Source organism: Sebastes umbrosus, chromosome 6, assembly GCF_015220745.1.
Source record: "Sebastes umbrosus isolate fSebUmb1 chromosome 6, fSebUmb1.pri, whole genome shotgun sequence".
NCBI classification, from domain to species: domain Eukaryota; kingdom Metazoa; phylum Chordata; class Actinopteri; order Perciformes; family Sebastidae; genus Sebastes; species Sebastes umbrosus.
The window spans coordinates 3703543-3838759 of NC_051274.1; the positions used below are offsets into that span (position 1 = coordinate 3703543).

The 135217-nt window shown below is 41.2% G+C and overlaps 5 protein-coding genes across 12 annotated transcripts in view; 4 read left to right on the forward strand and 1 right to left on the reverse strand.

Annotated features, from left to right (window-relative positions):
• The first annotated feature begins 45285 nt into the window (after positions 1-45285).
• mapk13 (mitogen-activated protein kinase 13) lies at positions 45286-63872 on the forward strand. Of its 3 annotated transcripts, XM_037773072.1 has the most exons (12): positions 45291-45532; positions 48986-49115; positions 50233-50291; positions 51797-51902; positions 53034-53063; positions 54874-54921; positions 57323-57437; positions 58086-58157; positions 59428-59507; positions 61012-61090; positions 62188-62361; positions 63497-63872. In XM_037773072.1, the coding sequence occupies exons 1-12, from the start codon at positions 45420-45422 to the stop codon at positions 63580-63582; spliced, it is 1092 nt and encodes a 363-aa protein (XP_037629000.1). In that variant the 5' UTR covers positions 45291-45419; the 3' UTR covers positions 63583-63872. The 3 variants fall into 3 exon arrangements, with proteins under 3 accessions (XP_037629001.1, XP_037629003.1, XP_037629000.1); XM_037773073.1 differs by lacking the exons at positions 62188-62361; positions 63497-63872 and adding an exon at positions 61639-62179 and having other exon boundaries at positions 45286-45532; XM_037773075.1 differs by lacking the exons at positions 62188-62361; positions 63497-63872 and adding an exon at positions 61642-62179 and having other exon boundaries at positions 45286-45532.
• A 2083-nt stretch (positions 63873-65955) lies between these two features.
• brpf3b (bromodomain and PHD finger containing, 3b) lies at positions 65956-82198 on the forward strand. 5 transcript variants are annotated; one of them, XM_037772859.1, is made up of 13 exons: positions 65956-66422; positions 67586-69147; positions 69333-69489; positions 69606-69737; positions 70108-70236; positions 71372-71684; positions 74484-74774; positions 75466-76068; positions 78118-78199; positions 78290-78375; positions 78576-78670; positions 79052-79206; positions 80871-82198. In XM_037772859.1, exons 2-13 carry the CDS (start codon positions 67610-67612, stop codon positions 81052-81054), a joined length of 3765 nt encoding a protein of 1254 aa, XP_037628787.1. In that variant the 5' UTR covers positions 65956-66422; positions 67586-67609; the 3' UTR covers positions 81055-82198. The 5 variants fall into 5 exon arrangements, with proteins under 5 accessions (XP_037628787.1, XP_037628784.1, XP_037628783.1 ...); XM_037772856.1 differs by having other exon boundaries at positions 65958-66422; positions 69333-69495; XM_037772855.1 differs by having other exon boundaries at positions 65959-66422; positions 69333-69495; positions 75469-76068; positions 78287-78375.
• A 2639-nt stretch (positions 82199-84837) lies between these two features.
• Positions 84838-100286, reverse strand: znf341 (zinc finger protein 341). Its single transcript, XM_037772525.1, is given in 17 exon segments — positions 84838-86190; positions 86616-86686; positions 87314-87425; positions 87964-88096; positions 89914-90010; positions 90207-90415; positions 91548-91870; positions 92359-92464; positions 92466-92552; positions 92656-92746; positions 92860-92953; positions 93331-93514; positions 93828-94247; positions 94393-94542; positions 95724-95914; positions 98048-98158; positions 99824-100286. Coding segments are annotated over 17 exon segments (3027 nt in total). The 5' UTR covers positions 99855-100286; the 3' UTR covers positions 84838-85573.
• Positions 100287-100442: 156 nt separating this feature from the next.
• e2f1 (E2F transcription factor 1) lies at positions 100443-115687 on the forward strand. Of its 2 annotated transcripts, none has more exons than XM_037772527.1 (7): positions 100443-101918; positions 102218-102317; positions 105906-106125; positions 107483-107635; positions 107776-107890; positions 107990-108272; positions 113055-115687. In XM_037772527.1, exons 1-7 carry the CDS (start codon positions 101667-101669, stop codon positions 113294-113296), a joined length of 1365 nt encoding a protein of 454 aa, XP_037628455.1. In that variant the 5' UTR covers positions 100443-101666; the 3' UTR covers positions 113297-115687. The 2 variants fall into 2 exon arrangements, with proteins under 2 accessions (XP_037628455.1, XP_037628454.1); XM_037772526.1 differs by having other exon boundaries at positions 100451-101918; positions 107990-108268; positions 113051-115687.
• Positions 115688-130119: 14432 nt separating this feature from the next.
• tnnc1b (troponin C type 1b (slow)) overlaps positions 130120-135217 on the forward strand; it is a 9814-nt gene continuing 4716 nt past the window's right edge. Inside the window, exons 1-5 of the mRNA XM_037773929.1 lie at positions 130120-130143; positions 131748-131778; positions 134375-134521; positions 134726-134840; positions 135148-135217. The exon at positions 135148-135217 is cut by the window's right edge and continues 67 nt beyond it. Of these exons, the coding sequence (XP_037629857.1) occupies positions 130120-130143; positions 131748-131778; positions 134375-134521; positions 134726-134840; positions 135148-135217 (387 nt within the window). The remainder of the gene's footprint in view (positions 130144-131747; positions 131779-134374; positions 134522-134725; positions 134841-135147) is intronic.

Below are 135217 nucleotides of genomic sequence, written 5' to 3' on the forward strand. Positions count from 1 at the left end.
TGCTGTTACTGAGCCACTATATGGTGCTATATTTTTATTTATTTATCCATCTACTTATCTCATTCCAGTCTCATAACCCATATCTCATTCCTCTTTCCCGTTACATTTGTGAAATACTGTTGGAGATACTGTCACTTACTTTCACACACAATCCTTGCTTTCATATGTATATAGGGCTGTCAATCAATTAAAACATTTAATCGTGATTATTTGCAAATGAATTGCAGATTTTTTTTATCTGTTCAACATGTACCTTAAAGGGAGATTTGTCAAGTATTTAATACTCTTATCAACATGGGAGTGGGCAGATATGCTTGCTTTATGCAAATCTATGTATATATTTAGGGATGTCCGATAACACTTTTTTCAGACCGAGTACAAGTACTAGTCGCCGATACCGAGTACCGATACGAGTACTTCTCTGTGCCAAAAGACCCTTGTTAACAGCCAGCTGGGGGGTGTGAGCGACACACGGAAGGCTGGGGAGTCCCGCAAACGAGGTGGTGCACCGCTACCGGCTCTAGGTCGGCTTGGAAAGGCTCGGGGCGAAGATGCTTCCTGGGGCTGTGGCCAAAGTGTCACCGGGGCGGACTGTCCTTAGTGAACACTAGCCGTGTCGTGCCCCCAGGGCAGGGCTCGGCCCACGTAAAAGGCGCCAGGGGTCTGCTACGGGGTCTGCTACAGGGTTGGGCGCAACACCGGCCCGTCTCACCCGCACCGTCAGGGAGGTGGAGCATGAGCGCGTGCGATAGGACCCAAATGTTGGTGATGAGAGGTTAACGTCACGCTGTCGTAAAGTGGTATCAGTGCCGTTGTATCAGAGCCGTTTTGCGAGTAAGAGTATGAGTACATGGGCACAGTATCGGACCTGATACCCGATACTGGTATCAGCATCGGTGCATCCCTATATATATTTAATATTAGAAATCAATAACAACACAAAACAATGGCAAATATTGTCCAGAAACCCTCACAGGTACTGCATTTAGCATAAGAAATATGCTCAAATCATAACATGGCAAACTGCAGCACAACAGGCAACAACAGCTGTCAGTGTGTCAGTGTGCTGACTTGACTATGACTTGCTCCAAACTGCATGTGATTATCATAAAGTGGGCATGTCTGTAAAGGGGAGACTCGTGGGTACCCATAGAACCCATTTTCATTCACATATCTGGAGGTCAGAGGTCAAGAAACCCCTTTGAAAATGACCATGCCAGTTTTTCCTTGCAAAATTTAGCGAAAGATGGAGCGTTATTTAGACTACTTCGTGACAAGCTAGTATGACATGGTTGGTACCAATGGATTCCTTAGGTTTTCTAGCTTCATATGATGCCAGTATCTTAAATCTAGCTTTAAACGCAAGCCCGATGCAATCTAAAAGTCGCATAAATGCTTCAAAGATATTAGAGGCGTTAAAACGGATTTACATTAACGCGTTATTATCATGTTAACTTTGACAGCCCTAGTGTTAACAAACAACAGTAATGTCTTTGCTAAAAGAATCTGCCTTACATTACGTTGTCTGGAATTGAGTCAAAGTCTACCCTGTGATCAGATAATTTCATGCACATCCACCTATTCAAAAATGTCCTTGAAAGTCACATTTCCTACCAGCATATTCTGCTTTATTGTGGTTTCTTTCCCACCCTTGACTCTGCATTTAACACAGTCGGAATAATCTCACCTCATTGGCATGTTTCAATTATTCTAAATGCTTACTGAGTGGATTTCTGCAGTGTGTGGCTTGTAAACACAGCTTACAAAGTGACCCATCTCTCTCCAGCTCAACAAGACGCGAAGGTCACGGCCCCATGAATGCAGCTGCCAGAATTCAGCAGCGACTGTGCCCGCCGAAACCTCAGGGAGCTGCTGGGGAAGGACGTATCTGAGCGAGCCTGAGTGATGAGGTGATACAGATAGTAACAGGTGATATGCAATGCGGTGTTTTTATGGTGTTGTCTAATAGCAGCCACCATACCAGTGGATCTGATTGCAGGTTCACACAAAGAAGAAAAGAGAGAACAGCCCAATTTAGTCAATGGGAAGATGTCATAACTGTTATATGTCCAGTCGTACAGCAGTTTGTGAAATAGTCACGAAATTTAATGTATTGATTTGTGAACATAGACATGAATTTCAAATTTTTTTCGTGATGGTCAGCATGAAATCAATTCGTATTTATGAACCGGGAAGTACAGAGAGCGGCGAACGGCAGGTGTTCATGTTCCGTGTGAAACCACAAGTCAAAGTTTATTTATTTCTCATCATTGGGCAAAATTTCCAGATTAACTTTTCAGCATATTGTAATTCAAGAGCTCTGAGAGAAAACTAGACGTCTGCACCTCCTCATGGCTCTGTTTTCAGGCTTTAGAAAATCTAACCCGTGACGGGAGACTTTGACCAATCACAGGTCATTTCAGAGAGAGAAAGCGTTCCTATTGGCTGTGCTCTGGCTGGTGGGCGGTGCTTGGTATTTCCTAAACTGGTCTCAACTTGGCTGCCGGGTCACAAACTCTCATTTTACAGCTAAACAGTACACTACAAAATGTTTCTGAAAACATTTGAGGCGAGAAATGGGCATTAATGTAACAGAATATTGATTCATATTTGATCAGCGCCTCCAGTTTGACCGTTTGATCGGAGTTCGCGAGTGTTTGACAGCTGTTCAGAGACGGCAAGACTCCAGCTCGGCTCTGGTTGGTTGGAGGACACCGGAGGACACAAGATTTTTTCAGATTACCTGTCTCATGCACTACTGTCAGGATATAGTGACTGTTTTATAAAAATAAAGTTTTTTTAAAATCATTTTTGCTCCAGTTCTACCTACTGTAGCTTTAATTGCATAATTTTTTAAGCATATTTTCACTCAGTGTTATGATTGTGTGTCCGCGTGTGTGATTGTGTATCTGTGTGTGCATATAGTCCATTTCTAGCTCAAGCGGTCACCAGATAGGGCGAGCTGAGGGGAGCGCGCGTGATTGATCGAGAGAATGAGTGAGTCTGACCGAGTTTGAAGGAGTACGTGTGCACCAGTAGCCTCTAATAAAGTATTAGCGGGACAAGCAATTTGCTTCATTGCCAGGCTCCTTGGCATGAAAAGAAGGACTTTTGCAATAATGAGAGAAGCAGAAGAGGCAGTGGAAATGAACTCTTATCTCAACTAAAAGAGGAAAAGAGGGAGACTTAAATAGCATAATATATCAGCATAGCGCAGAGGGAGAGAGAGAGAGATAAATAGAGACAGAGAGAGAGAGAGAGAGGAAAGGCTGATTATTCACACTTTAGCCCTTTTTAACCTCTGGTTAGGATGAAGCAATTACACTGCATAAACACCTCGGAAAATCAAATGTGTTTAAATTACATTTCTTTATTGCATTGACAATTAAAAGGTAGAAGAAGTCAAACACAATATATGAGGCAATTTAATCATTATATGGGAAACTGAACAAGCTCCACAAATCCGAGAACCTGTGATTACATCACGATTAAAAAATCAAGAGCTGCTCCACTGATAACACGTGAGTCAGATTTTATTCAAACCACAGCATATTTTAACAAGTCACCAACTGCTGAACCGAAAAATGTACTGGTCTACCTCGAGGGACACCCCTGGGTGCTCTGTCACCTTTCCCAATGTTTTATTAATGCTTCCAATTTTACATTTGAATGCAATAAGTTCAACTCTAAAGGAAGATTTTAATTTATAACAACTTTTGTCTTAATAGTTTCACAGTTCAGTGCTTGGTGAGTACAATAGCGAGTTTTACAGATATGAATGAAGGCCTGTGGGGCCATACAGCTGTGCTTTGAGCAAAATGCTAACATCTGCATGCTAATATGCTCACAATGACAATGCTAACATGCTGACGTCTAGCAGATAATGGTTGCTTTCCAAATTGCATACTTTTTCTTTTTACTTTTAGTATGTACTGCAGCTGACCTTACAAAGTACGTACTGTTGCAAGCAGTATGCATACATTTGGGACATACTACTTCATCATAACGTTGTGTCTTGAACTCCATTGCACAAAATTTGAAGTAAAAATAAAAATAACGCGATTAATGTAAAAGTTATACACGTGTCTCAAAAATATGTAATGTTAGTAGCCTACTTACACTTGAACACGCCGTCTGTCACTGCGGCTTCCGTCAATCCGCTGTCAGTGAACTTTCAATAAGCTGTAATCGGCTCTCAGCGGCTGTCAAAACATCCGTCGGTGTCTGTCATCTGTCTGGGCTTTTTGTTTTGTAATACTTTATCTACAATACAAAAAAACAAATAATCAGTAATATTTCAAATTAAACAGATGCATAGATAAAATGCATAAAAGCAAAAGAGGGCAAAAAGTAAAAACATACAATGAAATAAAGAAACATAAAACATGCCAGGGGTCAACATAAACAAATATGAAAAGAATATTCTCTAAAAATCTCATATATTGAAAAAATAAATTCTAGTAGAAGTTCAAAGTTACAGATAATTTTATCAGATATAAATCTACAAATATTTTGCCACAGTTTGTCATCCGTCTGAGTGCTGTTTGTGCTCTCTCGCGTATCTTCCGTTGTGCAGAGGATTGTGGGTCAGAATAGCCAGAAAAGCATGCTGGCTTGCATTCTGCAAAATATGAACATCCTGGTATTTTTGGCATACTGCATTTCATATATACTATGTATTGGGACATACTCAATCTTTTTCTTTCATACTAAATAGTATGGTAGTATTAGTATTGGAAATAACGCACAGAATGTTTACCATTGTCAGGTAGTTTAGCGTGTTAGCATGCTAACATTTGCAAACTAGTACATAACACAAAGTACAGCTGAGGCTGATGGGAATTTTAGTAGTTTTGTAGGTATTTGGGGAAAAACCAAAGTACCAGACAAATTTAAAGTTTGACCCGATGATGGCGCTGGATGAAAAAAATCAGGATCACCAAGGTTATTACAATTCATCCTGTGGAGGAGATGAATGTGTGTACATGGCAATCCATCAAATACTTGTTGAGATATTTCATTCATTCACCTCATGGTGGCGTGAGAGGAAAAGCGAGGGGACGACCAAAGTCAGTCTGATTCATCCTCTGGGAATCATGAATGTCTGCGAAACTTCATGGAAATCCATCAATACTTGTTAAGTTATTGATTCTAAATGATCCTCTAAGTTGTGATGACATGGGATTCAGACATACACTGGCCCTATGTTTTACAGGGCAAAGTTATGGCCACTGTTAACTCACACCAAGCGAAGGCTTAACGCTCTAAGGCAAAACCCTGTATTTTCTTTAAGCACATTTTATCTTGTCTTGTGCTTTAAATTTTGATGCATTGAGGGACTGTGGAGTGGTGGGCGGGTTGTACCAGAACAAACACTGGAAGTGACTCAGACGAGCTGGATGGCAGGATGCATTCAGAGAACCACAGGCGTCTTCCAACACCCATCACGCCAGGTAGTGAAAGGCTCGCGCTGCAGGAAGCCAAGCAGGAGGGATGAGAGCAGGAAGTTTTGTCCTGGGTGTGAGGCCAAAAATAACAAAATGTACTGTACTGCTGCAGCATGCTGCTACTTGTGTCACTTTGAAAAGTGTGAAGTTGCAGGTGATGGGGTGTGGGGGATTGGTGTTTATTAAAAAATCTGTGGTCGTATACTGGTACTAGTACAGCATTGGGTCACAATATGCTGGTTTTCTCATGAGTAATGTGATTTTACAAAACAATTTAAAGTACTGTCTAGCTCAGGGGTCAGCAACCTTTACCATTAAAAGAGCCATTTTAGGCAAAAAAAAAAAAATCTGTCATCTGTACATTTGAGCATTGTGATGAAGGTAACACAGTTTATAGTCTAAGTATATAGTATATAAGTCTAATGCAGTGAGGGCCAAAGAGCAACATGTACTACGGAGTATTAGGGCCACATTGAGGAAAAAAATCCGGAGATTTACAGAATAAAGTCATAATATTACGAGAAACAAAGTTGTAATATTACGAGAATAAAGTCATAACTCAACGAGAAAAAAAGTTGTGATATTAACAGAACAAAATCATAACTTTACGAGAAAAACAGTCGTAATATTACGAGAATAAAGTCATAATTGAATGAGAAAAAAAAATTTAATATTACGAGAATAAAGTCATAATTTAACGAGAAAAAAATGAAAATAACATAAAATTACTACTTTATATTGTTATGACTTTAGTCTCATAATATTAAGAGTTTTTTTCTCGTAAACCTATGACTTTATTATCATAATATTACGTGTTTTTCTCGTAAACCTATGACTTTATTTTCATAATATTACGACTTTTTTCACATAAACCTATGACTTTATTATCGTAATATTATGACTTTATTCTTGAAAATGTCAGATTTATTTTATTTCCTCAATGTGGCCCTAATACTCCGTCGTACCATAGACCTACAACAATGATAAATAAAAATGAAAATGTAAACAAAAAACAGATATTCATTTCCATTTTTAAATATCCACAGGGAGCCACTGGAGAGGAGCTAAAGAGCCACATGTGGCTCCGGAGCCGCAGGTTGCAGACCCCTGGTCTAGCTTGTTCATAATAGAAATTCAACTCATTCAGTCTACAGCATATCCAATGTGGATTCTCTTTTGTAGACTGTCTCCAATATTTTGGAATTTTGGAACATTACGTGTTGTATATCCAGACATTGTCGATCCAAAAAAGAAAATATTCAATGACGTTTTCAACAGAATATCATTCTTCTTCTGCCTCTGTGGCAGAAGGTTCAGGGCAAGTGTTGTATGCAGTGCTTGAAGTGGGCCAGTACTCACCGGTACACAGTACTGGCACTTCTTCATTTTACTCCTTGGTGTACCGTGACTTTTTCCTTGTGCACCGGCACTTCTTTTCTGCCCTCTCCATATCAGGTTCTCTGGAAGATTCATAACGGCGCAGTGCCAGCGTATATTTCATAAGCAGTATGAACACAAAAACTTGGAGAGCATCTTGACAAGCCAACGCACGGCACAGGGATGGGAGTGTGAGAACACGCGTGCTGTAATTTATCGATACAATGTCCTTTTTTGTAAAATAATTAGTGAACTGTTCGTCATAACTTTTGTTTTCATTTGTGAACAAATATAATTAATGAAACATTATTTAAAAGTTTTCTGAATCTGCTCTTTCAGGGTTAAGATTTCCAGAAGAATTAAATGTTCAGATGAAGACATGTGTGATATGTGTAAATAATTAAAAAAGTAATAACGGTCCAAAATGATATACATACACAGTTTTAGGTGAAAAAGGACTCCAAAAACCCAATATCTCCTAGTATCTTTTGTTTACTGTAGAAATGAGAATGTATCTCTTTATTCTGCTGCATAACATGTAGTAGCATCCTGACTGGGACACTGCTCCTAAAACCTGAATGATACCCGACTATAGGCTACAAATAAAATGAAAAAGCACTTCAACTATATTCTGCCTTCCCTCACTTTTTGTGAGGGAAGGCAGGCAGAGGAGCAGAGTACAGCAGAGACTCCGGTCCTGGAGACCAAAGCTACGGTCTCCACCGCGTCCTCCTACTGCGACCAACACTGTTTAACAGACGGGCTTCACTAGATACAACCAAGAGGTTTTGGTGTCTCCGTGTAGTTTGTGTTGGAGTCTGAGTCTGAACAGCGTAGCTACACGGGAGCGCGCATGGGACACCGACTGTTACGTCCACAAAGTGGAACAATAACTTAACAACAACCAAATTAAACAGAGTCAAAGTGAAGTTCAAAACTTCAGAGTTTATTAAAGGACAACTGAAGGTTCACAAATGTGGTGGAGGTAGGGACAATATAGTTGTGCCAAATAATCAAAATTAACAAACCAAAACTAGGCCTAACTAAATCTGTCTTCTTTAAACACAACAAACAAAAGGCTGACTAAGTTATCTACAAACAGCAGTTTACAAAACATACAGGGGTTGGCAACAACCACTAAACCTAGTGTTTCTAGACATGAAAAGAACCTATGTGCAAAAGTGTACAGGGTACCCCATACTTACCTATGCCCTCTACCTCCTTACCACAAACCTTATCTTTAATTTCCCACTGGAAACAAGTGTCTTCACAATTCAAATACTTCATTACAAATGAGTCAGAGAGAGAGAGAGACAGCCCAGAGTGTGCCTCTTTTATGTGCAGCCCACGACGGCGATTGGCTGGATAGAATGAGTGTGAGCCACTCAGCAGCTGGCAAATTCTGCACAGGTGGACTCCAATCACCTCCATTAACTCTGGATCCTGGAAGCACCTGCAAGACAAGGGGGAGGGGCAGAACAACACAGGAGAAAAGCTCTGCAGGCCTGTCTGGCCCTACAGGCACGTAACACCGACCCTCAATGATTTATACGTGTAAGAAGTTACAAACAGTCCCTTTAACACTGTGGGTAAATATACAAACATACCACCTTAACCCTATAATGTTCCAGTTGGAATATTATAGGCCTACTGAAGGGGTATAATAATATATATCGCAATAAATTTACAACTGATTATGACTGACACAGTATAACATGCTTAAAGAAATAATGAATAAATAGCAATAAGTCGACAGAGATTGCTGACACTGGCAGATACAGACGCCAACATGTGAATAACAGAGTACTGCTTTTTTTCCCCCTTCAAGCACTGGTTGTATTGATTAACTCCACAAGGAAAATGTAATCAAACAAACTTTATCATATCAGATGTGAACTGCACTGCTGGCGAATATCTGATATTTCATTTTCCAGTTCGTCTGGGAGTCATATAATCAGCTCCACACTAATACTGTACATCCCATTGGCAGTTTTTTTTTTTTTTTGCATCAAATATGTATTTCCTTTGCAGTAGAATGAATAGAAATCTTTGAAAGTCATTTTGCTAAAAAAAGATGAGCAGCCTGTGCGATTGTGTACCTGTGCAATATCTCATCGAAGCTAACTTTATTGTTCATTGTCATGGCAAGGATGAATGAGAAAAGCCGGCAAAGAAAGGTAATTCAGTCAGGACCACTTTAGTCAAAGAACTTTATTTCCATTGCAGTAATATATACATTATATTTGGCGGTATGCTCTGCTCTGGGACCTCCCTGCCCATCCACGCGCATACGTGGATCCACGAGCCTACGTGGTAGCATGAGGCAAGGAGAGCACTCCTCCTTGCCCTTCCATGTGCATACATGGAAAGCCAAAGGCAGGGAGAGCAGCAGCAAAGACCCCCCCGGGTGCAGAACAGAGCCAGCATCAATAACACAGAATGATATTGGTTAGTCACACACAGTATTAAAGGAGGTGGTGGGGTGGAGGTGGGTTGCGAGCGGCTTTGTAGAAGAAGCAGCACAGGTAGCCAGGTTGAAGGAGCTTAAATAAGGCGCCCTGTATGAAATTTGCCAATGAATGCCTAGAAGGGAATCAGCTGATCTGTCAGATGATGCATCAGCCGATTGGCCGGCCTAAGATCGGCCGCCATCAGCTGACAGCTGTCATATGAGCAGCGCTTGACTTCATGGCCTGCATGAACTAACGCTACGCTCGATTTTTTCATGTCACTCTTTCTTCCCCCTCTTTCCCCTACTCTTCCGTCTCTCTCCCTCTTCCTTTTCCCAACTTTGCAAATGTAAGGCTTCACCATCTCTCATTTTACTTCCATCATTCCTCCTCTTCTCCTCTCCCCATCATCGTCTCCTCCTCCTTTCATCTCTCTATCTCTGCCATCATCTCGCCCCCTCCTGCTCCATCTCTCCTCCCTCCCCTCCCTTCTCTTCTTTCCTTTTTCTTTCCCGGCGTGAAATGTGTAGCTCATTAGTTTGCTCACCACACCGTCTCGCGTCAGTCTGTCCTTCACATCTCGCTGCACTGCTAAGAAGTCATTTACGCCGCTGTGTATAGCTCCCCCTCCCGTCCCCCCCATTCTCCCTATTTCCCTCCCTGCAAACCCCACCACCGCTAGCCTCCATATGGTTTCATCATCATTTTGCGGTAGCACAAGAAAAAAAAAAGACATCCCAACCCCTCTGCCCCCCCCCCCCCCTCCACTCTAAACTTCCTTTAAGACAGAAGAATTTGAAGGGTGAGGCTCGAGACGTGAAGGAGGAGGGAGGGGCGAGGGGATCAGGATTATCCCAGGCGTAATGATACAGCACTTTGATAAAGCAGAAGAGGGGAGGCAGAAAGATGGGGGAAAGGAAAGGGAGGAGAGCAGGGAGGCGGAGTGAGAGCGAAGGATGGAGGAATAAAGCTTAAGCTACTCCCGAAATTCATGTAAATGCAGAGATAATAAAGGAACTGTTTGGCATTCATGGGAGTGGGTGGCGCATCAGTGGGGAGAAATCTCAGTGAGAATGTTGACTAATGCCAGCGCTCTCTCTCTCTCTCTCTCTCTCTCTCTCTCTCTCTCTCTCTCTCTCTCTCTCTCTCTCCTGCTTCAGAGCCAGCAGGGTGTCTGGGTATTTTCTAAGGAGGCGGTGGGCAGAAGAGGGAAGAGGGTGAGAGGGTTTCAGGACAGGGGCCTCGAAGACACTTCAAGGCAAGTCAGAGCAGTCCTGTGATGAGAGTTCGAGTTGCAACATGTAAATTTAACTCATCACCTTTTCAGGCCCAGACACAGCAACCCAACATCAAAGAACTAGCGGCGACAAAGGCCACCAGTTGCGTCGCCTCTCGTCGCCTTTGTCTTGGCCAAAAAGCTGCACTCGAACACACCGCAAAGACTAAAGCTGACGGCCAGTTAGAAGATACGTTCTGTGCCTGCGTGAGAGGAAATAACTCTCCCTACCAGCAGGTGACAGTAGTCCGTATTCGTCATTCAAAACGGGAAACTGGAAGACCGAGGACGGCGGATATACAAGCTGTTATTATGATACGTACATGAAATGAAGCAGCGTTTTCACACCACTCTCACTCAACCACTTAGCTTCATTCCAGATGGCCGTGTCGTTGTGAAAATATCCTCGTATTGGAATGATCAGATGAGATGAAGATGAAAAATGAGAAGAGCCTTCTGTGTTTTTCCTCTTGACTTTAATCTTTTGCTTGCTTTCCTCACTTCCGTTTCTCTTCTCGTGCACTGATTTCAGATGATTATTCACTAATGAAAGCAGAGTTATGAATATTATATTCTATTTCTGCTACTAGATCCCCCAAAGTTTTACACACTGGACCTTTAAGTAAAATTTGTATGTACTTGTACTCAAGTTGAGTACTACTGCGTTATGCCACTTTATACTTCTACTACTCTATATTTTAAAGGCAAATATTGTAAATTTTGCTACACTACACTGTGCAGAATAAGATTTTACATATAAAACTTATGATAAACTTATGAAATACAATGCATTCATACAGTCATGCATCTGTAATAATAACTCTATTTATATAGCTCCTTTCAAAACAAAATGACCAAGTGCTTTACAGTAAAAAAACTAAAGATAAAAGTAATGAAATATAATACAAGATAAAATTATTCTAACAACAATTACAACAAATATCATCTGTTGAGAAAAAGTAATAAGATACGATTTAAAAGAGAAAGCTGATAATAATAACAGTTAAGTATTTAGATAACAGTGTAAAAATGCTGTGTTCAAAGTAAAAGTCCTGCATTAAAAAGATGACTTAAGTAATTACTTAATACTACTTAAAATATCAAAAGTAAAAGTACTCATTATGCAGAGGACTCCAAGTCTTATATTATTATATAGACTATTATTAATTTGTTACTGCTGATGCAATTATGTGTAAGTAGCATTTTAATGTTATAGCCCATTGTCCACCCACACAGGTGTTTTCACTTATGTTGCCTAATAAGTGCTGTGCTTGATTGACAATTCATGAACTCACGTAATAGAGAAATAAGTGGAGTGAAAAGTACAATATTTTCCTCTGAAATGTAGTGGAATAGAAGTATAAAGTTGCATAAAATGGAGACACTCCAGTACAAGTACCTCAAAATTGTACTTAAGTCTAGTACTATGTTATTTTCCACCATATAAAGGTTGATTCGTCACTACAAGTGACCACTTTCATTTGATCAATTGCTTTGCCCGCTGGTGACACCTTGGTATAACTACCATCAACAACTGCCTCCATGGTGGACATGACTGGCAGCCTAAACATCATTAGTGATTGTTGGTGGCAATGTGTCACAAAATGATTATGAAAATGATATTTCACATTCAGCCTTCGTGTTATTGGTGGTGTTAGTGCCAAATCCTCTCAGAGACTGAATCATTTCCCAGATTGGACTGAAGTGTCTGACCCACCATCACCAAGGTCTAAGAGAACGATTTGCCAGTATACCGATAAGAAGACATAAAAAGAACAAATAAGAACAATAACTAAGAGAAAAGAAAACTGTCATATGATACTGTATGTCATATTTCAATGCAGGCCTTCCACAAATTCCACAAAAGTGTCAACTCAGTTTTATAGTGTTTTAAAAACTGTGTAAAAAAACAAGTTTGTAAGCAGTGCTACATGATGAAGTATTCAGATAATTTTCTAGATAAATAATAAAGTCGAGGTCCTGCATTCAAAAGAATGCTTAAGTAAAGGTACAATTGTACTGTCAGAAAAATGTACAATATAAATATCAGAAGTAAAAAGTACTCATAATGCAGAATGGCCAGAGAGTTATTACTGTATCTTTTTTTTTGATTATCACTACTGATGGATTCAGATGTTAGCAGCATTTCAAGAGTGAAGCTTATGTTAACTACTTTATATACTATCTGGTTTAATCTGCAACACTGCGTCATATTTCATGGGTTGATCTATATTTTACATGTAAAATCTGCAAAGTAACCGTAGCTGTCAAATAAATGTATTAAAGTAAAAAGTACAATGTTTTCCCATGAAATATAATGGAGTAGAAGTATAAAGTGATAAGAACTCAATTGATGTACAAGTACCTCAAAATTGTACTTAAAGAAGCATTATGTAGCACCGTCAGCTAGCGTTTTTAAATGGGCAACAGCAGTCCAAAGTCAAACATTGGATCTGTGGCCCGTCCGCTCCTCCGGTGTGGCTAATAGCAGTTAGCGCACATTTTTCACAATTTTAGGGTTACCTTCTACACTACTGTGTTAGCCTCTGGCCAGCGGTAGTCGGAATCACTGTGTGTCTCAAATAGTCGTTGCCTTGATAACCCAGCTGCACACGGACCACTGAGAGATGTGCCGAGGCTTTTCAGGGCAGGTAAAAGCTAATGTTAATATTATCTTTGTTGATCCAGTTTGTTTGCTTTAGGGATGCACCGATACTACTTTTTTTCAGACCGAGTACAAGTACTTACATTTGGGTACTCGCCGATACCGAGTACCGATACGAGTACTTCTCTGTGCCAAAAGACCCTCGCTAACAGCCAGCTGGAGGGTGTGAGCGACACACGACAGGCTGGGGAGTCCCGCATACGAGGCGGTGCGCCGCCACCGGCTCTAGGTCGGCTTGGAAAGGCTCGTGGCGAAGGTGGCTCGCGGCCGCAACTTTACAGCGCTCCCCGCCCGGACCTCGCCACACCGGGGACTAAGGGCTCGCTGTGCCCTCTCTTCCCGCCGGGGAGGGGCGGGGGCCCCCTGCTCCCGGTGCGACTGTCGACTCAACTGCGTTGTGCTGCGACCCACGTAAAAGGCGCCAGGGGTCTGCGGCGATGTTGGCAACCCACCCGACCCGTCTTGAATCACGGACCAAGGAGTCTAACGCATTCATAACAGAAACCAGTTAGTATGAAGAAAAGCTTGAAAGAAGACCTATAAAACAGTATGAAAGAGGACACAATGAGTCGGACTCAATGAAAGCAAATAACCAATGCTGACTAATGCGCCTGTTCTGATGCTTCTGGAAGACTGGACCGGACTGCCAGAAGCCCCCTAATTAAAGGATATAGAGGACCGTGGTACTAACGCAAGGATGTGTGAAAAGTTAATGCGCGCTGTAACATTCGGAGAAAACAGTTACTGAACCTCTCAACCCCGCCTGCATGCTTCACACTTATGCTTTATTCATATGTGACTCACTGTCTGTGGAGCGGGGCGTTACTCTAAATGATGAGGTGCACCTATTAAAGGGGAAACTCAGCATATCGCAAAATGTCAAGGGCAAGTTTGCCTTTATGTGAAAATGGACTAGCTGAGTGCACAGCTGTGTGGAGAAGTTGACATTTTAGAGACACAAGGTGACCAGTCAACCCCCAAACTCACCACCTTTCACTCTTTTACCTGAACCAGGGTCCATTCACATTTATGAATATTTGTCTCCCTCAGTTCTCTTTTTGCCAAATCTTTTGCACGTTTTTGTTAATTTTTTATGCATTTAATGCTATTATATATTATATTATATTATATTATTTATCTGGATACTAGGGCTGTCAAAATTAACGCGATAATAACGTGTTAACGCAAATTCGTTTTAACGCCACTAATTTCTTATTCCGTTTCTTTTTTTCTTGCAAGTTGCAATTTGTAGGTTGTAGAGAGTTAAGTTTTAAAGCTAGAGTGAAGATACTGGCATCATATGAAACTAGAAAACCTAAGGACTCCAGTGGTACTAACCATGGCCATTTTCAAAGGGGTCTCTTGACCTCTGACCTCCAGATATGTGAATGTAAATGGGTTTCTATGGGTACCCACGAGTCTCCCCTTTACAGACATGCCCACTTTATGATAATCACATGCAGTTGCACATGTTATGATTTGAGTATATTTTTTATGCTAAATGCAGTACCTGTGAGGGTTTCTGGACAATATCTGTCATTGTTTTGTTGTTAATTGATTTCTAATAATAATTATATACATATATTTGTATAAAGCAGCATATTTGTCCACTCCCATGTCGATAGGAGTATTAAATACTTGACAAATCTCCCTTTAAGGGAAATTTTGAACAGATAAAAAAATTGAGATTCATTTGCGTTTAATCGCAATTAACTATGGACAATCATGCGATAGATAGCGATTAAATATTTGAATCGCTTGACAGCCCTAGTGGATACTAACAATATGTAGTCCATAATACATGCATCCTCCCTGTACATTGACTTTTCCAGGAAATATAGCACCTTAGAATCTCCGGCTTTAGAAAATGAACCTCTGAATTGCTCAATCCATCGCCGTCTTTCAACAAGCGCTGTCTCTCTGGCTGTTGACGAGGACAGCTTAATGACAGCACTGTTTGCATGCTAAAACAATAGGGTACATATATATTGTATATGGCTTTATGTAGGGCAGCATGTACTAGAACTGCTGTATGTTGCCTTGACTGTGACAGATGACCGTTATTCTGCTGTCTACCTGCTCAATAAAGAGGAATGTTTATGACTGTTTGTGTGTATGTGCGTGCACTCAATCATGCGTGCATTGCATGCCTCTGCGAGTCAATCAGAGCGAGAAGTAGCCTAATAGAGAGAGAGAGAGCGCAGAAAGAAAAGAGTACGAAAAAAAAAAACAATAATGGGAAATCTGCCTGATGTGGAGAGTGTGTAAGCAGATTGCTGTATTTTATGTAAATCTTAACCTTTCTACCAGTGCTGGCTATCAGGCTTGTTGACAGCATGGTGCGTATCTGTCCTGTTGACAAGATGAGCGGGGAGACGGAGAGAGAGAGAAAAGACCTGTCACCACTGACTAATTACACTGCAAGCAAACAGTTGAGTCCTCTGTTTACATTTGGACAGCCAAGGGAGGCCGAGATGAGCATCATTAATCAGATTTTTCTATTGCATACTACCAACACACACACATGCACTCATAAGATTACAGACGACCATCAGTCATGTTTTTGATTTGACATGAAGGACGGTCTTTCTAATTACCAAAGAGTTTGCAGTGATGAATCCCAATAAAGAGCAGGACCAGATGTGGTTAATCAAGGCTCTCTGGGGTTCCTGGAAGCCAACACTGAGCTGCAAAGCTGCTGTCAAAGTCAATGGGGACACGGGCCATTTCTCCCAAAATCATTTGCAAACTGTTCCATTAGGTTGCACGAGGTATCGTAGGATTCGATTTGGAAGACAAAATAAATAGATTTTCCATTTGCTCACATGGGTATTACCAGGGAAATACCAAGCTGTTGACAGTCTTTCCAAAACCATAGTAGATCAGTGCTGGAGAGATATTTTTGATTGAGAATTGATGTTTTCAGATCAGTCATAAAGGCCTGAGAATGTCCTTGTAAATCACTGTGCAGCATTTTTATAAAGGTCTCATATCATGCTCATTTTCAGGTTCATACTTGTATTTTGTGTTTCTACTAGAACCACAAATAACCGGAAATAAACTGGGACACATTTAGAATGTTTAAGTTTAAAACTGTGTAAGGGTCTAAATATTGTAGATTTGTGACATTACAAATGGACAGAAATCCTAACGGCTTGTTTCAAACGCACAATTTCTGATACGGGCTGTGTGTATTTCTCCGTATATTGAGCGTTTTGATAGTTTCACAGGATTTATATAGCACTTAAAGGGACTATTTGTAACTTTCAGAAATGCTTCTTAACAGCGACACCTGTGGCTGTGAAATCAACGAAAGTCAGCGTCGGGCTCGTGCTTGCTCGCTCTCAATATACCTGAACGAGCATCGCTCAAAACAGTGAGGCGACACACGTCAGCTAAAAGCACAATATCACTCTATATTTCAGCTGCTTGGCAGTAATGTTAGCTGACCAGATGAAGGTCTCTCCATGAATCAATGCTGATCATAGTGTTGGCTTTTCCTGCCTAAGTGCAGGCTGAGGCAGCGGGGCTCTGCAGCATGTCTCCCTGCTCTCTCCGCCCGCAGCCGGAGAGAGCAGAGGAGACACCGGCACCCGGTCGGTAACGAGAAGACAACGTAACTCTCTGCACAGCTCGGTCACTTCACAAGACACGGGAAACCTCTGTTGGTCTGGAGGAGCTGCAGCAGTTATTTCTGCACAAACGTCCCCTTTGCATTCACTAGATATTCTCAGAGCTAAACTAACTCTTCTGCAGTGTGTAGTGAGCGCGCGTTCATGTCTAGAGGTGGAGCGAGCTGAGCTGTCTGAGTGAAGGAGAGCAGGCAGAGGAGGAGGGTACAGCGGCTACACGCGAACGCGCATATGCGAGCGCGCATGTGTGACGACCCACTACATTTATGCGCGTACAAAGTTACAAATAGTCCCTTTAAACCTGCTTTATAATATAAAAGACATGAAAATCTCACTTTTTACAATATGGGACCTTTAAAGAGGGGTGGAGGGAGGGGGTTCTGAATGTGAACAAAAAGGCTAATTGCAGGCATATTTACAATATTAATGTAATGCTTAATAATTAAATACATTCATGCAAAAAGGAAAGAAATTATTTCTCATCCTTATTAGACTCAATGCTGGGCTAAATACATTTCAAGTAGTTGAAGCTGCAAATAGTAATGACACCTTTCTAATGACACCTCTCACCTGGAGGGAATTGTAATACATTTGGCACAAACGTCCACTTGGACTTAAGGACAAACTGATTAGACTTTGGTGATCAAAGGTCACTGTGATCTAACAAAACAAGTTTTTGGGCCATAACTCAAGAATTTATAATGCTAATAATGAAAATTTCACACATATATGTAGGATAAAATTATGAGGTGATGACATTTTGGACAGACATGGATGTAAATTGTAACTTGACTGGTTGGCGGAGGCTAACTGCGAGGCAATAATTCTAGTTTTGTTATATTTGTTGAAATTCTCATTTCATCCCAATAACAATTAATAAATGAAATGATCTGACAAAAAAATGAGGAAAAAAAATCCCGTATTTGCTGTTGTTGCAAGAGTGTAATAAACCAAAATTTCATGAAATGATTGGACAGCCTTCCTGCCTTCCTGCCTTTCTGCCTTCCCGCCTTCCTGCGCGCACTCTGCCTGTGCATTCATTGCGTGTCCAGAGTCTTCCACAAGCTACTAGCTTGACAACTGTGAATATTAACAATAGCCATGTTCGTTGTTTACATTCATAATGAGAATTTTGCGGGAGTGGCTTTGAAGGGAGGAGCTGTCAGTGTTGCCGCCTTGGCATCTTTCTCACAAGTATTTCATAGGATAAGAGTTGGCAACACTGGGCTTGGTTTTTCAGTTGGAACATTTTTTTAATCCAGTTTACTCTTGCTAATTTTTAACATTAGCATCAAGGAACCACAGTTTGAATGTACCCACTGTCATTATGACGGCTGATTCCGGCCAGTTCTAATACAACATTTGGTTTGAAATATCCAATAGACATAAGCAAGGAAAGGAAAGGAAAGGAAAAATCAAAGGTGATGAGAGGAGAGTACAGGAGGTGCGGCAAGTAGAGGAGTCCCCTGCCTTATCGTTTTAGCCGTGGACCACTGGTCATGGGTGGTTTCAGGTCATCTGGCACTAACACACTGGGCTTCACTGAGAGACACAAATACACACTTAGACAAGGGCCACTGGACAGAAGAGAGAGGGTGGAAGGAGGAGAAAGAGCGAGTGTAGCTGGGCTAATGTGCTGCAGGGTTTAAGTCAGATGTTCGGAGCAGGGCCATCCAGCAGGACATAGAATAAAATGGGGGATGTAAACGTAAAGTCTCTTACAGTTTATACAGTAAAGGAGTAAGAAATAAAAGCAAGGGTTACGGGAGATTGGCTTGTTGGTTAATTTAACAATTAAAACACTTTAATAGTAGACAAAGAGTTGCAATTTTTCTTTCAAGTCAGAAAGTAGATTAGCTTTGACCAGTGGGCTACCTCCGGGTTTGAGAAGAGAAGCCGATGCGGAAGTGCCTTAAACTTGCATTCTTTCTAACAGCCAGCAGGGGGCGACTCCTCTGTTTGGAAAAAGAAGTCTGATTGTGTAGTCTATGAGAAAATGAGCCTACTTCTCTCTTGATTTATTACCTCAGTAAACATTGTAAACATGAGTTTATGGTCTCAATCGCTAGTTTCAAGTCTTCTTCAATACAGAATGATGTTCATTTAATAATTTATGGTCGCATTTAGAGTCAAATAGACCATAAAGCAGGGGAGGCTTTAGGGTGTGGCTACCTTGTGATTGACAGGTCGCTACCACGTCGTTTGGAGTTGTCTGTGTTTTCGTCGTTCGACTTTAATCCTTTCACAGTGTGTTTTCAGTTCATGAAAGTTAATTATAACCTATTTGGTCGCCTAAAAATGTCCCCGTCAGCGTTTGTTTGTACGTAGCTCCTCCCTCTCGTGTCACTTCTGGTTGCAATAAACCAATATGGCAACAGCCAAAATGCCGAAATAGAAGCTTCAAAAAACGTCAGTCCACGAACCAATGGATGACGTCAAGATGACTACGTCCACTTCTTATATACTATATGTCTATGGTTTTGACTGGTCATTTTAAGGGCAGGAGATTGTGTTTATATCTGCTGGCATGTCATGAATTTGAACGAGTGCAGCTGGAAGGAGGCAATGGGCAGAATCAAAATGGAGCGAGTGAAGCCGAATGCACAGATGATTTGTCAGTCTGCAAAATAACACTGTAATATGCATTCTGTGAGGTGATTGGAGGCTTCATGGTAACGCTTTAGAATTTTACCAGCTCATGTTGCAATGCTGTATTTGTCGTGGAAGGAAAAAGTGTGTGCATGTGTGTGTGTGTGTGTGTGTGTTTGTGTGTGTGTGTGTGTGCGTGCGTGTGTGTTGACAGGTGACAGGTCTTCTGGGCCAATGAACTGGACAGACAAGACGCATCACTGTCACCTCACGTCTGCTCTGACAGGCAGCCAGGGCGGCCATGACAGGCGTAAGTAACACGTTTTAGCCTGGACGCTAACACACTGTGACATGTGCTCTCTAACACACAGGCTGCCCACTCACCACTTACAGTTTTTACAGTAATTACAGGCACCACACAATATTTTCGGCAGAATGCCAGCGATTGGGATGAAACTGGATGGTGAATGATGCCTCTAATCATGTATGTTTGTCACACACACACAAACAAAACAAAATGTTTTTTTCTGTAGAAGTCTTGCACACGATGCCTCTAATGTGTTTGTAACACCACTTACTGAGATGACAAATGAAGTGTTTGGAGTAGAAAGATGTTACAAGTCATTGGTTTCTCTTAATCAAGTTTCAATTTAGGAAAGAAAAAGCATACACGCTTTATTGTTGGTAAACTCAATCAACGAGCATAATGAGAGTTAATGGGCTCTATCGTCATGCAAATGCAGACTATGGGAGTGGAAAACTGAAAATGTACACCCTCACATTGTCTTACACAGTTATGTGTATCATCAATCTGTGATGTTTAGAACCGTCTCCGAGTAATTTTGTGACTCATTGTGGTAATTCTTTGTCTCATATCTCTACATGCCTCGTCTGTTTACTCTCCTGCTTCTCTCACATTTCCCAGAATAACTGTCAGTGATGTTAACAGGCCACATTAACCTTTAACAACGAACATTGATCGCATACAGGCTTTCCATATTTTTTTTATAAACCAACTGTCCATATAATTACCATACATGATTCATTGTATGAGTACCCACTTAGCATAAGGAATGATTTAAAAAAATATATTAAAACAGACCAAGGAATCCAAGGTGTATTGCTTGTTGCCGCAATCGTGTAGACTCCTTCACTAGAGGATGTGACGGGGCCAACGTGAACAGCTCTCCCAACGACAACAGAAACAGCACATCTCAGGGACAGATGTGGTTGCTCAGGATCTGAATATTCATAAGTGCCCACAGTTCATTTCCATTCACAATATGCCGAAGTGCCTCAATCACACACAGTCACCTATGCACCAATTATCTCTTTGTTACCACAATATAAGCAATACCACCAGTACCTATTGATCACAGTTAATCAATTCTTCAATAAATGTTGTATAGTCAAACAGTGTATATTTGTCACAACTGAGGTGTACTGTATGACACTGACTAGTGGACACCTGCATTTTAATAAAAGGTCAATATCAGTTATTTGAAAGAGTTTGAGACTCATGCACTGTTTTTGGGTGTCATGGTGTGTATATATATATATATATATATATATATATACATATAGGGCTGTCAAAGTTAACGTGATAATAGCGCATTAACGCAAATTGGTTTTAATGCCACTAATTTATTTAACGCGTTAACGCAATTTGCGATTTTTAGGTTTGTAGCTGGCTCAGTTTTAAAGCTAGAGCGAAGATACTGGCATCACATTAAACTATAAAACCGAAGGAATTCCTTGGTACCAACCAAGGTACTCGTTGTCGTGAAGGAGGGCCAAATAACGGTCCAAACTTGCGCTAAATTTTGGCGAGGATAAACTGGCATGGCGATTTTCAAAGGGGTCCATTGACCTCTGACCTTTTAAGATATGTGAATGAAAATGGGTTCTTTGGGTACCCACAAGTCTCCCCTTTACAGACATGCCCACCATTCTGGGTCTATGTCTATATATACATTATTCTTTAATAATTGTGTAGTATCACTTATTTGTTGATAATACCCAAATGCAACCGTCTCTAAACCCAGGAGATACTGTATGTAGCAATTAGCCAATTTACCGTCTGTGTATTAAAAATGATTTCTTATAGATGATGATGGATGAATCTGAAATTGGATATAAGCCCTGTGTTGCTCCGGCCCTGCTGTCCTGCTGTCTGTATTTTCTAACTGTAGAAAACGTTAAGGCCACACCCCTTTTTGGGTGATAGAAAACCAAAGATCCCATAGATGTCACTACAATTTGAATTGTTTGGATTGTAATGCATTCATCTCTTGTTAAAAAAATATTTGTTTGATATATATATTTAATGATTATTTTAAGGCCTGAACCTTGAGCGTTTGCGATACCTTAATAGATTCAGGCTGATCGTCGCCATGTCCCTTCAGTCTTCCCCCGTCCAACACAGTGGCCGGATATTGCTTATCCAGACATTTATACATCTTTGATTGAATCACATTAAGCTGAGTGTTGTCTGTAAATAACCAACCTGTTAATAGCCAACTGTTTGATCTATAGGCTGATATATAAGTTGGAGACGACAGTCTGATGCTGCAATACTGTGTGATCGCACTGCAGCAGCCTCCCACTCAAGATAACGTTAGCTATCCATCAGTAGTCACTGGCATCTTTTAGCCATTTTTCCACACTGACAGTGAATATTCACCTATCGTTTGGGCTTCAAATCTCAGTGTGAAAGCCTCGGTTAACTCGCTACACAACAGCTTTTCGTCATATTCCATTTTCTCCCAAGTGACAGCGACGTTCTGTCCCCTAAAGTGAGCACAGCCTCGGTGATGAGGTGATGCTGGTATGGTCTATGGATTGGAGCCAAAAATCCTCTCTATTTTTTATCTTTTTTAGGACTCTTGGGCATAGCGTTATAAATTTAAACCACTTTGTTTAAAGTAGAAGTTTGGAGACATGTTTCAACTTCTTCAGTTTACGCTGTTGCTGTCTATGAGGGACGCGGGATTGTTTCCCCCCCCCAAAAGGGTCGTGGTGATGAGAGCCTTCTCGGGATGACGTATTGCTGGTCTGATGTATAGCAAACAAGGACCGTTGACAACAACACCACACAATATGGCAGATAGTTTCCTGTTCTGTCACTGATGGTGTCTTTGTGATAAATGCAACGTGACTAGGAAATGCCATCATAAAATTAAGAGAAAATAAGCATTAGAAAATGTTAGGCAACCTCAGTCAGCATGCACAAACCTAAGTAGGCTTTATATTGAAAATGAATAACATAATTAGAGGATGATTCTGGTTTATTACTACTTGGTTGTTATCTGTAGTTTTGGCCATCATTTCTATTGGTAATAGTAAGACTGTAAGTTAATTGCGGACATTTGGGAACACGGCTCCAGGTTAGCCAGACTTATTTGGAAGAGAAAACAAAGGTGGGGGGCTGTGAAATTATCAATCAATAATAGTTTCACTTTGAGTTTTATAAGGACTGTCAAAGTTAACGCAATAATAATGCGTTAAGGCAAATTTGTTTTAATGCCACTAATAACGCATCAACACAACTTGCGATTTTTAGGTTGTAGCGGGCTTAGTTTTAAAGCTAGAGTGAAGTACTGGCATCATATGAAACTAGAAAAAACCTAAGGAATCCATTGGTACCAACCATGTCATACTAACTTGTTGTGAAGGAGGCTAAATAACGCTGCAAACTTAAACTAAATTTTGGCGAGGAAAAACTGGCATGGCCATTTTCAAATGGGTCCCTTGACCTCTGACCTCAAGATATGTGAATGAAAATGGGTTCTATTGGTACCCACGAGTCTCCCCTTTATAGACATGCCCACTTTATGATAATCACATGCAGTTTTGGTCAAGTCAGCACACTGACATACCGACAGCTGTTGTTGCCTGTTTCAGCTTGAGTTTGCAATGTTATGATATGATATTTGAGCATATTTTTTTTTATTTTGTCATTGTTTTGTTTTGTTAATTGATTTCCAGTAATACATACATTTGCATAAATCAAACATATTTGCCCACTCCCATGTTGATAAGACTATTAAATACTTGACAAATCTCCGTTTAAGGTACATTTTGAATAGATAAAGAAATGCGTGATTAATTTACAATTAATTGCCATTAACTATGGACAATCATGCGATTAATTGCGATTAAATATTTTAATCGATCGACAGCCCTAGTTTAGATTTTATATAGTCTGGCTAAACTTGTCTCGTTTACATTCTGTCTGATCATCTATCTGAATGCTTGTGTTTCTGGCCCCCATCGTACGTTACAGCTACTTTGTGTAGTGACTTTGGTGAGTATAATGATATCATGAACCGATAGATATGATGACCAAAACTATAAACTGACCAAAGTTATAATAAACTGTAATTATACTTTAAGATAAATGAATTCTATTCCTCTCATACTGATATATCATATGCACATTTAGCCTTACATACTTTAAGTCAGGCAAAGCCAGAATTATTTTCAAGCCTTATCTCAGTTCAGAAAAAAAACACGTTAAGACCGTGCTGTGTTTTCTGTAACTTAACAACACTAGAGATTTTCTGTCTTTGACTCACCGCTAAAACTGCAACCCATGCTTCTCCTTCATTACGCCTCCCAGGAAAGCTGTCGAACCAAGCAGATTATATCCAGATTACAGTTTGTCCAAAAATCCTGATGAGAGCTAAGTGGAGAAGACAGTCTTATACTCCACTTTAGCTTCACTTCATTGGCTACCAGGCCAATTTAGGGTTGATTGTAAAATTTTATTGATCAGCAATAGCTGCAGTTTTTCTCCTAAGTAGTCTAATAACACCACATTGTTCCACTGTTGCTGCAATAAAATCACCATTTAAGCCACATTGAATATATAGACAGGGACACATTTTGCAGACATGGAACAACTGCCTTATTATATCCTCTCACTCACATGGCTCTGTAACCTCTGACACTATTTTGGTCATCATTCTCACAAATGAATACACTAGCCTGGCTAATGCTCATTATTATCTCTTTTTTTCCCCCTCAGTCTCACACTCATAAATGAAAAGTCAATGTCCTGAATACTTTATAAAGCCTGAGTTGGGTCATTATACTGAGGGTCACCACGGTAACAGCCTTCCTATAGCCGTAGCCCATTATTGCCGCACGCTCCAGGAATGCAGCAATTACAGGCTATGTATATTAGAATTGGCCTGCTTTGCTACAGAGGCAGCTAGCAGACAAACAGTGGTAAAGCTGAGGTCTGTCATGTGCTGGCCAGCGAGCAACATTAATGAGCGGGTGAGATGAAACATGGCACAGTGACTTGCATGCCTCTGAGGCTCGGTATAGTGGCACCGCGGGGACTTGCTGTACTGTATGAGGAGCTGTCACGGTCTGGGCAGCGCACCAGCCTCGTACGAGATGATAATCGCTGTTTAGATGAGCACTAGTGTGTTACCTAGTGCTGGCATTGTTTGTGTGCATGTGCGTGTATTACCCATCTGTTACCAAATGTTAATCTGTGACAAACACAAATGCAACATCTGCGACTGCATGGAGAGAGTTATTATAGTTGAGTAGTTAGAGTTTTATTTTCCTCTTCATCCTCAGTAGGAGGTGATGTGTGCTGACCTGATGCTGGGTCAGACGGAAGGAAAGGAGAGCCAGGTGGCGGTCTGATTGGAATGGACACATATGGGATTGTAAAATGCTCATTATCCAAATCCTGATGATCATAGATGTTTGATCCTCCATGACAGCTGTCAAGTCCAAAACTGAACAGCGCCATTTTATCATGCTGCCTGCAGGTCATTAAAAAGTACATAAAATGTCTTAAATCATCTAAAGTAAAGGATTTAATGCTGCACTGATCAATATTTCTATATTAAAGATAGGGTAGGTAATATATTTAGATTTTTTTTTTTAAATATATTTCTTGAAATTCTCTTTATATCCCGAAACCAATCAATAAATCAAATGCTCTGACAAAAAAAAAGGACTGTAATAAGCTCTTCAATCATTTCATACGGCCCGAATGCCAACTTGGTGACTTTCTCGGTAGATTTAGGGACTTTTGGAGCTAATGTTGCTAGCAACTTTCAGTGGACTGTCTGAAACGCTCAGTTATCATTTTTAAAATCCAGCGTACTCTTGCTGGTTTATCCAATGTTACCTACCCAAGCTTTAACAGTGTATCCGATGACAACGTGGGATATAGAAATGGCTCGCTTATATTGACGAACTTACAGAGAATTAAAACCAATTTCTATTCCAGTTACAAAAGTCAACTGTTTTCAGCGAAAAAAAACTCTGGTAACCCCACTGTACACTACATGCTAAGCTCTAAACAGCAAACAGACATAATTAGATGCAACTATTTATCAGCTAAAGAGCCACATATTTCCCTCAGAAGTTGGTGGAGACCAAAAACAGAGCTAAAAGGAGAATAAATATTGGACTTGCATTCATCATGTGTCGGGAAACACGAAATCAATGCTAATGTTGCTCTGTATCTGCTGAATTTGAAATAGGCAATTTCTTGCTAACATGTTCATTTATAAGGTGACATGTCAGATGTTGTGTTTTAAAGGCATAGTTTTGGTGTTTTGAAGTGGGGTTGTATGAGATACTTTTCCATAGTCAGTGTTTTACCTATCGTAGATGACGGTCGGCACGCCCCTAGCTTGGAGAAGCAGACCGGAGTTACGCAATGTAGCCTTCTGCTGTGGACGGGCCGGCAGCAAAACGTAGAAGAAATCAATATCAGTTTAAGTGTAAGCTATATTTTGAATATTTTTGCCGGTTACCTTGACCTGAGACAGCCCTTTCCAACTGGGAACTGAAGCCGTTGTATTCATCTATGCTGTCTATGCTGGTGCCAAAGCCACCAGACTCCATTAAAAAAACGTGCAATTTTACCTCACAGAACACGGAGATTGCTGGTCTACCGCTGCCTCGATCGGTTAGTTTGTTTGTGTTATTGCGTGACCTGAGGCCTTTATTAGTGAGTTCAACATACCCAGGGTATCTTCTCGTTATCTGGTTTAACTAACCCAAACAAACGAGATCCCGCTAAATGGTCCTACGACGGTGGTTATCAACTTGGTAAATCAACCCAGTGTTTCTCAATCTGGCTACGAGCGCGTTCACATGAATGGGTCGGTGTTTGCAGCATAAGACCAATCACAGACATGGACAAGTCTACAGACTTGCAGGCAGACAGGCGGAGCGGCACATGTTACAAAGGAAGAGCAAACTGTATTAGAAAAATATGAAGAAGTTAAACACATAATCAGACTAAAAATGATACAGTTGAAACTGCCAAATGCAGGAAGGACAGCTGGCAAAAGAGATAATTGTCGATGTGTAAATGCGTTAATTAACAGACTTATTAACTTAATGGAAAACTCAAAAGTCAGATATTGACGTCTAGATGGGGCAGTGATATATAAATAGCTTCCAGAAATGTAAAGTATGAAAAGACCATACTTCATTATTCCCTTTAGCAATGATATGGCGTGTATGACTATTTCAACCTTCTTTCAGCTGCGTCCCCGACAAAGCTCTCAAGTCGGTGTGAAACCGACTTGAGAGCAAGTGAAAAAAATAAATATAAAAACATAATTTAAAGCGGTAAGCACCCACAGCATAAATCCAGCTTTCCTTCCTGCATTTAAACTGTGTTGTTTTTAGCCTGAATTATGACTGTAACTTCTTTGTATTTATATAATATTATACCATACGATATGCGCACCGAGCTCTGGTTGGTCAGTAGGCAGTGCTTTCATACGAGTTGATCTCTTATCTGGAACACAAACTGCTCCGGAGCAGGTTAGCTGTTCAGCGTCAGTTACCATGGCGATCTACCGCGGTAAGAAGTGATCCACCGTCGTAGGACGAATAACCCGGGGTTAACCCCTTAAAAGTCCCATAACATGCTCATTACCAGGTTCATACTTGTATTTTTTGTTTCTACTAGAACATGTTTACATGCTGTAATGTTAAAAAAAAACTTTATTTTCCTCATACTGTCTGCCTGAATATACCTGCATATACCCTCTGTCTGAAACGCTCAGTTTAAGTGCATTTCAACGGAATTGTAACGGAATTGCGTTGCTAGGCAACAGTTCGGGTCCATGTTTACTTCCTGTCAGCTGATGTTATTTACATAGCCTACAACAGGAAATAAACTGGGACACATTTAGAGTGTTTACGATTAAAACCGTGTGATGATCTATATATATTCTATATTTGTGACATCACAAATGGACAGAAATCCTAACGGCTTGTTTCAAACGCACAATTTCTGAATACGAGCTGTGTGTATTTCTCTGTATATTGAGTGTTTTGATCTTTTACAGTATTTATATATCACTTAAACCTGCTTTATAATATAAAAGACATGAAAATCTCACTTTTTACAATATGGGACCTTTAAGTTACCTCACTAGGTCTTTTTCACAGGAGACATTTTTACTTGTTAAATTAGGAAAAGCACAAGGTACTAATGACATTAGCGATGGCTCCTTTCTATTTAAGTGTCCCTGTAAGCCATGACAGTGTGACAGTGAGCCAGCATGCACAATACCAGGACCCTGCTAATTGGTATCCTACCTGCTATCATTAATTTTATTCTTTGCACCTTATTATTTATGCTTTTCCTACTGTGACATGTCAAAATGTCTTCTGTGAAAAAAAAAAGATAGAAAGAAATAAGGCAAAGCAATGTGCAGATTTACCATGTCAATGGGATTGGCGGTGGTGCTGGTTTTACTGTATTTATTCATTTATGAGTGGCATTATTAGTCATTATCTCTATCTATCCATGCCGTAGCCGTATCAGCAAGAGTTCCACTGATGTTTATGAGGGTCACTAAACACAGCTAATTATCCCATCTATCCCTATCTCAGCTTCTCTTGAACTATCATCTTTGTATCTTTGTACAGTTCAAACAGCATAAAATAGCATGAAATAAAAGCATAAAACATCCAACGCTCCCGCAGTATAATTCAAGGGTTTTGTAGCAAGAGAAAAAAAAAACACTGTGGCAGTAGAAGTCTAATACACACACCTCATTATCTCCCGTTTTTCCCTGTTTATTTGCCAGAACTCAACCAGAGCATTCTACATATAAAAGATTTACAGCATCTCCATGTACATATACTGTATATGGTACATGTAATGTCAAAATGTACTAAAATGCAATTAATTGTTGTCTAACACATGTTGCACATTCTGAAATATGCCATGTGTCTTTATGTACAGTCATTTAACCGCCCTCTATATTTTCTTATACAAATAAATTCCATGCCTGCTTTGTGAACCTTTCCATGTGGAAAATGCGGTTCTTCCCTCCTGTTCTCCAGTGTGAGGAATGAATATAGCCTACATGCTTGGCTTGTCCTGTTCTAGTGGGAATGGTACCAATATAAAAATGTTAATGCCATGCTCTACCAACTGAGGCCCATGGGACAAAATATGGAAATTTCTCAGCAGAAGTCTTTGGGCACCCATTAATATCATTATCATCACCACTTCTGCCACCATCACATTTGCATGCCAGAGGATGGTGTGCTAAAGCTTTGAGAAGTCATATCAGTTCACTAAACTTAAGCCACAATGCTCAACATTCTTCAGTCATATGTCAGAAAAAGCTGAATATGAGAGCAAGGACTGACTGGAGGACAGTGATGAACTTCTGATGTGACATCCTCGGACATTCATTTCTGAAGTTTCACATCTGCATCCAGCCCAGTCGCACAGCAGTTAATGAAGTGGTCACAAAATGTATTGTATGGATTATCGATGGATATCGTATACATAGACACGAATTTCACATTTTTTTTCGTGATGGTCAGCACAAAATCAATTCGTATGTAATCCACGTAATTGTGAACCGGGGAGTTTAGAGAGCACCGAATGCCGCATAGGGAGGAGTTCGGTGTGGATGGGTGGGTCAAAAAATACAAAACTTTCGCCGAGGAGATCGGTGCTCGTGTCCCGTGTGAAACCACAAGTCAAAGTTGATTTATTTGTCACATAACTTCCGTAGTTAAGCTCACTTTCTGAGTTATTTGAACCCAAACCCCGATTTTTTCCTAAACCTAACTAAGTAATTTTGTTGCCTAAGCCGAACCAAGTCGATCTTTTCCTAAGCCTAAGTAGTTTTTGTCATGTAACTTCCGTACTTAAGTTATGGCACTTTCGGTTTTATTTGAACCCAAACCACGTTCTTTTCCTAAACCTAACTAAGTAGTTTTGTTCCCTAAGCCTAACTAAGTTGATCTTTTCCTAAGCCTATAACTAAGAAGTTTGTTGCCTGAGCCTAACCAAGTCGATCTTTTCCTTATCCTAACTAAGTCGTTTTTGTCACCAAACTTCCATACTTAAGTTATGGCACTTCCAGTGTTATTTTAACCCAAACCGCGATCTTTTCTTATATCTTACTAAGTAGTGTTGTTGCTTAAGTCTAACCAAGTGGATCTTTTTCTAAGCCTAACTAAGAAGTTTGTAACCTAAGCCTAACAAAGTTGATCTTTTCCTAAGCCTAACTAAGTAGTTTGTTGCTTAAGCCTGACCAAGTGGATCTTTTCCCAAGCCTTACTAAGTAGTTTGTTGCCTAAGCCTAACCAAGTCGATCTACTCCTAAACCTAACTAAGTAGTTTTATTTTGAAAATTGACTGTTGCGGTAATTGGCATGTGCGTCATGTGTTGCCGGACATTTTTAGGAGCACGCTGCATTGTGGAAAGTCGTGCTGAGCATCACAAAAAAAAAAATGTGTGTCTATGTAGACAAATCAAATAAATTAAATTTAGACTATTTCATGAAATGTATCGAGACTGTGTTGTAGCATCACCGATGGCGAGGGTCGTGCGTGTGCATGTGTGAGTTTTGTTGCATTTGGATGCAGAGTGTATGGGTGTTCCAACCAGCCATCCCCCCCCGAGGAGGTCACTTTGAAATGGAATAGATTTTTCTAGATCTCAGCCAAGGCTGTAGGGAAGGTCACTTCATTAATCACAGCTAAATGCCACTGTCTGCCCGTCTCCCTCCTTAACCAAGTAACACCCACAGATAACATCATTGATTGATACTAATAATTAATTCTCCTTCGGTACAGAACGACGGAGAGTATCATTCAGTGGGGAACCTTTAATTACTATGTAAAGACTCATTAGGTTAATGCCATCGTGTGCTCTGGTGGCACGGGGGGGCAAATGGATGTCTTCCTCTACCCGTGGCCTTTTGTGAAACAAGCTGCTTCCCCTCCCGCCCCCCCCCCCCCCCCCCCCCCCGTACCCCCCCCTCTCTCTGGCTTGTCTCTCGAGCAGTACTCGTCTACGTGCTAGCCTACTTTCTCTGCTGATTCAGTGTTGGAAAATGTCAAGTCAGATTTTGCTTGAGAGGATTTTGGCAGATGGGTTGAAGCACAAATGATGGCGCAGACACACACTCTGAGCCCGTGTGTCCGCATGACTGTCAGTGTGTGCGCATTTATGTTTGCCGTGATGATGTATAGGTACGTGTGTATGTCTGACTTTGTCTTGAGTCACATATATGCCACCAGTGTATCTGCATCACAAGCAACAATAGAGGACATGCCATGTTCCTTTATTATCTACCAAGCCTCTGCTGTGTGAAGGAAGCTGATGCAATGTACCGCTGAGAGGCTTTTACTTTTAAAATAATGCTCTGTGACATGTTCACATAAATAAATGTGTCATCTGCTACTATCTCATTCAGTCCTTTTGTTTCCGCTGACAATTACGAAAGCAGAGTAATGACTCATTCTATGAAAGCTTTTACATTTGCTCTTCTTTATTGTCAGTGTCTTGAAGATCTTTCCTGAGAATAAACCTCTCGCACACAGGAAGCGATGCGTACAACATTTCGGATTCATCATAAATAAACAATCGAACTTAGCATTAACAGAAATAGCCACAGTTGCTGAAAGAGGAGCAAAAACTCAAATTTCATCAAAAATAAAATTCAAGGAAAAATGTATGGATTACCACTAAGCTTATATGATTCAAGCTTTACAAAATAAAAGCCCAAACATGACTTACATTTTATTTTCCAAGCAGTTATAGGCAGGCAGAATATTTTTGGCATCATTGGGCAAAAATTCCATTCTAACCTTTTAGATTATTGTAATTCAAATGCTTTGAAAGACTTCTGCACCTCTTCTTGGCTCTGTCAGATCTAGCCCGTGACGGGAGACTTTGACCAATCACAGGTCATTTTAGAGAGAGAGAGCGTTCCTATTGGCTGTTCATTCAACAGAGGCAGCTGTCAATCACTTGCGAACTCCGATCAAACGGTGAAACTAGGCAGCGTTGATCAAATGAAGCAATATTCTGTTACTCAAATGCCTATTTCTTGCGTAAAATGTTTTCAGAAACATCTTATAGTGTACTGTTTAGCTGTAAAATGAGAAAGTTTACTCCGGCTGGTGGGCAGTGCTTGGTATTTCCTCAACTGATCAAAACATGGCTGCCGGGTCACAAACTTTCTCATTTTACAGCTAAATATAGCCACAAGATGTTTCTGAAAACATTTAATGCGAGGAATAGGTTTGAACGGAGTTCGCGAGTGATTGACAGCTGCTCAGGGACGACAAGGCTCCAGCTCGGCTCTGATTGGTTGTTTTCCTCTAGCCTGTGAAATCTTGCAGATGCCATTAGGAGCACCACAGGACACAGAGGCACATGATTTGTTTTTTTCTGATTACCTGTCTCATGCACTACTGTCAGAATATAGTGACGTTTTATAAAAATATTTGTTTTTTTTAAATCATATGTGCTCCAATTCTACCTACTGCAGCTTTAACACACAATCAGATTTAACCAGTACACAAAGCCATGCCTGAACAAAGCTGCACTGGTCACTGATCTGATAACATGGCCTGAATGCATCATTCAGCTCATCCTGTGGCCCTCTCTGCTAGACTTTAGCTCCATCTTGTGGACTGTTTAGATATTTTCCAGAAGATATTGAGCTGCAACCTTAAAGCTGCAACCTGGCTGTGACGTCTTTTCACATTTCCACATCCACAGCTTTTACTCACGCAGCTGTGACTGAGCCTGAGTTGGACTGAGAGACGTGTGTAGTAATATCAGGAGCGGCTGATGCCACCAATCTGGTACATCTTGTAAAAGTAACATTTCAAAACAGGCGAGTAGCTCAAAGCATAATGTGGCAGGCTTAAATATATGTGGGATGCTGTGTTTTTTGAAAATGGGATCATAATTTTATTGTTTAAGCGTATAAATCCACATAGATTGAGATGACTGTAGTTGCTTTTTGCAGCCTTTGCAATGTAAACTGTTTATTTCAGTCACTGTGTGTGTGATGTTAAAGCTGCAGTGGGTAGAAATGGAGAAAATCTGATTTAAAAAAAAGTTATTTTTATGAAACGGTCACTATATTCTGACAGTAGTGCATGAGACAGGTAATCTGAAAAAAAAAAATCATGTGTCTGTGTCCTCTGGTGCTCTTAATGGCATCTGCAAGATTTCACAGACCGGAGAAAAACAACCAATCAGAGCCGAGCTGGAGTCTTGCCGTCTCTGAGCAGCTGTCAATCACTCACGAGTTCCAATCAAACGGTCAAACTAGGCAGCGCTGATCAAATATGAATCAATATTCTGTTACTGTAATGCTCTGTAATTTCTCTGAAATGACCTTAGATTGGTCAAAGTCTCCTGTCACGGGCTAGATTTTTATAAAGCCTGTAAACAGAGCCATGAGGAGGTGCAGAAGTCTAGTTGTCTCTCAGAACAATTGAATTACAATATGCTGAAAGGTTATTATGGAATTTTTGCCCAATCATGCCAAAACCGTTCTGCCTACTGCCACTTTAAATAGGCATATTATCATTTTACTGAATATATTTTGATCAAATATGGCATGAATTGAATTGAATTGAATTATAGTCTGAAAGGAAAATGTCTCCCTTTTACACAACTCTTATATCACAAAATGTTGGCAAATTCCTTCTACCGTAGCCAACTTCTAACTGACACATCTGCCATAACTTTTCTGCCAGAAGCTGACGTAACTCGCTCACTGGAAGTGAATCAAAATCCTTTGTGTTTGGTGGACTCCAAAAATATCTCTGAAATTTGGCATTTCACTGACATTTACCCAGACAGAGCGACGGAGGCCCTCTTCAAGCAGTTGATGAAAACTATTTTTGGAAAGATTGACAAAATGCAAATAAAGAGCAAATGGATTTATGATCAATAGTGGCGACGGCAGACAGACAGCAGATGTCTGACAAATTGGATTTCTCAATTTTGGATATATCAGCCTGCAGGTAGCATGTAAAGTAATTACATAGAACAATGAAGTATGCAGACTTGCATCAATAGTCAGCGGTAGAGTGGATTCAATAAATCAAATCCTCCAGAAGAGGACAGAGGGACAGTGTGGCTTCCAGAATATACTTCAAACTTTCGAGCTTTTGGTCAAGGTGAATGACAAGGTGAAGGAAACTTTTAGCTCATTTGGTTCATTTTACAGTTAGATATTAAATTAAGCCTGTGCCAGGTGCTAAATTGTCCTTCGAAGATCATTGGCTCCAGCCATTAGTGGATTATTCTTTTAAAAGTTACTTAACAGGAGGGAGCCCATCGTAAACTGCATGCATGGAGGTTATAGACGCTGGGCTTTAATGTGTTTTATGAACTGAAAAGCATCTGAGGTTTATTGATTTTTAATTTACTGTAGCTGTACTGTAGGTACAGTACTGCGCTGTGGCTCAGTGGTTACAGCAAAAAGGTCTGACAACACAACGTTCTCATCCCAACTCGTCACATACTGACGCTTTGTCAGACCCCTTCTGCGTCACTTTTCGGTCGCAGTAAACACGCTCTTAAAGGGACTGTTTGTAACTTCTTACACGTATAAATCATTGCGGGTCGGTGTCCCATGCGCGCTCGCGTGTGGCTACGCTGTTCAGACAAGACTCCAACACAAACTACACGGAAGCACCAAAACCACAAAGTTGTATCTAGTGAAGCCCGTCTATTAAACAGTGTTGGCCGCGGTCGGAGGACGCGGGGGAGACCGTAGCTTTGGTCTCCAGGGCCGGAGTCTCTGCTGTAGTCTGCTCCTCTGCTCCTCTGCCTGCCTTCACTCACACACCGCGCTTGTTCTCACTTGCTCAGCTCGTTCTCACTTGCTCAGCTGGTTCTCACTTGCTCAGTTCGCTTCACCTCACATGCATGCGCGCACACTCCACACTGCAGAAGAGTTAGTTTAGCTCTGAGAATATCTAGTGAATGTACAGTGGACGTTTATGCAGAAATAACTGCTGCAGCTCCTCCAGACCAACAGAGGTTTCCCGTGTCTTGTGAAGTGACGGGGCTCCACAGAGAGAAACGTTATCATCTCCGACCAAAACTCCGGTGTCTCCCCTGTTCATGGAGAGACCTTCGTCTGGTCAGCTAACATTACTGCCAAGCAGCTGAAATATAGAGTGATATTGTGGTTTTAGCTGACGTGTGTCGCCTCACTGTGTTGAGCGATGCTCGTTCATGTCTATGTAGAGCGAGCACAAGTGCGAGCAACAGGACGCTGACCTTCGTTGACTTAACGGCCACAGGTGTCGCTGTCAACAAGCAATTTCTGATTCTTACATAGAATCTCTTTAATGTTGTGAATTAAACAAAACCACTTAGAAGTAGAGAATTAGGAAAAAACAACGTGGTCGGGCTTAAAATTATTACGTTTGTACAGTGAACTTGTGACTTTACTTTGTGAACACGTGACAAACAGCTAATTGTAACGTGAAAGTGAAACTTAACACATCCTATCGCATTCGCTCACGCTCCACCTCCCCGGCGGTGCGGGCCCCCCGCGGGGCCGGGATCCCACCTCAGCAGGCCCTCACTTTCATTGCACCACAGGGTTTTGTATGCACCCTCTGACTCGCGCGTGCATTAGACTCCTTGGTCCGTGTTTCAATACGGGTTGGGTGGGTTGCAGACATCGCCGCAGACCCTTGGCGCCTTTTACGTGGGCCGAGTCTCACTCTAGGGGCACGACGCGGTTGGGGAGCACTAAGGACAGTCCGCCCCTGTGACACTTTGGCCACAGGCATGGGAAGCACCTTCACCCCGAGCCTTTCCAAGCCGTCCTAGAGCCGGTCGCGGCGCACCGCCTCGTATGCGGGACTCCCCAGCCTGCCGTGTGTCTCCACACCCTCCAGCTGGCTGTTCTGTTGTTTGGCACAGAGAAGTACTCGTATCGGTACTCGGTATCGGCGAGTACCCAAATGTAAGTACTAGTACTTGTACTCGGTCTGAAAAAAAGTGGTATCGGTGCATCCCTAGTTCATAATGTAGTTAATGGAAAGCCTGGTGCGTCTCATACCAGCGCTAAAGGGTGCTTTAACTGGCTAAAACTGACATGGCCATTTTCAAAGGGGTCCCTTGACCACTGACCTCAAGATGATATGTGAATGAAAATGGGTTCTATGTGTCTCCCCTTTACAGACATGCCCACTATATTATAATCACATCCAGTTTTGTGCAAAAAAACATGCAGTTATTTTAATGCAGTATAATTGTGTTATTTTCACCTATACTAAAACATTATGTTTGAATATTTCTGCATACTAGGGTCCCTAAACAGTCTTGAAATTACAGAAATTGGGTATGACTGGAAATAATCTTGTAGATCCAATGATTCCAAAAGTATTCATGTGTGATGATGGTAGTCCTCACATTTTGTTTAAACACGGTATTTCTGTATAGTTGGAGATAAAATCAGGCTCCACTAATATTATTAGTGTTATACGGGCCATTTCATATTACTGAGACCATGTATAGGTATAAAATGACCTGTGGTGACCTCTAGGATAATCACAGCCTCATGAAACTTTACAACCACAAACTAGAGACCTAGAGCATTCAGAAGATGGATGGCTTTCCTAGGTAGATTGACGAAAAGGGGGTTTCTGAGCAGATTCTAGAACAGAAGTGCTCACCATCCAATCGCCAAAAAATGCAATTCTTGCAGAAATCTCCAAATGTCAAAAGTTTTTTAAAACCAAATCACAGCATGGCTTTTTCTATGGTGTTCCTCAAGGTCTTGGTGTCTTAATGTGGTATTTTGGAGGGATTATTATTGATCATTTTTATCAATCTCGATAGGTAAAAAATGGTTAAATTTAGCACCAAATCTGTGTAACAAATGGTATCAATCCAAAAATTGTTGCAACAACTTCTGAGACATAATAGAGCATGGGGATGGACATCATATACTTCTATCATAATGCTTTAAACCCTTATACACTTTCACAATTTATTTAAATTAATCAATTAATTCATGTTTATTTCTGATTTATGACTAGAACAATTTGACACACTGAGCTGCATCTCAAATTAATCTTCAGGTTCCAGCTTTCAGATGATGTACACCACTTCTATCTGCCCCTAAAGAGCCCCTGTACTCCCTAAAAAAATACAAAAAGGGGTCTATTGTGGGTCTTGTTTTTAGGGTATACATTTTATTAACTTACGTAAAACATTACCTGCTTAATGTAAGGCTTTAAGGTCTTTTTCAATATTGATTTTTCACCTTTCATTTCTCTTTCAGCCTGAACAATCAATGTCCCTTTCTTGACCGTCTTAATTTCTGCACATAGAGCAGGACAAATGATGACAGCTTCTTCTGTGTGCGTGAGGAGTTTACCAAACCTACCGCCACAGGAAGCAGATTGTTATATATGGTTATACGGTGAAATTATATTATAGGGCGTTGGATGCCAAGGCTACCTGGAGCATCGCCAGCCCTGCATGATGGAAAGGCCAAAAGGTTACAGAGAGAATATCCAGTCTCTAGATATAGATAAACCCTGGTGCAAGGTTCTACCTCGGGCACAGCCAGTTCATCCAGATGCATCGGGTCAGCAGATCCAATTCTTTCCAGCCCTGCATCATACAGGTCTGATCATCCTAATCCGAGTCTCCATCATCACACTATCATGGCCTCTAAGCAATAACATCCCAGTATCTCTCACAGCTCCTCTTCGTCTCACCAGAATCATAGCTGGTCCAAGCAGACCAGTCAGACCATGGCATCATCATCATCAATCATCAGTCTCTTCATTATTCTCACTTTCTTGATGATCTTCTTCCTCAAGGTCTTCCTCATCATCAGAGGAGAAAGATGGAATGCCCACACCTTCATCTTTCCCAAAAACAACCTCCACTATAGTAGATTGGGAGAGTGTTCCCTTCACTGGCGTCGATGGTCCTAATTACGTCAGGGATCCTTTCAGCGGCAGGATGCTCAATGATGTAGGACAGTGGTTCTCAACCTGGGGTTCGGGCCCCCCTTAGGGGGGCACCAAAGATCACAGGGTGTGCGCCAAGATTTGTATGCTCTGAGGTTGTCAAAATTAGATTTGCAGAGGTATAACTAAAATCATAATAACACACTTACTGGATAATTTATACAAACCTCTGTATACGAATCTATTTAAAAAGGTGTATTTTTTTGCCACTTATTAGGCCACATTCTGTTTAAACCTGTTTTTTCTGCCCAGGCTACACTAATATTATTAGTATTATACTATTTGTAGAATTAGATTCCAGTGGTACTGCGTAGTATTGTTTCTGACTCGTGTGAATCAAACATTTCCAATAAATCCAGAGCGTTGTAAAGTCCAAAAGTCAACAGTTACATTGAAAAAAGGTAAATGTAATCATTTAAAAGATTTACAACATGTTTTTATCTAACAAAATATTCTGCTTCAATCCATATTTGTTGGCGTTTAGCCTTTCAAAAACATAATTTCCACTGCAGTCGTAAACAATATTTGCTCTCCCGCTTGCGACGCAGAAAAGGGAGGCAAGCACCCGTATTAACGGGTTGGTGTAGCAGCAATTTAACAGCACCACAAATTACATTTATTTATCCACAATAACAAAAAATACTATTTTGGCTCGCTAAAACTACTCTAGTAAAAAAAAAATGAAGTTAAAAAAAAAGATCATATTATGTATCTGCATTTGCTCGGCACATTTGTCAAGATGTCATCACTTTATTTATGCTGACGAAACTGACGAGTTCTATTCATTAAAGAAAGTAGATTTAATTAAAAAAAGACTTACTCATTTAGTACACTGAATCACTTTATTCAAATTGAGGATTTTGTTTGAGGATTTGTAATTTTTTTAAGGGTGATGACGTCAGCTTTTCTTCGATACAAGGGAATAGGGAGGGCTTCAGAGGAAAATAGGTAAGGAACCATTGATGTAGGAGACACCTGCAGGGGGAAAAAGGATGAAGCACATGATTTTTAAATCTCAAGTACCTCTCAAAAAATTTTATATTTGTATTTTTCAAAGCCACCCTGATGTGTACCGGTATTAGTCTATGCACATCAGATAATTGGTAACATTAGCTGTAAAATAAGAAAACAAAGTATATCAGTATGTGAGTCCTTAACTCTCTGGCATGTCAAAGAGCAAAGTGTGAAGACGGAAAACATCTGCAGTTCTCGCATGACCTCGGCCGTCACCGTTCCGTTACCATGACTTTTACTGCCGCACACGCTTATGTGTGAGTGCTGCTAACATGGTGAGAGCATAAGCAGTCAACCTTTGGGCATACTGTATGTCTGCAACCGATAAGGGAAAAGGGAAAACCCTTCTTTGTCACATGGATGCTACAGTTTCAACCTCCTTTAGTCTACTTTGCAAATCACTTGACTAAACGGAGACTGGTTTAGATCAGGTCTTGAAACTCCAGTAGGCGGGATGTTTTCTCTAAAACAGAGTACAGGATGGAAAGTGGGTTTTAAAAGCCAGAAAGTTCAGCAGCTGGCCAAGTAATGGCTGAGTCATTGGTATCGATCCATAATTCTTTCAACCCCCGCAGATATATTATGATCATTTTGTGCCATCTTGCAGTAAAACTCTTACTTAATGCACACTTAAAAACAGTCACTTCATCTTTCTCTATACTTTAAATGCAGCCGCCCAAAAAATGAGAGCAGCTGCATTGACTCAAATCCCAAACAGGCATTATAGATGAATACCACTAAATATTACACATTTTAGGTTTTATTCAATCGTTTATTTTTTGACTGTGCATAATTTAGAGTTTATATGCACCATCTTTGCACCTTTGTATTTTTTATTACATTCTCCTTGAATAAAATAATTATTAATAATACCTTCACTGATGACAAGGGACTGACATGAGACTTAAACTTAAAGAGGACATATCATGCTCATTTTCAGGTTCATGTTTGTATTTTGGGTTTCTACTAGAACATGTTTACATGCTTTAAAGTTAAAAAAACACATTATTTTTCTCATACTGTCTGTCTGAATATACCTGTATTTGTGCTCTGTCTCAAACACTCCGTTTAACGCATTTCAACGAAATTGCGTTGCTAGGATACAGCTTGGGTCCATGTTTACATCCTGTCAGCTGATGTCATTCACATACACTGCAACAGGAAATAAACTGGGACACATTTAGTATGTTTACTTTTAAAACTGTGAAATGGTCTAAATATTGTAGATTTGTGACATCACAAATTGGACAGAAATCCTAACTGCTTTTTTCAAACACACAGTTTCTGAATACGGGCTGTGTGTATTTCTCTCTGGATTGAGTGTTTTGATACTTTCACAATATTTATATATCACTTAAACCTGCTCTATAATATAAAAGACATGAAAATCTCACTTTTTACAATATGGGACCTTTAAACTAAGAGACCCTGGATTAGATAAGATAAAAAAAGATATACTTTTATTATCCCCGTGGGGAAATTTTTCCTGGACTCCGTCCAACTGCAGTTACAAACACTAAATTAAAACAACATCAACAACAATAATAAACGATTCCACACAAGAAAGGGAAACAGTTTTACAGAAACAGATGTTTCAACTCATACACAGTCCACATACATAATGGCACATACCATCACACACACCATGGCAGGCATTGCACCCAGGTAGTGCAATGCACCGTCCACCGTCCCGCCCATATTACACAGACAATAGCCCAATATTACACGGATGCAACATATTGGACTGTCCCTATTTAACATATTGCACTGTCCCTATTTAACATATTGCACTGTCCTTATGATAGCGTTATGTTGCGAGTTGTTGAGAAGTTTAATAGACATCGGCAAGAATGAATGTTTGTAACGGTTCAATCTGCTCCGTGGGACTCTATATCTCCGGCTGGAAGGTAAAAGTTGGTACTCCTGATGTAAGATGTGAGTTGGGTCTGACACAATTTTCTGAGCCTGTCTGATGACAGACTGCTCATAAAGCATCTGGAGGGTTAGGGTGGTTTTGACCTCCATAATCTTCATGGCAGTCTGCACCAGGCGAGAAATCTTTGACCTCATCTGCACAGTCAAATTACCGTACCAGCCCGTGATGCAGTATCTTATGAGACTTTCCAAGACAGCCCGGTAGAAACGTAACATGATCTTCTGCTCCACTCCGTAGCACCCGAGTCTGCATAAAAAGATTATTTACACAGTATTATCGTATATGTATTATTGACATGATATCAATATTTCATTTTTTAAATATCACTACCAATATATCTCGACACCCGCAATATATATTAAAACAGATAGATTGATATAGATAGATTGATGTATAGAGAGAGACATTGTGGGTGTCGAGATATATATAATACACGCTGTGTAATGATACTGTACTTATCATTACACATTCCCACTGAATTTCTGTGGAGTTGTGTATCTATATTTAGATACACAGCTCCACACAAATTCAGTGGGAATGTGTAATGCGTACTGATAAGTACACTGCCAATACTGTCAGTATCACTGTAACAGGATACCCATTAAGATGGAAAGAAAACCAGCAACATTGAATTCACAAGGTCAGCTCTGAACAGACTGCCAACGGAGCAGCACCAGGTTACGTATCTTGATGACACTGTAGATTTCAGTGTTGATCTTCTGGCTTTTCAGGCTTTCAAGGAGAACTGCTCATTTACACAAATGTTTAAGCTATACATGAACAACATGTTTGCTCATATCAACACTAAAAACAGCATCAATCTGTGAGGGGTTCTGATTGGAAAAAGATGGGTTCATAATTATGCTTCTTAATTAATGTGTACAAAGTCAAAATGTCAGGGCTCAGTTTACATGTTTTGATCCATGTCTGTACGTGTGAATGTTCTGCTGCAAGCTGCCATGATTCATAAACTTCTGGTAATGTACAGTAATTATTCCTGACAAGTAACACCTACTCTGCGTGGGTGGGAGCAAATCCAGTCATGACATGTTTCAGCAAGCAAGCCTTCTGATTTTTCACAAATCATTTGGTTGTTTTCCACACAGCGGATGAAGCATATGAAATGTTTTTTTATTTTCTGCAAAGGGAAGACTACATCATGAGGCTACATGTTTAGTAGCCTAGTCCTCCAGGCTGTTTATCTACTGTAATACAGTATGGTATAGTATTATGCTGGGGTGCTGAGTCAAGCCAGCCAGAGATGGGCACATTCAGACAGGAAATGTAATGATTTTGCACTTCAAAATAAAGTTTTGTTTCAATGAAAAATTTAAATGACAATCTTTTAAAACAAGAAAGTCAAATGATATCCCAAACTAAATGTCATGTTTCCAGAATACATTTGCCTGTTTTTTTGCTTTAAATGCCATTTTTATGGCACATATTAGTTATTAATTGACATGAATGGAGGGAAAAGCTGACAAAAACTCAAATATAAACACCTAGACTCTTAGAATACAGTCTATTCTAATCTTTTAGGTTTTTAAAATAACTTAAATTTAGTTAATTTCCCCTCAGTTTTTGTGACTGGACTGGCAAATAAATGGAGCAAAAGTTCTAATACTATGTCTATAGGTTTGCCCTAACACTGTCGAGGGGGTTGTTTTATGCTCCTACTACTACTATTACTATTCCATAAAGACATGTAATAGGGATAATGTACAGCGAGCCGGTCATTGTGAAAGATTTAATTTCACAACAATGACCCGCTTGTTTAATATTATCCTGCTTATTACACAGCTACTTACTTAAGAAATCAATGATTTCACACAAAAATGGTCCGCCAGAGTTTGACATCAGAAATGCCTCCATAGTAACGGTCTGTACCGGCGGTCTACTGTAAAGAAATAACAGACAGTAAAACTGTGATTGACCAATCAGAATCGAGTATTCAACAAAGCACTGTAATAGAGTGCTCCAGGGATGAGTTATTTTTATAGGCCAACCAGGAAGTTAGCATCGCCCTGGGTTCCATTAACAAAAAGCCAATGGGATTTTTTCCCAATGGCTTTTGGATTATTGCAGGAAATAAACTCTGTAGCAAACAAACGTTTATGATACTAACATATTTTCTTCAGCCAGATAATCGTCACAAATGAATACCACTTTTATGATTTTTGAACGTTAGGCTATAAACGAACTACACCACGTTCGCATGAACACGAGTATACGCAACGAGGCTGTAAAGGTGTTTTGTAGTCTCATGTAGCCGCTGGTTAGCAACCGCCTTTGCTTATGACATAGGCTTCAAAATTTCCGAGTGGGATATTTAAAGACTTATTTTCTTTCGTAGAACAAAACGTTAAAATCTCTTCCGCTTGTGTTAACCACATAATAACAGGCTTATTTCAGGCATCTAACTAAAAAACCCGTTCCAAAAAAAACACTGTCTTCGAGATGAAGGAACCGGAAGTGTTAAAAAGCTAATTCATTTCCGAGTTTTAGGACTCATTCCTGTAACACACTTTTTGATTTGCAATTATAGCGGCACAGATTATTGTGGCATTTCAATTCGACTGTAGCAGATTTGTCAGCTAAACATTCATTCTGTGAACTCTACTCCAGCACAGTAACAAAAATAGGTTTCAAGATAAGTAATGTTTTTTTTTTACGCCAAATTCCATCAAACAATTTTTTCCCTGTGTTTAGGCGGCAGGAGTGAAAATTAGTCATCCTCACTATTTGTTGTGTAATGGTTGAGGATGATGAGGACCGGTGTTGAACACTTAAGATACAAAACATGATGTAGGCTATACAGGATGTTTTTTTCCCTGGCAACTATAATGTTTCTCCCAAATGATGAGCAGATTTTTAGGTATTCTATTATCAAATGATTTGAAAAATAGACCCTGTTAAGAACTGGTATTAACATGCGTCCTCAGTGATCAGATCACAAGAGGACAGCTCTGAGTACAGGTGTGAACGCACTCTAGACGCATTGAGGACGCATTGAGATCGGATCTTTCAGACCACATTCAGAGGTGATCTGGGCCACATATGACCACATTTTTTTATAGCAGTGTGTACGTGAATGCGCTCCTCGGATGAATAGACAGACAGACGCAAGCGCTTGTCTGCCTTGCAGCATGGAAACGGCCTCTGTGGTCTACTGTATCCTGTTGTTACAACTGTATTTTATTAAAATACATCTTATCTGTAGGCTACATATCTACAGACTATCCGGCTAGGCACAGGAAGTGCATTATTATCATACTGTGTCTGTGTTTTTCTTCCACTGCTTCCACACCCTCTCGCCTGCCCGATCTCCTCCCCGGCTCTCTGAAGCTCTGTACACTGTTTCCTGGCAAAGGCAGCGATGCCGGCAGTGGCGGAGGTGCCCGAGGACCACTGGTACAATAACCTTTTATTTTGATGTTAATAAAATGTACCCGAAATCATGAATATGTAGGATATTACTTCATGTAATATTACGTCACAACGTTTGCTGTATTAGCCATACCTTTGCTACGTGTTTCTTTGCATATAGAAAGTGGGATTGGATTCTAATGCCAGGTGTGAACAGACGTACTTAGAGCTGTCCACTTGTGTTCAGATCACTATAAGGGTGCATGTTAATGCCAGGTCTGAACAGGGCCATAGTGCATATAGCCTAGCTCAGGGGTCAGCAACCTTTACTATCAAAAGAGCCATTTTAGGCATAAAAAAAAAAAAAAAATCTGTCTGGAGCCGCAAAACATTTTGAGCATTGTGATGAAGGTAACACAGTTTAAAGTTAGTATAAGTATATAGTATATAAGTCTAATGCAGTGAGGGCCAAAGGGCAAATGTACGACGGAGTATTAGGGTCACATTGAGGGGAAAAAATTCTTAGATTTCCAGAATAAAGTCATAATATTACGAGAAAAAAGTCTTAATATTACGAGAATAAAGTCATAATTTTACGAGAAAAAAAGCCTTAATATTACGAGAATGAAGTTATAACTTTACAAGAAAAAAAGAAATTGTAAAAAAAACGTAAAATTGATACTTTATAATATTATGACTTTATTGTCATAATATTACGACTATTTTTTCTCGTAAACTGATGACTTTATTATCATAATATCACGACTTTTTTTCACGTAAACTTATATCTTTATTATCATAATATTACGACTTTTTTTCTCGTAAACCTATGATTTTATTTTCATAATATTGCGACTTTTTTCTCGTAAACTTATGACTTTATTCTCAAAATCTCAGATCTATGTTTTTTTCCTCAATGTGGCCCTAATACTCCGTCGTACCGTCGTACCATAGACCTACAACAATGATAAATAAAAATGAAAATGTAAACAAAAAACAGTTATTCATTTCCATTTTTAAAAATCCCCAGGGAGCCACAGGAGAGGAGCTGAAGAGCCGCATGTTGCAGACCCCTGGTCTAGCTGCTGGAAATTGTATGCGCCTCGGACCCCCCCTTTGGTTTCAGGGCTGGGCCCCCGGGTGTTCCCAACATCTAGCTCCGCCTCTGGTTTTGCGCAGCGGTTTGTTTCTGTACTCCCACACAGTTAATGTCGAACAGATATATTATTTTGAAAACCTCTCCCGGAAGTGAGCCGTAGAGGCATGTTGTCTGGTACTCTAGCGGTGTGTTTTGCTTCACCTTGTTCTGAGTAAGTGCCAGCTCTTTCAACAAGAGGAGAACTTCTCCCCCAAGCTTCGCTGTCTCCTCTGAACCATGGAGGCTCGGGCGCATTACTCCCGGGAGGAGATCAACAGCACGGTGTGGGAAGTCCCGGAGAAATACACCCGGCTCAAACAAATAGGCACCGGGGCGTACGGCACCGTGTGGTGAGTGTCCTTTACCTTCTCTACGCTGCGTCTAGTGTGTGTGTCGTACTAGACTGGGACCGGACTGGGTATGAATAGTGTTCAGTCTGAGCCAGGCGTTCATTCACGGTAGATAACGTCACACTGACTGCTGGTGGGCCCGGTTACACATCCTCTAGTCTACGACGTTACACACACACACACACACACACAGTGATGTTATCAAGTTCTAACACCTGAACGCCTCATAGCGCATCCGAGCAGCATGTGTTAGTTAGCATGAAGACTATATATCATATAACAAACTTCCATGTAATTGTCTGTACAATAATAGTGAAAGTCAATATTAAAGATGGCCACTTTCATTTCTTCACGCACAAGGTACATTTAAATACATTGTGAAAGCCACAGAAACAGATAATATGCATAATACATGTATGCACATTATGCATGTGTATGTATACATATATAGCACAGGAATTCAATGGAAGTTTGTGGACAGAAATATTTAGGGGGTCAGGTGTCAGGCCATTAGGGAAACAACTTTCAGTGGAAAGATCTTGTAACATTCATGTGTTTGTTTAAGCACATAGAGTAAATATACACTGAACACACCCAACATCACTCTACATCATTGACTTACATATTGTTTACGCAGCTGACTGGATAAATACAGTCAGTGTTTATTATTATATATGATACAGTGTGATTTATTAGTGATATATCATAACTTAACATTTCTTGATGATGATGAAGGCACTTGCAAAGGACACTCTGGTGTTTCATTTTTACGTCTTAAGATTTCATAAAAAAAAAAAAATTCAAATGAAAAACAAATGTATCAAAACACTGATCGCGAGGAAGATCCTGGGTAGATAATGAGAATATAAATGAAACATTATTATTTAAATCATACCCTATACTATTGCTAAGCTTGTTTGCAAAATATTTAGTCAACACTGATCTATAGAGGAAACCATAAAGTGCATCTTTGGATGGATGAGTGGAAATGCTATCGACTCTTCCAGCCCACAAATAATTCATAAACAGCTGCTGATTGGTTTGGGTTCCAGGGTCAAAAGTCCATCCGTTTTAAAGTAACACTACTAATAATTTTTTCAACAAGTCAGATGGGACAAAGTATGTAAAAGTTGCTACAATTATAATTGTCATACATACAAGGCTACTGTCAAGTTTTATACAAACATTATACAAACACGCTTGGATCGTTAACCTACACTCAGGGCCGTAGCCAGGATTTTAGAAATACTGACTCCACCGACCTAAGACATTTATGACTAGCCACGAACCAATCTCTGTAAAATGTTTTAAAAATCACAAAAAAATCGAAAAATGTAATCTCCCTACGTTATAAGCTTCTTCCGAAATCGCATACTGTGCGCTACATACCCGACATGTGTGCTATCGTTCAACATACTTTTGCGTGAATAAATGGTAGTATTGTGTCTTTTTGGACGCACTGAGCAGTAATTTACATCGTCACTTCCAGAGAGCCTCCTTGCCGGTTGGAGACGTGTAACCATGGTAACCCGTGCCAACCCTCATGTGACCAAAACGACGGTTTGTGAGGATCAAAGTCTGAATTAACTTACAATATATATTACGCTTAGCAAAGTGAAATCTTACACTTAAAGTTAAATTGAAGCTTTATTGATGTTACAGGGCTGTCCGTCAACGTCTGCTGTGAAAGTTGTCGTGGGGTATTTATGCCGCCGTAGTGTTCAGCGTTGCATACTGTAATATCTTACCGGAAATAGTATGCAGTCAGCGTACTATCGGCAAAAAGTAAAGAAGCGAAGAGACAAAACTCCTGTGTTTTTTTGAGCCGCTGCTGCCATTTTGGACCGAAAACGCTTACTATATTTATATGATCTTATTATTCAACACAGGCCAGACTCTGTAGAATATGATGATAGAATAGAAATGATTTTGTTTTATTTTTGTACGCCACTTTTTAGGCGGCTGTTTTTCTGGCGTCCGGTAGTCGCTTTCATTCCAAAATGGCGGAAGCGTAGCTTTGCTGCTGGGCGCTGATGTTGCAACGAAACGAACAACTGACTTTCAGTTCTTGGCAATTTACATTCTTTGCTATTGGTTTCATACTATATTCCAGACATACTAAAAATTCTCACATACTGTTTAAGCGTACTAAATAGCATGTTGATGTGGAATTTCGGACGCAACCAAAGTCTAATTTGTTGTCCAAAGCCTTCTTCTCTATACTTGAAAATATGTAATTATGGTGAATACTAAAACCCTTTTATCTTTACAGAGTACATGACCTTGTTGCCCTGCCACCACCGTGCTCTCATCTCATTACTGTGGTGCAATAGACCACACGCACTTTAGTCAGTCACAATCACGTTGTTACTTCTATTTATTCTTTTTCCATTGCAGCTATAAGAAATTGTGTTACATGTCATTATCCATACTATAACATATAACATTTTTGTAAATTGTGGCACCACAAATGGGATCATTTTGTAATTCCATTGCACAGATTCTACATATTCATTTTCCACATTTATTCAGAAAAAAATTTCAGTTTTGATGTGAGGCCACACTCAGCTTTGTTATTTATCCCATTGAGGGTGTTTACAGATCATGCGTCTGTGTACACTGACTGACCAATGAGGCCGATAACGAGGTGAAACATTTTGCAATCCTTGGGAAGGAGATCTATCATAGTGGACTTTGTCGCTACTGTTGTCCGAGCTGCAGATATCGGCCTGCTAACTGTGGTTACCAGAGTTTTAAAGCATTATAGTGTGGGAGTGATGGACTGTTAGAGCTTAAAATGTCTGACCTTTCAAAGAAGCACCATCTGATGAACTTGGATCAAGCCACTTCCATTAGGCCTATCTGTAATCTTGCCAAATTGCACATCTTTCATAAATCGTTTTGTGGGAAATCACAAACGGAAACATAACCAACAGTTTCATAACTAAGGTATGAGTGAGATGTACTGTATTTTGTTGCGGGTGCTTGTCTGGTATGGATCAGCTGCTGCATGTATAATTGACGTTAATATCCTGCATTAGTGCATCAGCGTTGGCCACAGCACTATGCACAAGTGATGTGTGTAATATGTGTTGGTGGATGTGCCTCCAAATAGCCTAACAAGCCTGTCCTCCTACGAGTTGGTGCCCTGCAGATCACTGCAGACGAGCACATCACGAGTTGCCAAACATTTACATGTTCATGCTCAATAAACCACAGACTCCCCCCCACTCAGTTAGAGAATGAGTCCCACATACAGTACCTCCATCTGAGAGCCTCTTTCTGTCGTATGGTTTAATTCGCTTCTAGACGAGAGTGAAACCTCAAAATAGACCGTCCTGTCATTTTTCTCGCTGCTCCCCCTGACTTCAGAAGAGTGAAATCATAGTGATACTAGAAGGCAGACTCAGAGTGCAAAGCTAATGGCTTGTTTTTTTCCATTATTCATCACAGCTCAGCCATAAATGAGAAGACTAAAGAGAAAGTGGCCATTAAGAAGCTCCACAGGCCCTTCCAGTCAGAGATCTTTGCTAAGAGGGCCTACAGAGAGCTCCGGCTGCTCAAACACATGAAGCATGAAAACGTGAGTAGATAAAACCCACATCTCATTCTTCCTTTTTAAAGGTGTTAAATACGGCGAGCATTTCTGTTGCCTCTCAACGGCTCTCAACATGGTGACGGCGAGCCGCAGCTCACAGCTAATGGTGCTAACAGCGCTAAACAGTGCAAACAACAGCAAAAGTGCTAACAGAGCTAACAGTGTTTCCCTGAGAGGGGAACCGGAGGGTGGGTGCTACGCTTCCGCGACGGCGCCATCGGTCGGGATGGCGTTATCAGCCTTAACCGCCATATGAGAGCATTGCAGAGCAGCGGCCGTGAGCTAGCCAGTGGGGCACGCTCAAATGCACTAAAATGCACTAAAATGCACTAAAAGCGCGCGTCCGGCCTGGCTTTGTCAACAAAGCACAGTGAAGCTCAGATTTAAGGCTGTCGCAGTGAAGGAATTTCCCCTACGGGGATAATGATCGGCTCAACAGCGCGATATGCGGTATTACTGCAATTTCTTTTTGTTGCAAATTACTTAAGCTATACTGATGTTAGTTCAGTATAAATAAGCTTTATTTTTAGGATATTATTATGTATATTGTTGCTTTTTAAATGGCAAAGAGGAACAAATGAAATATTGTTATTATAATGTTTGCTGTTAAATGCAGAACAAAGAAGGGAAATGAGGTGCAGCATTTATTTCAGCTCATATCATGTCGGCACAAGGTAGAGAACTCGCTATGGATGATGGGATGTCATGTAGGGAGAAAGGATGGACCCGCCGGTCTATGTGTAATAATTTCTCCATTATTGTTGTTGTATTGTATTGCAATAATACTGCAATATTGCAATATTTATTGCGACAGCCCTACTCTGATTACCACACACTGAGAGAGTGACTTCATTCTCTGCTCAGGTAGACATTACTCCGCTATACCTTTACATAGCAAATAGTTGTTTGCTGTAATATTAATGCTGTGGATATCGAATTTAACACCTTTAACCGAATGTAGATTTGACTTTTGTTTTTTTGGGCCGTTAAATAGCATAATCATTTTGCATTTTAGATATGATGATATCCTGTAGATACTTCAGCTCCTCACGTCTGCTCCCATGTCTCTGTATTTGTCCTCTCGCTCTTTCATTCCAACCAGGTGATAGGACTTCTTGATGTGTTTTCACCTTCCTCAAGCCTCGATGACATCCAAGACTTGTGAGTAATGTTCACCATATTAAGCAAAGCCCTCAGGCAGAAACAGGCAATGCCTCTTTCTAGGACAGGTACGGGCTCTGGACAAAAAGTATGGACATGTCGATGCAAAGGTCCACTGTAATGTCATACACTATGTGGTCAGAAGTATGTGGACGCCTAAATCAGTGGTAGCCAACCTATTTTCCTTGCAGCCTCCCCTACTTGTAGCTAAGAAAAGCTGAAAAATTCTGATAAATTTTAACTTTTGGCCTTTACAAAGTTCTGGATTTATCAGAAATGTTTGGATCACAGGAGTCGGAAACAATCCTACGCGGCACCACTGGAATTCTACAAATAGTATAATACTAATAATATTAGTGTAGCCTGATCTTTATCTGCAACTGTGCACAAACACTGGATTTAAACAGAATGTGGCTTACTAAGTATCAAACAAATAGATCATTTTAAATAGTTTCATATACAGACTTTTGTATAGAAAATATCCAGTAAGTGTATTATTGTGATTTTAGGTGTACATGTGCAAATCTCATTTTGACAACCTCAGAGCAGACAAACCCTGGCGCACCCCCCCTGTGATCTTTGGCCCGGACCCCAGGTTGGGAAACACTCGCCTAAATATTACACCCATGTGTGAATATTGAACATGGACATTAGTTTGCTGCTATAACAGCCTCCAGTCTTCTGTGGAGGCTTTTCACAAGATTTTGGAACATGGCCACAGGGATTTTACTCCCATTCTGCCACTCGAGTATTAGTGAGGTCAGCTGCTAATGTTGGGCCCCGTCCTAAAGGTCAGGGCTCTGTGCAGGCCAATCAAGTGCTTCCACACCAAACTCTGAGAACCATTGCTCTACGGGCCTGGCTTTGTGCACAGGGGCATTGTCATGTTAAAAAAGTAAAAAGGACCTTCCCTAAACTGTTACCACATAGGTATCATGATCTTATTGGTCCCTGCACTCACTGTGTCAAGAGAACTGAAGAACAATGACCTACATTTTATTGGTTGAACTTTGATGAACAGCACAAAGTACTGTACACACTAAAATGAGCAACTTTACAGTAAGTATAACTGACCATTTATAATGTGAAAATAAAACATTTATTCATTTTATTTTGCCATTTATCAATGAATAATTATATAGCATAACACAGTTAAAATATCGATTTAATTGAAGTTTAGTGTGCTGGTAAGAGGAATACATTGAAGTGCATATTTGGACTTTTGCAGCAGCAAATTCAGAGGATAGTGCAAAGAGGAAGAGTATTGAAGGTCGTACAAACACGAGTTTTACATAAACATACACGAGCATCCTAATCTCCTCTATCAAAGTCTAAAACTTCCTGGATCACAGCATTAACAGGGTGTGGAAACAGCAAAAAGAAAAGCTTTGTCTTGTGCATTAGTTGTGATCTTTGACTGAATAAAGCTTGTGTAGACTGTTCAGTAGAGGTAATCACCTCTTTCCATTCATTCTCTCGCTTCTCTCTCCCTCTCTTTTCCTCAGCTACCTGGTGATGCCTTACATGTTTACTGACCTGTCGAAGGTGCGAGGGAATCTTACAGAAGACAAAGTCCAGTTTCTCGTCTACCAGATGCTCTGTGGACTCAGGGTGAGCCAACCTTTCAGTTTTATATTGAAGCATCTCGAAGGTTATCATGTAACATGTCATGCCAGAATTATAGTGTGTATAGTGTGCACTTTAATTTCATGCATCTATACATATCATGAAGGGTGCAGTGGGGAGTCAACTTTTTGTGCCTTAAAGGTAGGGTTGGTAGTGTAGTGCTGTCCATTCTCATTACATCCGGACAGCAATCAATAAATCAAATACTCTGACAATAAAAAAAAATAAACCCATCCAATCATTTATTTGGCCCAAATGAAATGATTGGACGGGCACTTTGGCGCGTGCATGCATTGTGCGTCACCGGAGTCCTTCACAAGCTTGCTAGCTTGACAGCTGTGAGTACTAACAACAGTAGGGCTGTCCCGAATACCCTTTTTTGGGCTTCGGTGAGAAATATTTGAAGGTATTCGAAGCTTCGTGGAGCAGTGCGGCGCGGCAGACTGACATGTTCTTCTGTCTGTCAGTCTCCATTTCCCCCGTTTTAGTGCCCGGGACAGTGACGCTTCCGCTCAACACATGCACCTCTATACACAACAAACAGCAATATCCGTCTGAGAATAACTAATGTTGAATATGAATAATTGATAATGTTGTGGGATTATTCCTTATTTCAAGCGCTATTTGGGGATTTATACAGTATTATTACATACTTGTATATAAGAAATTAAATTAAGATTAAAAACCATTCAAGTAGTGATTTGGAGGTCAAATATGATGGCAACGGTCGAAGCTTGAAGCATTTAGGTCAGCCCTTAACAATAGCCATGTTCGTTGTTGCCAACTTGGGGATTTTCTCGCTAGATTTAGGGACTTTTGGAGCTAGTGCTGCTCGCTACCTTCATTGGTAAAGAGTTGGCAACGCTGGGCTCGGTTTTTCAGTTGGATTATTTTTTTAATCTATTGTACTCTTGCTAGTTTCTCAGCATTACTAACCCTACCTTTAAATGAGTCAATATGTAACACAATTATACACCATTATAGAATAGTAGAAAAGGTTTTAAATTATTTGAAAAAGGAAAGACACAGATTGATGCACTATAATAAATGCATACATTTTGGATGTGACTGCAATAAAAAATGCCTGCTCCCTACTCTATCTCTCCCTTTCTGCAGTACATTCACAAGGCTGGAATCATCCACAGGGTAAGTACAGGTCAAATGTTCACTGTAGAGAGTTGACATTCCAGCTCAGGTAAAGGGAAAAAAAAAGGAAAAAGCTTTATCCTGAAACAATGAGTTGGTCTATGATAAATGTATCTGTACAGGCTAGTATTAAGAAAAGACAGATAGTGCACATGCACTTCTTCCTGTAATGGGAATACATGGGAATGTTGATTTGAATCTGTCAAATCAAACCCTGCCCGAACAGGTAGGATGAGTTGACTCGCTGATGTCTGACTGCATGTCTGGAGATGTTAGGTCACACCCGTTAGCAGCAGTGCCAAGTGGGTGTGTGTTGATTAGGGAAAGTAGGCTTATATCAATAGAGCACTTACATATCAGGCTGATATTAATGGCTTCTTATCTCTTGGACGATCTAAAATGTTGAAAGAATACAAAACATTCTTTTAAATTCTTGTTTTCCGAAGACAACAACAGGTACTCATTTGTGCAGGATTTCAACCTGCAACATCTACTGTTAAAGGTGTTATTGATGACATTTTTATGAAAACAAATAATAAAAAAAAAAAAAAAGAATATATCCGCAAAACTTTTAGAAAGGTGCCAAATAAAAATACAGCCTCTGCCATGCCTGGCCACACTGACACCGGTGTCTCCATCAGGCTGCAGAGTAAGTGAATATTTACCGTGGCAACAAGTGACAACTGACGTTAGCACATATTAGTTTAATCGTCCTAACAACAATAACCCATAAAATTACAACTCGGCATATTTAAATAAAACCAACAACAACTACCAACAACAGCCATAGTCCTTACAAGCTGAACTAATGTGTTGTCACCGGTTAGATTGTCAAAATGTGAAAAATTACAGCTTCGATACCTGAGGAGCTACGTTAGAATCTTCGCATTAGTGACGGTTGCGTCCAGTTAGCCAGCGTTATACAGTAGTTCCCTCAAACAATGTATCTCCAGCAGCATGGGAGGGGATGTGCATGCCGCTCTGCACACACAAACACACACACACACACACACACACACACACACACACACACCTAATGTAGGTACCAAGATGTTGCAAAATGACTTAATGACTCTACCAGGAAAGATTCATCACTGGACATGACAGTCATTCCACTCAACCATAAAATATGCAGGTTGTGCAACGGAACTGGCAACCATTTGTTGTGAAGTAAATGCAATGGAACGGGGGAGGGAGAGTCATCTAGTGTGACATCTAGCAGGGAAGTAGCAGGTTTACAAACACACTATTGTTCACTCTGTTATGAAGATTTGTCTGGGAATCGTAACTTTTTCACGGTTTGATCATAACCTATTTATCGATTATGCTAATTATTTACTAAGCTATTAGTGCCCTGTGTTAGTTGAGCTGTGAAATTTGTTTGAGATCAGTTAATTGTGTGCGTGTGTGTGCGTGTGTGTGTTTAGACTGTAGAAAATATGATCATGCACAGTCAGTGTTACCCTGCTATTACTCTTGTAATTCCTGCAGTCAAGGTGTTATCAACACTCAGTGACAGTGCCACACTTACCACACGTTATGTCACAGTATTTTATGAGTTACGCTGCAGAAATGCTGCAGTGTGAGTCCTATAGTCAGCTTAGCGTTGAGCCACACCATTTGAATCCTCGTTTAAAAAATCCCCACAGTGTTCAGGCATCGAGGCATACAGCTGAGCCACACGAACTACAAGCACTAAGGCTCTTTCCGGTCCCAGTTTTGATACTGCACAGCACAAAACACTATCATTTGCTGTTAATAATCACTATGTGCAATGAGTAACCATCACTCAGCTCATTTTCTTTTACAGGATCTTAAGCCTGGAAACTTGGCTGTAAACCAAGACTGTGAACTGAAGGTTTGTACTCCTAAGGATTACAATAGAAAACATGACAGATCTGAAATGATAGGGCTGCTGCAGCAGCAGCAAAATAACAGGTTTCAGCAGGTACTAAAAAAGTGATAAAAGATATATTATCGAATTAGCAAAATACGGGAAACAGGATATGGATTGGATATGGATATGGACAGTTGTTTTAGTTACTAGACAGATTTGATTGTTACTTAAATGTGGCTCTGAAAATGTTAATGTAGGAACACATATGTGTGTTAAAGGTGCCAAATTCGATATCCAGAGCATTAATATAGCAACAAACAAGTATTTGTTATGTAAAGATATAGAGGAGTAATGTGTACCCGAGCTGAGAATGAAGTTGCTCTTCCCTCCAAGCGTGTGTCGTCATCGCCAGGCTGGCCGTGCATGCTCTTAGTGCATGTTCATGCATGTGAGCGTGCCCCACTGGCTAGCTCACAACAGCTCTCTGCACTGCTCTCATACAGCAGTTACAGCTGAAAATGCCATTCATGACCTACGGCGGCATTGCAAAAGCCTAGCACCAAAGGTGCGGTTCCCCCTTCAGGTTAACACTGTTAGCACAGTTTGCCGTTGTTTGCACTGTTTAGCGCTGTTAGCCACGAGCTGTGGCTCGCCATCACCATGTTGAAAGCCACTGAGAGGCAATAGAAATGCTCCCAATATCGTATTTAGTACCTTTAAAGGGGACATATTATACTCATTTCCAGGTTCATACTTGTATTTTGGGTTTCTACTAGAACATGTTTACATGCGTTAATGTTCTAAAAACACATTATTTTTCTCATATATGCCGTCTGAATATACCTGTATTCTCTGTCTGAAATGCTCCGATTTAGCGCCTGTCTCTTTAAGACCCCCTCCCGAAAAAGCCCAGTCTGCTCTGATTGGCTCGCAAGAAAAATATGGCGCATCTTTGCAAATGCAGTTCTCAAGCTGTGGGCGGTATATATTCTAATGAGCCTGCATGTGACAAAGGAAGGGGAGCCAAATCTGAATGGCTTGTTGAATCACATGTTTTCTAATCTAGGCAGCCCACAAAAATGTGACTGGCTTGTTGTATTTCACAGTTTGTAGGTTGGTATAGAATAGACTGTATAAAATATGGCCGTAGTCTCCATGACGTCACCCATAGGTTTCTGAAGAGCTGTCGTGAAGCTCAAAGTGGGTAGCTCTGGCCGTCGCCATCTTGGCAGTGACGACTCCCGGATAATCCAAAAATAGGGCAAAGAGGTGGATTGTCAGTGGAGCTGAGGCGGACCTGGGTGACGCAGCAGAGCAGACAGCTACTGTAGCAGCTAGCGACCTGGTACAGCCGCACCTGTTACTCAAAGCTGCCACGCCCTCAGTTATGCAGAACTTTTGAGCCTTATATAAAAATTCAACCCCTGTACAGTTGACATAAATGGGGGCTTTAACTACAGAGACCAAAACCGTTTTTTTGATCAGGATGTTTATTTCTGCTGTAAAATTGGGCACTTTAACATGAGGGAGTCTATGGGGATTGACTCGCTTTTGGAGTCAGCCTCAAGTGGCCATTTGAGGAACTGCAGTTTTTGGCACTTCCGCAGCATCGGAGGTCACCGCTTGGTTGGTAGGCACTCCAGATACCTAAATGTATGTGCACAAGCACTGAAAAAAATGTCCTTTCATGATATGTCCCCTTTAAGATAATGTTATTGATGTATGAAAATATCTTAAAGGTCCCATATTGTAAAAAGTGAGTTTTTCATGTCTTTTATATTATAAAGCAGGTTTAAGTGATACATAAATGCTGTGAAAGTATCAAGACACTCAATCCATGGAGAAATACACACAGCCCGTATTCAGAAACTGTGCGTTTGAAACAAGCCCTTAGGATTTCTGTCCATTTGTGATGCCACAAATCTACAATATTAAGACCATTTCACAGTTTTAAACGTAAACATACTAAATGTGTCCCAGTTTATTTCCTGTTGCAGTGTATGTGAATGACATCAGCTGACAGGATGTAAACATGGACCCAAGCTGTTGCCTAGCAACGCAATTCCGTTGCCATTCCGTTGTAATGCGCTAAAACGGAGTGTTTCAGACAGCTTGAATACAGGTATATTCAGATAGACAGTATGAGAAAAATAATGTGTTTTTTGAATATTAAAGCATGTAAACATGTTCTAGTAGAAACCCAAAATACAAGCATGAACCTGAAAATGAGCATAATATGTCCCCTTTAAACATTGGAACCATTATGGACAATATCAGTCTTTATGTCCATTCATTGTCAACACAGTTGGACGTGCATGTAAAAATCAAACACCATACCAAACAATAATGAACTTAACAGATGAACTGTTATGTATAGTGTTCATTTTCCAGATTGTGATCAGTTCCTTTGCTTACGATGCAGATCCTGGACTTCGGCTTGGCTCGCAGCACTGACGCTGAGATGACAGGCTACGTGGTGACTCGTTGGTACCGGGCGCCTGAGGTCATTCTGAACTGGATGCACTACACCCAGACTGGCAAGACAATCGTAGCCATTACATATTCTTACCTCCGTCCTCGCTGTCGTCTCAGTATTGAGTTGGCCTGTCGGTGCTGTAAACTGTTTGCTGTTTGTCGTGTGAAAACATCCCAACTCCAGTTACGGGGGGATTTCTTTCTTAAAGCCTGTATGGTATTTTATGGGTCAGCAGTTTTTTGTAATCCTGCTGTTGGTGTGTGAAATGCATTTGAAGCCACGGGTGTCATTTTGACAATAAATCTGTTTTGCCCTTAATCTGTTAGCAGTTGACAAAGATGGGCCTGACAGCAGCCTGATAGGGCTGAGACTCAATGACAGAGCTGTCGCCGCAATGAAGCTGACTTTCCCAGGATTTATGTTTCTTTAGGAGATAGTGGTTTGTCATTTTGTAAACAGCATCCACAGGATGGGATGTAGCACAGAAGGCAACTCTGGCAATGTTTACCCCTTTCGTAAGACTATTACTCACCAAGTGTTCCCCAATATAAACAGCACAAGAGATTCTGCACTCCGTGACTAGGAACTTTGCTCTGGCATATAAATGCCACCTACCTCATTTGTGCTGCACTGAGCTTAAGTTAAACACACTTTAGGAACGTGTATTCTCCCTGGGTTCTCATGTTCTTTTTTTCCTTTTTTATTCTAGTGGACATCTGGTCGGTGGGCTGTATCATGGCAGAAATGATCAACGGAAAAACCCTTTTCAAAGGGAGAGACTGTATCCTTTCATCGGCCTTGTTCGATTACTGGACTTGTAACTTCTGAAGCCTGTTGCAATGCTAGATAGTTACTAGGGCTGTCAATCGATTAAAATACTTAATCGCGATTAAGCGCATGTTTATCCATTGTTTATCGTGATTAATCGTAAATTAATCGCACATTTTTCATCTGTTCAAAATGTACCTTAAAGGGAGATTTGTCAAGTATTTGATACTCTTATTAACATGGCAGTGGGCAAATATGCTGCTTTATGCATGTATATATTTATTATTGGAAATCAATTAACAACACAAAATAATGACAAATGTCATCCAGAAACCCTCACAGGTACTGCATCTAGCATTAAAAAAATATGCTCAAATCATAACATGGCAAACTGCAGCCCAACAGGCAACAACAGCTGTCAGTGTGTCAGTGTGCTGACTTGACTATGACTTGCCCCAAAACTGCATGTTATCATTATAAAGTGGGCATGTCTGTAAAGGGGAGACTCATGGGTACCCAGAGAACCCATTTTCATTCATATATCTTGAGGTCAGAGGTCAAGGGACCGCTTTAAAAATGGCCATGCCAGTTTTTCCTCGCCTAAATTTTGCGTAACTAGGGAGCGTTATTTAGCCTCATGTGTGACAAGCTAGTATGACATGGTTGGTACCGATGGATTCCTTAGGCATCTCATATGATGCCTCTATCTTCACTCTAGCTTTAAAACTGAGCCCCGCTACAACATAAAAACTACAAGATGCGTTAAAGAAACTACTGCAGTTAAAACAAATTTGCGCTTTATTGTCGCGTTTACTTTGACAGCTCTAATAATTACATAAGTTTCATTATACAGAAATGTAAATTTACTGTATGATTCCCAAATGGAAACATCAAATTTTGATATCACGTTATTAAATCATTGAAATAATAATGGTGATTAAAGCCACTCGATTAAACCGTGACAGTTTTATGATGGGCTCTATAAATCAGGTGCAGAATGGAACAGAAAAAGGCAATCACAGTATATTACATGCAGCAAAAACACGTTTCTTCAGGCAACATCTAATACAGCTACTGCTGCACTATATTACATCCTTTTTCGGCATGTTTTATATTTACTTTTTATGACCTGTTTTGCACTTGAGGCACTACTGATTTATAGCGTCTACTAGCAAATAAGGCTGTCCGCTTTCAGTTTCCTTTATTATTCTGTTTTATGTTTTATTGGATCACCAGGACATCCCAGGTTAAAAAAATCCTTGATTGTAAGCCTTTTTTACCAGACATGGACCAGCTGACTCAGATCATGAAAGTGACTGGAGTACCAGGACCAGAGTTCGTACAGAAGCTGGACAGTCCAGAGGTAGGACAAATCACAGTTTGTGTATGTCATTAATATAAATGTATGTGATGAAACTACAGTTTGAGTGGGATGTTTTTTTAAACTGTCTGGAGCACATGTACATAAGACACAGAACCCATTCTCATCTGTGAAATACGGCCGCTTTGTATCCGACAGAGGTAAAGGTGGCGAGGTAAACTTGTGCCGATCGATGTATAATGCTTGTGCCTCGGCATCAGATGCTGGTGGGCGTGACAAAGCGTCTGTGTTTGACAACCTGGATGGGCTGCACACCCTGCGCGCTGTTACGTGGGGCCCAAAGGCTGTTTCTGAAGCCCAGAAGCATCCTGACAGTGACAGAGGACAGGGTCTCTGTAAATACAGACACCACCACACACTTCTAGTGGGGCTTAAGTGATGATTGAGAGGGATTATTTATGTATCAGTCTATACATTGTTTTTTAAGAAATTCTTGCATATTATACCTTTAAGAGCTGCACGGTGGTGCAGTGGTTAGCACTGTCGCCTCACAGCAAGAGGTTCGAATCCGGCTTGGGGCCCTTCTGTGTGAAGTTTGCATGTTCTCCCCCTGTTAGCGTGGGTTTTCTCCGGGTTCTCCGGTTTCCTCCCACAGTCCAAAGACATGCGGGTTAGGTTCATTGTTGACTCTAAATGCCCCGTAGGTGTGAATGTGAGTGTGAATGGTTGTCTGTCTCTATGTGTCAGCCCTGTGATAGGCTGGTGACCTGTCCAGGGTGAACCCCGCCTTCACCCAAGGTCAGCTGGGATTGGCTCCAGCCCCCCGCGGCCCCTAACGGGATAATGGGTTGCAGATGATGGATGGATTATACCTTTTAACTTCAACCGTAGTGGGACTACAAATATATAATTTGTCCTGAGGGTGGCACTAGAGGAAAAGTCAGATCATTAACAAAGCCATGTAGCAGGAAGGGGTAATGGAAAATGACAGTTATTAAAGGTTATTTAAAGACATTGAAATGAATCATAGAACTATTAATTTTATTCATAGGGCACCACAAGTAATAGCTTAAACATGTGTCTTTACAGTCAATCTGAAACAAGTTAAGTTCTTAACCTTTTCAGTATTTTTCTTTTTATAAAACCAAGAAACAACGACTGAATTATAAATTAATCTGTATATTATTATCACACTATAATAACACACATAATGAATGGAATGAAATGTACACCAACCTCTATACATACTGCTTACCTGGACTTAAGCTCAGTGGTACTGTCCGTTTCACATACTTAATTTATTGCAAGGTGCAGACTAGAGCATACAATGAAATTAGTACAGAATATCTTTCAACTTCAGCAAAGTAAGTTAGATGATTGAATGATTCATTGAATTTTACAGGAACACCTGTATCATCTGCAGACTGAAGCAGTTGATTTGTCATTCACACATACACTAATATCTAACAATCAAGTGATGTCTTTGAAGAATATTTTCATTTATATTTTGATGCTTAATTTCATTTCTCGTTTATCTTTTTAACAGGCCAAAAGTTATATCAAGGCCCTTCCACGCCATCCCAGAAAAGACTTCTCAACGTTGTTCCCCAGAGCCAGTGCAAAGGGTGAGTTTAGCAACAGCTCGACTGGTCTACAAATTTTCATTTTTTACCTTTTATGACACTTGAGACACATGTAGTACAAGTACAGTCTTTCACTACTCTCACAGTGCTGGTCCACCACAGCAGTTGGGCATCAAATGTTTGTTGTTGAAGTAATCATCTGTTTCATTTGCTTATAATGTTCATTTTGTTACTTTCTGTCTTTGAATGATGTAACACTGTAATGACTTTCTTTGTTCACGAAAGCTAGTTAGCAGGTAGGTCAAGAACAGGAGAAATTCTCTAAGTTGTACATTTTATGTATCTGTCAGTATTATTACTCAGTAGCGATTTCTTCTTTTCGTATCTTTTGGAAACGGCTTAGTTACATTAAAGTTACTACGAGGAATTTTCATTTTAGTGTCGATTTTGGCGGTCCCTGTGGACAAAAGCGGTAGTGTTTCCTAGCACCAGAGTCCCTTTAGAAAACCTCTTATTTTACTGCAGCAGGGTCTGACAGTCTGTCCCGCTCAGTCCTGGTTCTGGTTCTCCCATGCCTCCCTTCCCTCCAGCAGGCCCAGCGATACGGCCTTAGGCATCCAGCAGCGTGGTGTCGGTGTTGGCTCCCAGCGGGGACCGGCAGAGCATCGAGGTGAAGCTCTGCTCCTGGCCAAAGGAGGAGGAGGTGCAGCTGCCGAGCGTGAAGCTCTCCACTTCCCACCGGAGCTCCAGAGGCCCCATTGGAGTCTGAGCTGAAGGAGTTTCCTGGTGTACCTGCATGATTTCGCCTGATTTGCTGGAACTGGACTCGTTGGCACAGATGACAACCATTAAGAATAACTATATAGAAATAGCTGCTGAGGGTCTTGTTTACTTATATGGGTCATACAGAGGCGTCAGTACTGAATTGAGACTGTTTCATAACCAGTTAAAAGTTCCTCATAGTAACTTTTAGGCACAAAAACAGTACTTCGGACTTGTATGCTAAATTTAATAAAAGCTTGCAGCAACCTGCCGTATGGCTAATGTCAGTAAAAACGTTTTAAAACATTGACATGTACAATTGGATGGTTTTTCTGTTATGATCAACTAGTTGCATTATTTTGTTCTACTGTTTGCAGGTATCGACCTGCTGGAGAAGATGCTGGTTCTGGACGGAGACGAGAGACCCACAGCAGAACTAGCTCTTGAGCACCCGTATTTTGACTGCCTAAGGGACCCAGACGACTTACCTGAGCCTGCGCCATACGATGACAGCCACGACAACGCCACATTGACCCTGGAAGAGTGGAAGCGTAAGCGAAAATCAATAAGCAAACATTATTGAAAGGAACTGCCATAATATGATCAATGTGCAGGTTTGAGTAGTGTGCTATACACTAATTGCGTATGTATTAGGACTGTCAAAGTTAATGCAATAACGTGTTAATGCAAATTGTGTTTTAACGCCACAATTTTTTTTAATGCCTTAACGCAACTTGCTATTATTAGGTTGTAGGGGGCTCAGTTTTAGAGCTAGAGTGAAGATACTGGGATCATATGAAACTATACCATCTTAGGGATCCATTGGTATCAACTATGTCATACTAGCTTGTCGTGAAGGAGTTTAAATAACGCTCCAAACTTGCTGCAAATTTTGGCGAGGAAAAACTGTCATGGCCATTTCCAAAGGGGTCCCTTGACCTCTGACCTCAAGATATGTGAATGAAAATGGGTTCTATGAGTTCCCGCGAGTCTCCCCTTTACAGACATGCCCACTTTATGATAATCACATGCAGTTTGGGGCAAGTCATAGTCAAGTCAGCACACTGACACACTGACAGCTGTTGTTGCCTGTTGGGCTGCAGTTTGCCATGTTATGATTTGAGCATATTTTTTACGCTAAATGCAGTACCTGTGAGCTATGAACTATGGAGAGTCATGCGATTAATCGCGATTAACTATTTGAATCGATTGACAGCCCTAGTATGTACCTCTCATTTACAGATCTCACAGAATTCACATGTTATAGTCTCATTTATAGCCAGATACATATTACAGTAATATTAATATTAATACTAATTATATATTACAGTACAGTCATTTTACAAATTTCTCAGAAAAGAGACTTTTATTCATATTTGTTTTTTGTTATATGAGAAACATATAAACAGAAGTAATAAAGTTGTCTCATAGTGGATACAGTAAACTGTGGAACTGTATTATTATCATGCTTTTCAAATGGTAGAAGTGGACATTTCCTTTTAAGTGTTTACCATGTTGGCCATATTGAATGATTTATAACTACACAAACACCCTGATGCAGGGCTTCTGTTAATGTGGTAATTAATAATTCATGCTATAATGAAATATGCCGTGACTTTCTGTTTAAATTATTATTGGAGCTGTAGACATGCAGAAAACAAATGGTTTTCCCCTTTTGCCCCACAGGGTTATGCTTCAGAGAGGTGAAGAGCTTTGTGCCGTTCCCACGGCGGGACTCTAAGAGGAAAAACACCCTGACTATGACTCCGTGACCTGATGAATGTCTTCTTGTAACTACTGATGCCCCCCAACCTACACAGCATACAGCCAATGGTGCCCTTGTATATTCCAACCACGGATTCACTCTTAATTTCTTTTCCCCTGGATAGTGAAGAGTGATTATATTAAAACTGTCACACCTTTTTTTTTGTGCAAATGTTTCCTAAGTGTGGATTGCTCTTCATGTTACATATTCCCTATCACTGAATTGTCTTGCAAATGTATGGTGACCAAATGTCACATAGTTTACTGTAATGTTTTTCAATTAAATAATAAGACAAGATGTGTACAAAGTTTGGTTTTTGCAGCTAATAGTAAATGTTGCTGTCTAAGATAGACTGGCCTAACTCATAGCCAACTAAAATCTCTTGTCATTAAAATTAGTGCAGTCTTGAGGAGAAAATATCATCTTTATATGTTGTTCATTAAAATTAACATCAACGGACAAAGTCAAGGTTTTGCCAATGAATGCCCTGAAAACCCCTGACCAGCAAATCCCTGACAACCTGTCCTTGTGGACATAAGCGGTAGTGTTTCCAAGCACCAGAGTCCCTTTAGAAAAAACTTCTCATTTTACTACCCCTACCCTTAGGGGGGCGCCAATCCACTTACTGGATAATTTATACAAAAGTCTGTATATAAAACTATTTAAAAAGATGTATTTTTTAGTTATTTAGTGGGCCACATTCTGTTTAAACCCAGCACAGTTGCAGATAAAGCTCAGGCTACATTAATATGATTAGTATTATACTATTTGTAGAATTAGATTCTAATGGTGGTTGCATTGGTTTGTTTCGGACTCTAGTGATCTAAACATTTGCAATAATTCCATAATGTAAAGTCAAGATTTATTAGAAACAGTTGGATGTAATAATTTCCAAAATTCCAAAAAATGTAATACACTGAAACACCTTATTCAAATTGAGGGTTTTGTTCGAGGATTTATACATTTTGGGTGATGATGTCAGAAAATATTGGTTCGGGGGGATGTCACCATGACTGTGTGTTACGCCGAAAGCAACTCGTTGTTTTATTCATGTCGCTGCTTGTATCACTTTGTGGTTCCATACTTCACTACTGTGATGTCTGATGTGCTGTTTATATTATAACTTCACACTTGCACACAATTTTACACCCCAACCCTTGTGGATCTTTCCAGTATGTAGCAGCCTTTGACTATGTACTTTACTGGGCTGGCCTGGTACATTTAGAGGCTGCTGTGTGGTGTATAATATTGCACAGTACAGAGGCCGTTCATCATGGTTTCATGTTATTCTGTTTAATTCATTGTGTCATTTATTTGAAAGGGGATCCTGTACTTGCTGCCGAAGAGACTGATTTGAACCATGTGATACCCTAAAATATGATGCTGGTGGTCTGTCGCTCTCTCTGAGCCGGTGCGTGTGTGCATGTACACAAATAGAATAATCATAGTTAAATTTGTGCATGTGTGCACACCTTGTGTGTACATGGGGTGACAGCAGGACAGGTGTCACGTTTCCACTACAGAGTGGAAGAGTATCCAGTTCACAGTTATAGTTTGCTGCTTTTGATTAAAAACTACATGTGTACAGGTAGAATGAATAATGCTGTGCTGAGATCAACACACATAGCTGTCATTGGCCCTGTTGAGTAGCTTGCGCGCGAAAACCATGCCCTGGTGACGTCAAGGGGGCGGGCTAAACCTTTATCAAACTGCTGATCAAGGTAACGTTAGCTCACAGGCTACCACAAAAGCGGAAGTCAGCCATTTCGTCAAAATAAAAGAATATATATTGACGTAAATATGAACAGAATAACAACTCATTTACTCATTTTGCGCAGGTATTTGGATTTATCAAGACTGAGAGTTTTGCTTCAAAAGCAATACACTATTTAAAAGAAATGTATCCTAGAATGTCCCAAAGAAAGAGAAAAGAATGATTGCCTCATTTCTAAACAAATCAGACAACTTAGTCTTGGAATCATTAATGATACAGTATGCCCTATTATATGCTTGGATGTAAGGAGATCAGAGATGTCGAGACAATTTCACAGCTGTAAATAGTAAGACAACATAGAAGAAAAAAAATATATGATTTAAAAGTTATACAAAAAATACGTAAAAGAAGAATATATTAAATACGAGTGCATTAAAGTCAATTATAACACACACACGTGTAAAACAAAAGGTGTGTGAAATTGATATATCAATGCACCAAAATGCAGAGATACTCTTTCACACACCTTTGCCTTCATTGCCAGTCTATAAAGAGCTGTAGTTATAACTACAGCTCTTTATAGACTGGCAATGAAATACTGTGAAAAAGATATGTTGGCAGGAAAAAAAATAAGTGTAATTAAATTCGGTCTCACGTTAAATATAATTATTTTGAGATGTATTAACTGTGAAACATTGAAACGACTGAAAACACTGTATGCGCCGATAAGGACTTTATTTTGAAACATATATCCGGAAGTTCTATGTTTTCAGTTTGGCTAATATCGATTTAGCACACATAGCTAGCCAGCTAGCCGAAGGAGGCTAATATTTCTCCTTCTCACAACATTGAGTCGAAAATAAGCCGTTTCTCAGACACCTAATGCAGATATACCACTCGTGTCCTCAGTAAACCTTTGGGATTGACTCACTGCCTTCCAAACGCCGTGTTGTTCAGAAACAGAAGCGGTGTAAAACAGCTCAGTGCACCGGCAGCTCCAGCAGACTGTAGCCGGCTAACGGTGGTTAGCTGCTAGCTGTTAGCTTCGGCTGGCTGGGCAACAACCATTGCTGGAGAGGCGGCTTCACACCGCCGGCTGCCGAGATACCTGTGTCACTCAGTTGCCATAATAGGTAAGATGGCTTAAGTTTGCTCCACATTGTTTAATATTATAGAGTGGTTCAGAACTGTTGTTTCTCTTTTAAGCCAGCAGCGGTTTAACTTGTTGTCAATGTTAAACTCTAGCAGCTAACGTGAGTTAAAGTTAGCTGCTAGCTCGCTGATCTCTGGAACTACTTCTCTCTCTACTTTAGTGTCAGAGCACGAATACTGTCACAATACTCTACTCTCCTCTCCTCCTCCTGACTTGACAAGATCAAGACGTTAAGCAGTGCTTCAGCAGTAATTTACAAAAGTAGAATTACAATATATTCAGAATAAGAGCTTTTAATAGTGTTTTAAAGAACTGTAAATATGGCTGACATTTTACTCCCGAAATAAGGACACTGATCTGGTCTCCTTAACGCTGATTGGCTCTGGGGTGGATCAGTCAAGCCGTACTGAACGCTGATTGGCTGTGCCCGTTGTGTTGTGTGGCTAGCCCTGATAGTAGTTGCCAACAGTTTATGCGATAAAGTAGAAAATCATCTGTAGGTCATTTTTGTGTACTTGCCATGCGTATGTTGACAGTGAAGAGTGACCCTCAGCTTGTGAGTTAGTCAGCTGTCAGTACATCGGTCTATGCATTTACCTGTTTAGATTGAGAGAAGAGTTTAGCGAATTGAGGTTTGTGAAGGAATGTTTACACTACAGGTGATAATAACCACAGCCCTGCCTTAAAACACTGCAGTGAAATGCAATGCATAACAGAGATGCTTTGAATGACTTAATATCTCAAGAAGTTCAAAGCATGTTATGCTTACTCTGGCCTTAGTTTTATGGCGTTTGTTATAGCAAATGCATTCGATTTTGCTCAGTCCCTGTAAGTATATAATGATCACAAGGGGAAATGAATAATAGCAAATCTAGCTTGATAAGAATAAGAGATTACTACGCAATCAAGATAACAAAAGAAAACAATAACAGCAAAATATTCTAGCAAGGGCAATGTCCTGTATGAATGATGAATCATTATAGAGGGCTATGACTAAAGGGGTGGAATGATAGCGTAATGTTTATATATTCTACAGTAGCCCCATCAAATGCGTATTCTTGTACAAATTATGTTTTGTATATTGAGAATTATAATTGACAACACCATTTTCTCATATTTTTATATTTCCTTTTAAACCAAAAGGAGATAAAGTGTGATTGGTGGCCTATGAGGAAGCCACGTCGAAAAGGCCAGGTGGCCGCAGGAGATGGAGCCGATGTCAGGAAGTCCAATGGGACCGTTGGCGGGCGTGGGGGTGCTCGTCAGCGATCCCCATCCCCTTACAGCCTCAAAGCATCTCCAACCAGAGAAACCCTGTCTTACTCCCAGGCCCAGAAGGTGGTAGAGGTGGAACTGGATGGTAGGCTTCACCGCATTTCTATTCTGGAGCCCTTGGAGGTCATTACTGAAGATGAGATGAAGGCTCAGGACATTAGTGAGTGTAACAGCAACAAGGAGAACAGTGAGCAGTCATCGTCTCCCACCAGCAGTGCCCAAACAGTCCGCAAACCCGTCACTCCCCGAGGCCGCAGGAAAGACTCCAAATGTCCTCCTGTCAAGTCACCACCACCTTCAAAGAACCACTGCCCCAATTCTCAACCACAAACGCCTGAAAAGTTAAACGCATCACACCATCAGCACATGACCCTCCCTGAACCTAAGTTTCATGTGTTAGAAACCTTCACGCAGGTCGAGGCACCTCCTCTGCCCGCGGCATATTACCGTTACATTGAGCGCTTAGCTGAGGAGCAGGAAGCTGAGGCAGAATATGACATGGACGATGAGGACACCGCCTGGCTGGAAATGGTCAATGCTGGCCGGACGTCAGAGGGCTACTCAGCTGTCACACCAGACACCTTTGAGCTGTTGGTTGACCGGCTGGAGGAGGAGGCGTACCGGGAAGCCCGGAGCCGGGCGCCCTCTCAGAGTGCTATTGACGACGATGCCTTCTGCTGCGTGTGCCTGGATGATGAGTGCCTCAACAGCAACGTCATCCTCTTCTGCGACTCCTGTAACCTGGCTGTGCACCAGGAGTGTTACGGCGTGCCCTACATCCCCGAGGGTCAGTGGCTGTGCCGCTGCTGCCTCCAGTCCCCTCAGAAACCTGTTGACTGTGTTCTATGTCCAAACCGTGGCGGCGCCTTCAAGCAAACGAGTGACGGCCGCTGGGCGCACGTGGTCTGTGCCATCTGGATCCCTGAAGTTTGCTTTGCCAACACTGTGTTTCTGGAACCAATAGAAGGGGTCAATAACATCCCCCCAGCACGCTGGAAACTGACCTGTTACCTGTGCAAGCAGAAGGGCCGTGGTGCATCAATTCAGTGCCACAAGGCCAACTGCTACACTGCGTTTCACGTCACATGTGCTCAGCGTGCTGGCTTGTTTATGAAGATTGATCCTGTGCGAGAGACAAACGTTAACGGGACTACGTTCTCTGTTAAGAAGACAGCATTCTGTGAGGCCCATTCACCACCAGGACAAGAGGCCGTCTCAGATGAGGAGGGCGAAGGGAGAGTGGTGGGCAGTAGAGGGAGGGCTAGCAGAGGACGGAGTGCCTACACAGAGGGCCCTACAACGCCGAAAAAAGGCAGGAAGTCTGAACATGATGCCAAGACGGATAAAAAGAAAGGGAAGAAGGGCACAGAGTCAACAGCACAACAAACTGCTTCACCACAAGTGACAGTGCCTCAGATACCAACAAGCAGGTTAGATTTTATTTGATTCTGAGTACAATAAAATGCATCTGTTGTTCAACCAAAATTAAACACAAATTTTAAGATTTTTAGATTTGCAACAGTGTACAATTACAAGAAACAGTTGTCTAGTGTAGATACCTGAAATGATGTCATGTTGACAGTAAGACCAACCTGCATCTATCTCTGTTGTACAGGCTGAATATCATCTGTAAAGGAATCCTCTTTCAGAGGAAAAATCAGTTCATGCATCGGCTGCATAACTACTGGTTACTGAAGCGTCAGTCAAGGAACGGTGTGCCGCTGGTCCGGCGTCTGCACTGTAACGTCCAAACCCAGAGGAGTACTGAACAGGTCAGGGTAAGAAACAGTACTATTTTTGTACTTTTGTACGTTTTGTACTTTCCTTTAGATACATCTGATACAGTGTTTATACAACGGGGCTCAAAAAAATGTGTTGTACTTTGTAGCCTGAGGTGGATGAGAAGGTTTCTGCTGCAAGAGAAGCACTGAGATATTGGCAGAAGCTGCGTCATGATCTTGAAAAAGCCAGGCTGTTGGTGGAGCTCATCCGTAAGAGGGAGAAACTAAAACGAGAACAGGTAACGAACACGGAAGAATCTCACATGCATGTCGACCAACTGTGTTTCATTTTCAGGCTTGTCAATTCACCCTTTACTGGGGATGCACAATAGCCAATACGATGAAGTACTGGACTACCAGTGGTCTGTGGATGTTGAAATCTGACCAGATGAGAACTTAAAATTGAATTACTTTTTGTAGAAATATTTCAATTTTAGATTTACATTTTTAGTGGTTAGTTAACATTGCACGGTCCCTCACAAGTATGTCCCTCACATTGCTTCTTTTCTCTTTAGCCTTTGAGCAGTCTGTAAAAACTTGTCTGACATCTTTTATGGCTGCAACTTCCATGTATGGTGACATCACTTGCATATCCTCTGACAACTGCAGGTCAAAGTTCACCAGGAAGCTCTAGAGATGCAGTTGACCCCGATGTTGGTGCTGCTCCGTTCCACTCTGGAACAACTACAGGAGAAGGACACAGCCCAGATCTTTGCTGAGCCAGTCAATATCAAGGAGGTCAGACATTTCACAGTTACAACACCAGATGTATGCAAACAGGTTATATAGAGTTGTGAAGTGGGAGGGCCTGTTGGTTCTAGAAGTGTTTTTCCCCATTATGTATTCCCGTTTCAAATATTTCTTTAAATGACATGTTCAGTGTTACTTGATAGAGTCAAACTCGGGACTTTCCCAGGTAATTTAAAGACCCTATAGGTTTAAGTTCTTCTTATCACCAGTTTCAATTATTTCAACTTGTTTTCTGAGAAATCTGGTTTTCTCCATCATTTTGGGACGGCAGATGGCTCTAAATGCTTCAACACCCATGAGCCTTGGCTGCTGTTGCTATGGTGAAGAAGCCAGTCAGAGGCACAAATCAGGGGGGTAGCAAATTCAGAATGCTTTATATATAAAGATATATAAAGAAAACACGGCTCCATATAGCAATATCAATATTCTATGCAATATCAACATTTCATATATGCATTACTGTTTTATATATACACTTACTTATTATATTTTGTTTTTTTTTTTACTGATGCCATGCTAATGTTGCACTGTCCCCTTTGCTGCTGTAACACTGCACATTTATTTGCTGTGGGACGAATAAAGGATTCTCCAATCTTATCTTATATTATCTTGCAGTTGCTGAATTCACCCAAAATATTCCCAGAATTTAATTGAACTGATTTAAAATGCATATTAGAATACAATTTTCTCAACAGCATTATCTGTAGGTCCTGCCTGCTGTCAGAGGTGCATGTGACAGAATTTAAAGCTCGGTGATGGGATGTTTCTTGCCGAAATGCACCTTAGGAGGCGTAGTTAACCTCCCCTCTGAAGTTTCTATGTACGCAGGCTGATACCTTCAACTTTTTATCAAAGAACCAGATATTTTCTAATATAGTTCTTCATCCTTTGTGTTGATTATTTAAATGGGAGAGGTTCATACCCTGCAAAGCTGTCGAAATGCTCCACTTTTTGGGAAAATGAATGGGACTTATACTTAAGGAACCAGGGCGTCCGAAACGGCACCTCCTCTATATATAACTTTTTCCACCTGTCAAGTTTTTTACACTTCTACTAATTTGTATTTTATTTGCAAACGTGCCCATTATCCTCATTAACTTTTGGAGTTATGCCTTGTCCTCAGGTGCCAGACTACCTGGAGTTCGTCAGCCAGCCCATGGACTTTGCCACTATGCGCTCTAAGCTGGAGAGTCATGCCTACCGCTCAGTGGCTGACCTGGAGACCGACTTCAACCTGATGGTGTCCAACTGCCTCCTCTACAACGGCAAGGAAACAGTCTTCCACCGGGTAGCGCTGCGCCTTAGAGACTTAGGAGGAGCCGTACTGCGCTACGCCCAACGCCAAGCCACCAACACCGGCCTGGACCTGAACACTGGCATGCTCCTCTCAGAGTCACCACAGAAACGAGACTTTTACAGCTGCACCTGGGAGGATGGTAAGTCACAGCGGTGGTACTCGACAGGAAATGTGAACACACACACATCTTTTGTACTTTAGATAGGGGTCTGTATGTATCCCTCTTATGTGATATGATACTTTAGATACTTGGTATATGATCCAGTACAATTAAGAAACAATTTTTTATTTTAAGAATATTACATCAATACACTGCAACTCAAAGTTGATTTAATTGGACTGAAATAGATACAATATGCTATTTTTAATTGTCAACATGAATTGAGTTGTAATTGGCAGTACCTAAATAGAAATAATTACTATTTCCAATCTTTTTTTTATTTTTAAGGAATCCTTCTCCCACAAAATTACCAATTGTATATCAGTTACGCACCCTCTGTTACTATGAATTTGTGAAGAAAACTTTGTTTTTCTCGCATGCCTCCACAGTGAACGGAGAATAATAAAACTGAGAAAAGTCTTGATGAATTGAAGTAAATGGGGACCGCATTTACCAACAGCAAAACTCTATCAAAACATCTATTTACAAACTCTCCCACAAATCCTGCAGTATAATCTAATTTGTATATTTAATTTTTTTAATTTATTTTAAGTCTCATTTATCTAGTCATATGCTCACTACTTCCCAAACACATGCATCTTCGCTAAAACCTTACTATTTAAAACACTGTTAGAGAAGATGCACGTGTTTGGGAAGTAGTGAGCATACGACTGGATAAATGAGACTTGGATTATACTGCACGAGTTGTGTCAGAGTTTGTAAACGGATGTTTTGATAGAAGTTTGCTGCTGTTAAACGTGGCCCCCATTTACTTCAATTCATCTCTGTTTATTGATTGTTCGTTCACTGTGGAGGCATGCGAGAAAAGCAAGGTTTTCTTAGAGAATTCACGTAACACAGGTTGAGAGATTGATTTACAAATGGTTATTTTTTTTGGGTGAAGTATTCCTTTTAAGTCCTAACTGAGAAGCAGTTTCCAAAAATGTCCAAAATGTGTGTATATTAATGGGTTATTGGATGCTGTTTTTAATGAAATGCTGCTTAGCGGTCATTGTGCGCCTCGGACTAAGGCTACATCCACACTAAAACGTTTTCGTTTTTAAAACGCCGTTTTAAACGCTGTTTTTAATGAAAACAATCTCCGTCCAGACAAGCTTTTAAGGGCCGTTTCAGAATGAATCTCGGTCCATACTACCACACCGGAAAACGCATATCACGTGACTATTCACGTTCACTGGGCATGCGCGTGCCGGTGTAAACAGGAAGCAGCGCTGGACTCGGGAATTGATGCAAAGCGCTTGAATAATAGCTTGCTTCCTGCGCATGTAGGCAGTAGTAGCATTATAAAATGCAGAATTTAACTTCACAACAGCCGCAAGCATAGACAACACGGTCAGCAACGCTTGTAACTCATTATCCATGTTGAAATTAACCACTGGTTGTCGAGGCTGATGTCGTTTGTTTTCTTGAGGGAAAGAAAAGTATCAGGGAAGGACACGTCATGACTGATAAGACCCTATCAAGAAGCGAACGTGGGTGTCTGCGTCTTTGTTTTTAAAGGTCTTGGTTTCTGTCCGTCCAGACTAAAACGCAGCCCCTGAATTTTAAAACTAAAACGGGGTCAACAGCGTTTTCAAACATCTCCATTTAGGGGCTCGAAAACGTAGTCTTGAAAAAGTAGAGTGGACACTAGGCATAAACGTAGCAAAAGCTACGCGTTTTAATTTTAAAACGAAAACGTATTAGTGTGGATGTAGCATAAGAATCTGTATAATAATACTAAAAGTTCTTCAGTTTCAAATGAGAGGAGTTAGGAGGAGTTAGTTGTCTGTTCCAGCATAAATGTCAGCAACAATGCTTCTTTCTTCAATGATGATAATAGCAGCAGAGTGTATATGTATATATAAGTATATGCCATTGTTGCTGTCTTATTTTGCATATTACTCTGCTGTTAAGATTTCAGGTTGTTGTTGTGTGTATGTAGTGGAGTCTCACATTTTCTTCTGGGAAGTGATGGGTTTGAATGAGGTGTGAGATTTGGCAAGTTGGCAGGAGAGGTGGTGGCATATTATTTTTGAGAACTGTTTCAAACTTCTCACAGAATTTGTTTTGTATCTGTGTTTTTGTATCACTGTAGTTGTTTCTCTGACTCTGGTATCAATTTACTGATGTGTTGCTAGTTAGTCACCATCCCATACTGGAGATGTAAACTTGTTGTTCAAGAAATGACAGTATACTGTGTCTGAAGACAGTGTACATGGCAAACTGATAAGTGTTGTAAAAGTAAAGTTCTGGCAGTATTTAGTAGTCAGTTGGTTAATGATCAGTTAAAGGGAAACTACACCCATTTTCAAAATTCATATATGTTATTCCTATGGTCTAAGACAGTCCAAAAAATATTAGTTAACATGAACAATTCTCTCCCAAAAGCAGCTCCAGACTTTATACCCTCTGACATCAGAAGTTTAAGACTTACTTCTCTGGTTTCCGGGTTTAACAGAGAGAAGCTCATGTTGACAAATACTTATTGAACTTTTTTAGCCCATGGAAATAACAGATTGGTATTCTTGATTTAGGTAGCGCTCCCGTGTAATTTGACTGACCTTTGTGGAAAAACAACACTGGGTTCTCCTCTGTTTTTTGAGAGCAGAGACAGGATCTAATTTCTCGTTTGCAATTGCATCGGCTCTTGGACTGTGGCTTGTCATCTAATCCATTCAATTAGAAAACATCCGGATTAAACTCATGTTTGTTGTACCTTCGTGGAACATGCATGCTGGCTTGACTATTAGTCTAACTCCTTCCTGTTGTGTCCAGTTGACAGTGTGCTGGATCCAGACAACCGGCTCCATATGACAGTGGAGGAACAGCTGAAGGAGCTGTTAGAAAAGATGGACTTTGTCTCCTCCATGCGATGCAGCGGCGCCCGAACCCGACGCATCCGCCTGCTCCGTCGCGAGATCAACAGCGTCCGCTACAGGCAGGGCCAACACCCCCGCCGCAGCCTTCTCAATGGACATCTGAAGGAAGAAGACGAGGATGACGACGAGGAGGAAGATGACGACAAAGACGCCAAGCCAGACAACGGCCTCTCGTCTTCGGACAAAGGTGGGTGATGAAAAGCACTGACGTTTTCAACAGTATGAAATTGCCAATGCATGAACCTTTTTTAAAAGCCTCTTTTTTTCAATGAGACCAGTTGTGAACATGAGCTAACGGAACATTGTCCTCAGGTAATTGAGCCAGGGTCCCCCCCACGCACCAACCCCAACCACCCCACTGTCTCCAGTCTAGTAAGTAGGGGCCCACAGAGTCTCGTTAGCCATGGCTGCCTCACAACTCCTCTCTCCCAGTGCACTCTATGTCTGCACCTCTTCTATACATCACTCTCATGGACTCACCACTCTCCATTGGCCACGTACAGTCATGCCATGTCATCCCACCTCTGACTACAGGCTAGTCCAGTGAAACAGTCTCTTGCCACCGTAGAGGAGGGCAGCAGAACACCTGTGATTTGTGTCAGCTGAGTCATAAAATACTGCCATGTTACCATGTTGCTGGTGTTCAGTTGTGAGAGCAAAGTTCTTTATTCACTCGTCTTGATAAGGTCCTCCATATCTACAGAATACCTCAACTCCTTTTGGGCTGTGATTAGACTGTTGGAATGAAACCATTATGAAGTGATTCCATTTTCCAGTGTGAATACTACACCACCACATCACACATACTAAATGGACATTCATTTGAAATAAGTGCACTGAGTGAAATTGAATTAAATTGTTCTCCACTTATCTTCCAGAAGACCTGAAATCCACTTCGCCCCCGACACTGGAACCTACAGGGCCGGCGCCTCCTCCACGGCATGGGGACCCACCTCTGGAGCCTCCCACCCTGCGGCCAATCACAGGGGAGCCCCAGTCCCCCAGCTGGCCCCGCAAACGCCTGAGGATGGACGGTGACCTCTCAGACGGCACAACAGAGAACACGAATTGCACTAAAGCACAGGAGCGGCCGGCGTCGCTGCCTCCCACTTTGCACAGTGAAGGACAGGCGGTGGCCAACGGCCTGCCACAACTCAGCGTCCCCCCGCGGCCCACCACCGGGGGAGTTGGACGACGAACTTCCGTACTGTTCAAAAAGGCAAAAAATGGAGCTAAGCTGTTCAGAGAGAGAGATAATCCTTTGCTGAATGGAAAGGGGCAGCAGGACAACAATACAAGCAACGCCCCTACAGCACCCAACTCCACAGCCAGCACCCCATCCTCCACACCTTTGTCCACTCCATCCAAGACCCCGCAGAAAAGTCCCGGACCCCCCACCCTCAACGAACAATGGACCCCGAAGCGAGAAATGTGCTCAGATAGTGAGCTGGAGAAGACACCAAATCATACACTGGAAAGTGGTGAGAGGCTTTACTTAGTTACTGACATTAGCTTAAGATCCTCCACTCAGGGTGGAGTTTTAGATCTGACTACGGGGCCGTACACATGCCGTGTCTAAAACGCGTGGAAAAAACGCCAGCTGTGTCGCTCATTTTTTTCTTTCCAATGTGCTATGGAGGTTGCGCTCCTGTCGCGCCTGTCGTTACTAAGCAACAAAAACATGAGTTCTGCGATGACGATGATGATTAAGTTGCAGTAATTAAGCAGGAAGCCTCACTGACTAAACTAAACAGAAAACAAAGATAAATGCATTTCCAGCACCGCAAATCCCTCACTGTAGTTTACACTTGATTTCTCTGTTAATTTGGCTGACCTTTCAACTGGATGTTGTGCCGTCCTCGGAAAGAAAGGTATAATAGTCCGTGGAACTAATGGTAAAGCTCTGGGTAGCCCTGCAATAAAATGATTAACTTCTCCTTCATATATGTACCATAGACTGATATTTACGGAAGAAAGAAACCATATCTGCCGGCTGTGATTGGCTGTTCCTCATCACATGACGTGCAGCGTTCCAAAAGTTGACCTATGTTTACCTATATAGGCGCTTGGGAATGCTTGCGCGCCGCGACAACGCCACTCTCGCAATTCAGTGTGCCTACTGTGCAGCTACATTGACAACAATGGATTTGAGCGCGCAAAGGACGCGGCATGTGTACGGCCCCTACCTCTGACACTGAAGACATCACTAGGATGTGATCACATAGGATGTTTGTGAGAAAGTGCTGACTCTACATGTGCTATTAGCTATGAGTTAACATGTCTCATATAATGACGATGTCTGTCAGACAGCACATACATGTGAAGGGATGTATGACTTGAGTGCAGATGTTTCAGTTTCCCACTAAGTAATGTTAAATGTAGCTACATTCTTGCTTTCAGAACAAACTTGTCATCCCTCCTCTTCAAGAGATAAAAGAGCAGTCTTCTTTTTGTCTTTATCTATTTTTATTATCTGTTTATCACATCAGATTAGAATTTTCTTGTTCTTTTTCTCCTGTGAGGAAACAAAGCGTGCTACCTGATCACAGCATAGGAACTTGTTTTCAAGCAATTGCCCTATTCCCTCTACCCTACACCCCCCCTGCATCCTCCATTATCTGCGATTACTGTGTGCTGTACTCTTTTGCACGGATTGTCGTCGTAGTAGCACTTAGGGCTGTACGTTAACTTCTTTTTGCACATAGCACTAGTGCTACGGAGGTTGAAAGTTTAATTGCATGATTGTCCTCGATTAATCGCGATTTATCACACATTTTTTTATCTGTTCAAAATGCACCCTAAAGGGAGATTTGTCAAGTATTTAATACTCTTATCAACATGGGCGTAGACAAATATGCTGCTTTATGCAAATGTATGTATATATTTATTATTAGAAATCAATTGATAACATAAAACTCAAATCATAACACAGCATGTCTGTAAAGGGGAGACTCGTGGGTACCCATAGAACCCATTTTAATTCACATGTCTTGAGGTCAGCGGTCCAGACCCCTTTGAAAATGGTTATCATAGTTTTTTTTGGAGTGTCATTTAGCCTTAGTATCTCCGCTTTAACTGAGACCGCTATAGCCTAAAAATCGCAAGTTGCCTTAATGCGTTTAAGAAATTAGTGGCATTTAAACAAATTTGCGTTAACGCATTATTATCGCGTTAACTTTGACAGCCCTAATTTATATATTATTATTAGTTATGCACATAGCATGGTGTGGTAAGTAGGGTTACTGAGGGGGCTGCAGCACCTCCTAAAACCAAGTATAAAAAAACATATATTTCAGTATTTCTTAATGGGATGCAGGCGTTATGTGTGGTACACAAGTGTTTGTGGTGGGAAAGAGGATTACATCTATATATGTTGCACTGTACAGCCCTGAGCACTGTATTGCGGTGTTTTTTTTATTATTGTGACTGAGACGAGACTAAAGATATCCATGCGTAGATGTGCCCTTTTCTGTATAGTTTCCCTCCTGTTCTTCTGAGACTGTTCTGACGTTTCTCTCATTTGCTTTCAGGACTGACCAATGGCTTCAACAAGCACAAAGACGGCGGGTCCGACTCTGAGTACAGCCCTTGTCCAGTCCTGCACAAAGAAATGTAAGGCATGGTGTATCTGTTGTCAGCAGTTGTTTGGTTATGGTAATGATTGACAATACATTGACAATACAAAGTGCTGTCTTACAGCAGCTCACCACCCAAACGAAGCCTCGGGAAACCGGCTCTTTCCAAAGTTCCCTTTCTGGATGTAGTCAACGGAGACTCAGATTACACTGGTATGTTTTTTTCTTCTTTTTTTTTTACCAAGTTCACCTGAATCGCATTTTTCTGCTGTGCACCATTGTGTGTTATCCTGTTTTCCCTCTCTCTTGATCACAAATGTTCCCTAAGTATAGGACACTCCAACGTCATTGGTCATGGGTTCATTTTCTTCTTATTCATACAATGATTACACTTTTCTGCTGCTGTTTTGCAGGCAAAGGCAGCCAAATGTCTGAGGATGGAGCGGAGCTGGAGCCTCTAGATCTGGTGTGGGCCAAGTGTCGGGGATATCCCTCCTATCCTGCTCTGGTAATCCCTTGTCCTACCTATTGTTACTATATAGAAGTATAGAACTACCACTCTTTGGTGCATAAATACTGAAAGCCATCTCACCGGACTTAGAAAGTGCTCTGTGCACACGGAGGTGATTTCCACCTTGTGACTGGAGAGATCTGCTGGCGTTCTAAACTAACAGCATGTCTGAGATGTACTGTGGAGCCAGACCAGCCAGTGCTTTGTAAACCAAAAGGAGGATTTTGAGTTGAATTCTGAATGCAACAGGTCAACACTGAAGGTTTCGGAGGGCTGGTGTTATATAGTCTGATCTTTTTGTTCCAGGTTAGAACTCGTGCAGCTGTGTTCTGGATAAGTTGTACTTTATGGATTGTTTTCCTTTTGTGTTCGTTCCAGATCATCGACCCAGAGATGCCCGAGGAGGGCCTGCTGCACAACGGGGTGCCCATCCCTGTCCCACCCAAAGAGGTCCTCTGTCTGGGGGAGCAGAGGCAGGAGGACACCAACGAGAGGCTCTACCTGGTGCTCTTCTTTGACAACAAGCGGACATGGTGAGGGTCAAACATGCGTAAATGTACTGCCAAAAAGTATAGAAGCAAAGAGACGAAACTCTGCTGCTTTTTTTTTACAACAGCCGCTAGACGGCGCTGCGGTAGCGCTGCCGCCATTTTGGACTGAAAACGCTAATGAGTTAGTGGCCATGGATGTATAAAGAGACGTCTGTAAATCAGAGGATCATTTCTTCCCAGTACGAACACTTAAGTAGCCCTCATTTAAATCATTAGGTCCTAAAAGTTGTAAAATGAACTAACAGCTGAATCCAGAGTTATTTTCCTCACCATAATGAACGTGCATCAGACCCACGGGACTGCACCGCCCTGCACACTCATAGGACATATCCGGTTCTGCCAGCTTCCTGCTAGCTGTATGCGGCTGTAATAATGGATATATTGGATGTAATTCATCACTTTTATTATCTTCTAATACACCCATGGGCTGTATGCTGTAAGCCTGTACCGTGGTGGATGTATTAACGTCTCTGTTCCCAAACAACCGGCTATCGGCCAGTAGCTAGTAGTGCTAGTAGCATGACATCAACAGAGTTTAATGTAGTTGTAGGCTATTTACTAACACGCAGGAAAAAAAAGCACAGGAACAACCTCTTCTACATCCATGGTCTGTGGTCTGTTGGACATCCATTTTGGAGGTCCTTGACAGTTTGAGATTGTTCTCAAAATCTGTGTGCTGGATTTTTCTAACTTCCATTTATGTCCATCGCTCAATTTATGCTCCTCTAGGAAGCAGCCGGGCAAAAAGTTTAATAAATAAAGAAGCACTAAGTAAATAGTTATAATAGTATGCATATTTATAATATTTTTATTGATCAACACAGGCCATTTCGGTAGAGACATTAAATATATGACGATAGAAATAGTTTTACTTTTGTAGGGCACTTTGTAGGCGGACGTTTTACTGCCGTCCGTAAGTCACTTTCACTCCAAAATGGCGGAAGTGTACTTTGCTGCTGGACGCAGACGTTGCAGTGGAACGACCAATTGCCTTTCACTTCTTATCAAAATCCGTTCTTCAGTACTGCTGTGCTCTTCCTGTCACACCGAGGTCAGAGGTCATCTACAGACTGACACGGAGCAGGTGTTTTTAGTTAAATGCACTTCAGCGGTAAAATGTCCAGTCAAGTCAATAAAATGAGTCTAGTTTTATATATTGTAGTAATATGTATGTATCTTTACATTGAACACTTAAATAAATAGGTCCTGTGAACATTTTTGTGCCTGGTTACGCATGCTGGTCTATAGGTTAATTTACGGTCTATATGTTAATTTAAAGGAAGCTTTGGCTCCCATGTTAATTGAGCTGTTAAGACAGGACGTGGCGAGCATCGCGGTGCCGGGCCGAGTGTTTGTGCGCGAAACAGCTGGACACGCGCTGGGCTCGCCGCCGCGGGGCTTGTGTGCGTGTGTATGTCCAGCTGTGACGATCTCAGCTCATTGAGTCAGTGGAGTGCCGGAGTAAAAGGAAAGCGCCTCTTGTTTTTCATGTCATTCTTTTTTTTTTTTTAAATGTAACCGATTAATGAGTGTCGGGGCTAACCAACGCCAAATGAACGGAAACTGACATCCCTATTCCAAATCATGGGAACAAGTCTAAAAGCAGTGAAAGTGCTCATCATCAATCTGTGTCTTTGGTACTGTAGGCAGTGGCTCCCACGTGACAAGGTGACGCCCCTGGGTGTCGACGACACGGCGGACAAGCTGCGCATAATGGAGGGCCGCAAGTCCAGCATCCGCAAGTCTGTCCAGGTGGCGTACGACCGCGCCATGATCCACCAGAGTCGAGTCAGCCACAGCCACGGCTTCGTGGCCTCCAACTATCTGTAGAGGGCGACGGTGTGCACCCACAGTCAGCCACTATGCATTTCTCTCTGGTCTTAAAAGCAGCAGGTGTGGTCCTACTGCCAGTTGAATTTGTATTCACACTGGTTCTGAAGAGGTTGCTGCACAGCACAGAGTCCCGGACTGCAGTTTCGTTACCAAAACCACTAGTGTCTGACACACAGAGCGATGGTGTTTTGCCTTTGTGTCGTTGTGGATGTGGAGCTGCAGATGTGAATGAAGTTACCTTTAGGTGCCACGTCGCTGCGATCGGTAAGCGTTAATCCCTGTTCAGGGGGTGTATCGAGGTATCTGCTTACTTCCACCTGGATGTGTTGTGAAGCTGTGTGTCTGGATCAAATGTAAAAGAATCCCCCCCTCTATTTTGTATAATGCTACTGCCAAGGAATCAAAATTGTCAGAAAAGAGATTTGACATATTTATATGAAACGCAGAAGACGTATGAATGGATCACTGCCATCTTTTTATACAATAGCTTTTTACATTTTAATCTTTTACAAAGACACTTGTATATTATAAATGCACACTTTGTGTACATATGTATGTGTATTATCAAACCCAATTTAATTTAATGTTGCTGTTTTAAAACGCGTATTTCAATCAACCCACAAGGGGCAAATGCGAGGCTGTGTATATTTGGAGATGAAATAATTCCTGACTTGCTGCAGTGTACTTCGCTTGTCTGATGTAATTTCATTGTGCTGTGCGCGAGTGTACGTTCAGAGCATACAACACAATGAGCCATTGTTCTTTATATTTGAAATTCTCTTTTTTGATACAGAGAGAAATAATTTATTTATGGAAGACAGAACTATAGAAATAAAGTTATATTGGTTAAAGTTGATAATTAAATCTTATTTAAAACAAATGGAGTGAGGTTTTAAAAACAATGCAGCCAACATTTTAACAGATGAGTTCACGAACCGTTTGATTTTGATGATTTCACTCAAAGACCCCCCAGAATATCCTATTTATTGTCGAGAGCCCCATTTTATCAAATGGAAAAATAAACCTTTATAAGCTTGTACTACCTGCATATTTTACCTGCTCACCAAATATTTTGTCTGAACCAGTATTTCCACATTTTGGGAAATAAAATGCTCTATTAAAAACCTTTTGGGATACTTGACTACTGTTACATACTACATGTTTTTTTTCTTTTTAAAATCAAAGATGAGACCAGTTCTCGTTCGAGTGTTGTTTAATAATAATCACTTGGAAGATATTTAAATGCTTTACAAGCAAGGATTCAACCATTAGTTCAAGATATCTGGAAGAGCTAACAGGTGTGGTAAAAGTGATGTCCATTTACACCCTGATTTCAGTCAGAAAGTTATCTTCTCTACTGATGAACTCCAGCTAGCATTCAGTCAGCATTTTATTTTAACAACACTGAGCATAGTGAAGAGTACGACGGAGTATTAGATTTCAAGAATAAAGTCATACTATTTCAAGGAAATCTTTTCCAGGTCCTGATACTGATGATAATGTGCTGCTGATATGCCAAAAGATGAAGTATTTAGTTATTTGTGACACCTAAACTAAAGTATAACTTCACAAGATGCTCCACATTCCTCATTTTCACACACGCTGCTCTATTTCCCCTCTAAAATAACACATCAAATTACTGCTTTATAATATTATGACTTTATTCTCATAATACTATGACTTTTTTCTCGTAAACTTATGACTTTATTCTTATATTACAATTTTTTTTCTCGTAAACTTATAACTTTATTCTTATGATATTACAAAAAAAATTCTCGTAAACTAATGACTTTATTCTTATAATATTACAACTTTTTTTCTCGTAAACTTAGGACTTATACTCATAATACTACAACTTTTTTTTCTCGTAAACTTAGGACTTTTTTTCTCGTAAACTAATGACTTTATTCTTATAATATTACGACTATTTTTCTCGTAAACTTAGGACTTTATACTCATTACAACTTTTTTTTCTCATAAACTTATGACTCTCTTCTCAAAATATTAAGTTTTCTCTCGTAAACCTGACTTTATTCTCGAAATCTCAGATTAATTTATTTTTCCTCAATGTGGCCCTAATACTCCGTCGTAGAAGAGTACTGCAAGTGTACATGTTACAACGACGGTTATAAAAAGACCTGTCTCTTTCCCTACAGTATAAACAAACAGCCGCAGTCCACAAACATTTCAGTCCCATCATAAACTAAAATTCAATAATGAATAAGAAAAAGGAGGAAGATTTGTGTGTGACACCAAAGATTCCAATAGCTCGATCAATATTTGGATTTCCAAAATGTTTTTGTAAATTTCTCAGCTCGTACAGGACCATCTAGTCCTTCAATTCAAACACGAAGCTCTCCAGAGATGATAGTTCCGACATAAATAGAAATAGACATTTCCGGTGTGTCCTCTCCGTCAGTGTCCGGGCTGCTGTCTAGTCAGGAGAAGGTAGTTGTTATGGAGGGTTTGTTGAAGTCTGCCCGGTCCCCCTCGCACAGCTCCAGCCAATCATTCATTCACTTTACTATCGCAACCAGCTGAAGAGCTCCAGATGGGTCTATGATTATTTACAGTTGAATAGAGCATTTGCATGCCTTGACTTCACAGCTGGATTATTTCAGACCAATCGTGTGCATGTGAGTTTTTCATTTTTCTGTGAAATACCTTGAAATATTATTGTTTTTTTTTATTTTTCTGATTATATATATTATATTTTCTGAGTGTGTATGTCTGGATTCAGCCGAGTTGACCGGCGTCCCACTGTGGATGTTTTCCTTTGACTCTACATTTCTCAGCCAGTTGTGTGTTGACATACTGAAAATCTGCAGGGCTGATGATATTGAAAAAGAGAGGATTTTTTAAAGTAAATATCAGACTGAACTTGCTGCATACTCACTCAAATGCTAGCATGAATCATAAAAGTGTGTGTTGGTTTATTCACCTGGACTGAGGCCTGTTGGGTTGTGGGAGAACTGCTAAGCTGAGGAAAAACTACCGACCTTCATGACCTTTACTGCAGCCAGCCACCAGGGGGCGATCCAGATATTTGGCTTCACTTTTGGGGAGCTGTCATGTCGTCCATCTTTATATACAGTCTATGTTACCCTCACTAGCTGTTCATGGGTGCAGTACACACACATTTCCATGATAAAAGCAAGCTCCACCAATCAGAGACGTCGCTCTTACACTTAGGATTGTGGGTAGTGGAGTACTTCTCCGAGACATCACGAATAACATGTATTTCTTAAAAAAAGGTTGATATCATACGGACTTAGCTTCTACAGGAGCATATAGCAGCCATCGTTTCACAATCCTGTAGCTTGAGGTAAGTCTACCTTGAATGATTATGACATTATGGCTATAATAATCAAATCCGTGATTCAGAATATGAATGAGGTTTTCACTTTCAGAACTATATATATTACTTTCAGAACTAAGAAACATATATATATCTATATATATTATATATATATAGATATATATAAATATATATATCTATATATATATTATATATATAAATATATATATTTGCAAAGTGGTTTTGATATATGTATATATATATATATATATATATATATATATATATATACACACATATATATATATACTGTATATGTGTATATATATATATATGTATATGTATATATAAAATATACTGTATATATAATATACAGTTTGTCTAACCCTGAAAAGAATTAGACCTATTATGTGTAGAATATCAAACCACATTGCAGCATACATATATTTGAAAGAAATTGAAAGAAATTTGTAAAACCAACATTTCGTTTTTTCACCATGTTTTCATTATTATTACAAAATGTGGGTAATTCCAGCAGCTGGAATTGGTCTGGTGACGTCTGCATGAGCCTCTTTTACAGATTTTTATTGGGCAGCCCGCACCACTTTAAACCTGTTAATGTCTGTGAACATTACTAGATCTACATTTGGATATAATCCTTTCCGTTGTGCTCCCACGAGTCTCAGAAATCTAAGAAATCACCAACTGAAGTAGAAGTAAACAAGGAAAGATCATTGAAAGTGGGTACACCAATGAATACCACAAACGGAATGTCAAACTGATCGTACATAACAGTGAAAGAGTATCGGAGGGTTGAATTTTACTCAAAATGCAAGAACATTTATATGGCCACAAATATACTTTGAGACATGGGTAAACTGAAAATAATGTAGTTTTTGCTACAAAAAAAATGAGGGAAAATGCTGACATCACATTTTGACATTATGACATTTTAAATGAACCACTATGGCTTAACTTTCACAAAATTTGTACATAAGTGCATGGAAATGGCCCACTGGTTATTTTGGCAATATAGATCTACCGAGTAACATACTGTAGGCCTACTTACTTTACAATAAAGCAGTGTGTATCATTTAAATAACGTTTTAATTTAAAACAAATAATGAAATCATTTCCCAGACTTTTTTAAAAATAATGGATAGCTTCATTTGTTTGGTCCACGTCCAGGAAATCTTACAACTAAGATAATGCTTAAAACTACAAACATGGCTGCTGCAAACAGTTTTGGTCGTTGGTCTGAATCTGCTCCAGAACCACGCCGCCGTGTTCCATCCCGTCATCCTCTTCTCTGTCCTCTTGCCCTTCAATGGTGGTGATAGTCATTGCAGCCTGACAACCCTCGTCAGTCCTCCCCTCTTCCTCTTCCTCTTCCTCCTCCTCCTCCTCCTCCTCCTCCTCCTCTTCTTCCTCCTCCTCGTCCTCCTCCTCCTCCTCTTCCTCCTCCTCCCTGTGTGTTTCCACCTGCTCTTGGCCGCCCTTTGAGCTGTCGTCCTTCTCTCCGTCATCTCCCCCCGGCCTTTTGTCTTTTCTCAAGAACCTGCTTCTTCTCCCTTCATCCTCTCCGTCCTCCTCCTCTGCATTAGGCATCGCCAAGACCTCGTCTTCCTCCGCCTCTCCAGTCCCTCCTTCACTTCCTGTCCCGTTTCCTGCCGCAGGACATTTGTGATCTCTGTAATAGCTCTGTCTGGTGAATCCCTTGTTGCAGGTGGAGCATCTGAAGCGGTAGTTATCTGTGTGGGACTGCTGATGCTCGAGCATGTGAGCCCTGCGGCTGAACGCCTTCTGACAAAAAAGACACTTGTAGGGTTTGATACCTGGAGGGAAGAGGAGTTTATCACAATCAATATAATAATGCCGTCTGTTATTTTTGATGTTAATAAAAGGGTTTAAGGTTTAGTTTCAGTGATACAAACAATTCTCTCAAATTTGAAGCTGCTCTGGAGGTGGGAATACAAATTCAATGCCTAAAGATGATATTTATATCACTTTATTTAATCTATTGACCTTGTAAATATACACTTATGATTTGCAGTCAAATCACAGGTATGTTTAGAAAACAGTCATTCATCAAACAGTAATATTTCCACATCTGGGTGACCACCAATATCAAATGTAGCTGATCTGTTCGCTCATTTCCGTATAAATCATGTGGGGAAAGGACATTTCATTATTGCTATCAGAATATCATCAACAATATTATGTAATCTTTGTTTAGATGAAAATAGTATTATTCACTCACCAGAATGTGAGAGAATGTGGGCTTTGAGTTTGTCTGGTCTGTTGAATTCTTTGGTGCAGCCTACGTGTGTCCTGATGAAAAAAGAAAAAAAAAGAAAAATAGCATTAAATAAAATTGAATAACTTGTAAAAAAAAAAAGAAGCAGGACAGTATAATGATAATAATAATGATAATAAAAACAGAACACATTTAAAACACAGGGATAACAAAAGGTACTAAAAGCCAATAACTAAACAAATAAAAACCCAAAGGGTAAAACAACTTAAAATGTCATAAACATAAATTAAATCACAGAAAAGCAATTCTAAAAATAAAGTGACTTTTTAAAAGTGATTTAAAAGACGTGACAGAGTTTGCAGCCCTGATCTCCTCAGGCAGGTCATTCTATAGTCTCAGAGCCCTGACTGCAAGGGCTCTATCACCTTTGTGAATGAATCTGGACCTTAGAACCACAAAGGAATGACAAGTCTGAGGATCTCAGAGTGCAGAAAGGGATAGAGGGCAATAATAGATCTGCTTAATAACTTGTTGCTTTGTAAGTAATTAGTAATATTTTATAAACAATTCTAAAAAATGTTTTCCAGGTTTTTGTATAAACAGAAAAGCACAAGTGAGAAGGAAAAGAAAAAAAAGGATAGAAGCAAGAGAAGTTGAAAAGGCTTGAATGATGAAAAAAAAAATCCATTGGAGAGCCTCACCTAAAGGGACACTTGTATTTCTTGAAGGGTTCATGTATGAGCATGTGTCGCTTCACTTTGTCCTTCCTGTTGAACGTCGCCTCACAGAGGGAGCATTTGTATGGCTTTTCACCTGGAAAATGGAATCAGCATCAAATTCACACCTTTAACTTTCATTAATGACTCCTACAGTCATCACTTAAAGGTCCCATATTGTAAAAAGTGACATGTTCATGGCTTTTATATTATAAAGCAGGTTTAAGTTCTATATAAATACTGTGAAAGTATCGAAACGCTTAATCCACAGAGAAATACACACAACCCCTATTCAGAAACTGAGCTTTTGAAACAAGCCGTCGGGATTTCTGTCCATTTGTGATGTCACAAATCTTCAATATTTAGACCATTTCAAAGTTTTAAACGTAAACATACTAACTGTGTCCCAGTTTATTTCCTGTTGCAGTGTATGTGAATGACATCAGCTGACAGGATGTAAACATGGACCCAAGCTGTTGCCTAGCAACGCAATTCCGTTGCAATTCCATTGAATTGTACTAAAACGGAGCTGCAACACCACAGGCCGAGCATTCGACCCGTTCTGAGCAGGCACTGCACTAGTACAAATACATGTCAGAGGGACAAGAAGACTGCTTTACGAAAGTATTTCAGACCTGAGTGAATACGTGTGTGCAGTTTGAGGTAGTGCTCTGTCTTGAAGGCTTTCTTGCAGATCTGACACTTGAACCTCCCTCCAATGCCATGAGTGGGGAGGTGGCGTCTGAAGTACCTTTCACACGGGAAAACCTGATGGCCAGCAAGAAAACAGATCACGCACTGTAACGAGGTCTTAGAAATGTGACATGAAAAACAAAAGCTCTGAACATCTCAAACCTGGGCTAGTGAACTGCGTATTTTAAGGCCAAGATATTAAAGGAGCAGTGTGTAGCATTTAGGGGGTCTATCGGCAGAAATTGGAATATAATATTATTAATCATCTTTTCTTTGGTGTATAATCACCTGAAAATAAGAATCATGTTTTTGTCACCGTTTATATCTACACACGGAGCGGGTCCTCTTCACGGAGCCGCCCGCCGTGATTCTACAGTAGCCCAGAACGGTAAAACCAAACACTTACTCTAGATAGAGCCTTTAGTTTTCGTGTCGGCCACCGTAGTTATCCTACACGCTTGGTACAAAAGAGAAAAGTTTCAGTTGGTTGCAATCTGCAAACTCACCGCTAGATGCTGCCAAATCCTACACACTGTACCTTTAAGCATGGGAGACTTAAGGCCCACACCAAGCCCCCAGGAAGTGTGCCGGTCGTCGATCCCGACTTTCGTAGTGGCCAAACGACGGTACTGCAACTTCTGTGTCCATCACGTGATACATTGGGCCCAAAAAGACTTTTTCCAATAGACTTACATTGGAAAAGAGACGTCTGTAACTCAGTGGATAATTTTTTTTTGAGGTGAATCAACTCCCCAGTACAAACACTCTAATAGCCCTTATGAAAAAATTACGTTTTTAAAGTTGTAAAACCCACTAATAGCTGAATCCAGAGTTATTTCCCTTCCTCCGTTCATGTGAGTGAGACCCAGACTGAGGCTGGAGCGCAAGCCGTGATGACGGCGTGACGTTAGGACCCCGAAGTCATGTGCCCGAGCGGACGCTACTCCACCAATCATCTCGGACGCCACTCCACCCAGATCCGGGTACTTTTCCAGATAGAAGTTGAGCCATTTAGGCTTCACGCCAATGAGCAACTCTCATAGGAATGACCGGGGCCCCGCCTCCAATGCTGTATGCAGTTCTCTTAATACATCCATGGCTCAGACACACCAACCCGACATCAAAGAACTAGCGGCGACGAAGGCCACAAGTTGCGTCGCCTCCCGTCGTATTTGTCTTGGCCAAAAAGGGGCACTCAAACACACCGCAAAGACTACAGCCGACAGCCGACGGCCAACTACCACGTACGTTCTGCGCCTGCGTGAGATTAAATAACTCTCCCTACCAGGAGGTCGCGGTAGTCTGTATTTGTCATTCAAAAAGGGAAACCGGTAGACTGAGGACTGTGGATTGCAGAGCCGTTGTTATGATACGTACATGAAACAAAACAGCGTTTGCTGATCATTTTCACACCACTCTTACTCACCACTTAGCTTCATTCTAGATGGCCATGTCATTGTGAAAATACTCGTGTGTTGGAATAATCAGATGCGATGAAGACGAAAAATGAGAAGAGCGTTTTTCCTCTTGACTTTACTCGTTTGCTTGCTTTCCTCACGTCCATTTCTCTTCTTGTGCACTGATTCGTTTAAGCTGAACAGCCAATCAGAGTAGTGTCTCTCACTGATGGGCTCCACCGCCGATTCAACATGCTGAATCGGCCAAAAAAAAACTCGGTCACGTGCAGACTAGAGCCGACGGTGCGGGACACAACGCAAAAACTAGTGCCGACGGATGCTCACCGACGGTGAGGTTGGTGTGTCGGGGCCTTTTACGACTACTGCAAGTCCAAATATCACAACAATAACAGCTAACCCCGCTGGCTCTTTACATGAGGACAGCTTAACAGACTCCAGAGGTGTATAGTTGGAGTGTGTTCACATCAGTAGTACCTTTTGACAGTGTGGGCAGGGAAAGTTGTGCGAGGCAGTCAGTAGGTGTTGCTCCAGTGCCTCCTGGGTAGAATATCTGCTTTGACACTTCACACACCTGAAGGAAAAACACAAGAAAAAAGTCCTTTTTTTGTTAGAATGATGTACCATCCAACTACAGCACCATATTAGTCGTACCAGTTGTCTTTTCTTCTTGAGGAGCTTTAATCTATGAGAGAGACATTCTCCCAGTGTTCTTCCCTCTGTTCTGCTAAAATCAACATGTAACAACAAGTATGACTGATGGAGCTGACCTGTAGATGGAGGTTTCCTTGCGTGTGCTCTGTTGTGGGCAGAAGCAGTGGGAGTATTGGTGGACTCCCAGTTCAAACAGGGAGGGGAACACCTTGCTGCAGAGGTGGCAGCGGTAGGTCAGCTGCTCCTGGTGCGTCCTGATGTGCTCCAGGAACTGATCCAACTTCTGGAAGGTCTGGGAGCAGGACTTCAATACACACTTATAAACCTGCAGGGGAAGTGAGCATGGTGATTCATCTCGTTATGTAAGAAATAAAAAAAAGCACAAATCTAGTGTTTTGGGATCCCATTTACTTACTGCCCACCATTCTATAATGCATACCCTTTCATGTATTTTTGTAGGAGTATTCCCCAACTTCTAGGTATCCACAGCTTTCTATTACGAATATGAGTGAATAGAAACATCTAAAAATGTCCTTGATAGTGAACAGAATACTTGTCAAACTACTTTATCATTGTGTGGCTTGAAAAAGTCTGCTCGTCTCTTGCAGTGTACTGGTGGGAGATGCGCCATGAGCTTCTCTATCAGATAATAGGCTGGTTGGAGATGAGCCAGGCCTGTGCAGAATCAATCAACGGCAATCGCCGCGCAATGCATGCTGGTTAGATTTGTGTCCGACTTGATCCCGACTCGCCCCGACGACATGCACACGTGGGCAACGACAACCTCGCGGGATCGAGGCGGCCGAAGTTTTTAAACCCAGGCGGCGAAGTTGCTCTCCACCGACTGCAAGACCCAGGGCATTATGGGAAACGCCTGACTGTCGCCGGACCAAAGAGCTGATTGGTTCTCAGTTTTGACAGCAAACACCGCGTGTTGTAGAAGGTCCGAAATTTCTGTGTAATTGTAATATTTAACGCTAGATTGTAGGCTACTAGTCTCATTTTGTGCAATGAAGGTTTCATCTGTTACCAAACACATCTTGTGTGATTGATCATAATAATAATAATTCTGATAATGAAGGTTATTTATTTAGCACTTATGAAAATGAGTGCTCATTATGTGCTTTACGAGGCGGACATAAAAATAATAAAGAATAGAATCCAATGCCAGATACACTCATAGATTTACAAACAAATATAAATAAATCCCAACGTGGTCTGAGAACTACAAGTGGCCTACAGATCAGATCTAACAGGATGTCATTTTTCCTGTGACTTCCTGTAAATTCTTTGAAGGCTGCTGGAAACTGTCCGACTTGACCACAGCTTCTTGTCCCCGCCCCTTGCTGCTGCTGCTGCCGCCTGATCTCGTCTACTTTCCAGGCGAGGCGCAGTTCATCTCCAACGAGTCTATTCAATCCCACGAGACAAAAAGTAAAGCAAACATAATGACTCACCTGCTCCCCTTTGTGCTGCGTCAGGTGAGACTTGAGCTGGAAGTAGGTCTTAAACTTGCTGGCGCAGAACTGGCACTGGTAGGAGCTGTCTATTACAACTATCTGTTTAGTCTGAGCTTGGCACTGTTGGTCCTGGTTGGGCTGCGCCTGCATCTGAACCTGAGGATGCCCATTCTGCCCGTTCTGCCCGTTCTGCCCGTTCTGCCCGTTCTGCCCGTTCTGCCCGTTCTGCCCGTTCTGCCCGTTCTGCGTGGCTTCCCCTCCGCCGCCCTCCGGATCAGCCCGAGTCTCGGCCGCGCTCTCCTCCAACTCCCCTGGAGCTTCTGTAATCGAGAAATTGTATTTGCTGCAAGGGCTGGAGATTGAAATCTGATGCTGGATCAGTAGCTGTTATTGCTTTTTACAATTAGGATCAGCATTCATGTAGGACAAAAGTACAAGTAACCTACAACAAACCTCAATGAAATACAGAAGATGCAGCCTTGATAGCAGGATTTATTGCAGGCTACTGTATCAGACTGTGTTAGTTGTAGCTAGGTGTACCTAGTAACTAGGCAACTGAGTGTGTGTGTGTTAATCAATATTATTTATGGTAACACTTAATTTTACAGGTCTGCAAATTTCATGGTAATTAGCTGATGATTAGCAAGTAACCTACTTGAAATTTCTTTGGAATTACTGCCACATTACCCCAATATTTACCTCAAAATTTATCAAATATTAATATTAAATTTATCAAATATTTTCAGACCTGTAAAATGAAGTGTTGCCTATTTTTGGGATGCATCAGTAGGATGTAAACAGATATTACCTGTTTGAACTACCTCTTCTTCTATTTGTGTTTGACAGTTCTGCTGCTGTGACCCCTCTTCCTCCTCCTCTTGTTCACCTTGCAGCGGCTGCTGCTCCCCGCCCCCCCCCCTCCTCCTCATTGGGCGACACTGGTACCACCTTTACTGTGATTGGTAGTCTGGACACTGTGCTGGCCACACCCATGGGCCACACCTTTAAGATAAAGACAGTTGTTGTTTTTGCTGTGTTGTTGGTACTGCTTTTGTGTGGGGGAGTACAGACTTTTGAAAAAGTAATATCAAAAACTATCCCGAACCTTGTGTGTCTGCATGTGTTTCTTCACGTTGGACTTTTGGGCGAAAGCTCGGCCACAGACGATGCACTGAAAGGGTTTCTCTCCTGTGTGACTGTAGAAAGAAAACAGTTAGAAGTCATTACTGGAAGGGAATTGAGTCCCTTTCTTCTGGGTTAAAGTCGATTTTCACACGGGTATGGTCTACCATGCCGGCCGGTAACTCACCTTCTAATGTGCTGCTGAAGATCAAAGTTTTTCGAGAAGATTTTGTCACAGAAATTACACTTCAGCTTTGGAACTTTTCCTTTCAGCTGCTCTGCTAAAGAGTGAAATTCAGCGAATGAATAACTATCCTACAATCATCATTGCACATTTCATATCCACGGTCATTATGTCTTCATGTGCAGTTTCATTAATGAATTAATGAATACTTGTTTCGTTTGAATGCATTTAACACTAGTAGTATGCATGAATATGTTATCCTTAGAGGTGGAAGCTGTGACAGTAGCAGCATTGGAAGAAAACTTTGAATTGAGATTTGTATTGTCTCTAATCTAAATGATTAGTTTCAGAGAATTTTGAAATGTAAAAGAGTTTGTGAAAGCACAGAATATCACCTTTAAGTGGGTTTCAGTCCAAAACATCATTTCAAAAAAGCAAAACTTACAATATTATCTGATCTTTTCCCTTACGTACCTATGGCTCCATCAGAGTTTTTTTTGCTACTCCTTGATCGTTTGGGGATGATGACCTTTTCAAAGTCGCCCAGCTCTGTCAGGTTGGTGATGATGCTGCAGGTCTTTGTTTTAGTGCCCTGCTTCCCGGGGCTGTAGACAGGAGGGGTGGTGAATGGCTGGCTCTCCACACACTGACTGGGCACCTTGGAGGGGGGGGGGGAACAGGCTCGGTGCTTTAGACTGCTTTTCACTTTCAGTCTTCTGTGCATACAACTACACGCCTTATCTGATAGCGTAATTTAGCATTTTTTAACTCATTTCATAGAGAGCCAAAGTCCCTCCCCTTCCCCTTTGCCTCTCTATTTGGAGTTTTCTTTAATATTCTTCCTTCAGCCATTACAGCCAGAAATTGTTTACATGTTGTATCTTGTGCAACAGCAGGAAGTCTGGAATTAAATGGTGCATAACATATCTAATACTGAGATAATAATAACCAAGCAGCCAGCTTTAACTCACTTGTACAGGATGGAAAGGCTGCAGACCCAAGGTGTGGATCTCTGCACCACCACCACCTCCAGCCATATGGGGCAGTGTGCTGTACACCTGGACCACTGAGTTGCTGTGGCTCACTGGAACCTGTAAGGAGAGCGGCTGCTGGGCGGGCTGTCCGGCCGGCAGGGGGTGGGCCGGTGTCTGGCCGGATGGCAGGACGTTGGAGGACTGCTGCTGCTGCTGCTGCTGCTGCTGCTGTTGCTGCTGTTGCTGTTGCTGCTGCTGCTGCTGCTGTTGCTGTTGCTGTTGCTGTTGCTGTTGCTGTTGCTGTTGCTGTTGCTGTTGTTGCTGTAGCTGTTGCTGGTGATGATGATGATGATGGTGGTGGTGGTGGTGATGGTGCTGCAGGTAAGATACACCAGCTGTGTGCATGCTCAGGTTACTCTGCAATAAAGCAAAGGAAGCAGATGCATTCGATAATAGTGCAGAAAAAAAGTATATTGTACGCTCAGAATGAACCACTCAAAATGGACATTTTCAACGGTCCCAGGAGGCAAAACATCCACTGTGTAATGTTGTGCCTTATTACCTGTATAGGTGTCTGCATGGCAGCCATAGGCTGGTCGATGGAGGTGAAGGCTGAGATAGCCGACATGAGAACGTCGTCGCTAACCAGCACGTTGCCTTGGACCAGAGTGTGTGTCAGAGGGGAGGGAGGGACTGCGATGTAGGTGGATACCTGATGTAGAAATGGGGAGTAATACACAAACATATGAGTAATATAAACACACACAAGGGAGAAAGCATGCATGATTGTGTAAAAATTAGGACCCAAAAAGTAAGCGCGATAAAAACGCGTTAACGCAAGTTCGTTTTAACGCCACTAATTTCTTTAACGCATTAACTCAACTTGCGGTTGTTAGGTTGTAGCGAGCTCAGTTTTACAGCTAGAGTGAAGATACTGGCGTCATGTGAAACTAAACCTGAATAATCCATCGGTACCAACCATGTCATACTAGCTAGCTCGCGAAGGAGGTTAACTAACGCTCCAAACTTACGCTAAATTTCGGCGAGGAAAAACTGGCATGGCCATTTTCAAAGGGGTCTCTTGACCTCTGACCTCAAGATATGTGAATGAAAATGGGTTCTAAGGGTACCCACGAGTCTCCCCTTTACAGACATGCCCACTTTATGATAATCACATGCAGTTTGGGGCAAGTCATAGTCAAGTCAGCACACTGACACACTGACAGCTGTTGTTGCCTGTTAGGCTGCAGTTTGCCATGTTATGATTTGAGCATATTTGTTTTATGCTAAATGCAGTACCTGTGAGGGTTTCTGGACAATATTTGTCATTGTTTTGTGTTGATAATTGATTTCCAATAATAAATATATACATAATTTGCATAAAGCAGCATATTTGTCCACTCCCATGTTGATAAGAGAATTAAATACTTGACAAATCTTCCTTTAAGGTACATTTTGAACAGATAAAAAATGTGTGATTAAATTGCGATTAACTGTGATTAACTATGGACAGTCATGCGATTAATCATGATTAAATATTTTAATCTAAGCCCTACTCAGAAGACAAAATTAATGTCACTGCACAGTTTTATGTTAACATATATTAATAAATTCTTCTGTTATCTTCTCATAGTCCTCTTCTCACTGCTGTCCTCCTTTATTCAAATAACAAAATATTTCTAAAATGTCTTTTTTTTTGTTTGTTATATTTACTGTTTCCCTCTAGTATTCTTGGACAAATCCTCACATACACATTCATTTATAACTGGTTTATATACTGTACATTTACAGATAAACCAATGAAATATGTCCTAACCTACTAACTGATTCCCCATTAATAGATATAGATCAAACACTTTATCACCCACATAAAAACACCCTAACTATTCTCACCTGTCTGTTGGCAGGAGTCTGTGGTCCCGAGCTGATTGAGGGGACCGGTGTGTAGGCATTGGTGGAGGCCAAGGACACTGTGGACAGGGAGGGGACGCTAGACTGGCACTGCTCCCTCTTGTGCGTCATGAAGGCTGGTAGAGAATTGAACTGTTTCTTGCACTTCCCACACAGGAACACGTCCTCGTCGTCTGTAGGAAGGACAAATAGAGAGGTTTGTTTGAAGCACCTTCAGTGCTGTATACTGCAGCTTTAACCTCCAGCATGTCCATGCAAATAAATGTCAATTTATGTATTGACATATTGTATTGTCAATTAAAGCGGCAGTAGGCAGAATGTTTTTGGCATCATTGGACAAAACTTCCATAATCACCTTTCAGCATATCTAAGTGTTCTGAGAGAAAACTAAACTTCTGCACCTCCTCATGGCTCTGTTTTCAGGCTTAGAAAGTCTAGCCCTGATGGGAGACTTTGACCAATCACAGGTCATTTCAGAGAGAGTGAGTGTTTCTATTGGCTAGTCATTCAACGGAGGCAGCTGTCAATCACTCGCAAACTCCGATCAAACGGTCAAACTAGGCAGCGTTGATCAAATATGAATTAATATTCTGTTTATGTAATGCCTATTTCTCGCATAAAATGTTTTCAGAATCATCTTGTAGTGTACTGTTTAGCTGTAAAATGAGAAAGTTTGCTCTGGCTGGTGGGCGGTGCTTGGTATTTCCTCCACTGATCTCAACATGGCGGCCGGGTCACAAACTTTTTAATTTTACAGCTAAACAGTACACTACAAGATGTTTCTGAAAACATAGGCATTATAGTAACAGAATATTGATTTATATTTGATCAGCACTGCCTAGTTTGACCGTTTGATCAGAGTTAGCGAGTGATTGACAGCTGCTCAGAGACGGCAAGGCTCCAGCTCGGCTCTGATTGGTTGTTTTCCTTCAGTCTGTGAAATCTTGCAGATGCTGTTAGGAGCACCGGAGGACACAGAGACAGATGATATTTTGTCAGATTACCTGTCTCATGCACTACTGTCAGGATATAGTGACCCGTTTTATAAAAATAACATTTTTTTGATCATATTTTCTCCAATCTTGCCTACTGCTGCTTTAATAAAATGTAGTAGTTGTCAGATACTCCATTCTTTTATGTTTGCTGATCTACACAGCTGGTTTCTGGTAGAAAAGAGCACTTTGGGAATACACAATGTGGTGATGCATTTTTCATTTCTAGCATTGGCAAACGTGGTTTGTTTGGAATAAATAGAAGGAATACAAGGTCATTATCATGAACCGAAAAAAAAGCCTCCATGTCTGCATCATCTAAGAAGGGCAGTGTAGAGACAACACAGCAAATTCCAGAGAGCATACAGTCACAGGCTACTGGCAGCACTTGCTGTTGACCACGCCTCATGTTGCAAAATCATCAATCATCAAAATGATTTAGTTTTTCATAGTCAGGGTTCAACACACCTTCGCTTATTGCCTGACTGACACTACACCGAAACTTTCGAGCATTGAGCCCACATGGTGACTGGCCCATGTTACTCTCAGATTGGTATCTAGAGGGGAGCCCACAAATTGCGAAATCTGATCTGAGATGTGCAAAAACCCTTGTGAGACTCGCTGCCCAACAACCTATCCCAACCTTAACTATTCGAGGTCAGTGCCTAACCTTAACCATTTGAGGTTAATGCCGAACACTAACTATTCAAGATCAATGCCTGACCTTAACAATCTCGCGAGAGTTTCCCCAGATTGCTTGTTCCCTTCTAGCCACTACCCCGACTGGGCCTCGTGGGTACATGCCCTGCCACTGGGTGCTTGATTGTGGCCTCCCCTAACAGGCCTAGCTCCTGGAGGGCGGCCTTGATCTCCACAGAGGTCTTTGAATCACCCTCCAATCTTGCCACTCGCCTGGGAATAATTTGCCTTGTGCCCTATTAGGAACTGATACCCCCCTGCATCACAGCTCCCATGGTCACATGGAGACACAACCCCTTCCACCACAGAGGTGAAGGGATTGTCTTAATCTTGTGTAGCAAAATAGCTATGAATTTTTGATATGTGGCACAAGCACAATTTGCAATGCCATATCATCAGGGAGAGAGGCTAAAAGTAAATGCTGCAAGTGATCAAGTACTAAGAGGGAGACATTTTTGTCACAATCCAATAATAACCATAATTATTGCCACGTGTGACTAGCTGAATAAATTAATAAATCCAAACATAAGCAAGCATTAAATAAACCTTTTGGCTTTTTATTCATTTGGTTGTTTGGTTAACACTCAGCTGTCATTTACTGTATTTGCTACATACCCATAGACTGGATAGTGGACGTCCCAGAGACGTTCTGGTTGTTTGGGTCAGGAACTCCACCTTGGCCATCCAGCAGAGATTGGACCGCCAACACTGTCTGGTTGTCCATGCCTAAAGAGGGTGGAGAAACATGTAATAAGTCACATTGTATTCTGGGCACTGAATGGTTGTATGTCTCACTAAAATCTGAAAGTATGAATAATGTAGTTGTTAAGTTGTTAAAGGGTCTAGGTAATAAGCTCAGAGGGAAGAACAGTGTTTGGCCCTGGAGATGGAAGGGATCCTGTGTCCTGCTAATTACATTTCAACAGGAAAGATCTTTCACAATCACAGTCTGCTAAACCTTCAGATGTCAAAAGAGAAAGTAGTGCATGCTTTAAGTAAAGATTAGCAGCTTTATGTTGTGTTTCCTCCAGCTACTTCAGCTCTAACGTTACTTATTATACTTTAAATACGTTTTGTGAAGAATGTGCACAATAATAATAATGATCAATACCTCAGGAAACCAATATATACAAAGCATACTGTATGGGTCGCTGTAGATTCACTACCGACTGACGCAAACACAAATTAGCCCTTTACAGTACAATAGCAACAAAGCAATGTGTTCAACGTTATGGCTTAAAAGACCAAAACATATTTGACTAAGATTAAAAACTTAAAACTCAAAAATTCCAAATTGGTAAAAATTTTTTAGATTATTTAGACATTTCAATTGTTTAAAGGTCCCATATTGTAAAAAGTGACATTTTCATGGCGTTTGTATTATAAAGCAGGTTTAAGTTCTATATAAATACTGTGAAAGTATCGAAACGCTTAATCCACAGAGAAATACACACAGCCCGTATTCAGAAACTGAGCTTTTGAAACAAGCCGTTAGGATTTCTGTCCATTTGTGATGTCACAAATACACAATATTTAGACCATTTAAATGTTTTAAACGTAAACATTCTAAATGGGTCCCAGTTTATTTCCTGTTGCAGTGGATGTGAATGACATCAGCTGACAGGAAGTAAACATGGACCCAAGCTGTTGCCTAGCAACGCAATTCTGTTGCAATTCCATTGAAATACACTAAAACGGAGCGTTTCAGACAGAGGGTGAATACAGGTATATTCAGACAGACTGTATGAGGAAAATTACATTAAAGTATGTAAACATGTTCTAGTAGAAACCCAAAATACAAGTATGAACCTGAAAATGAGCAGGATATGGGACCTTTAACAGACCCGCATTGTTTTTGCTTTTTATTCATTTCTTTTCCTGTCCTTACATTTTATTGGTTGTATAACTTGTGTTATTTTTATATCATTTTTGTACTGTTAAATATATTTACTCATTTTTTTTGTAATGAAAAATCTGAACATGTAGCCTTCTTTATGTAACTACTGTCTTGAACTTTCTAAATAAAGTATGTTAAACCACACAGTGTGTTGTCATCAAAAGGGCCTGCTGACAACAATGTAAAATACAGTCTGAATAGCAAAAAGAAGGACACCCCATTCTATTGCCTGACTGCACTGATGAGAAGGACTTACAGTCGTGAGTTGTGCATGAGATCTGACCAATAATCAATCAGTGTGTTTGTTTACAGTCCTGCTCACTCTCCTCTCTGTGGGATGTTTTGATTGTAAAAACTAAAATAGACTCATTTACATCGTTTTATAGGAACTTTTCTGCACACTGAAATGATCCTGGTACATTGACGATGTCTAAAATGCACATTCGTGTTTTATTCTAGTTGTAATTACGTGTTTATTAACAAATGATGCATACCTTCAAGCACTTCAAATATTGCTTGCGCCATCTTGTAGCTCCTCTGCTGCCCGATAGGCGCTCGATTAGCAGGGGCTGCCTGTTGAAGTGCGCTCCTCTCAGTCACAGGAAAGTACGACGGAAACACTCAAACCAGGATTTGGAGGCAAATATTTCCCTAATTAATGTTCACAATGGACCAACGGGGCTTAAACATCTATACCGACTGGAAGTGCTGCTCTTTTGCTTGTCTGAAGCCATCTAAACATGACGGTTGAGGTTTTTCTTTGCTCCCTATAACATTTTCCCCCATGTGACACAATTCAACACAGGACGTGACACACTTGAGAGATTTGCATACAGCAATGTCACGCGCGAGATTTAACAACTTATGCGCGATATGAAGTGTAAGCCAAGGTACGTTAATTTACTGTACCTACTGAGATAACAAAACCAATGTGATGCTTGTACGTTTTTTTCCTGGGTCTTGAACGCACCTTCGGATCCACGACTCTGCGCTCGATACGATGACGGACAAAGGTTTGGACCAATCAGACGCCGCCCGGTCCCGCCCTACGGGAAGTGCCGCTTGTCTACCAATGGTAACCACCGCATTGAAGCACGTGCCGGTTTTCGCGGCAAAAAAGATTTCGCGCGAAAAAGCGTCCGAGTCTTGTTTTAGATGTAGATCAGCTGGGACAATAACAACAATACCAGCCGATAACGGGGTCGGAACGGCGGGTTGAGAAACGGACCGGACCCGGTTGTGACCGACCGACCGACCGACGGACCGGCGGCTACTGCTCTAACCGATCCGTGTGTTGATCTCTCCGGTTTAGTTCCTTCTTACATCTCCAGTTTAGTCCGACTGCTTCCTGCGTGCCCCAACTAAACGAGGGGGTTGAAGAAGTGCGGCTAATAACTCAGCTAGCACGCTAATCTGCTGCCCTATAGATATATCTATATATTCATATCTATGTATTAATATGTAAGGAGATCGCTCTGTGCTCCGCTGAGCTTCATCACATGTGCTCTCAGACTGCGCTGTGAGTTGTGCTGATGATGATGATGATGATGATGTGTGTCTTCAGCGTTGTAGATGTTTTATATTCTCGGTCGCTCCCTCCTGGGACGCTGCTCTAAAGTTCACAATAGTAATCTACCTGCGTCCCGTCTGAGCTGTGAGGAGATCTGCTCTTGTTTGACACACTTCCAAAGCTAGTTTTGTCGTGTTGTTTTGCTAACTTGTGTGTCGGGTCTTTGTGATGAGATCAGATGCTAGCTGGTTAGCAGAGCTGGTAGTTGTGTTGTGTTCAGGGGCAGTGTGGCCAGGCCTCGCGGCTCTACTCTGCTGACAGGAGACATGAAAACACAAAGATTAGCCTGCTAGCTCGCTAACCTCCAGCCTTGATTGCTGTCACGGCCAATGTGCGACTCTTTTATTCGACTATATCTATCAGCGGCTGAGCCTCAGAGGGGGAGAGTTGGGATGCATTTAGCAATACTCTTATATTTGCCACATTTCCTGTTTTGGCAGATCACCCGTCTTGCTGTTTCACCACCAGACCCAAAGTAGTCATTTTCCAGAAGCTAGCTTAAAATAGGTTCTCATTTATGTTGAAGTGATCTTGTTGCTTATGATGCAGATGTACTAGCTTGTTTATGAGCAATAGAGAAAAGGGGAACTTTTTTTAAAAGAAATGTCCAAGCTGCCTGTGAACACATGCAAGCAAACTTTCAGAAGGTTTCATCACTGTTCCTTAAATTCACAGAGTACAGCAACTCCCAGTGGGTGTTGATACTCAAACTGCAGCATCTCTCTAGTTTGTGAGCCCAGTGAAGGGGTACTCTGTGACACACTGCCATGTCAGAGACTCTGATAACAGGGCAGACGTCCGAGGATCTGTTGGCTGACTTTGAGACTTTGCTGAACTCTGGGAGTATTGACCTGGCCGAGGACCACCAGATAGTGATCATCACCAGCCCCAGCAATGAGGGACTCCACCCGACCGCTGCCCCCACCAGCACGGGGGAAATCCTGCTGTTTGCCACGCCACAGGGCCCCGTTGATGTGGGGATCCAGGACAAGAGACGACCGGCTCTGGGAAGACCTCCGGTGAGGAGAAAGGGGAGAAGCGGTAGAGACAAAGGTCAAAGAAAGTGAAAGAGCGATAAGGGAAGTGGTTAGCTGAGGAGTTTTCCTTTCACATATTATATTGAAATGATTCCATGCTTTCTGCCTGTGTAACAAATCTGTACAAGTGCAGCCACCTGTTGCTTTAAGACATTTTGCTTTTCATTAAGCAGTCGTTTTCGCTCTCCTCTTCTTAATACATAATTAGTACATCATTCTAACAACATGTAGTATATAATTATAGTAGTTAATGGTGTTTGTTTTTTTTGGTGATTCTTCAGGTAAAGAGGAAGTTGGACCTGGACAGTGACCATCAGTATGTCAGCACCTCTCGACCGTCCATAGGCCAAGCACCACCCTCCACGCCAGCCCCTCCCAGAGGTACACACGGACACATTGCACAGCTCCGTTTATTCTGCTGATTTTTTTCTTTCGTCGTTACCTAAAATTCACAGCAGAAGCAGCACGTCAGCGCCACGTGAGCACTACATCCATCCAATGCATACAATCCATACAAACTCTGACCTTTGCTACAGCCGTCATTGTCCTAAAATAACAGCTGTCCTTTTATCAGCACAGACAACAGCCTGCCAACCTGTCTTTGTCTTCACCAGGCCGACTAGTATCGGAAAGAACTAAAACTATTGGTCAATTGTCAAGACAATTTTTATATTATTATGCATTGATTGATTTATATTGTGTTGTCCCTCCTATTGACCCTGATCAATCGTTGTGGTTCACAAGTTCAAAAACGTAAGGAAGGAGCTTTAAATGGTTGAATGGTTGTCATGCTTCACTTAGGGATGTTAATAATTTACCGCTTAACCGATTAACTGTATCGGTAAAACGGTTAAAAAGAAACATTAAAAATCTATTAAAAAGCTGAGCAAAACTCAGCAGCTTGTCACTTAAAGGAGAAAAGCTGGTCCACCTTAACAGCCCATCTTAAGAGAGTCTGAGCCGGCATTGCATACATTGATACAGGAAGTTGGCTCGGGTCTTAAGCTGAGGAGTTGTAGCTTTTATTCACCGACAAATAAACTGTACACACACTGCTACAGCTACGTTCACAGCTATAACGCCACCAACAACCCCACACTCACCGCCACCACACTAACACGGTCTGTCGGACACTCTTAACGCTCCACTGACAGACCGTGTGTGTTTGTGACTGCGTTCGGCGAGCACAAAGCCACCAGCAACGCTACAGCTGCTAACGTAGCACAAACACACACACACACACACACACACACACACGGTCTGTTGGACATTCGCTGTCGTTAACGCCCTGACAGACACACAGCTGACACCCTGGCAGCTAAACTAAATAACGTGGTGGAGACTAAAGTGGCTGCACGTGTCCTCGACATTACACGCAGCACCGTGGCTGCTACAGTAACTCTCCGGGACGAGTGAACTGGGGACTCAGTTGTCTGTTGTGCTCCTACACTTCAGCTGGGGCACCGCTGCATGCGAGGCACTGATCTTGTTGGTTAACCGTTAATAATTGGTTAACGAGGGTCAGTTATTGGTTAAATTTTTTTTTCAAAATTGGCATCCCTAGCTTCACTACATGCACAACAAACAAAACAGAAAATATACTTGAGTGTTTTGCCTCTTTTACACCAATGACCAGGGTTATCCGACCCATGTTCAACCCTTCTTTTGTCAATTCAAACCAAGCCAGTCAACACAGGTTAAAGGACCTGTGTGTAACAATTAGGGGGATCTATTGACAGAAATAGAATATAATATTAATAAGTATGTTTTCTTTATTGTATAATCACCTGAAAATAAGAATCGTTGTCTTTTCGTTACCTTAGAATGAGCAGTTTATATCTACATAGGGAGCGGGTCCTCTTCACAGAGTCCGCCATGTTTCTACAGTAGCCCAGAACGGACAAACCAAACACTGTCAACTCCTTACAATTCCACCCTCTTTTTTTAAAAGTGGTCGGGGTGGGGCACAGGGGATGTTCAGGGGTAGATAAGAAGTCAACCGTAGATGTCACATAGAAGTGGTGTACATCACCTGAAAGCTAGGAATAGGAGGATTAATTTGAGGAAAGAGCTCAGCACTGTGTGTCAAGTTGTTCTAGTCATTAATAAGAAATAAAAATGAATTAATGAATTAATTAAAATGTGAAAGGGTATCAGAGCTTAGAACATTATGATAGAAGTATATGATGGCCATCCCTGTGCTCAATTATGTCTCATACATTGTTGCAGCAATTTTTGGGTTGACACCATTTGTTACATAGATTTGGTGCTAAATTTAACCACTCGAGAATTGATAAAAATGATCAAAAGTCCCCCCAAAATACCATATTAAGACACCAAGACCTTGAGGAACACTATAGAAAAAGCCATGCTACGATTTGGTATCAAAAACTTTTGACATTTGGAGATTTCTGGAAGAATTTATTTTTTTGTCGATTGAATGATGAGCATTTCTGTTCTGGAAACTGCTCAGAAACCCCCTTATTGTCAATCTACCTAGGAAAACCACACATTCTCTGAATACCCTAGTGCTAATACCACTACAGGTACTGCTGCTACTACTAATACTACTAATACTACTACATGTACTGCTGCTACTACTAATACTACTACAGGTACTGCTGCTACTACTAATACTACTACAGGTACTGCTGATACTACTAATACTACTACATGAATGCACTGGTCAGTGATTTAAATAAGCTCATACATCTTTAGATGAGTTTGTTGTTACTGAGGTTCATCAGCTCAGCTGATTCAGAAAGAAAAGATGTTTGAGTAGTTTACAACTGTCTGTTAATAATAATGAATTTATTGATCAGCTTGTATTTATACTGTATACTTTTATTCAGAGAGGCAGAGTAAGACTTTTATTTGACTGTTTATTTGATTTTTAATTAAGTTTTATTTATTTTATTTATTTTAATATATTTTGTGGGAGAAACCTGAGCACCAGGAGAAAACCCGTACTGAAATATAATCAATTTAAGTTTTTTTTAATGCTCTAAATTACCCCCAAATATATAAAAAAATAATTGGAGGTAATTTAGAGTGTCCAATTAGCTTCATGCATAACTTGGAATTGTGGGAGAAACCTGAGCACCAGGAGAAAACCCTTACTGAAATATAATCAATTTAAAAAAAATGTAATGCTCTAAATTACCCCAAATATATTTAAAAAATATTTGGAGGTAATTTAGAGTGTCCAATTAGCCTCATGCATAACTTTGAATTGTGGGAGAAACCTGAGCACCAGGCAAAAACCCTTACTGACATATGATCGATAACTTTTTTTTCATACTCTAAATTACCCCAAAAATTATCTAAAAAATATTTAGAGGTAATTTAGAGTGTCCAATTAGCCTCATGCATAACTTTGAATTGTGGGAGAAACCTGAGCACCAGGAGAAAACCCATGCAGACACAGGGAGAATATACAAACTCCACACAGCTGGACAGGTGGAGGTGTCTCTGTGAGGCTGCAGCGCTCAAGTTTTAATCGTATAAATTAATCATACGATTAATCGCGATTAAATATTTGAACCGATTGACAGCCCTAGTTTTGTCTTAGGGCATATTGGTTTGAGAGAGAAAGGGAATTGTTTTTGTTGGGTGGGTTTGGTTATTTAATTGTGTTGGAATAAACTGGTTTGAAGTATTAAAGATTTCTAGGATGTAAATGTTGTGGAATTTAATAGAATGGAATATTCTGCAGATGTAAAAATGTGATGCAAGTAGTTTTTAAATAGATGTACAGTATAACATGGAACACTAACTAGGCAGTTGAAAAGTCATTTTTAATTTAAATGTGATTAATTCTAATCCTTTTCCCCTCGTCATCCACCGAACTCAGCCTCAGTCTGTGCTGTAAGGCCACACGGGTTTAGTTTTACGGGGAAAGAAACTACCCATTCTAATTAAAAGCAGAATTTTTAAACCCATATGTATTCCCTTTCCCTGTCTTTCCAGTTCCTCGAACAACGACGGAGAAGTCACGGTATGACACTTCCTTGAACCTCACCACCAAGCGCTTTCTGAACCTCTTGTCCCAGTCGGCCGACGGCGTGGTGGACCTGAACTGGGCCTCGCAGGTCTTGGATGTCCAGAAGAGACGCATCTACGACATAACCAACGTACTGGAGGGAATCCAGCTGATCTCCAAGAAGTCCAAGAACAACATCCAATGGCTGTGAGTATGAATAAATATGACTACATCAAATTGGTGTGTGAAACATAAACAATTGCAACTCTAAAATATAATAGGCACAAATACAGTAAACAGTAAATAAAAAATCTGAAAATATGAATTACAGCCCCTAAGCAGTAGGGCTGGGACGATACACCTACTGTATGTCCTGATCCGATACTAACATGATATTTAGGTGCCGATTCGATGTGTATTGCGAATCTGCAAGTATTGCAATTCGATATTACAATTTATTGTGATTTTTGTTAACTTTCTTTAACACTAGACCATGGGAAAAAGTTGAATCATACACTTCTAGGGACTTTATTTTGGAAAATATCTAAATGAATACAGTACAAATGTTTGATTTTCAGCATGTATGTAGTCAGAGATGTCCTGAAGTCAAATATATCAGTCATTGTCAGGAATTATGTATTACTTTTTTTCCAGCAACCCAAAAATCAAAGAATTTTCCCTCACAAATTAGTGGTATTTTCTTTTTAATTTATAAGGGAGATGTACTGTTTTATACTTCTGGTGAATATATTCCAATCAATCTTATTTCCATACATGTATTTTGTATATGCAGTACCTTATTTTGAAAACCGGACGTAGTCACACGTGTATACTTCCTCTAACTTCACCAAGTCCGTCTCTAGCTCTCCCGTCAGCTCCGTTCTCTTTATCCATCCATGGTCAGCTCCATCGGGGCCGTTTGAATGCATTTAACATAACTGTCAGTGTATGGGTGCTCTACAGTTGTAGCGTCGGCCCATTTGACCACGGAGACGAGAGCGACGGCCGGCTCGACCGCATGACACGACAATACGATAATGTTTCCTGTCCATAACGGAGTTAGCATGCAGCTTTAGCCGTGATGTCTAGCTCTGCTTTTCCTGCAATGTGTGAAACCCAAAGTGTTTCCATCCTTTACTGGATGTGTAGTGTTTACCACGCTGGATTTAAATTGTGAGGGTGCAGGTCGTATCCACATGGATCCACCGTTTTCTACTTTACCGTTTCAGCTAACTGCGGTTTGTTTCGGTTGAAGGATACGGAACGGATATGACGTCACGTTACTCAGACTACAACAATAAAAGCGTTAACTTCCCTCTACCTCCCTATAGACTCAAATGAAGCAAATATATTGATTCTGGTATTAAAACATCGATTTCAAAATCGTAAAAAAAAAGAAAATCACAATACATACGTAGGTGAAATCCATTTTTTTCCCCCACACCTAATAGGCAGGATGTGCCTCATTATGGCAGTAAAATATTAAAAAGTGTCTGGTATGTGGTGTTTGGAGTCAATAAACCTCAATTACTTTTTATTTTTTCCGTGCTTCCTTCTCCTGCAGTGGTAATCGAGTTGATGCGTCGTTGGTTTCCCGCCATAAGGAGTTGCAGAGGGAGGTATGTGACCTCACAGACGCTGAGGAGCAGCTGGACGAGCTCATTTCTAAATGCAACCTCCAGCTCCGACTGCTCACAGAGGACCCACAGAACAAGAAATATCCTTTTGACCGTTTTTTAGTAACTTGTTTAATCTTGCATTCCATAGATGGCAAAGCGTTTTTTTAAGACGGCGTTGCAGTCTTAGAATGACCCCACTTGCTGCTGTATTGCATTCCTTAATGGTTGTGTTCATCACGTTGGGCTATGTGCACTGCCAGGACTTAAGGAAGTCATTTGATTCCCCAGACCAGCTGGTCATGGTGATCAGAGCTCCACCAGAGACCCAGATGCAAGTTTCAGAACCCAGCAAGGTACGGGCCTTGAATGTCATTCAGCGTTTTTGAAGCATGTTCATTTTGTGGTTGTGAGGTTTTCACCTGACCGTGCATATATTCACCTTCATCCCTCAGGGTTACCAGGTGTCGCTAAAGAGCACGCGGGGTCCAATCGACGTCTTCCTCTGTCCAGAAGACAGCTCTGGCGTCTGCAGCCCCGTGACAGGAAGTAGTCCCTCCAAACCCAATGCAGACACCTCCCCGGTCCCGCCTCCCACACAACCCACAGACAAATCGCAAGCCAGTACATCCACAACAGCCCTGGAAGTGGGTTTATCATCGCCAGCGTCCACGTCGTCCACAGTGACGGCAGCCTCCCAGCAGGACCCCTCATCACTGGTGTTAGGTGGTGACGCGGGTGAGTGTTGACATCTGTCAGTAAATGAATGTACATTTATTATCCTCAATTTCAAATGTTTTTAAGTGATACTCTTAAAGGGACTGTTTGTAACTTTTTACACTCATAAATCTACCGGGTCGGGATCCCATGCGCGCTCGTGTGTTGCAGGAGTCTCTGCTCCGCTGCCTGCTTACCTTCACTCACACACCGCGCGCGTTCTCGCTGTCTTGCTGTCTCGTTCCACCTCTACATGTGCATGCGCAGAAGAGTTAGTTTAGCTCTGAGAATATCTAGTGAATGAACAGTGGACGTTTGTGCAGAAATAACTGCTGCAGCTCCTCCAGACCAACAGAGGTTTCTGTGTCTTGTGAAGTGACGGGGCTCCGCAGAGAGAAACGCTATTGTCTCCGACCGGTGCCGGTGTCTCTCTGCGGGCGCAGTCGGGAGACGATAGCGTTTCTCTTCCTGCTTCAGCCCCGGCACCGACCCGCTTTTCCTGCTTCAGCCCTGGAGGCTGAGGCAGGAAAAGCCAACACTAGGATCAGCAGTGATTCATGGAGAGACCTTCGTCTGGTCAGCTAACATTACTGCCAAGCAACTGAAATATAGAGTGATATTGTGGTTTTAGCTGACGTGTGTCGCCTCACTGTTTTGAGCGATGCTCGTTCATGTCTACGTAGAGCGAGCAAAGCGTGAGCCCGACGCTGACTTTCGTTGACTTAACGGCCACAGATGTCGCTGTTAACAAGCATTTCTGAAAGTTACAAATGGTCCCTTTTAAGTGATACGGTTTCACTGCTGTAAAAAGTTGTCACTCTTCGTGGAGAGCAGCAGTGTGGTCAACTTGAATTCATGTACAATGGGGGAAAAAAACTATCAATAGAGACTTCTTAAGCGTCTCCTTCTGCATAATTCACTTCTACATACAGTGAACACACGAAAGAGTTGAGTCTTCTGGAGTAAAGGGAACAATGCAGCCCTGAGCCAAACGATAACATTTCATCATACTAAAAGCAAAAAGGAGGTAGATAGCGTGCACATCCAACCCCAGTTCGGTACAGGTGCTGGAGAAAATGGCAACAAAGGAAAAGGAGTTTTTCAACAGGCCTACATAGCGTTGGTTATGTGCGGTTAGTGATTTAACATTTGTCATTTGGGATGACTCTTCGTGCTGTTAAGTTTATATTAGGGATGTCAGGATGTCCGATACTTCGGTACCAAGTCAATGCCGAAATTCTGAAAACTTGAAGGTACTAGTTTTTCTACAGTACTGCAGGTACCAGGGATCAGGGGTAGAGACTAACGCCGTCCCGTCATGCCAGGCACCGTAGAAAATTTCTCTGATAATGCGACATTGTGAACAACAAATCCGTGTTGAAAGGAGGAGGAGAGCTAGTTAACGTTAGCTGTTCGCAGCCGGTGGGCAGCACAGTCCTGCTTGGCAACATAACGAAGCTTACAGCTAATGTACAGAGATTGCATAGAGTTACATTATGATCCGTCCAATCTCTATTCAGTAAAAATGAGTATTGGGCGAAGGTAAATTACAACGTTATCATGAAAGGTTCAAATGTAATCTTGTAAAATGTCGTTTTTGGCGAGAAACTTGAGGCGGATCATCAGGGATTAATAATAAATTCACAAACAGTATGCAAAATGGCATAAAGGACTGTATGGTGAAGTACATGGAAATTATTGATTTGTTTTTTACTTTGTTATCGAATTGGATATCGAGAATCGTGGAATTTCACTGGTATTGGTGTCGACTACTAAGTTTCTGGTATTTTGACATCCCTAGTTTGTATTCCACATAGAAAGTGCAAGCTGGTTAGCCTAGCTTGCTAATGCAAGTACTGATTCCCACTCTTATTTTTTGTTCATGTTATTTCAACACCTGAGTTATGTGCAGCTTCTGCAAACTCGGGGTTGAATTCACAAAAGATGAACAATTTTGCGGCCATAGTTCTCAAAGCACCCGCAAAGGGAAAAATGCACTCCTAACTGCGCTGCCAAACAAATAGGGTCTCTGTGCTTTTGTGCTATTTGCTCCTATTTAAATTAGGTAATATGCATACATTAGGTGTAAAATCCGCCCCTTTCTATGCAAATGAGCCTCACTGCAAAAACAGTCCAATGCACAGAGATCAGCGCTGATAGCCACGCACAGTTACAGTGAAATTATTAGCGTCTTCAGAGAGTTGGTGGTAACTGAAGCGCATTTATAAGGGCTGTCTGCTCAAATTCATTTATTTTGGGATTCAGTGACCGGATGCAATGACAGTTGTCATGAGAAAAAAATTAATAAAGCTCCCCTACATGCCATTTTTGAAATTGTATAAGAAAAAAAAAAAGAAGAAAAACTAGAATGACACTTGGAGAGCGCAGACCTCCGCCCCCCCTTCTCTGTTCAGCTTGCGCCATCATCCACGTGTCTTTTGTTTATGTTGAGATCAGCTGTTCGTAGCGGAGCATCGTAAAACACTTCATTCAAACTGGACAGAAACAAAATAACACTCACGTAAACCGTCGTCGTTACTCTTTCCAACAATCACCAAGTGTGCTTTGGTCGAACTCAACTGTAATTTCACCGAGTTTAATGTGAAAAAACGCCAAATCTACAGGTGTCGTCGTCCCACTTCCCGCTTTCTCTCTGTTTCTCTCTCTGAAGGAAGAAGTCGGGGTCATGCGTCATCAACGCATCCTCAGCTGCACTGCACATGTGTTATACTCTGTGGTTTTAATGCTCAGGCTGATCGGAATTCTTAAAAATATTCCTGAATCCGGATCATGATACGGATCGCCACCAAAATCGAATGGATTGTTCATCGTGCCACATCCCACCCCTCTAAAAAAGGTCATTCAAATCCATCGCAGACTTTTGGAGTAATCCTGGTAACAGACAAACAAACAAACAAACCAACACCGTTCAAAACATAACCTCTTTCGGCCTTGGCGGAGGTAAAAATGAATGAAGGTTATTATATCAGCGAATAAACAAATTAGTTTTTCCTCTTCCTCTTTTCTTAAATCCTTTGCTTATTATTGACTTATGGTATGATATATGGACATGAACTCAATAGTTTTTGCTGACCTCCATATTGTCCATTGTGTTTGTTTACATAAGAAAGTCACCAATGTTTTTGCCAACATGATGCCAGAACAATCAGCAGGGTTTTCCCCATCATTTTAAGACTTGGGGCGTTGCGCAGACATTGCATATTTTTGTTAAGTGTCCGAGACTCTTTATTGTTTATTTTATTTATTTAGGATATTTTAATATATTTTTCCCCTTCCAATTCCAAAGAATTAAAAGTTCATTTCTCTTTTTAAAGGTGGACTTTGCCCTATTATTTTATTGTCATTATATCGGTTTCATAAAATGGTCTTAAAATGGCAATAATATTGTATTATCGCAATTATTTCTGGGGCAATATATCGTCCAACAAAATTAGTTATCGTGACTGGCCTAGATGGAAGTGGCACTCTGGTAAGCCCCTCCTGACTAGACCTCCGGCTCAGGCTGACTCTCACCCCTCACAACCAACGCATTGACCTTAAGCATTTTATACTTTGCCACGTGGATAATTGCAATCGGACACAAAAAAAAATGGCAAATTGCACTCAGCTGTAAAACTCTATGGGCGTGTTTGCGCTGTAATATCATTAGTGCAATATCATTTGTGAATACTGACCTTTTAAACGGGGCAGATATTAGGAATGTGACGGTGAGGAAAATTTCTCACCGGTTAATAAACTTGTGACAACACCGGTGTTACCGATTTACACCGGACATTTTACAAGAAAAGTTGACTTTGATGTTTACCTTTGGGTGGGTGTGTGTCCGGCCCCTCGGTAGAGCTTTTGCTGCGGGGCCGGCTGTGACCGCTCCGTCCTCCTCACGGCTATTACCTCATTAATATTATTGTTCTCTTACAGCTTTAGGTTTAAAATCTGAAATACTGCCAAATAGGCGCTTTTGTTTTTCGCTTCGCATCGTGTTGTCTGTCAACTCTCTCTCGTCCCGCGTGTGTGAAATATGACACCTGCTACTCTGTGCTGAGACGCCGTACAGAGCAGATGCATTCACTTTTAGTTTGTAGCGTCTGTTGTCCGACTATGTGTTGATAACATGCCGCTGATGCGCCAAAATGAAGTAAATGGGTTTTATTTCTGTAAAAAAAAAAAAAAACGACGGTGGGGGCGGTGGGTACGTAATGTAACCCGTGTGTGCCCGGCCACCGTGTAACACCAACCACCGTGACAAGCTTAGCAGATATCCGTTGCAAGTGAGTTTTGTGTTTGTCCCACATTGTACAAAGGAGGGGGGGACTCGCTAGATCTGCTGTCTGTTTTTCATGGGTCTAGTTGTGGTGATGGCAGAAGACCAGATTGTCAAAACTCAATTCAGCAATAGATCATCCTGTAACCTCAGCACTCCGTATGTTACCCAGTGATTCAATTCACAGTCATAGCAGGAAAAGCACAGGCATTTTCAGTGTCACAGTAAGCCATGCCAATGAGTGAGCATGCACAATGCAGGACCTGGGAGCTGACGCCTGAATGGCATTCAGCCTTTGTTGATGTTATTGCTGTAGTTCCACCTGTGCTTTTCATGCTATGACATGACAAAGTGTGTTGCTCTGTTACATACATGATATGTACTGTCACAAACACAAAATGGTTGACGCGCTTCCTGTTTGTGTGTGTTTTTAATTATCTAATTAGTTATTGCTCAAACTCCAGCGTTAACAAATGTTCCTGAGGTCCAGTGTTTTTTTGACATTTGACTTTCTGTAACAGAATCGCTCCTGGGAGGCGACCCGTTCTCCAGCCTCGGCGACATGCCCAATTTTGACTTCTCGCCCCTCTCCTCCTCGGACTTCCTGAACGGAGATGGCCTTCCTCTCACATTGGACGGTTTCATCAATCTGTCCCCCCCTCACAGTCACGACTACCACTTTGGACTAGAGGACCATGAAGGTATCAGTGAACTGTTTGATTGTGACTTTGGTGACCTATCGCAAGTTTTGGGGGACAGTTAGATGAAGAAGACGACGAGGAGGAGAGGAGGAGCTTGTGGGAGACTAGATTTCGGGCTTTTCCTCCGTTCCCTGGGGCTTCTAAACGAGGGCTGGAAATCAACATTTTATGGGCAAATCTTTGTCAAAAAACCCAAACTTCAAGTTTTAACTGTGCAGTGTGAGAAAATGTTTTGTGTAATAATTGCCTGTGATCCCCAAAATACCATCCCAACTCCAAAATCTCAGTCCCCAAAATTGTACAGCACATTATTAGCACTATTCTCTTTGGCCATTTGAATTTTAGACCAAGACTTTAGCTTTAGTATAGCTATTTAAATTATTTATATGAATGTTATTTTGATATTTTGTACAAAGTGTGTTTTTTGTTGTTGTTGATAATGTTTTATCCAAGTGGATTGTGCAGGTGTTTGTGTGTGGAGTATGGGACTCGTAGGGCTGGTTTCCTTTACACTGATTAGCTCACATTGCTGCGATTCATAAGGCTGGTTTTCTGATGTTTCAGTCTGAAGTTATTTTCTGTAAAGGAGGAAAAGTTTGCGTCCCGCTGCTGAAGCTGCTTCGATGAAACCAGCGTTATGAGAAGTGCAGATTCAGTGCCGGGCTGTCCAAAAGCGTCTTGGGAGCTCTGGTGCTCCACAGTGATGGAGGTCGTTATAAGCACGAAAGTAAAGTAACTCTCCATTAATAATGAGTTTTATCTATAACACTGGAATCCTGACAGACTGGTTTCTTTAACATCTCTGTGTCTGACAGTGACACTCATGGTATAATTGCCCCCAACTTAATGACTAGATTTGCACGTTCCACCAGCTCGTTCTCATTCCCAGGGCATCAAATACTGACGCTTTGTCACGGCTTTCCATTAACCACAATGTAAACCCATCTGCGCCAACAGTAAACGCACAGGGAAAGTGCTGTGATGACGTATTAAAAAAGAGACATACGGGGTTTCCATCTTTGAGAGTTTAGCATCATCTTCTGGACAGTCGGGGAGTTTCATCCAGGAGATCGCTATTCGTGTCCCGTGGTTACATTTCACTTTCACTTTACAATTAGCTGTCTGTTTGTGTCCCATGTTCACAACCTCAAGTCTCATTTTCACTGTTAAAACATAGTACTTTTTAAGCCCAACCATGTTTTTGTTTTTTTCTAAACCTAAGTGTTTTTGTTGCCTAATCCTAAACAAGTGTTTTTGTTTAATTCACAACATTAGGCATGTGTTTAGTGTGACGGAAATAGTGACGCCAAGGGGTCTGACAAAGCGGCAGTATGTGACGAGTTGGGATGAGAATGTGTTGGTTGGTAATAAATAGCTAACGCCGAAAACACACCAGGCAGCGGCGAAGTGTGGTGGGAACAAATTCTTTGTAACACAGGTCAACACGTCACAGCATTCACAGGACTCTCTGTTTACTGATTAGCTGCGGGTACTCACCTCGCCGTTAAAAGTTAAACTCTCCTCAACCTTTAGTTTGGCCGTACTTAGTTGCTGAATCAAAAACAGCTGCAGGTCGCCGAACTCGGAGGGGCTGCCGCATCTTTCCATAGACCTCGAGTGGCAGCTCGCTGCAGGCCTCACTTCGCTGCTGCTCTGGTGTGTTTTTGGCGTAAAGGTCTATTTTTATTCGCCCTCCAATCCCACTGACCAACAGATGTTTTTACGGGGCTGTATATATTTATGTGAAAAATGAACACAAGAGACAAGATGCTTTTGGGGAGCTCGACCCGAATCTTTCTTCAAATAAATGGTAACATAAAGGGTTACCATGACATATTTAATATTCATATTTTCTCTTCAAAAGACACATGTCTTTTGGGCGTCTGGAAGAAGTCTGGTTTCACTGAATGGCTCTCAAAAGCCATGTTAGAGTCTAAAGGACAAAGGTAGACACTCCACAGTGTGACCAATAACGTGGTTTCGAAGGAAAAATGAAAATCCGTAAGGGTCCAGATTTTGTTGGTGTGCAGGAAACCAGGTGATGATAGTCTGCTGCAGTTATGCTAGTGATTAAAAACTAATACTGAATCCGTTGTTCTCTATTAGTTAGGCGTTTAGCCATAGTCTCAGGTGTTCGGTGCAGAGCAAAGTCTTAAATCAATGTTTTTTTGATGCAAACATGTATGAGAGTGTAACTGTTTTAGATGTGTTTTGTGGGTGTTGTGTAGGTTGATAATAGGTTTTTTACAGATTTAGAAAATTCTTGAAGACAGTGCATGTTTTTTTTTCATCTTTTTTTCAGCCAAGTGAGTGAGAAAAGTTCACCAGATGCCTGTAGACTAATGCTCCCCGCCTGACTCTTACTGTCATGTGGGGAAAGCTCCCAGCAGGCCCCGACACACAGTTAAAGCTCTTCAATAGATCCTCACAGACCGTACACTCTTAATTGCATGCCTTCTAAAAGCATTCAGTCTGGTTTGCTCCATCGTTAATGCTTAGTTCACACTGCACGACTTTAGCCCTGATTTTCCGCTCCATGACAGTTTTTTAGAGCTCCCCGGTAAAAAGCCCCAGATCGGAGGAAAATCAGCGTTCGCTCGCACATCAGTGCTCGAGCGTCATGTTTGAACTGCCATGTTTGTGCCTCGCAGACATAATCCAGATATCTAGCATGCTAAATATGTGGACCTGTCAGGGGACTCCGGCCACGAGCTACAGCCAATGAGAGAGCACAAGACACCTGAGGAAACCCGGGGGGGGCGGAGGGGTCGCCTGTAACAATAGGAACTTACTGTATGTGCTGCATTTGCAACACGGAGCAAAATTGTTGTTGCACCTAGAGGAATAAATAGTCAAAAAGAGTGGAAACAGACTTTTCTTGTAAACACACGTGCCAACAACATCAGCAATGTGTCTCACGTATCATATCATTTACAGTGTAATTCTTGCGTGTGTTTTAGTGAAAAATCTAATTTGGAGACCTCATCGGGGAATCCTCCCGGTGAGAGATCTTGTATTATGTGACCTCCTGTCGCCAGTCAGTCGTGTAGTGTAAAAACCACAGCGACTGAAAGACTCCTGATTACAAGGACAGCAAGTTGTGTAGTGTGAACAGTACAGCGATCTGATGACTTCGGAAGTCGTGTAGTGTGAACTTTGCTTAAAGCACAGCTGCAATCTTTGCTTTGACCGGTCTAATCAGTGTAGAGCAGCGATGACTTCTGGAAGGGTTAAGTGGAAGTGATGGACTCTGGATAGGAATGCAGAACATGGACATGCTGTTCAGTGTTTGCACTTCAGATCAGAAAGTTAATGTTCATGCCTTAAATCAATGACCTCTACCGGGTAAAGGAAGGTACCTGGGATATCTTATCTTAGCCCCAAAAGGATTCTTGTTTTTCTACGATAGTCACATCATCTTGACATGCTACTACATGCCTTGTTTCTTTAGAAACCACATTGATTTTCAGTTGTAATAAGCAGCAATAACAAAGAGGTTTTCACATCATGCACTCAAGAGTATGAGATGAAAAACTGTCCTGCTACGTGTTGTCACAGAAATGTCTGCGTCAAAATGTATTTTTCTTGTTCTAAGTTATGTAAGCTAACATGTTTTTTTTGCATTCCTGAAGTATTGGGTTTTAATGTGTGTGGGTGCATGTAATTGTTTTGTTGTATTTCATATTTATTTAAAAAAAATGGGGTGGGTTTAATAGAAAAAAAATGGTACAAAATTCTCCATTTTCTGGCAGGAAGCGATTTTACACCCATACTTACTTTTACTTGGTAAATCCAAGCAAATCATGCATTGATAAATGTCCTGTTTTGTTTGTAAATTAGCTTCTCGGTAGCACATTTATATTTTGCGATGTTTTTTCCCCTCATAGAGAATATATTTCCCCGTCTTACCTGTTGTTTTGCATGTGCAACCTTTGCATTGGCTAATGATGCATAGAAATATTCAGGAATGCAGTTATTGTCATTTTGACTGAACTGGCTAATAATAATTCTCCATACCTTCTTTAGTCACGGCTTTCTCCGTCAAATCAGTTTAGATTACAGATTATCTCCATGTTGCAGGCAACATAGCTAATCTAAGGTTGTACATGTATGTAGTGTAGCCTTTGGGTGCCTCAAACTGTCGTGTGAATGTGTGACAACCTTATAACTGCAGTCATCTTTTGTTTCCTTTATCTTCAGATCTGAACCATAAATTCCAGTGTATAATTTCAGTTTCTGAAAAATGTTCAAACTGACAAAGGTGTTTTACAAGCCACTAAAATGTTAGGCGCCCTTTGTAACCCTTTAGAATGTACCATATTTTTTGTCTCTCTGCGTTAAACTTCCAGCGCCAGCTGAACTGGTCGACACAACGAACGTCAGCAGTTCATGTCGTCAACCTGTCTTGTTTTGGTTCTCTGCAGGACAAAATGCAGTGCCTTGTTGAGGTAAAAATCTTAATTATTAATGAATATTCAAATCAGGAATTAATTTTATGTGTTGCCATGGAGAAAGAATGCAATGTTTTCAGGCGTTTTTCGTGTGTTTTTTTGTGGAGTTTTGTTTGGAAAAAAAAGTTCAACTTGAGATTTGCACCAGGGTTGAAATCAAATCACCTTCAGTTAAAAAAAAATTCAATAAAACTGTATAGGATTGGGAATTGAAAAAAATCAAAGTATGTATAATTTTCAGAAATAACAGGTCAGGGCTGTGTTAAATTCATGAAATATATGCCAATTGATTAAAGCTATACAACACTATAAATACCACCACATACCCTCATACGACGGTTCTTATATCTTATGAAAAGTCATTCCTCATTTGTCATGCGTTCTATGAATGTCTAGCAACACGTGTCAATTTCTGCTCGTTACATGTGTACAGTCTTTTCAAAATAAAACTTCTGTCTTCACAGGAAACAAGTCTTGGTTAGGTTTAGGCAACAAAACTACTTGGTTAGGTTTAGGAAAATATCGTGGTTTGGGTTAAAATAACTACGGAGGTGGCATTATCTACGTATGGAAGTTACGTAACAAATAAGTCAACGTTTGGGTTAAAATACGTACAGAAGTACCGTTACAGAAGTACCGTTACATAAGTACGGAAGTTACCTGGCAAATCAGCGTTGACTTCTGGTTTCAGACGGGACACAAACAGCGGTCTCCTGGGCGAAAAGTCCAGTATTTTTAGACCCATCCATCCACCGCATACTCCTCCCTACGCGGACTTTGTCGCTCTTTATACTTTCTGGTTCACGATTACGTAGATTACATACAAATTGATTTTGTGGGATATATACGAAATACGGTGCATTTCTTTTCATAGGTATAGCTCCGAACGGTGTATGAGAACAGTCTGAATATCTATAAGGTGTCACTGTTGGGTGCAAAAAAGATTTACAAGCGCAATCTGCTGACAAATGCTATAAAATTGCTGTGGTTTAATAGAACAAAAGTGAATTGACTCCAACCCTGATTCAGTCACTGTTCAAAGTGCTTTTAAGGGAAACTGTAGCTTATCCAGCAACTTAACAATCAATCTGTTGTTTTTTGTGTTTTTACAAATTTAATTTTGTCGCTAAATACTTGGGTAAAACAAAAACTACAGATTTGTACTTGTGAAATATTAATGGGCCCCAATATGCCCCTTTTTGTATCAACTTTTCTTTGACAAAAATTAAAAATTAACTATTTTGATTTGACCCATTTGCGCACATCTTGTCTTGTTATACAAAAGTGAATCTCACACCAAAAATATAGTATTCCATTTAATCATTTGCATTAATTGCAGATATTTTCAGCGTATAGTACACAAGGTTTGCAGTGTAAATGTCAAAAGATTTTTACCGTTCATGGTTAAGTTTATTGTCGGCTGCAAAGGAACCACCGGGCTCGTAGGAAGAACCCGTTCGATTGGTTGTGAACTTCCTGAAGTCAATGATTTCTTTTGTATTACTGACATTGAACATGTTATTTTTGCACCACGTCACTCCTATAGAGTGCTACAGGAATGAGTCCTAAAACCCGGAGATGAATTAGCCTTTTTGGACTTACGGTTCCCTTCTCTCGAAGTCAATAGATTTTTCTGAATAGGTTTGTAGTTAGATGCCTGAAATAAGGTCTGTGGTTAACACGAGCTGAAGAGATTTTAACGTTTTGTTCTATGACATAAAATACATCAATAAGTATCCCACTCGTGAATTTTGAAGCTTTTATATGTCTTTAAAAAAGGCAGATGCTAACAAGTGGCTAAATGAGATTACTAAATGTCATCACGCCGACTCATCCTCCTTTACAGCCTCGTTGTGTATACTCGTGCTCATGCGACTGTGGTGTAGTTCGTTTATAGCTTAACGTTAGCTTTTTACTTGTGGTGATTACATTCACACTTTAAAAATCACAAAAGCGGTGTTCAGTGGAGATTATCTTGCTGAACAAAATATTTAAGTATCATAAACTTGTGTTTATGATACTTAAACGTTTTATTCTGTCATTCCCCTGCCTCTTTAGGGCGTGGCTATCTTGTGATCGACAGGTCGCCACGTTGTTCGGTCTGGCAGTTTTTTTCTGTGTTTTTGTCTTAGAACTCTAACCTTTCACAGTGTGTTTTCTGTTCATGAAAGTTAAAGGGACTCTGTAAGAATCAGAAATTGCTTGTTAACAGCGACACCTGTGGCCGTTAAGTCAACGAAAGTCAGCGTCCTGTTGCTCGCGCTTGTGCTCGCTCTACATAGACATGAAGGAGCATCGCTCAAAACAGTGAGGCGACACACGTCAGCTAAAACCACAATATCACTCTATATTTCAGCTGCTTGGCAGTAATGTTAGCTGACCAGACGAAGGTCTCTCCATGAATCAATGCTGATCCTAGTGTTGGCTTTTCCTGCTTCAGCCTCCCGACCGCGGCCGGAGGGAACAGGGGAGACACCGGAGGTTTGGTCAGAGACGATAACGTTTCTCTCTGCGGAGCCCCGTCACTTCACAAGACACGGGAAACCTCTGTTGGTCTGGAGGAGCTGCAGCAGTTATTTCTGCACAAAACGTCCACTGTTCATTCACTAGATATTCTCAGAGCTAAACTAACTCTTCTGCAGTGTGTAGTGTGCGCGCATGCACGTTAGATGGAGCGAAAGAGCGAGTAAGAACGAGCGTGGTGTGTGAGTGAAGGCAGGCAGGCAGAGGAGCAGAGTACAGCAGAGACTCCGGCCCTGGAGACCAAAGCTACGGTCTCCCCCGCGTCCTCCGACCGCAGCCAACACTGTTTAACAGACGGGCTTCACTAGATACAACCAAGAGGTTTTGGTGCTTCCGTGTAGTTTGTGTTGGAGTCTTGTCTGAACAGCGTAGCCACACGCGAGCGCGCATGGGACACCTACCCGCAATGATTTATACGTGTAAGAAGTTACAAACAGTCCCTTTAAGTATGCTCTTTATTAGTTGCCTGAAAATGCCTTATTCAGCGTTCGGTTGTACTTAGCTCAATCCTCGTGTCACTTCTGGTTACAAAAGACAAACATGGCGACGGCCAACATGCTGAACTAGATGCTTCGAAACGGTTGTCCACAAACCAATGCGTGACGACGTTGACTTCTTATATACAGTCTGAGTGATCCCACCGCACAGCAGCTTTTAGGCATTTTTGTTGTTTTTTGTGAGCAGACAGAATTGACAAGGAGGCACCTTCACGCAATACAGAGTCGATGGAGAGCGATGAATTGTTTCCCCCTCCGGTGTGGGCGGGACTTAATTGCGCTCCGTCTCTATAGTTACTCTCTTCATTACTGTTGTGTACTGTAATCAGAAAATATACTTCACATTATCTTAGCATTATTAGAATGTTAAATGAAGGGCTGAGACTGGGATTATCACTGCCAGAAATACCCAGAAAAAATACATTTCAGTCACTAGTTTTCCAGCAGTAAACATCACATACAACTAAATACAATCTCACCTACGCAGCTAGAGGGAGCCCTTTACCCAAGACAGCACAGAGGCCAGAAAACAAGCAGAGAAAGCCAGTCAGTAGTGCGTAATATGTAGTAATAAACAGTCTATTCCCTCTGAAATGTGATTTTTAGTGATGAAAGTCATTGGGTGTAAAATGTTGGTAAAATATGACCTCACACAGAGGTTGCAATTATTACAAGGCTGTTGCATTGGATTGATTTACTTTTTACAGGAGTATTAACTCCTTATGCATTAAAATCTCATTCTGTTGAGTTGTGGTGAGTAAAAATAGTAGAATGTTGTACTTCCAGTCCAAGTCCTTGATCCGTGGTATTGGTTTTCTCATCTAACTATTTATATATGTAGACCATCTAACGTATTTCCCAAAATATGAAACTAATATTTTAAATACTATTTGAAAACACTCCACAGTTTTAAACAGTTTTCCTTTTTTTCTTCAGATTACTACCTCTTAAAGGTCTCATATTGTAAAAAGGGAGATTTTCATGTCTTTTATATTATAAAGCAGGTTTAAGTGCTTTATAAATACTGTTAAACCATCAAAGCGCTGAATATATGGAGAAATAAACACAGCCCGCATTCAGAAAATGTGCGTTTGAAACAAGCCGTTTGGATTTCTGTCCATTTGTGATGTCACAAATATACAATATATAGACAATTACATGGTTTTAAATGTAAACATTCTAAATGTGTCCCAGTTTATCTCCTGTTGCAGTGTATGTGAATAACATCAGCTGACAGGAAGTAAACATGGACCCAAGCTGTTGCTTAGCAACGCAATTCCGTTGCAATTCTGTTGAAATGCACTGAAACGGAGTGTTTCAGACAGAGGGTAAATACAGGTATATTCAGGCAGACAGTACGAGGAAAATTAAGTTTTTTTTTAACATTAAAGCATGTGAACATGTTCCAGTAGAAACACAAAATACAAGTATGAACCTGAAAATGAGCACGATATGGGACCTTTAAGTGGAAAATCACATGTGCTTTTCATGATTTATTTGTGGCAAATATTGGTTTAAAAAAGCTATTGTAACCAACTAAAAATGTAGTTTTCTATTTTACTGGTGAGACCACCAGTATTGCATATTATATATATGGTTAGAGTCCACACTTCACTTGCTGGTGCTCTCCAGTTCACAGTGGTTTTGTAATTGTTAAAAAAGATTGTTACAGGGGTTTGGCTTGCAGCTGTGGACCATTCATTGGCATTTCATGCCTCCGTGACTATAGATTCCTCTGTATTGATGCATTTCCACAGTTACGCATGCACAATGACTCATTTGCACGCTGGGGACCGGAGCCACAGCAGAGAGAAAAAAAGCACTCAACAGCGTGGCACTACTAAACCTGAGGGGGCGCACCCTATTTTTTCCCAGATAATATGACACTGTGAACAACAAACCTGTGTTGAAATCATCAGGAGGAGAGTTGGTAACATTAGCTGTTAGCAGCCGGTGGCAGCACAGTCCTGCTTGGTTAAATAACGGAGCTACTAAAGTTAACAGAGGTGACATTGAGTTATTATTATGAGGCGTTCAAACTCTGCTTAGGAAAAATTACTATTGGGCGAAGGTAAATTACCATGTTATCATGATGTGTTCAAATGTAATCTTGTGAAAATTAGGTTTTTGGTGAGAAACTGGAACAAATCCAGTTGTTCGAAGGAGATGTTTTCACAGCAATATCAAATAGATAATAGAGAGAGAATTATGACCTGTTTAACTTCCTAACAGCGTGCCAAGATTTTTTTAATGAAAGCAAATATTTAAATAATCATAATCATTTGAATTTTGTGTATTTATGCAAACAACCACTATAGATGACAATAACAAAGTACAGTACAGTGCCGTGTACAGTACCATCCCACCCCAGAAAAATAGGGCTTCCCCGGAAGTTACGGTGTAATTGGAACACTGGAATATACCAGGCATATCATGTTTTTGTGTAATATATATCGAACATTGAATGACATCGGATCTAAAATGTTATTCCTTCATTTAGCGCAGAGATTTCACAAGTAGCAAATAAAATTTCTGAGTTGCAGACAAAAAAAAAACTTGCCTGCCACAGAGGTAGGCAGTGAAAAAAGTTAATTTCAGACCTTGACTGGGAGTCAAAATGATTGAACCTGGTCATTTTTTCAGTTATGCTAGTGGCGTGTTCTAGGGATGACAATGTGGGTCGGTCGGTCCACCTCTTTGGTCCAAACTGAAATATCTGTACAACTATTGGACAATGAATCTTAACACATTTTGGATGGATCGCTTTGAAATTTGGTCCAAACATTCAAGCCCACCTCAGGAGAAATTGTAATAACTTTTGACTTTTCATTATGCGCCAACATCAGGCCAAGATTTTAATTTGTCTAATACTTTGGTTTATGATCAAATACCTGAAAAACTAAAAAAAAAAAAAAAAAAAAAAAAACGTCATACAGTGGTGGATGGCCACTACAACAGAGGGAGAAAGTGAGATTCTTATCAGTGTGAAGGTGGAGCCTGCTTGTCATTCCTTCAGGCACTTGTTACTCCTGCTATCAGACCTTGGACTGCATGCAACAGACTACACACTACACCTGTGGTGAGTTCACTCTGCACATCATGTTTTGAGTTACATTCAAATTAAATGAAGTTTAGTTTGATGTAATTGTAATTTCTTGAGATAGATGACTCATTTCATTTCTGGCTTGGCAAGACACTTTCTAACAAATTTATTAACCTATCCCAGATCAAATGAATCATATGCAAGTATTATTTCAACATAAATCAAATGAGTGACTTAACATGATTACCTTTTTATCAGGATACTACATTGTTGAAACAAGTGGTTGACTTCACAAGTAAACTGGGAAAAAAAAGTTTGGAAACTTGTGTTTGGTCGATTATTTCTCTGTTGTTACAATGCTAATGGTCATTGTATTTTACATCGTTGGAAAGCCTGTTTATTTACCTTCACAATGATGTCCAACTTGTAAGGATCATGCATTTGTGGGATGAGCAGCACAGCTGATTATGTGGGTAGCGCCCAAGAAAAATTTGCCAAAATGCTCTGCCAATGGTAAACAGTGTATTCTCCTGTTGGTCTTGACTCTTGTTTTGAGTTGTTTGGTGGATTGGATGATTTAACTCTATCAGTAACAAGGAACAAACAAGACATATTGGCTATTTTACACTTTATTCATTTAATACACTGTCAGGAGCCTCAGTAGCGGTGGAAGATCCATACGCAGCCACAACAGCCTGGCACCTCCTCCTCATGCTGGTCACCAACCTGGTCACACGTTGCTGTGGGATGGCGTTCCATTCATCAACCAGGAGTCATTGCAGGTCAGCCAGCGTGGTTGTGTTGATCACTCTAACACGTACAGCATGCCCAAGCTGATCCCACAAGTGTTGAATTGGGTTGAGGTGTGGACTCTTGGCAGGCCGTTCCATTCTCTCTACTCCCACATTGTGGAGGTAGTCTGTGATAACCCTGGCTCTGTGGGGGCGAGCGTTGTCATCTTGGAGGATGAAGTTAGGTCCCAGATTGTGGAGATATGGGATCGCCACTGGCTGCAGAATCTCATCCCGATATCTCACTGCATTGAGATGGCCTACAATGATGACAAGCCTTGTTTTGCCAGTGAGGGAGATGACGCCCCACACCATGACACAGCCCCCACCAAAAGCTGTTACTCCATCGGTGCACCATCCAACCTTCCAAGACAAAATCTGGACCCATCACTGAACATGACATTCCCCCACATGTTCAGGTTCTATTGTCTGTGTTGACCAGCGCAAATGGGCCTGACGGTGAAGGGCAGTCATTGCAGGCTTCCTGGTAGCCTTATGAGAATACACTGATTACTATTGGCAGAGCATTTTGACAAATCTTTCTTGGGCGCTACCCACATAATCAGCTGTGCTGCTCATCCCACAAATGCATGATCCTTACAAGTTGGACATCATTGTGAAGGTAAATAAACAGGCTTTCCAACGATATAAAATACAATGCCAATTAGTATTGTAACAACAGAGAAATAATCGACCAAACACAAGTTTCTGAACTTTTTTTTCCCAGTTTACTTGTGAAGTCAACCACTTGTTTCAACAAAGTAGTATCCTGATAAAAAGGTAATTATGTTAAGTCACTCATTTGATTTATTTTGAAATAATACCTGCATATGATTCATTTGATCTGGGATAGGTTAATAAGTTTGTTAGAAAGTGTCTTGCCTAGCCACACATGAAAGGTAAATAAACAGGCTTTCCAACGATGTAAAGTACTATGCCAATTAGCATTGTAACAACAGAGAAGTAATCGACCAAACCAAGTTCCCGAACTTTTTTTCCCAGTTTATTTTAGTTACTGAGGTGCTAATAAATTCACAGAGACAGGCTGTAAAGTAATGAGTGTAAATAGCATGGCTGCAAATTACAGTATTTCAACACGTGAACAATATGAAAAGAAGAAAAAAAAACTCCTCAGTTAATAATTATTTAGTTCAGTATTTTTCCAAGACCGTGAAATGACTGGCATCTTTAAACTTTATCTCCAAAACTGCCTTCTTCCCTTCTTCTTATATTTCAGCTCCTGCTCCACTTCTCTAGTGTTTGATAGATCATTTTCTTGTATCCTGTGAAAGCAGTGTTTTAACTACACACTTTAGAATAATGTCGTTTTTAAAATATGTCTTCTCTTTTTCCAGGCACTGACGATAGCCAGTGCCGACTGAAGTTGGTCAACTTCGAGGCTCATGAAAACCACACTTCCCATGAGGCACTGGGGCTCAGTGAAAAGTCGTGGTCGGTCATGGAATCCTCGCACAGAGTACCTGGTCCTGGAGGTTTGGCGAGGTATCAAAGATAAGATTAAGTTTGCTCATATTTAAAGCAAGAGTGTGTAATTCATGGAAGAAAAAATAACACAGTCCTACGCTTACAAATGAAAAGTTGTATTCATAAGCAAGACAAAGCACCCTTGCTCGATCCAATACACTCAGGGGTGTTGTTGATGCAGCCTTACTTGGTCTGGTATGACCAGTAGCCTAGTGGCAAATCTTGCCTAATGTTAGCTAACTTTATATAGGTATTACTGAGTCAATTTGCTGACTTTAGCCCCGTTTTGAACACAAGAACTTTCCCCTGGAACTAAGAACCTTTTGAGGAACTCTTTGCGTTTCGCGGTTCATCCAATAATCATCCACAGAAAATTTGGTAGCAATCGGACCTACGGTTTAGGAGGAGAATACAAAAATTCAGTTTTCAAAGAATTCTAAATGGCAGAAAATCTAGTTCGGCGGACTTTAGCGGTCCAAGAGGCTTTTCTGTAGAACACTCAGAGCTGGACATGTGTGTGAGGGTCAATTGCCACTCAGCAGGCTGGTTGGGTTCATTATCTCTGAGGAGAGGCAGCTGTGGAGCCTAATTGTCCCTGATGAGGATCAGGTGGTTGAAGCCTATATCTACCCCTGGTTTCAGTGCTCGGGTGCTGGCTCATTGTCTCTTTGTCAGAGGTAGTGAGAGTGCTGTCCTGTTTTTGCTCTATCTGTATAGGGGGGGTTTGAATCTGCATAAGTACCACGTGAACCTATCTGTGGGATTCACTCCTCACCATTTAGCTTCTTCTCAGAGCTGGAGTCTCTTTGAGTGGGTTAGGTCTGTGTGGCCTGCCTTCGCTGGTTCTTTTGTTTCCTTTATGTTCTAGTCAGCTGCTCGGCAGTGGTGTTTTAGTTTTAGTCTTTTCAAGTTATATTGAGTGCAGGGAGCCTTCCTTTTAGGCCTGTTTTCATTTGGTGTTTCCCCTCTCCCTTTAAATCGCTTGCGATTTTAGTGGTTAACCTTCGGGATTAACTTTTAGATTCCCCTGGTCTGCAATGGCGTCCCTCTCCCTGTTCCCCTGACAATGTGTATCAAATTTCAAGTCAATCGAACTTATAAATCTCTGGTGGTCTTTAGAAAAACTAATTTGCTAAAGGAGAACCCGGTGTTTGACTCGAGTTACCCATCCATGTGTTGGTGCTTGACATGAAGCAGTGTGATAACCTGTGAAGCTTCAGTTTTCTGTCATTTTGTTAATACATTTTGACAAAAAGATTAGTTAAATTATTACTGTCCATCCACAGAGACCAGCTCTAAAATCAGAGGCTTGAACCTCTGCCCTCTGAGCTTACTCTACAGCTGCTGCACATTGGCAGGTGCTCTCTGTCTGTCCTGCATAGTGTTCGCCTTACAACAGAGATTTATTACCATAGTCCCTTTCTGACCCTCCCTACTGGTAGAGGACTACTATTTCTAGTCAAGGACACACATTCAAAAATAGCCCTATCTATGTATCTATTGTCATGTAGATATCTGACTCCACTCTATACTCAGGGCATAGTAAATAAAAAAGAATATATACAGTTATGAAAAGTTAACCTTCAAGCTGACTAGTTTGGCTGCCCTTTAAAAAGTTCAAATGTGGAGAGCGCATGTGATTATGGGGAAATGGAGATGAGTGACCTAACATGCATTCTCTGTGGTGTCATCCAAATTGTTGGCAGAGCTTTCCAACAGTTACTTCACTTTGCCCCGTGAGCATCATTTAGGCTGAGTGATGAATAGATATACTGTCGGCTGATATTATATGTTAGTTTCATATGAATTGAAAGTCTCAAAACTGTAAGATTAAGAACAGGGGGTGCAGGTTAATTAATGTGAATTACTATCAATTAGCTTACACTTCATTATTCTATATATATATATACAAAAAAGCAGTGATAGTCACCCATCTGTATACATAGGTCTATTACGATATGAATTTCTTATGCATGTCTCTAATTGGTATTTGCTTTATTCATTTCAGTACTGCAACCTGTCATATGCTGAGAAACATTCCTTCATGTTTTACAGTGTGAGTAAAGTACCAACAGTCTGTGGCGATGGAAAACCAAGTTGGCGGTTGACAGGTCTTTCGTATAAAGGCTGAAAGATGAAGGTCAAATCCCACAGCAGGTGTGTAAAACATTCTTCCTTTCAACTTTAGGGCATCACCCGAACAACGACAGCCTGATTCTGAAAGGTCAGGGAGGGAGGCATGCACCGGGCCAACAAGCTGGACCTGAAGACATTGAATGATCACATTTAGTCCTTCCATCTGACTGTCAGCCACTACTAGAGAGAGCATGCCCCATGCCCCCGCTGCTACCTCCCCAGTGACATTAGCGTCAAACTCATGTATGCTGATTATGTAGAACAAGGCAACAACTGCCCCTACAAGTCTTATCGAAAGGCTGTAAAGTCTAGGGCATTAGCTTTACAGAGCTTGGAGAGGAGGAGTGTGAGAGCTGTCTGCTGCAGGAACAGCACATGAAGGCTGACCAACAGGGGGAGTCTGCAGCAAACTGCCCACAGTGTGAGAGGTGGCAAAAAAACACAAGGATTCAGCCGGAGAGAATGGTCTACACAACAGGTCAGATGTGGAAAGGGACTGGCCTGAAGATACATCTACCAGAAGTGTAGATCTGCAGAGGTGATCGTGCTCTCACAAATGCCTGATGTCAAGTCAGCTGTGTTCACAAGACGGATCATTGCATATCATGAAAACTCAGTCAGTTGGACAAAAGAGTAAGACCAACAGAAAGAAGACCATCTCTGTTGTCTGGCACAAGGGGATTGCAGGGCAGAACACTAAGGAGATAACATTGGCTTATGCAGCGGTATTGGAGAAGGAGCGGGTCATAAAGCACGTTGTCTACTCGTCAGAGAAAAAAACTTGTCTCTCAGGCGCCCCGATAGCCCGGATGATAGAGCGGGTACCCACATAACAAGGCTGAGTCCTAACCGCGGCAGCCTGGGTTTAAATCCGACCTGCGGCCATTTCCACATGTCGCTCCCTCTCTCTCTCCCCCTTTCTAGACTATCCACTATCCAATCTATAAAGGCTTGAAAATGCCCAGAAAAATGATCTTAAAAAATAACTGGTGTCTTGTCTTCGCTTAGTTAAATCCAACACCATCACAACTGAAGACATCACCAGTTCTTCAAGCCAGGGCACACATTTATGAGTACAGACATCATGGTGTGAAGCAGGAGATGAAGAGCACACCAGAAAGGGTGGTCTATGTTTTTGAAGACTTTCTCTCTGTGGTGGGAAACTCCTCTTCCAAGAAAGTTGACGTGGTAGAGCTCCGAAATGAAGGCATCAGGGACTGATAACCACACTGCAGTCAAAGGGACGAAGATACCCAAACTGGCTGACCTTAAAGTTGTCCAGTTGCAACGTAGTTCACGGAGCATGTTTGTGAAGATTTCCCATGACAGCTGGATTTCCTGCAGAAAAAAAGTGAGGCCAGAGGCCCATGCAGGGCATAGAGGAGGTCAAGAAGACGGATATCCTCCAGAAGTTGGGTCCCCTCATGCCACCCTCCAGGAGGCTATTTTGGAGCCCCCTGGCTGTGAGTACCACCGATGAAGAGTAATGAGAGGAAGGAGAAACGAAAGATAAGATAACCATCACTAATACATGAAGGCTATCATATACAGTAGAAGAGAGATTTATGGATAAGGTTAATTGTTACCTTAAGGGCTTGAACCATAACAAACCGGCACAAACCCTAAAGCTGCCTAGCTGCCCGACGTTGTCGGTGCTCGGGCCCAAAAAATGTAAAAAGGACAACTGGAGATTCATCAGCTTCTATCAGAGAGAGCATCTCCATTTAGGTGCCAATGTTTTACTATTGTTGGGTGGCTTCATTTTCCTATTTATAGATCTTGCTCTCTCTTCATTGCTCTCTCTCTGTCACTCCTCCCTCCGCCACCCTTGGATTTTGCGGTATGGGTCAAGAGCTTTTTTAGTGCCACACTCCTCCAACAATAAAGACTGAGGCAGCTTTTGCTGGCAGTGTCTGAGTGCAGCAGTGGTGTGTTAGAGACAGCGACAGACCAGCAGCCATGGATGACGTATATAAAGCAGCGGTGAGTACAGATAAGGCGCTGTTTTATTTCTCTTTCTGATGATAATTCACTTTGAGGTGATGACTTCTGAAGTATGTAATAATCCGAAAATACTGGAGTGGATTCTGTCCTTGTGTGTAATGCTTCAACAACAAAAAAGATAGAAAAACACAAATTATATGGGAGGTCTCTGCTGGCCTGGCACACATGTATTTGATACAATTTTAAAAGCCACCGTGACAGCCGAATACAGTAACAGCTGCTCTTGTAATTCCAAAGTCAATTTTTAACATTGATAGAACAAAAACACCCACACACTACGTAAATTCCAATGCAATAGCAATGCAGTAGTTGCTACCTTTGTGAAGATGCAACATAAAACTTTTGTTGAGAGTGTCAGATAGGTTTGGAAACAACCGGATGCTCTTTTAGTTTGTGCTGCTGTATTATTGGTTTAGATTGTCAGAAAATCTTGTTATTTTGTTCATATGAACAAAAGAACAAAAGAACGAAAGAAGGAATAAAGAACTATACCCAGTGAGGTTGCAGAATAAAGTTTATCACATTTTGATGCTTTGCCTTTAAGCACTAGGTGATGTTAATGGAACATACAGTATATCATATCATTTTTCTTTTCATTGGACTGCTTAAGGTTATATGAAAATCTATAAACAAATATCTATCCATAAGATATCTAATATATAAGATAACAGGGAATATTAGGGGTAATTTAATTGATTTCTGATAATGTAATTTCTATTTTTGGTCAGGGCCGTAGCTTCTGTTTGTGAATTCTGAGGTCATGTCCTTGGTATTTTTTGAAAGAACTATGAATGCTTTAACTAACAAAAAACACATCATTATTTTTACAATAATTATATTTAAATTAGACTATCTTTAGAAGAAAGTATATAAACAATAAAAAAAATAAAGTTTTATTCCTTCAGTATGGATACAATATTGAAACAACATTCCCGAAAATATAATGAAAAATAATTAATAAAACATGAAAATATCCAAATAATGAACAAAATTAAATGAATGGACCCATGACACCGGTATCTCTGAGGTCCCTTCTGTGGTTCCTGACTGCAGTCGTGCTTGTGGCTGTGGTTGAGGAGCACTGGCAGGAAGATTCCTGTGATTAACCACTTTTAACGTTTATTTTTTTGGTAAAAAATTAAATAACTATGTTTTACAGGACCAAAAAAAGTGTGCTCCTACAACTTGTATGACACTGAAACAAAAGGTGTGATAAACTCAGACAGAGCACAGTGACAGGCTGCTGTGGTTAGTTCATATGTCTGTGGCTGACAATAGAACAAAGTACCACTGGTTCAAGGGGGTAGAAGAGAAGGGACAGCTGATGGCTATTAAAACAAATGACCCAGTCAGACATCAGCATTGGTGTCAGAAATCCCCCTTTGTACTCTGCCACACAAGAATAGTAAGTGAGGAAAGCAGTGTGACATTGCAGTCATACTGCACTGAGAGCAGCACAGACTCAGAGAGACTCAGAGACTATCAGATGAAGTTATACTCCACCTGTACAGTGGTAAAAAATAAAAAGAGAGAAAAAACCATGATACACATACAATGATCATCCTGATTTTGTTTGCATTAAGGTTGAGAACTTGACAGAGGAGCAGAAAAATGGTGAGGAAACTACTATCGTACTGCTAATACTTTTACTTATTACTACCATTATATACCTAAATTGATACTACTCATAACAACACAAGTATGACTACTACTACTAACAATACTAATAGAAAAGTCATTCATTTTTATTGACTTTAACAATCAGTTGAAACAATGAAAAAGATCAAATAAAATATGCACATACACTGTCCTTTTATATGTTATTGTGTACAAGCCCATCTACTGAATGGATAAATGATGAAGGTAGTCAGTGGGACCCTCCCTTTTAAACATGACATCACTGAGAGTTTTATCCCGCTAAGTCGCTTTCATGGAATTTGTACTGAGCCTTCCAAGAGAGGAACTTTTCCTCTACTGATGATTTATTTTACCATCTTGCTGAGCCTCCTTTCCAGGAACCTTTTTCTGTCACCATTGGTGCATGAATGTGTGTGCGAATTGGTGAATGAGAGGAATGAATTGTAAAGTGATTTGGTAGTAAGACGCTATATAAATGCAAACCATTCACATTTGACCATTTTTAGGAACACTGAAGGAACTAAATGTGGTTCCTGGTCTCCAGTGCCACTACGATTTTCAAGTTTATTGCCGTTAAAAAATATCTAGTCTGAAAAGTGAGATAAAGCGAAACAGTGTGCAGATGAGAGTGAGAGCTAACGAATGAGAGAGCGGGGCGATTGAGAAAGAGCGACCAAGTGAAGGAGAGAAATAAAACTTTACCATCTGCGTTGTTTCAATGCTGTCATCAATTAAAGCAGAAATAGTCTAAATAAGCATAAAACGCTAACTTGTCGTCACTACTTTAGAACAGTAGACATAACTGACCCTTTCTGTCTCTGTCCACTTCTGCTTGTCTCCATTCAAACATCAGAATCATGCAGTAAAGAGCGAGGAACACTACTCTCATTGATAATCAAATAGGTTGCTTTAGTCCCAATACTGTTGACTTCAGCACATTAGCAGATCTATACGTTGGTAAACCTTAGCATGTTTGCAGATAGTAGAAATGCTAATGCTAACTGTTTGTCCACTTCACTCACCAGTTCTTGTTGGACACAGTTAGCATTAGGGATGCACCGATACCGGTATCAGGTATCGGGTCCAATACTGTGCTCAAGTACTCGTACTCGCAAAAACAGCTCTGATACAACGGCACCAATACCACTTTACGGTGGTGCGCCCGACCCCGCTGGGCTGGGATCCCACCTCAGCCGGCGCGCACCGTCCCTCACTTTCATTGTGCCACAGGGTTTTGCTTGCACCCTCTGCTCTGACTCGCGCGTGCGTTAGACTCCTTGGTCCGTGTTTCAGGACGGGTCGGGTGGGTTGCCGACATCGCCGCAGACCCCTGGCGCCTTTTTACGTGGGCCGAGCCAAAATCTGGCGGACCAACGCGGTTGGGGCGCACTAAAGACAGTCCGCCCCGGTTGACAGTCGCACCGGGAGCAGGGGGCCGTTGTCCACGGTCCGGCGAGGTCCGGGCGGGGATCGCTGAAAAGCTGCGGCCGCGAGCCACCTTCGCCCCGAGCCTTTCCAAGCCGACCTAGAGCCGGTCGCGGCGCACCGCCTCGTATGCGGGACTCCCCAGCCTGCCGTGTGTCGATCACACCCTCCAGCTGGCTGTTAACGAGGGTCTTTTGGCACAGAGAAGTACTCGTATCGGTACTCGGTATCGGCGAGTACCCAAATGTAAGTACTTGTACTTGTACTGGGTCTGAAAAAAAGTGGTATCGGTGCATCCCTAGTTAGTATTGAGGCTAAATAGGTAGTCCATCTGATGGCTCCAAGCAACAATTAATATGTTTATATTGCTGTGAAAAGACCCGATTCGTACCTCCTGCCTGATCAGTATGGCGCATGTGAAGCTCTCAACAGAGATGAGAAGGAGACGGGAGATGCTCACTCGTTAGCTACTTCCATCATAAGCTCCGGAAAAAAACAATGTGTTTGTAAGGTAAACCTCAAGAAACTTTTTTTTGTACGTCTGTACGTGTTACATATACCAACCAAATTTCATAGATCTAGGTGAAATGCACCGCAGGGGCTACTAATGGGTGTGCCAGTGAGCCATTTTGCCATGCCCATGCGCAAGATCCATATCACGTGTACATTTTAGCCACATCTGATATTTGTGCAAAATTTCAGGAATTTCGAGCATCCCTAGCCCCTCAAAAATGTGATTCATTGGAGATAAAATAATAATTAATTCAGTTTCAATAGGGCCTTTGCCAAACCACCTGGTTGGTGCTCGGGCCCTAAATATGTCTACAGGCAAGCAAACATTTCAACATACATTCAGAATGAATGTAGAAATGTGCATATTTACTTGGGTTGTAGTGGAGCTGTTCTTCCAATAAAATTCCTGCTTTTCCCGATTACCGAGTATTGATGTGTAGGGACTAAAAGACTTGGCGGGCCTTGCTTGTAAATGTTTTTGTGATGGTTGTTGTGATTTTATGTCAGCAATCCTTCTTGGTGTTACATTGTGGAGATGGATTTCTCTGTTTGTAGGATTTCTCTGTTTGTAGTTATGAGTAACTTAACCCTTTGTCTCCTTGTCAGACAGTAACAGTTCCTGTGTCCCTTCTAGAGTTCAAGGCTGCGTTTGACATCTTCATCCAGGATGCGGAGGACGGCTGCATCAGCACCAAAGAGCTGGGGAAGGTGATGAGGATGCTGGGACAGAATCCAACTCCTGAAGAGCTACAGGAGATGATTGATGAGGTGGATGAGGATGGTATGTCAGCATCATTAAACCTGTCACATCACTGTAGACATCGGGAGCACATATTTTCATTAGTGGAATAAAATAATTTGAACAACTTAATAGAAACTTGAGTGCAAATTTAAGGGAAGGAGAAGTGGATTTTGAGAGGTCTAATAACTGTGAATATGATAAAGAGATATGGAGTCTTTATAAAATCATGGTGTGTGTTCGCAGGCAGTGGCACGGTCGATTTTGATGAGTTCTTGGTTATGATGGTCCGCTGCATGAAGGAGGAGAGCAAAGGAAAATCAGAAGAGGAGTTGGCTGAACTGTTCCGCATGTTTGACAAGTATGTCGTATTTCTTTTCACACACTGTACAGAGCTACTTCAAAATTTAAAGGAAACACCACCAAGTTAATATAGGAGAAATCAGTGCTGATTTCCACTAGTAGATTGACAGATTTTTTTTAAATCAATAAAGTCAAACAAAGCTCTCCTGGTGTCTTTGATCAATACCCAAAACTTCACTAGAACACACTGTGTTACAAAAGGAATTATGTTGTTCATCCTTGTACACTCAGAACATTGCAGTGTTAAAGGGCTTCAACAGATATTCCAGATGAGTATAAGACTGATTCCTATATCTTGTGTTTAGGAACGGAGATGGTTACATAGACTTAGAAGAGCTGAAGGCCATGCTGGAGTCCACTGGTGAGGCCATCACA

Excerpts from the sequence above, each read along its gene's own strand:
- mapk13 (XM_037773072.1), top strand. The coding sequence starts at position 45,420 with ATGGAGGCTCGGGCGCATTACTCCCGGGAGGAGATCAACAGCACGGTG. Across the intron at positions 45,533-48,985 it reads GGGGCGTACGGCACCGTGTG|CTCAGCCATAAATGAGAAGA; the intron begins GTGAGTGTCCTT and ends TATTCATCACAG. Across the intron at positions 53,064-54,873 it reads AGGCTGGAATCATCCACAGG|GATCTTAAGCCTGGAAACTT; the intron begins GTAAGTACAGGT and ends TTTCTTTTACAG.
- brpf3b (XM_037772854.1), top strand. The coding sequence starts at position 67,610 with ATGAGGAAGCCACGTCGAAAAGGCCAGGTGGCCGCAGGAGATGGAGCC. Across the intron at positions 70,237-71,371 it reads AGCCAGTCAATATCAAGGAG|GTGCCAGACTACCTGGAGTT; the intron begins GTCAGACATTTC and ends CCTTGTCCTCAG. Across the intron at positions 74,775-75,465 it reads CCTCTCGTCTTCGGACAAAG|AAGACCTGAAATCCACTTCG; the intron begins GTGGGTGATGAA and ends CTTATCTTCCAG.
- e2f1 (XM_037772527.1), top strand. The coding sequence starts at position 101,667 with ATGTCAGAGACTCTGATAACAGGGCAGACGTCCGAGGATCTGTTGGCT. Across the intron at positions 102,318-105,905 it reads CACGCCAGCCCCTCCCAGAG|TTCCTCGAACAACGACGGAG; the intron begins GTACACACGGAC and ends CTGTCTTTCCAG. Across the intron at positions 108,273-113,054 it reads GGTGTTAGGTGGTGACGCGG|AATCGCTCCTGGGAGGCGAC; the intron begins GTGAGTGTTGAC and ends TTTCTGTAACAG.